At 48.7% G+C, this 144179-nt stretch overlaps 3 protein-coding genes across 7 annotated transcripts; 2 read left to right on the forward strand and 1 right to left on the reverse strand.

Moving 5' to 3' along the window:
• Positions 1-485: 485 nt before the first annotated feature.
• Positions 486-8565, forward strand: LOC103644768 (tetratricopeptide repeat protein SKI3). 4 transcript variants are annotated; one of them, XM_020546426.2, is made up of 22 exons: positions 486-610; positions 690-770; positions 871-1104; positions 1207-1329; positions 2113-2196; positions 2314-2364; positions 2458-2550; positions 2716-2856; positions 2942-3022; positions 3122-3369; positions 3469-3640; positions 3712-3833; positions 3931-3988; positions 4100-4165; positions 4407-4625; positions 5362-5413; positions 5559-5932; positions 6029-6123; positions 6222-6461; positions 6539-7185; positions 7743-7946; positions 8058-8565. In XM_020546426.2, the coding sequence occupies exons 1-22, from the start codon at positions 599-601 to the stop codon at positions 8243-8245; spliced, it is 3585 nt and encodes a 1194-aa protein (XP_020402015.1). In that variant the 5' UTR covers positions 486-598; the 3' UTR covers positions 8246-8565. The 4 variants fall into 4 exon arrangements, with proteins under 4 accessions (XP_020402015.1, XP_035819937.1, XP_035819939.1 ...); XM_035964044.1 differs by having other exon boundaries at positions 518-610; positions 2108-2196; XM_035964046.1 differs by lacking the exon at positions 486-610 and having other exon boundaries at positions 693-770; positions 2445-2550; positions 3937-3988; positions 8058-8563.
• Positions 8566-50513: 41948 nt separating this feature from the next.
• On the reverse strand, positions 50514-118643 carry LOC103637623 (probable methyltransferase PMT15). Of its 2 annotated transcripts, XM_008659924.4 has the most exons (5): positions 118341-118643; positions 118140-118235; positions 117998-118075; positions 117765-117899; positions 50514-50829 (listed from the first exon to the last, which is right to left on the reverse strand). In XM_008659924.4, exons 3-5 carry the CDS (start codon positions 118063-118065, stop codon positions 50736-50738), a joined length of 297 nt encoding a protein of 98 aa, XP_008658146.1. In that variant the 5' UTR covers positions 118066-118075; positions 118140-118235; positions 118341-118643; the 3' UTR covers positions 50514-50735. The 2 variants fall into 2 exon arrangements, with proteins under 2 accessions (XP_008658146.1, XP_008658147.1); XM_008659925.4 differs by lacking the exon at positions 118140-118235 and having other exon boundaries at positions 118341-118642.
• Positions 118644-119088: 445 nt separating this feature from the next.
• On the forward strand, positions 119089-120154 carry LOC100274912 (uncharacterized). The gene has a single exon (NM_001374280.1). It carries the CDS (start codon positions 119207-119209, stop codon positions 120038-120040), a length of 834 nt encoding a protein of 277 aa, NP_001361209.1. The 5' UTR covers positions 119089-119206; the 3' UTR covers positions 120041-120154.
• The last annotated feature ends 24025 nt before the right edge of the window (positions 120155-144179 follow it).

The raw sequence follows: 144179 nt of genomic DNA on the forward strand, positions 1-144179 counted from the left end.
GGAACCGCTACGAGGAGTGATGATATATCTGGAGATGTTAGAGTGAGTAAGGATACCTCAAATGATAAGATAATGAGATATAGAGAGAGAAATTTAGGGACTGTTTGATTTAAGGAGTCACTACATTTAAAATAAGATGATACATAATGAGTTAATTTCTCAATTTTAATAAAATGATTATATTTTTTATATTAGTATTAATAACTAACTATAAAGAATGGTGATATATTAACTTATTCTATTCTATAAATCAAAATATCAAATAAAAAAAAATTGAGGAGTGATAAGATAATGGAACTCAAACCAAACACCTATTAGGCACCGCTGCCGGGAGAGGGCAGCGTTCTAGGCAGTCCTAGAGAGATTCTGATATTTGCCATCAGCAAGAAACAGGTTCGTAAAATTGCCATAAGGCCCACATTTCATAGACCCAGCTGGACCCACAATTCATAGACACAGTGGTAATTATAACAACAAAACAATATTGTGAGTGGCAAAAATCCAATTATCTCGCAGTCCTAGGAGTTCGGCCGCTTTCCTCCGCTTTCCGTTTCGCCGCCACCGTCTTCCGCCGCCCTACCTCGCCGTCGCCGACGACATGCCCGAAACCGTACTCCGCTCTATCTCTCTCAGACTCTCCCGCCCCCTCGCATCACTTCTTACTGACCTGGTGTTCTACTCCCTCGCAGGCGGCGGAGGCCAACCTCCGTAGGCAACTGGAGCAAACCCTCGCCGCTGAACCCTCCAGCCCGCTCCACCACTACAACCTTGTAGGTTTCGTTGTCCACTGCATTGAGCCCGTGGTCGCGCCCGCGCTTCTCCGTTGCGCCTAATCACCTGCTGGTTGGTCCTGCCGTCCTGCTCGTGCAGGGCGTCTTCCTATGGGACCGCGCCGAGGCAGAGCAGGAGGGTGATGGGGAAGAGGCGCGGAAGCTCCGCGCGGAAGCGTCGGAGCATTTTCTCGCGGCGGCCAAGCTGAATCCCAACGATGGCGTCCCCTTCCGCTTCCTTGGCCACCACTATGCGCGCGGCGGTGACAATCAACGAGCGGTCAAGTGCTATCACCGTGCCGTGACCCTCAACCCTGACGACTCTGAGGCTGGTGTATGTGTGGGAATATGTATATTCATATGCCCAATGTATTCGTCGGTTTGCTTGTGCTGGATTCTAATGTGTTTTCCCCTTTATTTCTGGGATATGGCGCAGGACACACTCTGTGGCTTGCTAGATGTTGAAGGGAAGGAGAGCTTGGAGCTTGCTGTCTGCAAGGAGGCAGCTGGCAAGTCACCGCGTGCGTTCTGGGCTTTTCGGAGACTTGGCTATTTACAGGTAACTTGTATAGCAATTTCTTGAATGGACTATTTGTTGAAGCAAGAATGCCAATAGTATGTGTCATTAACAGAGGTCCTGATTGGATATGTTATGTTAATGAATCTTACGGCTTCATTTTGTATCGGGTCAGAATCCACAGGTCCAAACCTGTCCGAGCCTAAACCCAATGCTATTGGTTAAGGGAAACATTGGTTTGCAGCAATTAGCTAGATTTAACATGGTTATGCAGAATGATGAAAATACTTTAAATTTAACCTAATCTAACCCCTTCAATATTTAATTTTTTATAGCAATCTCATCCATTTGTCATCGATGTTTCTTGTACTTTATACAGAGGCAGTGTTCACTTCCATTAATTTTGGCATTGATGTCATGACCCCACAAAACATTTATGTTAAGTTGTTAATGTTAGTGACTTTTAATGATTCAATTCTGTGGCTATCCTTTTAAATTAGCTGACAGATGAAATTAGAATGTGCAGGATAACATGACTCAGTTGGTCATTCACTATTAGTATAGCATTATTAAGTTAAATTCTGGATTGTACTGGTCTTGGAAATATTTGAGAGCTTTATGCGTGGTTCTAGCCTGAGCAACATCTCTTATGATAACTTCTACTTGAGAAGTTGATCGCTTATTTTCTTTAAAAATTGGTAAGGGTTTTCTGTTGGAAGGAGATACTGCTGCTAATATTTTAGGTGTGCAATTTTCTTTTGTTTGTGATAAGGCATTACAAAATTTGTATATAATGTGTATTGACATGAGTTGGTGAAAGGTTAGGTTCATCAGAGGAAATGGTCAGAGGGTATACAAAGCCTTCAGCATGGAATACGAGGTTACCCAACATGTGCAGATTTATGGGAGGTGGGTGCTCCCCCCCCTCCAGTTTGCTCTTGCCAAGGTTTCTTAGTGTAACTTATATGTGATGTGTCTTCAAGTTATCAATTATTGAATTTAGACATTCCATATTTATGGCTACAGGCACTTGGTCTGGCATACCACCGTTTGGGCATGTTCACCGCAGCAGTAAAGGTTTGCTGTTTTCAGTTGTGAGCATCCTTAATAACTGTTGCAGTGCGCTGTATTGAGCCTTCTCAATGTGCTTAATTCAGTTTTTGCCGGCAGTCATATGGACGAGCTATTGAACTTGATAGTTCCAGGGTCTTTGCATTGATAGAAAGTGGAAACATCCAGTTAATGCTTGGTTACTATAGAAAGGTAGGAAGTTTTCTGCTTGCTTCTTTAACTATCTATCGTTCTGCTGGTATACATGATTTAATCAGTCAATGCTAATCTAACGGTGAATCCATTCAAAAATCTATGTAGCACTGATCTCTTTCATTGTTAAAACTATTTAATTTCTCTCGAAATACACAACGCCAGGGAGTGGAGCAGTTTCGTTCTGCTTTGGAAATGGCTCCATGTAATCATTCAGCATACTTTGGCCTTGCTTCTGCATTGCTTGCATGGGCAAGGAATTGTGTAACTACTGGGGCCTTTGGTTGGGCTGCTAGCCTGTTGAAGGTACTTTGATCTGATAGTAGCTTTTTAAATATCATTGAATAAACCATAGCTGTATAGCTTTACCATATAGTTTGTTTTCTCATAGGAAGCTTCAGAAGCTTCCAGAATTTGTACTTCTTTGACTGGAAACCTTTCATGCGTCTGGAAATTGCATGGAGATGTTCAGGTATTTGATATTTCATCATTTAAGTCTCCTTGTCATCTACTTATAAGTGAAGAGTTGCAATATTATATTCTACTATATACCTTGCCTGTTTGGTGTCAGCTCACACTTGCGAGATGCTTTCCATGGGTGGATGGGAAAATCAAAAGGGTCATGGATGCACAGATGTTCAAAAATTCTGTTCAAGAGTGGAGAAATACATGTTTGTTAGCAGCAAATGGTGCAAAACTCTCATATCAACGTGCTTTGCATCTTACTCCCTGGGAAGCTAATGTTCACAATGATATGGCTATTTGTCTTGATCTAATTTGTTCTATGGATGATAAAAACAGATTCAACCCCAATGTTTGGTAGGTTTTTTTTGTTGCGTAGTCTAATACCATATCGCTTTTCAGATGGTGTTTTATGAGTTGTCTAATAGTATTATATTTTTCCTTTTTGTGCAACAGGGAGCTGCCAGAGAAAATGTCACTGGGTGCCTTGATGTTAGAACCAGTTAATAAGGATTTTTGGGTTACTCTGGGTTCAATGTCAAGTTATCTGGCTTTGAAGCAGCATTCTTTTATTAGGGCACTTCATCTCGATATGTCATTTTCTGAAGCTTGGGCATGCCTTGGAAAGGTACTGCTGTTAAAGCAACAGCTGATTTATATCTGCTACTAGTTGGTGGTATCTAATAGTTTGCCCTTCAGATTTACAGGCAGTCTGGTGATAAGCAATTGGCAAAACAAGCATTTGATCGAGCTCGAAGCATTGATCCATCGTTGGCCTTGCCATGGGCTGGAATGTCGGCGGAAAATTATCATCAATCTGGGTACCCCTCACCCCTCGATTCATGGAAAAGTTTTCTATGCTGTGCTCTGAAAAATTAGTTACTCAAGCTGTTTTTTCTATTTCGTGTGATTTTAAAGGAGCAGTCCTGTAAATGAATCTTTTGAAAGCTGCTTGAGGGCTGTGCAGATCCTACCTGTAAGTGCATTTTTTTAATATCAATAATCTATTCGCTTGTTAGTATAACAATTTTCTGTTTTTTCTTCTCCGAGCTAGCCCTGACTTCATTCTGTTATGTTATTGCATTAGCTGCCAGAGTTCCAGATTGGTCTTGGAACAATTGCAGCCCGTTCTAGTAATCTTCTGTCACCTCAGGTATATTTCCAGTTTTGTATTCGTGGTTGAGACTTTTAGGTGGCAATGGTGTATCCAACTCTATGGCAATTTTTTTAGTTGACCTTCATTCTTATATTCTACATTATGTAACCGATTGACACTAAGAGATACATGATGATTCGCTAAATCATAAAGATATTTATATTGCATAATCTACTACCTAAAACCTCAGTGCCTGTGCTTAACAAATCATTTTCTTATACTTGGTTCCATTATGTAGGTATTGATGGCTGTAAGACAGGCTGTTCAACGAGCACCTCATTATCCAGAGTCTCACAATTTAAATGGCTTGATTTCTGAAGTGCGATTAGATTTCCGGTCTGCAATCACATTTTACTTGCAAGCGAGATTTGCTTTAGGCATGATGTACAATTCCATGTCAGATAATAGACAAGCCTTTGCTGATGTTTCAGTGAATCTTGCCCGTGCACTATGCAAGGTAAGATTGTTAACGGCTATTTTACATCTGCTTTGATGAAGTTAAACATATTAAGCAGGTAAAATCATGGTGTTTTGGATGATACATCTGAGATTCTAATCATCATAGTCGTTAAGGCGTCGCATAGGCGGTAAGGCGAGCTGGGATCGTAAGGCGTCCTCCTCGCCTTAGTCTAGAGCTTAAGGCGGGTGCTACGCGGCACCACGGCAAAGGGTGGCGCAGCGGGCAGCGGAGAGAGGCACGTCGGCTGCTGCAGAGGGCGACACGATGACGGGCGGAGGGCTGCGCGACGTCGGCTGCTGGTAGAGAGACAGGGAGAAGCGGGGAGAGGGAGGGAGGCGCTGGTGCTGGGAGAGAGAGCGCTAGGAGAGGGGAGGGAGGCCGGAGGTGGCTGGTGCTGGAGAGAGAGGGAGCTGTGTGGCTGGGAGAAGAGAAGGGGGAGCTGTGCGGCTGGGAGAAGAGAATAAGAGGGGGGTGAATAAGTGGGCTTACCCTAATTTTAATGGGCCAGGTGGACTAATTTGGGCTGGCTGAGTTACCCTTTTTCTTTTCTTTATCCTTTTTCTCTTCTTTATTAATAGTTTTGCCCTAAACAATTTCTTAAATATCAATACTTTTCTATTTTTAAATATATTTAAGGCGTCGCCTCGCCTTACGCTTTACTGCTTAAAAGGTAAAAAGGGGGTCAGTCGCCTTACCGCCTTAACAACTATGCTAATCATTGAACTAATTGCAGGCTGGTCTTGCAAGTGATGCAGCGCGGGAGTGTGAAGAGCTGAGATGTCAAGGTATATTGTTTTTATTTCACTTGAGCAATGGAAGAGTTCTGTTCCCTAATTTGGCAGATAGTATTGACAGCAGACCCTTTCAAAATATTTTCCACATGCATATATAACATATAAACTAACAAGTAATTCATCCTAATTTTGTTAGGACTGTTGAGCGTTGATGGATTGCAGATATATGCTCTGGCATTGTGGAAAATTGGACAAAGCAAGGAAGCTCTTTCTGTATCTGGAAGCTTGGCTGAAAATTTAAGCGGTATAAAGGTGGAGAGTGCCACTGCAGCTTGGGGATTCATATGCACCTTGACGTATGGAATTTCTGGGAAGGACTCTGCAGCTGCCATGATTCAGAAGCTTCCTGATCAACTCAATTACAACTCACAGTTGAAATTCATTATCTCTGCATTGGATGCTTTGCATCCAACCAAACGTCTCCAGCTGCCTCAGTTGAATATGCCTCCTAAGCGTACAGCTTATGAAGTGATGAGTGAAGTACACTCGAATATTGCTCTTGGGAAGGCTGTAAGCATTTTAAAATACTGTTCTATATTTCTATGGAAAACTAGTTTATTTTGAATACATGCTTGATGTACTAATATATATAAAAAATCCTTTTAGATTGGTGTGGGATTTGACAAGCCTCTGAGGGTTGATGGTAGTTTGTCTTACCTGAAAAAAGTACTGCACATGTATCCTGACTGCAGTTTAGTGAGGTGATTTTCTTGCTGGGAATGGTCATATCAGGTGTTCAAAAGGTTACTAAACTTGAGGCTCGAGTCAAAATGTTGCTCACCATTTTCTCATGATGCAGAAACCAACTTGGATCCCTGCTGCTGTGGAGTGGAGATTGGATGGCTTCTCACAAAGCAATAAGGGTTACCTCTCTGTCACATGGGCACACATCCAGTATGGGCCTAAGATCACCACATCACATTCAAGCCTGTGCAATGGTTTCTTGCTATGCTACCTGCTGCACGTACACAAAGTTCTCTTTTGCAACATGTGAACACCAGTACCTAAGTGGACCTGATGCAATACACCACCTGCAAAGGTACATCTTCTACTTGTTGCATTGACAATGTATGCCTTTGGTAGGAGAGCTATTCATGCTATTTTTTTGCCTTCAAGGTGGGTTCATTGTGAACCATGGAACCAAGATGCACGCTACCTGCTTGTACTTGCCATTTTCCAAAAAGCACATGAAGAGAAGTACCCCAAACATACCTGTGTTATTCTGAAGAAGCTCATTATGCAAGTGTTGTCCAATATTAGCAATCCACATGAGAAAGAAGCTATGCAGTATCAGGTGTTCCTGCTACTTCTTCTGTCATCAGAGGTCTGTTTGCAATCTTTAGACTATGAAAACTGCATCACCGAAGCTAAAGAAGCTCTAAAACTCACCCCGTCAAGCCGTGTGGATACTTTTTTTGCAAATTTGCAACTGTGTCGGGCCTATGTGGTGCATGGGGATCTTTTGAACTCCAGGAATGAGTACATGAAATGCTTGAGAAACCATACAAATACTGAGATTGGCTGGGTAATGCTGAAGCAACTTGAATCTGCATGTTCTTTGGAGGGCTTTTCTGACGAAATAGATATAAAACTGCATGAATGTGTTAAAAGGAATGGCAGCGACTCATCAAAATGGACATCCCTTTTCAATCTGGCGTGTGCTCAGTGCTTTCTGTGGGGTGGAAACTTTGAAAGCGCTGAAAAAGCTCTTGCTCAGGCATGTAGTCAAGTAGATCCGGATAGCTGCATCTTGTTCCTTAATGGTTAGCTGCTTTCTTCTCACAAAGCTCATATTAGTTGTCAAGGGTTCTCTAACTCCTTTGCTGTTTATGGTATGAAGCAAAACCGTGAACTTGGTTGTTCTCTTCCCTCCATTAGAATCCTGGAATAAACTTGGTTGCTATTGGATCAACAAACTTTCTGCCAGTCTTATTAGATTTTGATATACATTCCTTGTACTGGTTTTTGAATGCTACTAACTATTCGCTATGCTAATAGTAAATTAAGGAAAGCATGTGCTTAGATGTTACTTTGTTGATAATTTATTTTGTGGAATTAAATTGATCCAATCTTTATCGATGCTGTGTGAAGAACTCTGCTTCTAAATTCTAGACCTGTGTTTATCTGCATGGTCTGGGACACAGAGTATAGTATATAATAAGCCTTACCAATTACTACCTCCGTTCTCGAATATTTGTCGCTGGTCAGTTCATTTTTAACCAAAACGCGACAAATAAAAAAGAACGGAGCGATTATTAATTATGAGATATTCGTGTTTTATGTAATGTTGATTTTGTGCTAAATGAAACATCACTGATAGGTGCAACCTGTATGGAAATCGCTCGGAGGTTTGTAGCTCCTCAATTTATATCCCGTGCAGCTTCCAGCCTCAGAAAGGCCCAGCAGAAATCACATGCTTCACTACCTCTCGTGTCCCTGCTACTGGCCCAAGCCGAGGGTAGCCTTGGCTCCAAAACCAAGTGGGAAAGAAACCTTCGCCTGGAATGGTTCTCATGGCCCCCAGGTACGAACTGAACCAGCCTTCGAATGAAAGCTATTCAAGCTATTCGGTTTTCAGTCAGCTGTTTGGCTGCAGTCTCAATGTTTTTTTTCTATTTCCCGTTTCGTTGTGTAGAGCTGAGGCCTGCGGAGGTGTACTTCCAAATGCATCTGCTGTCGAGGCAGTCGTCTGCAGCTGTTTCTCAGCAGAACCAGCTGGTGGAGACGATCCAGAGCCCCGAGTTATGGTTGCTTCGGGCGATTCACCTGAACCCGTCCTGCCCCAGGTACTGGAAGGCTCTGCTGCAGCAAATATATGTGTAGCCTTTTGTCTCACATGTATCGTCCATGCGCATTCTAGCGGGTGACACGTCCGTCGGACGGTGATATATTAGTTGAGATCGCTGGGGATAAGTTGGTGGCTCGCATGTCGTAGTGCTTTGTGCTTTGCGTTGGGATAGTTTGCACCTGCAATGTTTTCTGTCCTTTCCAAAAGGATACTACTGGATCTTGGAGGATTATTGTTTGTCTTTTGTTAATTATTGTAACTTAAGTTTGCAGGAACCAACAGACCTCATCTCTTGGAGTGTATCTAACAATTGTAGCTGTTGCTAGCAATAGTTAAGTGCATCGAGTAGGAAACAGAACACCTCGCGAAGGAGAATGACGTCATGATATCTAGAGTATTTTGATAAATTGTTTAGTAAGGACAACCTTTGGGTTGGACGAGTCTTGATGACAATAATAAGTGTTTTATTTGTAGGATCTAACAATGTAAGGTTAGATAGGGCTATTGAAAATGATGAAATGAGGTAAGGTGATGAGCCCTGAGGGTATCTAAATTAATGCATAAAGATTTCTTAGGTAGATAAGTATAGTATGACTAACTAAATTGTTTAACCATATATTTTGATGGGACAAGGTGCCTGATGAGTAATGAAGTATATATAAAAACAAATGAGATATTCAAAGTTATGTTAGAAACCACGTCGGAGAGACAACCTTTAGTAGGTTGCCGGTGAGCTCCTACCTCCCTGGTTAGTCTCACACACATAGGCAGGTTGTCGGTGAGCTCCTACCTCTTAGGTTAGTCTCACACACACAGGCTCTGTGGAAACTCAGAGGCAAAACACACGTGGTTTTGGTGGCGCCTTATCGACTGCTTTTTCTTAGCTTCTAAGGCCATATATTTATAGATCATTACATGGAAACAAACTAACCATTACAAGGAAATAAATCAGACTGCTATCAGCCTTGATTTTGCCGACCAGACCTACCCATATAGGACTGGACTACTACCATATTAGCTATTTCCTAAAACAGAATAAGTAATATGGCACCAATCAAGGATTACTTTCCTATCAATCTCCTCCTAAGCCTTGTGGTGTAATCTGTCTACATCCACCAGTCTGACCTTAGAGCACAACTCTTGAAACTTGGTCTTCCCAAGCGGCTTCGTCAGGATGTCCCCTAGTTGTCTTCGCTTCTGATGAAGTCCACCTTGATCTGCCCATTATCAACACATTCCCGGACAAAATGACACTTTACTTCTATATGCTTGCTCTGACCATGTAGCACTGGGTTCTTGATGAGAGCAATGGCTGATTTGTTGTCCACCTTGAGCATTGGAGCTTTCCTTGATATTCCTTGTACTTTTGCCAGTACCCTTGCTAGCCATAATGCCTAACAAGCTGCATTGGCAGCAACTATGTATTCTACTTCACAGGTTGACTGAGCCACCACCTTTTACTTCATCGAAGTCCAAGTAACTGGACTATTGTTCAGGAAGAAGATTACTCCAATCGTGCACTTCCTGCCATCAATATCCCTAGCATAATCACTATCACCGTACCCAATCAGCCCAACCTCCTTTCTTCTCTTTCTGCCAAACCACAGACCCCAATTCTTGGTCCCCTTCACGTACCTCAGGATGTGCTTTACACCCATCATGTGATCTTTGTGTGGTTCTTCTAGAAACCGCCTGACATAACCCACAACAAAAGCAAGGCCAAGTCAAGTTTGACCAAGTACCTCAAACTTCCTACTATGCTTGGGTATATAGTGGCATCCACCAGAGGTTCAGTACTTAGTTTGCTCAGCTTCAATCGTGTCTCCATGGGAGTCTGACATGGGCTGCATTCTTTCATACCATTCCTCTCTAGAATTTGTGCTGCATAGGCTCCTTGGCTGAGAGATATTCCCTCCTTGTTCTGCCTTACTTCAATGCCCAGATAATACTTCAGTAATCCTAGGTCTGTCATCTTGAAAACAACTGCCATCTGTTTCTTGAATAGCTTGATGTCATCACAATTGGTTCTAGTGATTATCAAATCATCCACATACACTCGAACCACCAACTATGATTTGATGTTTCTCCTGAGATAAATAGCAGGTTCTGAACTGCTCTTTTTGAAGCCAAGAGACTTCATTGTCCTGTCCAACTTTTCATTCTAGGCTCGAGGTGCTTGGTGTAGCCCATATAGTGCCCTCCTCAGTTTGAGCACCTTGTGCTCTTTGCTAGTGACCACAAAGCCTGCTGGCTACTGCACATATACTTCTTCACCCAATTCACCATTTAAGAATGCTGATTTCACGCCCATATGATGCATTCCCAACCCTCATGTGCTGCAAGTGTAATAAGCAACCTCACTGAATCAAGCCTGACTACTGGAGCAAATACATCATCATAGTCAATACCATGCTGTTGTGCATATCCCTTTACTACCAGTTGTGCCTTGTGTTTGGATATTGCACCTTGCTCATCCCTTTTCACCTTATATACCCGTTTGAGACCGATTACTTTGCGCCCTAGAGGAAGATCTGCAAGTGTCAAGGTCTGGTTATCTTCAATTGATTTCATCTCCTCCATCATTACTTTCCTCCAGCTCGGACTCCTTTCTGCTTCACCAAAGGAGACTGGTTCATCAGCACTTACTGCATGTAACTCCTCATCTAGCAACCTCCTTGTTGCATAACCAGGTAGAGTTGTGGATTCAAGTAGTCCATCTATCTTGCAGAACCTGAGTGGATCATCTTCTGCTCGATAGGCATCTAGATATTCATCAATATTTCCCTCCGGTGGTGAAGCAAATTCCACTCCCTGCATCTCATTCTCCTCTTCCAATACATGCACTGCATCACATGAGGGGTCAGAGGGGACAGACCCCCAGCAAATTGCTCATCTTTAGATTCCCCAGAGTCTTGCTCGTCTCCAGATTCCTCAGATGCTTCTTCCTCAGGATGTGTTTGCTTCCTGATGGCATATTCCATTATAAACACATCCTGGTCTTCATTGGCTGAGTTGGTGTCCCATGGGTTTCCTAGTCCCACTGGGCCTGCTCATCGAAGATGATGTCCCTTGAAACATGGACGCGCTCGGTGATGGGGTCGTAGGCGTGGTACACCTTCATGCCTTCTTCATAGCCGATGAAGATCATCTTCCTTCCTCGATCCTCCAGCTTCTTCAAATGAGGTACAGTGTTGCGGATGTAGACGATGCAACCGAACGTCTTGAGGTGGTGCACTGCCGGCTTCTTGCCGTGCCACGCCTCAAATGGAGTCATCCCATATACACTCTTGGTTGGGCACCTGTTCAAAACATACACAACTGTTTTTACCGCCTCTCCCCAAAACCAGCCAGGGAGTTTCTTTGCCTTGAGCATACTCATTGTTGTTGCTATAATAGTCCCATTTCAGCGCTCCACTACGCCATTCTGTTGAGGACTGTACGGCGCAGTGTGTTGTCGGTGAACCCCACCAGCCGCACAATACTCCACGAACTCACCCGAGGTGAACTCTCCTCCTCGATCAGTTTGGAGTGTCTTCAACTTGAGTCCAGACTCTCCTTCAGCTTGCATCTGAATTATTTTCACAGCATCAACACCTTGGTCCTTCGACGAGATGGCAGCCATCCACATGTATCTGCTCAGATCATCCACCAACAAGAAGAAGTATTTGTTACCTCTTGGTGTCATTGGTGTAATAGGACCACACAGATCACCACGCACCAATTCCAAGCGCTGCTTCTCCCGTTATCCCGCCTGCATCGGGAAGGAGGTGTGCTTTTGCTTGCCTGCCTGACAGGCCTCGTGAAAGGGAAATAGGGTTAACTATTTTCTACAATTAATTTTGGTGTTTGATGACCAACACAAACATGTGGACTAACTAGTTTGTCTAGATATTATCTATTACAGGTGCATAAGGTTCAACACAAACTAATAAAGAAATCTGGTTAGGGATACAATCAAAGATGGAGCAAAGAACTTAAGTGTGCTGAAAAATGGCGCACTGGACTGTCCGGTGCACCAGGGCCGTACAACTCCAAACCAGCCACTCTCGAGAATTTTAGGATGCGCTCCACTATAATTCATCGGACTATCCGGTGAACCAGCCGAGCAACGCTCCCTACGCACCAACGGTCGACTGACAGGATGAACAGTGCGCTATAGTACCACGGCAGAAGTTAGAGCGCAGAAGTCAGAGAGCACCAGACTGTCCGATGTGGCACCGGACTGTCCGGTGCAGCAAGACGACAAAGGCTCTAACGATCGACCAGCTCCGAACCCTAACGGTTGCGCTGACATGGCGCGCACCGGACAGTGCACATTGGCTGTCCGGTGGCGCACCGGACTGTCCGGTGCGCCCATCACCAGCAGAATTTAGCCAACGACTAGAAGTGGTTGGGAGGCTATAAATACCCCCAACCACCTCATTCATATAAATCCAAGCATTTCTGAGTTCTCATTCATTGCAAGATCAAAACTCAACACTCTAAGACACAATCAAAGCAATCAATCCACTCAAAGCCCCAAAATCAACTCTAGTGCATTAGAGCTTGTGAGAGGATCATTTGTATTCTTTTGTTGCTTGGCTTGGCCTTTTTCTTTTCCTTGCTATTTCTCAAGTGACTTGTAATCAAAGCATGAGACACCTAAGCGTGTGGTGGTCCTTGCAGGGTCTAAGTGACCTAAGAGATTAAGGAAAATGCTCACTCGGTCTAAGTGACCGTTTGAGAGAGGGAAAGGGTTGAAATAGACTCAGTCTTTGTGACCTCCTCAACGGGGACTAGGTTCTTTGGAATCGAACCTCGGTAAAACAAATCATCGTGTTCACTCACCTTGATTCTTGGTTGATTTGTTTTCCCCTCTCTAACATTTCCTTGCTAGTGTGAATTTGAGTTGGCTCCCATACGTCATTCGCAATCCTTGAGCAACTCCTAGCAAGAGAGATATTCTTTTGGACTTGAATTTAATTCTAACTCTAACCCTAACCTTAGTGTGTGTTTAAGTTTATAAATTTCAGGTTTCGCCTATTCACCCCCCTCTAGGTGACTTTTAATTGGTATCAGAGCCAGTGCTTCATTAAGAGTCTAACCAACTCGAAGTGATGTCTGGAGATCACGCCAAGAGAGAGATCATGACCGGCGAAAAGGCCGCAAGCTCTGGGAGGACTCTCTTAAGGGAGTCTGGCAACAAACACAAGGAGGAATCCTCTTCCTCCATCAAGTCGCATCGGAGAGGTGACAAGAAGAAGATGAAGAAGGTGGTCTACTATGAGACTGACTCTTCGTCACCCTCCACATCAAGCTCCGAATCATCCACTACTTCTAAGCGCCATGAACGAAATAAGTATAGTAAGATGACCCTATGCTATCCCCGTATTTCAAAGCGCGCTCCATTGCTTTCCATACCCCTAGGAAAACCACCATATTTTGATGGTGAAGATTATTGTATGTGGAGTGATAAAATGAGGCACCATCTAACCTCACTCCATGAAAGCATTTGAGATATAGTTGAGTTTGGAGCCCAGGTACCACAGGTGGGGGACAAGGACTACGACTCGGACGAGGCCACCCAAATACGACACTTTAACTCCCAAGCAACTTCTATACTCCTCGCCTCGTTATGTCGAGAGGAGTATAATAAGGTGCATGGATTAAATAATGCCAAAGAAATTTGGGACGTCCTCAAAACCACGCACGAAGGGGACGAGGTGACCAAGATCGCCAAGCGCGAGACGATCGAGGGAGAACTCGGTCGATTCGTCCTCAACAAAGGGAAAGAGCCGCAAGCCATGTACAACCGGCTCAAGACCATGGTGAACCAAGTGCGCAACCTCGAGAGCACCAAATGGGATGACCATGAAATGGTCAAGGTTATTCTAAGATCCCTTGTTTTTCGTAATCCTACTCAAGTACAATTAATACGTGGGGATCCTAGATACAAACTAATGTCTCCCGAGAAAGTTATTGGCAAGTTTGTGAGCTTTGAACTTATGATCAAAGACTCCAAACACATTGTCAACTTGGAGCAAGGCACCACCTTTACACCCGAGGTGTAACCCATCGCATTCAAAGCGACGGAAGAAAAGAATGAGGAGTCTACATTAAGTAGGCTTCCAATCGACGCCTCCAAGCTCGACAACGAGGAAATGACGCTCATTATCAAGAGCTTTCGCCAAATCCTCAAGCAAAGGAGGGGGAAAGACTACAAGCCCCGCTCCAAAAGGGTGTGTTATCGATGTGGTATGTTTGGCCACTTTATTGCTAAATGCCCAATTTCTAGTGAAAGTGACAGGGACAAAGACAAGAAGGGGAAGAAGAAAGAGAAGAAGAGATACTACAAGAAGAAGGGCGGTGATGCGCACATATGCCGGGAATGGGACTCCGACGAGAGCTCCACCGACTCCTCCGACGAGGACGCCGTCAACATCGCCGTCAACAAGGGCCTCCTCTTCCCCAACGTCGGCCACAAATGTCTTATGGCAAAGGATGGCAAGAAGAAGAAGGTACATTCTAGAATTACCCCCAAATATACTACACCTAGTGATGAGGGTAGTTCTAGCGATATGAAGATGATTTACTTTCTCTCTTTGCCAACCTTAGCATGGAACGAAAGAAAAAATTAAATGAATTAATTGAAACCATTAACGAGAAGGATGATCTCTTGGAATGCCAAGAGGACTTGCTCGTTAAAGAAAATAAGAAATTTGTTAAATTAAAGAATGCTTATGATTTAGAAGTAGAAAAGAATGAAAATCTATCTAAGGAGCTAAGCATGTGTAATGATTCAATTTCTTGTCTTAGAACTGAGAATAATAATTTAGTTTCTAAGATTGAAAAATTGAATATTTGCAATGATTCTATTTCCTGTCTTAGAAATGAAAATGCCATGTTAAATGCTAAGATAGAAGAATTGAATGCTTGCAAACCCTCTACATCTACTGCTGAACATGTTGCTATTTGTACTAGATGTAGAGATGTTAATGTTGAAGCTAATGATGATCACATTGCTATGATTAAACAACAAAATGATCACATAGCTAAATTAACTGCTAAAATTACTGAGTATGAGTTAGAAAATGAAAATTTTAAATTTGCTAGAAGCATGCTCTATAATAGGAGACGTTCTGTCATTAAGGATGACATTGGTTTCCAACAGGGGAGCAATGTCAAGCTTAATGCCCCTAAGAAACTGTCTAATTTTGTTAAGGGCAAAGCTCCCATGGTTCAGGATAGTGAGGGTAACATTCTATATCCTGCAAACTATCCTGAGCACAAGATTAGGAAGACTCATGCTAGGAAACCTCATTTTGTTTCTCATCATGCTTTCATGTATAAAAATGAGGCTTCTAGCTCTAGGCATACCACTCATATTAAAATACCTAAAAAGAAAATTCCTATTGCATCAAATGAGCATAATATTTCATTTAAGACTTTTGATGCTTCCTATGTTTTAACTACAATTCAGGCAAAGTAGTTGCCAAATATGTTAGGGGTAAACACAAGAGTCCCAAGACTTGTGTTTGGGTACCCAAGGTGCTTGTTTCTAATGTGAAAGGACCCAAGACCGTTTGGGTACCTAAGAACAAGGCCTAAATTGTTTTGTAGGTTTATGCATCCGGTGGTTCTAGTTGGATAATCGATAGCGGGTGCACAAACCACATGACAGGAGAGAAAAGGATGTTCTCCTCATACGAGAAAAATAAAGATCCCCAACGAGCTATTACATTCGGGGATGGAAATCAAGGTTTGGTAAAAGGTTTGGATAAAATAGCTATATCTCATGACCATTCTATTTCCAATGTTTTTCTTCTATATTCTTTAGATTACAATTTGCTTTCTGTTTCTCAATTATGCAAAATGGGCTACAACTGTCTATTTACTGATATAGGTGTTACTGTCTTTAGAAGAAGTGATGATTCAATAGCATTTAAGGGAGTGCTAGATGGTCAGCTATACTTAGTTGATTTTAATGATAACAAAGCTGAACTAGACACTTGCTTAATTGCTAAGACTAACATGGATTGGCTTTGGCATCGCCGACTTGCCCACGTTGGGATGAAGAATCTCCACAAACTTCTAAAAGGAGAGCATATTTTAGGACTAACAAATGTTCATTTTGAGAAAGACATGATTTGTAGCACATGTCAAGTAGGAAAGCAAGTTGGAGTCCATCATCCACATAAGAACATAATGATGACTGACTGGCCGCTCGAGCTACTCCACATGGATCTATTTGGCCCGATTGCTTACATAAGCATCGGCGGGAGTAAGTACTGTCTAGTTATTGTGGATGATTATTCTCGTTTCACTTGGGTATTCTTTTTGCAGGAAAAATCTCAAACCCAAGAGACCCTAAAGAGATTCTTAAGACGAGCTCAAAATGAGTTCAGATTAAGGAACAAAAAGATAAGAAGCGATAATGGGACATAGTTCAAGAACTCTCAAATTGAAGGATTTCTTGAGGAGGAGGGCATCAAGCATGAGTTGTCTTCTCCCTACACACCTCAACAAAATGGTGTAGTGGAGAGGAAAAATAGAACTCTACTGGACATGGCAAGAACCATGCTTGATGAGTACAAGACACCGGAACGGTTTTGGGCTAAGGCGATTAACATCGTCTGCTACTCCATCAACCGGTTATATCTTCATCGAATCCTCAAGAAAACATCGTATGAACTCCTCACTGGTAAAAAGTCCAATGTTTCATATTTTAGAGTCTTTGGGAGCAAATGCTTTATTCTTATTAAGAGAGGTATAAGTTCTAAATTTGCTCCTAAGGTTGTAGAAGGCTTTTTATTAGGTTATGACTCAAACACAAGGGCATATAGAGTCTTTAACAAATCCACTGGATTAGTTGAAGTTTCTTGTGACATTGTGTTTGATGAGACTAATGGCTCCCAAGTGGAGCAAGTTGATCTTGATGATTTAGATGATGAAGAGGCTCCATGCTTCACACTAAGGAACATGTTCATTGGAGATGTGTGTCCTAAGGAATTCGAAGAGCCTCCACAAGCACAAGAACAACCATCATCTTCCATGCAAGCATCTCCACCAACTCTTGACGAGGATCAGGCTCAAGATGATGAATATGAAGATCAAGAGCATGAGTCACCTCAAGATGAGGACATGGATCAAGGGGGAGATGAAAATGATCATGACAAGGAAGATGACCAAGAAATAAGGGATTAAATACCGCCACACCCAAGAGTCCACCAAGCAATTCAAAGAGATCACCCCGTCAACTCCATCCTTGGTGACATTCATAAGGGGGTACCTACCAGATCTCGAGTTGCACATTTCTATGAGCATTACTCTTTTGTGTCCTCTATTGAGCCATACAGGGTGGAGGATGCACTAAGATATCCGGATTGGGTGGTGGCTATGCAAGAGGAGCTCAACAACTTCACAAGGAATGAGGTATGACATTTAGTTCCATGTCCTAATCAAAATGTTGTAGGTACCAAATGGGTATTCCGCAACAAGCAAGATGAGCATGGTGTGGTGACAAGAAAAAAAGTCCAACTTATGGCCAAAGGTTATTCACAAGTTGAAGGTTTGGATTTCGATGAAACTTATGCACCCGTAGCTAGGCTTGAGTAAATTCGTATATTACTTGCCTATGCTACTTACCATGGCTTTAAGCTTTATCAAATGGACGTGAAAAGTGCCTTCCTCAATGGACCTATCAAGGAAGAGGTCTATGTTGAGCAACCTCCCGGCTTTGAAGATAGTGAGTATTCTAACCATGTCTATAAACTCTCAAAGGCACTTTATGGGCTCAAACAAGCCCCAAGAGCATGGTATGAATGCCTGCGAGATTTCCTTATCACTAATGGCTTCAAAGTCAAAAAAGCCGATCCTAGTCTCTTTACTAAAACTGTCGCAAAAGACTTGTTTATATGCCAAATTTATGTTAATGATATTATATTTGGGTCTACTAACAAATCAACTTGTGAAGAGTTTAGTAGGATCATGATACAGAAATTCGAGATGTCAATGATGGGGGAGTTGAAGTATTTTCTTGTATTTCAAATCAAGCAACTCCAAGATGGCACATTCATCAGCCAAACCAAGTACATTCAAGATATACTTAAGAAGTTTGGAATGAAGAATGGCAAACCCATCAAGACACCCATGGGAACCAATGGGCATCTTGACCTCGACACTGGAGGTAAATCCGTAGATCAAAAGATATACCGGTCGATGATAAGTTCTTTACTCCTCTTATATGCATCTCGATCGGATATTATGCTTTCTGTATGCATGTGTGCAAGATTTTAGGCAAATCCTAAGGAAGTTCACCTTAGGTCCGTGAAAAGAATCATGAGATATTTAGTTTACACTCCTAAGTTTGGGCTTTGGTACCCCAAGAGATTGACCTTTTATCTAATTGAGTATTCCGATACCGATTATGCCGGATGTAAGATAGATAGAAAGAGCACATCAGAGACTTGTCAGTTTCTAGGAAGATCCCTGGTGTCATGGGCGTCAAAGAAACAAAACTCCGTAGCTCTTTCCACCGCCGAAGCCGAGTACATTGCCGCAGGCCATTGTTGTGCGCAATTACTTTGGATGAGGCAAACCCTTAGGGACTATGGCTACAAGTGGAGCAAAGTCCCTTTGCTATGTGATAATGAGAGTGCAATCCGCATGGCGGACAATCCCGTTGAACACAGCCGCACTAAGCACATGGACATCTGGTATCACTTTCTAAGAGATCATCAACAAAAGGGGATATCGAAATTGCCTATATTAACACCCACAACCAATTAGCCGATATCTTTACCAAGCATTAGATGAGAAAACCTTTAGCAAACTTAGGAATGAGCTAAATATACTTGATTCTCGGAATTTTGATTGAAACATTGCACACATAGCTCATTTACATACCTTTGATCATATCTCTTTCATTTGGTGCAAATGCATATTTCTTATTTTTCTTGTGCCAACGATAAGACTAATGTGCTTTCAAGTGTATTCCTATACTTAGTCATAGATCGAAAGAGAAATGGAGTTTTCGGCAAAGACAACATTTTCACTCAACTATAACGGTATCATTTACCCTTTGCCGGTAGTCCACAAACTCTCAATGGTATAACCCTTCACTCGTATTCATTTTACCATTAGTGAGAAAGTATTAGGCCCCATAAGGGGAGAGAATACTAAAGGGCTCTCAAGTTCTCCGTTTTTGGCGCTTAATGCCAAAGGGGGATAAAATATTAAGCCCAAAGCAAAAAGACCGCACCACCATTCAAAATTTCAAAAATAAGTATTTCAAATGGTATTTGATCAAAATGAATTTTCAATTGGTATGTGAAGAAAATTTCTCAATTAGTATCTTCAAAACTTCACATTAAGTTTGAAAGAATTTCAATTAGTAAGTATCTAACTTTCAACTCATATGTAAGAGAAAATTTCCAAATGGTATCTATTTCAAAACCCTCCTGAAAGTTAAGGGGAGAATTTCATTCAGGGGGAGCTTTTATGTAGTCAAAGGAAAAGCATTTGAAACAGGGGGAGAAATTTCAAATCCGAAAAATGCTTCTTGCAATCATATTCCTATACCTTTGACTATCTGCAAAAGTTTTTGAATATATTTCCAAAAGATTTGCAAAAACAAAATCAGTGGTGCAAATGTGGTCCAAAATATCAAATAAAAGAAAGCCAAACCATTCACTCTTATTCATGTGTTTAAAATCTTTCATTGGTTTAATTCTAAGTAACCTATGCACAATCTTCTCAATTGCAAACTAGTTACATTTCTGCACTTCATATTTGCTTTGGTTTGTGTTGGCATCAATCACCAAAAAGGGAGAGATTGAAAGGGAAATAGGGTTAACCATTTCCTACAATTAATTTTGGTGTTTGATGACCAACGCAAACACGTGGACTAAGTAGTTTGTCTAGATATTATCTATTACATGTGTATAAGGTTAAACACAAACCAATAAAGAAATCTGGTTAGGGATACAATCAAAGATGGAGCAAAGAACTTAACTGTGCTGAAAAATGGCGCACCGGACTGTCCGGTGTGCCACCGGACAGTGTCTGGTGCACCAGGGCCGTACAACTCCAAACCAGCCACTCTCAGGAATTTCAGGGCGCGCTCCACTATAATTCACCGGACTGTCCGGTGTGCCACCGGACTGTCCGGTGCGCCAGCCGAGCAATGTGTCACACCCGTTTCCCAAGGGCAGAGCCAGGTGCATAGCATATGTGTGCCAGGATCTATTTCCACACATATGTTGACGTCACAAGTGTAATATATCAAAAGAACAATGCATAAAAGCGTAAATAAGATTATATTAACATATTACACTTCGAACAGACATAATGTCTTAACCTTTATTCATCAAAGTACAACGAAACATGGACATCCATCCACAGGAAGATGACCGGGGGTATCACTAGACTAGCATCCATGGAGTTCAGCATCATATCTTCATCTACAAACTTCTGATCAAAATTAAGCAAGGGTGATCTCACTTATGGTCAGGGCTCAGCAAGTGGGGGAAAAACTAATGCAAGGTAACAAGGTGGGGCTAAGGTTGAGCAGTAAGCATTTTAGTTGGTCAACATTTTATTAACACATGTCTTACTAATAAGTGTGAATCCCAAGTATTCCCATTAAACAAAGGTATAAGAGTATATCAAAAACACTTAAGTGAAACCACTTAAGCAAACCATTGGTAGATCATCAGATCTCGATTTATTTTCATCTTTAAGTTCAATTATCATGTGAGGAGTCCAGGCTGCTCATAACCGTGAGCACGGCTGATATATCAGTTTTACACTCTGCAGAGGTGGTGCATCTTTACCCATGTGTCGGGGACCATAATTAGGGGTACCCTCAAGACCCCTAAATCTCAGCTGGTAACCCCCATCAGCACAAAGCTGCAAAGGCCTGATGGGTGCGATTAAGTCAAGGATCGATCCATTCAAGGGACACGATCGTGCCTCACCCGAGCCTAGCCTCGGGCAAGGGAAGCCGACCCCGGAGAACCTACGTCTCGCTCGAGGACCCCCCTCCAGCAACGGACACACTATCGGCTCGCCCGAGGCCGAGTCTTCACCGAGAAGCAACCTTGGCCACATCGCCATGCCGACCGACCAAATCGCAGGGGCATTTAATGCAAAGGTGGCCTGACACCTTTATCCTGACGCACGCCCTCCAGTCGACAGAGCCGAAGTGACCGCAGTCACTTCGCCGCTCTACTGACCGGTCTGACAAGAGGACAGCGCCGCCTGCGCCGCTCCGACTGCTGAGCCACCCGACAGAGTGAAGCTGACAGCAGCCAAGGCTGGCCTCGGGCATCATAGGAAACTCCGCCTCGCCCGACCCAAGGGCTCGGACTCGGGCTCAGCCCTGGAAGACGATGAACTCCGCTCCGCCCGACCCAGGGCTCGGACTCGGGCTTAGCCCCGGAAGACGGCGAACTCCGCTCCGCCCGACCCAGGGCTCGGACTTGGGCTCAGCCCCGGAAGACGGCGAACTCCGCTCCGCCCGACCCAGGGCTCGGACTCGGGCTCAGCCTCGGAAGACGGCGAACTCCGCTCCGCCCGACCCAGGGCTCGGACTTGGGCTCAGCCCCGGAAGACGGCGAACTCCGCTCCGCCCGACCTAGGGCTCGGACTCGGGCTCAGCCCCGGAAGACGGCGAACTCCACCTCGCCCGACCCCAGGGCTCGGACATGGGCTCAGCCCCGGAAGACGGCGAACTCCGCCTCGCCCGACCCCAGGGCTCGGACATGGGCTCAGCCCCAGAAGACGACGAACTCCGCTTCGCCCGACCCCAGGGCTCGGACTCAGCCCTAGCCTCAGCCGACGGTCTCCGCCTCGCCTGACCTAGGGGCTCGGACTCGACCACGGCCACGGAAGACAGACTCGACCTCGACCTCGGAGGAGCCTCCACATCGCCCAACCTAGGGCACGGACCGACCACGTCGACAGGAGGCGCCATCATTACCCTACCCCGAGCTGACTCAGGCTACGGGGAGCAAGACCGGCATCCCATCTGGCTCGCTCCGCCAGATAGGCAATGATGGCGCCCCACACGCTCTGTGACGACGGCGGCTCTCGGCCCCCTTACGGAAGCAAGAGGACGTCAGCAAGGACTCGACAGCCCCGACAGCTGTCCTTCCACCAGGCTCCAGCGCTCCTCCGACGGCCACGACACCACATGAACCGGGTGCCAAGACCTCTCCGGCTGCCACGATGGCATGTACTTAGGGCGCTAGCTCCCCTTCGCTAGACACGTAGCACTCCGCTACACCCCCATTGTACACCTGGATCCTCTCCTTACGCCTATAAAAGGGAGGACCAGGGCCCTCTTACAGAGGGTTGGCCCGCGCGGAGAAGGATGGGACGGCGCTCGCGCAAGGCCGCTCGCTCCCACTCCCGCGTGGACGCTTGTATCCCCCTACTGCAAGCGCACCCGACTCAGGCGCGGGGCTAACACGAAGGCCGCAGGATCCACTCTCTCACGCCTGCCTCTCTCCGGCTGCTTCCTTTCCCCCCTTCGCGTTCCGCCTTGCGTCGACCCATCTGGGCTGGGGCACGCGGCGACAATTCACTCGTCAGTCCAGGGACCCCCTGGGTTTCGAAACACCGACAGTTGGCGCGCCAGGTAGGGGCCTGCTGCGTGTTGACGAACAGCTTCCCGTCAAGCCCCAGATGGGCAGTCTCCAGCAACCTTTCCGGCCCGGGACGGTGCTCCGTTTCGGGAATCTTGAGTTCATGTCCCTCGACGGCAGCTACGACATGATACTCCTTCCCCCACCGTGCGACAGCGGCAATGGCGGTCGACAACCCGCTCGCCGGCGGGGAAATCGACGACGCCTTCCCCACGTGGTGGAAGGACGACATTCGGGCTTGTCCCGTCCCCTCCCCCACCGACGGAGGAGGAGGCGGGGCAACTAAGGCCAAGCGGGAAGCGGCACCTCGTTGGCTGTCGAGCGAGTCGACGGCGCCGGCGCCCCAACGGAGGGCGCGTCGGGCATCGATCTCGCGTCTGAGACGAAGACGAGTGCCGCCTCCCCGCAACACGCCAATCTCAAGCAAACGCACGACGCCAGCACGCTCGCGAAGGGCTTGCTAGGCGTCACCCTCGTACCTGAGACAACGGTGCAGTCAGTCCCAGACGCGACCTCGTCACCGACCGACGACCGAAAGGTACCGACCGATTCCCATCTCATGTCTTTCGGATTCGGCCTCGACCCACCAAGCGAATCTGCTTCGGTGAGCACTCTCTTAGAGGCGAGTCAAAACCCTCTGGGGTATCGTGTGCGGTCACCCTGGGACCGACTGACGGCCGACTCGACCTACGAGCCCTCGGGGTTCGAGGGGAAGATGGCGAGCCCGACCTCTGTTGGGATTTCTCCGGACTTGGTAACCCCAGTGCCGTGCGGGACTTCATGACCGCATGTGACTACTGCCTTTCCGACTGTTCCGACGGCAGCCGCGGCCTCGACAATGAGGACCGCGACCCAAGTCATGAATGTTTCCACGTCGATCTAGGGGGTCCCGGCGAAGGCAACCATCTTGGTATGCCGGAAAACGGTGATCCCCTAGGCCCGTGCCTCGCGTTGACATCCTTCGGGAGCTAGCTGTGGTCCCCGTCCCGGCGGGGGGTCCTGACCCACAGCTCGAGCAAATCCGCGAGAGGCAGGCCAGGATCGACGAGGGAGCAGGAATGCTTGTGCCGATCCGCCGGGACATCGGGCAGGAATGGGCGGTCCAACCCCCGGCCGGAGAAGCGCGTCATCCCCCCAGGACATCCAGCACCGCATCGCCGACGACGTCAGGGTGAGGCCGCCGCCGGATTCCAGAGGAGTCGGCCAGAACCTGGCTGCAGCGGCAATACTCCTCCGCGCGATGCCGAAGCCATCAACCACCGAGGGGCGGCGTATCCAGGGAGAGCTCAAGAATCTCCTGGAGGACGCCGCGGTCCGACGGGCCGAAAGCTCTGCCTCCCGAAGGCAGGGGTTCCCCTCAGAACATCGCGCTGCGACTTCCCGATTTATGCGGGAAGCCTCGGTCCACTCCGGGTGCACGCGCAACACAGCGCCTGCGGCCCTGGGTCGCCTCGGCAACGAGCGCCATCATCACAGCCGTCGGGCCCACCTCGACGACAGGGCACGCCGAGGCTACCACCCCAGGCGTGGGGGACGCTACGACAGCGGGGAGGATCGGAGTCCTTCGCCCGAACCACCCGGTCCGCAGGTTTTCAGCCGCGCCATACGACGGGCACCGTTCCCGACCCGGTTCCAAACCCCGACTACTATCACAAAGTATTCGGGGGAGACGAGACCGGAACTGTGGCTCGCGGACTATCGGCTGGCCTGCCAACTGGGTGGAACGGACGATGACAACCTCATCATCCGCAACCTCCCCCTGTTCCTCTCGACACCGCTCGAGCCTGGCTGGAGCACCTGCCCCCGGGGCAGATCTCCAACTGGGACGACCTGGTCCAAGCCTTCGCCGGCAATTTCCAGGGCACGTACGTGCGCCCTGGAAACTCCTGGGATCTCCGAAGCTGCCGCCAGCAGCTGGGAGAGTCTCTCCGGGACTACATCCGGCGATTCTCGAAGCAGCGCACAGAGCTGCCCAACGTCACTGATTCAGATGTCATCGGCGTGTTCCTCGCCGGCACCACCTGCCGCGACCTGGTGAGCAAGCTGGGTCGCAAGACCCCCACCAGGGCGAGCGAGCTGATGGACATCGCCACCAAGTTCGCCTCTGGCCAGGAGGCGGTTGAGGCCATTTTCCGGAAGGACAAGCAGCCCCAGGGCCGCCCACCGGAAGATGTTCCCGAGGCGTCAAATCAGCGCGGCGCCAAGAAGAAGGGCAAGAAGAAGTCGCGAGCGAAACACGACGCCGCCGACGCGGGACCTTGTCGCCGCCGCCGAGCACAAGAACCCTCGGAAACCTCCCGGAGGTGCCAACCTCTTCGACAAGATGCTCAAGGAGCCGTGCCCCTATCATCAGGGGCCCGTCAAGCACACCCTTGAGGAGTGTGCCATGCTTCGACGACACTTCCACAAGGCTGGGCCACCCACGGAGGGTGGCAAGGCCCTCGACGACGCAAAGCAGGAAGATCACAAGACAGGAGGGCTCCCCGAGGTCCGCGACTGCTTCATGATCTACGGCGGGCAAGTGGCGAACGCCTCGGCTCGGCACCGCAAGCAAGAGCGTCGGGAGGTCTGCTCGGTAAAGGTGGCGGCACCAGTCTACCTAGACTGGTCCGACGAGCCCATCACCTTCGACCGGGCCGACCATCCAGACTACGTGCCGAGCCCGAGGAGATACCCACTCGTTGTCGACCCCATCATCGGCAACGTCAGGCTCACCAAGGTCCTCATGGATGGAGGCAGCAGCCTCAACATCATCTACGCCGAGACCCTCGGGCTCCTGCGGATCGATCTGTCCTCGGTCCGGACGGGCGCTGCGCCTTTCCACGGGATCGTCCCCGGGAAGCGCGTTCAACCCCTCGGACAACTCGACCTACCCGTCTGCTTCGGGACGCCCTCCAACTTTCGAAAGGAGACCCTCACGTTCGAAGCGGTCGGGTTCCGAGGAACCTACCACGCAGTGCTGGGGAGGCCATGCTACGCCAAGTTCATGGCCGTCCCCAACTACACCTACCTCAAGCTCAAGATGCCGGGCCCCAACAGGGTCATCACCGTCGGGCCCACGTACCGACACGCATACGAATGCGATGTGGAGTGCGTGGAGTACGCCGAGGCCCTCACCGAATCCGAGGCCCTCATCGCTGACCTGGAGAGCCTCTCTAGGGAGGCGCCCGACGTGAAGCGCCACGCCGGCAACTTCGAACCAGCGGAGACGGTCAAGTCCATCCCTCTCGACCCCTGCAACGACGCCTCCAAGCAGATCAGGATCGGTTCCGAGCTCGACCCCAAATAGGAAGCAGTGCTCGTCGACTTTCTCCACGCAAACGCCGACGTTTTCGCGTGGAGTCCCTCGGACATGCCCGGCATACCGAGGGAAAGTCGCCGAGCACTCTCTGGATATCCGAGCTGGGGCCCGACCCGTGAAGCAACCTCTGCGCCGATTCGACGAAGAAAAGTGCAGAGCCATAGGCGAGGAGATCCACAAGCTACTGGCGGCAGGGTTCATCAAAGAGGTATTCCATCCCGAATGGCTTGCCAACCCTGTGCTTGTGAGAAAGAAAGGGGGGAAATGGCGGATGTGTGTAGACTACACTGGTCTAAACAAAGCATGTCCAAAGGTTCCCTACCCTCTGCCTCGCATCGATCAGATCGTGGATTCCACTGCTGGGTGTGAAACCCTGTCTTTCCTCGATGCCTACTCAGGGTATCACCAGATCAGTATGAAGGAGTCCGACCAGCTCGCGACTTCATTCATCACGCCTTTCGGCATGTACTGTTATGTTACAATGCTGTTTGGTTTGAGGAATGCGGGGGCAACGTACCAGCGATGCATGAACCATGTGTTTGGCGAACACATCGGCCGAACGGTCGAGGCCTACGTCGATGACATCGTAGTCAAGACGAGGAAGGCCTCCGACCTCCTTTCCGGCCTTGAAGCGACATTCCGATGTCTCAAGGCGAAAGGCGTGAAGCTTAATCCCGAAAAGTGTGTCTTCGGGGTCCCCCGAGGCATGCTCTTGGGGTTCATCGTCTCCGAGCGGGGCATCGAAGCCAACCCGGAGAAGATTGCAGCCATCACCAGCATGGGGCCAATCAAGGGCTTGAAAGGCGTACAGAGGGTCATGGGATGTCTCGCGGCTCTGAGCCGCTTCATCTCCCGCCTCGGCGAAAGAGGTCTGCCTCTGTACCGCCTCTTAAGGAAAGCTGAGTGCTTCGCTTGGACTCCCGAGACCGAGGAAGCCCTCGAGAACCTGAAGGCGCTCCTCACGAACGCGCCCATCTTGGTGCCCCCCGCTGCCGGAGAAGCCCTCTTGATCTACGTCACCGCAACCACCCAGGTGGTTAGCGCCGCGATCGTGGTTGAGAGACGAGAAGAAGGGCATGCATTGCCCGTCCAGAGGCCAGTCTACTTCATCAGTGAGGTACTGTCCGAGACCAAGATCCGCTACCCGCAAATCCAGAAGCTACTGTATGCGGTGATCCTGACACGGCGGAAGTTGCGACACTACTTCGAGTCTCATCTGGTGACTGTGGTGTCATCCTTCCCCCTGGGAGAGATCATCCAGTCCCGAGAGGCCTCGGGTAGAATTGCGAAGTGGGCGGTGGAGATCATGGGCGAGACAATCTCGTTCGCCCCTCGGAAGGCCATCAAGTCCCAGGTCTTGGCGGACTTCGTGGCTGAATGGGCCGACACCCAGCTCCCGACGGCTCCGATCCAACCGGAGCTCTGGACCATGTTTTTCGATGGGTCGCTGATGAAGACGGGGCCGGCGCAGGCCTCCTCTTCGTCTCGCCCCTCGGGAAGCACCTACGCTACGTGCTACGCCTCCACTTCCCGACGTCCAACAACGTGGCTGAGTATGAGGCTCTGGTAAACGGGTTGCGAATCGCCATCGAGCTAGGGGTCCGACGCCTCGACGCTCGGGGTGACTCGCAGCTCGTCATCGACCAAGTCATGAAGAACTCCCACTGCCGCGACCCAAAGATGGAAGCCTACTGCGATGAGGTTCGGCGCCTGGAAGACAAGTTCTACGGGCTCAAGCTCAACCACATCGCCCGACGCTACAACAAGACTGCGGACGAGCTAGCTAAAATAGCCTCGGGACGAACAACAGTTCCCATGGACGTATTCTCCCGAGACCTGCATCAACCCTCCGTCAAGACCGAGGACACGCTCGAGCCCGAGGCACCTTCGGCTCCACCCGAGGCACCTTCGGCTGAGTCCGAGGTATCCTCGGCTCAGTCCAAGGTACCCTTGGCCCAGTCCAAGGTACCCTCGGCTCGGTCTGAGGTACCCTCGGCCCAGTCCGAGGTACCCTCGGCACGGTCCGAGGTACCCTCGGCTCAGCCCGAGGTACCCTCGGCCCCCGAGGGTGAGGCACTGCGCGTCGAGGGGGAACCGAGCGAGGTCACGCCTAATCAAAGCTGGCAGACTCCGTACCTGCAATATCTCCACCAAGGGGAGCTGCCCCTCGACCAAGCCGAAGCTCGGCGGTTGGCGCGGCGCGCCAAGTCTTTCGTCTTGCTGGGAGATGGGAAGGAGCTCTACCACCGCAGCCCCTCAGGCATCCTCCAGCGATGCATTTCCATCGCCGAAGGCCAGCAGCTCTTGCAAGGGATACACTCGGGGGCTTGCGGCCATCACGCAGCACCTCGAACCCTCGTTGGAAACGCCTTCTGACAAGGATTCTACTGGTCGACGGCGGTGGCCGACGCTACTAGAATTGTCCGCACCTGCGAAGGGCGTCAGTTCTACGCGAGGCAGACCCACCTGCCCGCTCAGGCTCTACAGACCATACCCATCACCTGGCCGTTTGCTGTGTGGGGTCTGGACCTCGTTGGCCCCTTGCAGAAGGCACCCGGGGGCTACACGCACCTGTTGGTCGCCATCGACAAATTCTCCAAGTGGATCGGGGTCCGGCCCCTAAACAACATTAGGTCCGAACAGGCGGTGGCGTTCTTCACCAACATCATCCATCGCTTTGGGGTCCCGAACTCCATCATCACCGACAACGGTACCCAGTTCACCGGCAGAAAGTTCCTGGACTTCTGCGAGGATCATCACATCCGAGTGGACTGGGCTGCCGTGGCTCACCCCATGACGAATGGGCAAGTGGAGCGAGCTAACGGTATGATCCTGCAAGGACTCAAGCCTCGGATCTACAACGACCTCAACAAGTTCGGCAAGCGGTGGATGAAGGAACTCCCCTCGGTGGTCTGGAGTCTGAGGACAACGCCGAGCCGAGCCACGGGCTTCACGCCGTTCTTTCTAGTCTATGGGGCCGAGGCCATCTTGCCCACAGACTTGGAATACGGTTCCCCGAGGGCGAGGGCCTACACCGACCAAAGCAACCGAGCCAACCGAGAAGACTCACTAGACCAGCTGGAGGAGGCTCGGGACATGGCCTTACTACACTCGGCGCGGTACCAGCAGTCCCTGCGACGCTACCACGCCCGAGGGGTTCAGTCCCGAGACCTCCAGGTGGGCGACCTGGTGCTTCGGCTGCGACAAGACACCCGAGGGCGGCACAAACTCACGCCTCCCTGGGAAGGGCCGTTCGTCATTGCCAAGGTTCTGAAGCCCAGAACATACAAGCTGGCCAACAGTCAAGGCGAGGTCTGCGGCAACACTTGGAACATCCAACAGCTACGTCGCTTCTACCCTTAAGATGCTTTCAAGTTGCTCGTATACCTCGTTCACACACCAAGTCTGGTCATCAAGGAAGGGTCAGCCTTGCCTCGGCAAAGCCCGACCCTCCCTCGGGGGCTAGAAGGGGGCAACCCCCTCTGCGTCAAAATTTTCCTCGAAAAAAGAAAAAAAATCTTTTCTGCCAGAATGCCTTTCGTGCTCTTCGACTACTTCAAAAGTGGATCCTGAAAACGACGGAGTACACGTAAGCAGCCAAGGCTAACCGAGCCAAGGGACTCCTACGCCTCCGGGATACGGATACCTCACTCATCACCTTCTGTGATAAGTAACTCGCGTTCGGATAAGTGACTCCGCGGACCGAACAAGTCTTCATGCTCGAGAGCTCCTCTGCCGAAATGATTTTTCGGGCCTTCTCGACTGCGTCGGTAACAGAACCCTATGGACGAGTAAGAGCGCGCGTAAGCGGCAAGGCCGACCGAGCCGAGGGATTCCTACGCCTCCGGGATACGGATACCTCACTCATCGCCTTCCGTGAAAAGCAACTCTCGCCCGCACAAACAATTCTGTTACCGACAAATGAGTCCGGATACTCGAAACAAGAGGAAAAGAAACGCAGCTTTACAACACGACGACGGTGTGTTTAGGCCTCGGCGGCCGCAGAAAACATATACACACTACAAGACAACCTGATATTGCAGGCTCGGACGTCGACAGCCGAAGGGGGCAGCAGCACCCTCGGCATCAACTACACCTTCGGCAGGGTCTGACCTAGCCTCGGACGGCAACGCGGTCGGAGGGTCCCCACTCTGAAGGACGACATCAGCACCACACCCGGGCCATCGCTGCCAGAGTCTTCTTCGAAAATCCGGCCCAAGCAGGCGGCTCGGCCGGCCACCCCGAGGCCTCGGCCAGCTGACCCCCAAAGACATCAGCTCGGCTTGTGGCCTCGGCAGCTCAACTCCGGCGTCGGCTCCGCCAGTGGACGACCCGGCCAGGCTCTGGCCAACTACACCTCCTTTTCGAAACCAACTCTGCCTCCGTCTGTGCTGACACCGCTACCTCCGGCTTCGGCTCATCGAAGGGCGGCCGAGGGGTTCCTTTAACTAAGCAAGAGGGGCCTCGGACAGCAAGGCCGACCGAGCCGAGGGACTCCTAATCCTCTGGGATACGGATACCTCACTCGTCACCTTTGCACGAGGCAACTCACGCTCGGTGAAGCGGTTCAGATAATCGACAAGGCGAGCCTTAGTGCCCGAAATGAAGAAAAAACATGGCTCCGTGCCGAAAATACGTACACGTTCAGGCCTCGACAGCCGCATTGAACAAGACACCGGCATTCAAGGTGCTATTACAAACGGAACTCCGGTTCCGACCCCACAGCAGCAGCCACGATCCCAGTACGGGCGCGGCCACCGGAAGGCTTTCGTTCGCGTCCCTACTCAAGGGACGTGAAACAGACATCAAAGCCAAAGAGCCGGGGGCCGGCCCATGGGCGGCGCCGACGGCCTCAATGAGGGGGGAGCTTTTTCCGGCTGCCACCACATCAGCACGGACGGTGACGTCCACCTCTCCACCAACAAGGCGCGCCGGCAGGTCCCCACTCTCGTCCTCGCCGCGAAAGCCAGGAGGAGGACGGAATGTTGCATCCTAGCTGGACAGCAACAGTTCGCCTTCCCCGGCATGGCTGGAGGACGCCTCCTCCGCAAGGCTGGAGGATGGTTTCCACCACCAGAAGCTGGAAGAGGAGGTGACCAGCCGGCCCGTGCAGGAGGTAGAGCTCCGGCTTAGCCTGGCCTCCACCCCAGCGAGGATGACGAACATCCTTGAAGCTGAGGGCGGGACCAAGATCGCAGCCCGGCTCGCTTCTCCCCGCCATCAAGCTGGTGGCCACCGTCTTGGGTGACCACCGGCGAGGGGATGCAGCCGGGCTGCATGATGAAAATCCTTGAAGCCGAACGATGGCTGAAAGGTACCAACTTCCACGAAGTTGCGTTCCTCCGACGACAAGACGGAAGGATTCCGGGCGTCCCCCGCCCGGGGGCTCGGAAGGTGGGAAGACACGATGCATGAGGGGAGCGCGAAGACATGGTTGCCTTTCAAGGGGGTCACCCTCCTTTTAAAGGCGACTCTCCCCACTTGCGCCCTCAGCCGTTGCGGGTTGAGTCTTCTCCAACACGCTCCAAGATTCTCCCCCCACGGCGTGGGGGCTGGGTCCCACACGTCATGCAAGCCGGTCCAGGGGAGAAGAAGCCAAACCGCCACGCGTGCGTGGTGCATGCAACCACCCGGCGGTTACAAGCACTCCTCCACTTTCGCCCAGACCAGCGGGTGAAAGGGCGGACGGCCATGCAGGCGGCATGCAACCGTGCCAAGTGGGCACGCCCCCTCGACTCCAATGCGCCCAGCATGGAGGTCCAGGCCCACGCGTCATGCAACCGGCACGCCGGTTGCTACGTGTGAGCAACTGCACTGCCACTCACGCCACTACCGCGCCTCCTCGACTGCAGAGTCAATACCGCGACTCGAGGCAACCCTGCAGTGCCAGCCAAGCGCGACGGTCAAATGCGGTCAAAATTGGGCCGGCAGTAATGGCGGTGATAGGCGGGCAGAAGCAGCGGTCACGTCGTCAGCCAATCTCACGTCCCATCTAGGGGCAGCGGGGGAGCACTCTCTCACGGCGTGAAGACGGAGCGCCCGTGATCCGTTCCTCGAACGGCTCGCGCACGCGCAACGGCCGCCCCGCGAACCGCTCGCCCCGTCGCATTAACTCCATGGCGGGACAGGCGGCGTCTCTGGCAGGGGAAGCAAGCGACGCTTCGCCTTCGCCATAATGACCGCGTCAAAAAAGGTACGCCGCGTCATTCGATTTCGTGTCCTTTTCCTCTTCCTCTTTCTCTCTCTTACGACAGGGACTGGGAAAGGGGGATACCCCGAAAGGGACCCTTCTTCGTGAAGGAAACAGGCTCCGAGCCTCCCTACTGATCAGAGGTTCGAAGGTTGGCCCCTCGGAGGGGTTCAACAGCCGCCTCAGAGCACGTGGGCTCCACACCCACTACTGGTCAGAGGTTCGAAGGCCGGCCCCTCGGAAGGGTTCAACGGCTGCCTCAGGCCACTCGGGCTCCGCGCCCACTACTGATCAGGGGTTCGTAGGCTGGCCCTCGAAGGGTTCACAATCGCCTCAGACATGTACTGATCAGGGGTTCATAGCTTTCTTAATAAAGTATAGGACATGTACTTTCTAATAAAAATAAAATATAATTGTTGTTCATTGTCTTTTACATAAAAGTTCATTAAAGCATATATCATAACTTTCCATAAATAGGTGTTTAATAATAATGATCTTTTCACATAAAACCTATTTAGACTTATATCTTAATTTGTCATAAGTGAAGGTTTAACAATGAATTGTAATACGTTCCATAATGCTTCTAAGATTAATAACGTGTTTCGTAGCCCATTAACCTTAGATATAACTTATATGTGTTCTAAAAAGTTAAAAAGGTTTAATATTGTTATAACATGTTTTATCGTTTTATAAACCCTTAATTGAGACATATCACATATGATGTTTTATAAAAGATTAATTTGATGAACCTAATATTTGTATATTTTAATTAAGATATTTTTAAGCTCATGTCTTGTTTTATAAAGTATAGATCACACATTTTTGAAAAGAATACCTTCTTATTATAACCATTACGTGCGACATTCTTGAAAAGCGAATGCTCTTTTCGTTAGATTTTCTTTTAGCTTTACGCATGGTGAATGTGGTATGTTATTGAGTGGTGTTTGTTCTTCTTGTTTGTTTGTGTGATATTCAATGATTGATCTAATAGTTGAGAATCAAGTGCTATTCCGTGGAAGAACCTCAAGTTTTCAATAAGCAAGGCAAGTGGACTTCTCCCTCTGCATACTCTGTTTGATCCCAAACAATGCATTTAACAAAGTTTATTCTTTTGGATATATATGCATAATTTGACGGGTTACCTATTTAGATAACCTTTCCAACCTTATTCCTTGATCAAACCTGGGAATTATACTTTACCTTCGTAGCTATGCTATTGCTACAACTTAACTTTATGCAGTCACTCCTATATGATACTAATGTTCCAAATGGTAAGTTTACATTATTGTTGTTAACCCGATGGTTAAACAAGATTATTGCATATTAATTGGAACATGGAGTGACCACCCGGGAAAACAGTGCTACCATGAGAACTATCATGGCTCTGGTCTTGGCTAAATAACTAGGGAAGTCTTATGTTGGGTGTTGGTCGTGGTCGACCGGAACGGGGGCATCTGACAAGCGCTTATAGTACCGGCTCAGGCAGATTGGATACGGGCATAGTTCCCAAAGCTTTACCCTGTGGTCCGGACTATAAGTTGGTTACGGTAGGTGTGCCTTATGCAGTTTGACCATTTCCAGCATTTGTGTAATGAGGACTCTAGGGAGAAGCCTCGTAGTGAGACCCTGGCCATTCACCTCGGAAGTGAATGCGGGTCTAGCTAACCCGGGCTAGAAGGGAATCGCGACTCATGGGTAAAGATGCGCCACCTCTGCAGAGTGTAAAACTGATATATCAGTCGTGCTCACGGTTATGAGCAGCCTGGACTCCTCACATGATAATTGAACTTGAAGATGGAAATAAATCGAGATCTGATGATCTGCCAATGGTTTGCTTAAGTGGTTTCACTTAAGTGTTTTTGATATACTCTTATACCTTTGTTTAATGGGAATACTTGGGACTCACACTTATTAGTAAGACATGTGTTGTTAATAAAATGTTGACCAACTAAAATGCTTACTGCTCAACCTTAGCCCCACCTTGTTACCTTGCATTAGTTTTTCCCCCACTTGATGAGCCCCGACCATAAGTGAGCTCACCCTTGCTTAATTTTGATCAGAAGTTTGCAGATGAAGATATGATGCTGAACTCCATGGATGCTAGTCTAGTGATACCCCCGGTCATCTTGTGGATGGATGTCCATGTTTCGCTGTACTTTGATGAATAAAGGTTAAGACATTATGTCTGTTCGAAGTGTAATATGTTAATATAATCTTATTTACGCTTTTATGCATTGTTCTTTTGATATATTACACTTGTGACGTCAACATATGTGTGGAAATAGATCCTAACACACATATGCTATGCACCCGGCTCTGCCCTTGGGAAACAGGTGTGGCAGAAGTGGTATCAAAGCAATGTGACCATAAGTCGCTAGATTAGTTAGAAATGGAAAGCCCAGTCAGTCGTTCAAAACTTGACTTAATTGTCTCCATAAAAACTTACTTTATATCAAAACTCGTCTCTTTTATCTTCAACCCTTCTTGTCTGATTCTTCGTCTATCAGAAAGTTCTAATGAGAAGCATTACAAGATGATCAAGTTAGGATTGTGGAACTTGAAGTGAAGTCTACCGGAAGAAACCCTTTCGAAGCTATCGACGATGCCCTATTCTCTGTCTTATCCCCACTCCGCAAGAAGTTTTGTTATGGATCCCCTGGATCTATTATTTGTCTTCTTGGCTAAGGTGATAGGATTGTTCTTTAGTATTAAGATTTTCGACTAGATCGGTAATGGCAATATTATATTATATTATAAGTGGTTTTCTAATCCCTAATATTGCTATATAACCCTTGACTTCTTATACTTTTGTTGTCTTGCCATTGTATTGCCACCCTTGTGCAATATCTACCTTGATATATTAAACTTTTGCCTCTCTACTTTTCTCCTCGATAATGCTTTCTCCCTATTGAATTCTTATACTTTTGCTTTCATGCCATTGTATTGCCACCCTTGCGCAATACCTACCTTGATGTATGAAACCTTTGGCTCTCTACTCCTTGATAATGCTTTCTCCCTAACTCACTTCATATCCTTGGTTGTATCATTTATCCTCACTTTAATAGTTCATGGTTATCTTATCTCACTCTTGGCCACCAACAAATATGTCTTGTCTAACTCCTTGATAATTCTTACCCAACTCCTTGACTATATAATATCTTTCTTATTCCAAATCTTGTCTCACCTTTTGTTTTGGTTGAATGAGTAGAACTGGATTATGTTGTGCTGGTATGCTTGAGTTCATTGTCCTTTGTGTTCATGTTTGATTTGTTTCTTTGAAATGATTGTTGGTGTATTGTGTGATTTTTGTCCACAATGGCATCAGTTAGCTAGGTAAAACCTTAGATAGATGGGTTTTCTCTGCTCTCTACAATCTGTCTTTGCTCAACCCTTTCGTCCCTTCCTTCCTTGCCATACCCATACAGATGTCAGACCTTGGAATGTCAACGACAAGTGATGTCACTAAATGCAAAGAATGCGGTGTGTTGGCAAATCAAAACAATACTATGAATAAAATAGCTGATGAACAGAAATTCAAGACCCAAAAGGATGCACAACCAAACCAATAGACAAGTAACCCTGGAACATGTTGTTGTTGCGAGTATTATGGAATTCCTTGTCGCCAGATCAGTACAAACGAAAGTGAAACTACAAAACAGAAGAACCGGATTTTGTTTTCTGGTATAAAAAGACAATGGTCTCACCAAGAACAACTAATAGCAGATGCACTGTCAGACGATGAATTGTCAGGTATTCCAAAAAGGAAACATCACAAGGATGCCTGGCCCCAAGAAGAAACACAGGAGTGTTACATTGATGGATGGACTATTACCTGCACACAATTTCAGCCTCGTCGTCGCATCAGGTCCAAGAAACGAAAAGGGAAACATGGAAAAAGTCAAGAAATAACTTCAAGAAAAGCTTGCTATTAATGTGGACGTGAAGGTCATTACTTCCGTAACTGTCCTGAGAAGAGTTCACTACAAATCACCACCAAGATGAAGTTATCTCAGTCTTCAGACATGGAATATGAACAAAAATGCACGGAAACTTCTACCAACACAGTAAAGACAACTCCACCATGTAACTTATCAAGTCGTGCTTGCTTTGGCTGTGGTGATACCGGCCATCTTGTTAATGGTTGTCCTAAGAAGGATGTGGAGATCAATAAGGTCCAAAAGAAAAGACCACACCCTCAAACCCATGCATCAACAAAGAATAAACAACAGAAAGAGTCCATGGGAAGGATAAGTTATGCAGTGACATGAATCATTCCTTATGAAAGTGCAGTAATTTTTGGAACACTAGTCATTCACACAACCATCGCCACAGTGTTGTATGATCCTCGTACAACACATTCTTTTATTAGTGCCCAGTTTGCAACAAAGTATGATATCTTTAAGTGTCCCTTAAGATCAAGAAAGACCATCAGTACACCCGGGAAAACAGTGCTACCATGAGAACTATCATGGCTCTGGTCTTGGCTAAATAACTAGGGAAGTCTTATGTTGGGTGTTGGTCGTGGTCAACCGAAACGGGGGCATCTGGCAAGCACTTATAGTACCGGCTCAGGCAGATTGGATACGGGCATAGTTCCCAAAGCTTTACCCTGTGGTCCGGACTATAAGTTGATTACGGTAGGTGTGCCTTATGCAGTTTGACCATTTCCAACATTTGCGTAATGAGGACTCTAGGGAGAAGCCTCGTAGTGAGACCCTGGCCATTCACCTCGGAAGTGAATATGGGTCTAGCTAACCCGGGCAAAAAGGGAATCATGACTCATGGGTAAAGATGCGCCACCTCTGCAGAGTGTAAAACTGATATATCAGCCGTGCTCACGGTTATGAGCAGCCTGGACTCCTCACATGATAATTGAACTTGAAGATGGAAATAAATCGAGATCCGATGATCTGCCAATGGTTTGCTTAAGTGGTTTCACTTAAGTGTTTTTGATATACTCTTATACCTTTGTTTAATGGGAATACTTGGGATTCACACTTATTAGTAAGACAGGCGTTGTTAATAAAATGTTGACCAACTAAAATGCTTACTGCTCAACCTTAGCCTCACCTTGTTATACCTGCATTAGTTTTCCCCCACTTGCTGAGCCCCGACCATAAGTGAGCTCACCCTTGCTTAATTTTGATCAGAAGTTGCAGATGAAGATATGATGCTGAACTCCATGGATGCTAGTCTAGTGATACCCCCGGTCATCTTCCTGTGGATGGATGTCCTTGTTTTGCTGTACTTTGATGAATAAAGGTTAAGACATTATGTCTGTTCGAAGTGTAATATGTTAATATAATCGTTATTTACGCTTTTATGCATTGTCCTTTTGATATATTACACTTGTGATGTCAACATATGTGTGGAAATAGATCCTGGCACACATATGCGATGCACCCGGCTCTGCCCTTAGAAACGGGTGTGACACAATGGCACCCTGCGCACCAACAGTCGACTGATAGGATGAACAGTGTGCTACAGTACCACGATAGAAGTCAGAGCGTAGAAGTCAGAGAGCACCGGACTGTCCGATGTGGCACCGGACTGTCCGGTGCAGCAAGACGACAAAGGCTCCAACTGTCGACAAGCTCCGAACCCTAACGATTGCACTGACGTGGCGCGCACCGGACAGTGCACAGTGGATGTCCGGTGGCGCACCGGACTATCCGGTGAGCCCATCGCCAACAGAATTCAGCCAACGACTATAAGTGGTTGGGAGGCTATAAATACCCCAACCACCTCATTCATATAAATCCAAGCATTTCTGAGTTCTCATTCATTGCAAGAGCAAAACTCAACACTCCAAGACACAATCAAAGCAATCAATCCACTCAAAGCCCCAAAATCTACTCTAGTGCATTAGAGCTTGTGAGAGGATCATTTGTGTTCTTTTGTTGCTCTTGTTGCTTGGCTTGGCCTTTTTCTTTTCCCTTCTATTTCTCAAGTGATTGTAATCGAAGCAAGAGACACCTAAGCGTATGGTGGTCCTTGCGGGGTCTAAGTGACCCGAGAGATTAAGGAAAAGGCTCACTCGGTCTAAGTGACCGTTTGAGAGAGGGAAAGGGTTGAAATAGACCCGGTCTTTGTGACCTCCTCAACAGGGACTAGGTTCTTTGGAACCGAACCTTGGTAAAACAAATCATCATGTTCACTCACCTTGATTATTGGTTGATTTGTTTTCCCCTCTCTAACATTTCCTTGCTAGTGTGAATTTGAGTTGGCTCCCGTACGTCGTCAGCAATCCTTGAGCAACTCCTAGCAAGAGAGATATTCTTTTGGACTTGAATTTAATTCTAACGCTAACCCCTGACCTTAGTGTGTGTTTAAGTTTATAAATTTCAGGTTTCGCCTATTCACTCCCTCTAGGCGCCTTTCACCTTGCACACTCTTTCAACCTATCCGAGCTTGGGCAAGCCTCGGACCAATTCTTCCTTCTCCAGTTTTCGCAGTGCAGCCATATTGGCATGGCCGAACCTCTCATGCCACCTCCAGGCTACTTCATCTTCAGGCCCACGCACTGCTAGGCACATAGGTCGTTGTATCTTCAAATGGAGTAGATACAACCTGTTTTCAGCCCGCACTATTCTTGCCAGCAATATTCCATCAGGTTCTCGAATATGCATCACCCAATCATCAACATGGATCTTGTACTTCGCTTCATCAAGTTGTCCAATACTAATGATGTTTGTTGTCAGTCGGAGAATGAAATAAGCCCCAACAAATGACTGGGTCTTGGCATTCTTGCACATGAACTTGATGGTTCCTCGTCCCTCAATCTAAGCCACCGAATTGTCTCCAAACCGGATAGTGCCCAACACTTCTGTGTCCAGATCGGTGAATACAACCCTGGATCCAGACATATGGTTTGTGGCTCCAATGTCCAGGATCCAGGTTCCCTCCTATAGTTTCTCCTCTTCTTCACGCTACAGAAACACCTTCTCCTCCCTGATCTCTAGATGAGAACCAGACATCTTGCAACATGATTGAAGTTCTGAGGTGGATTTTACCGGGAACGTTCTTGCGATAAGAAGTGTACCCTCCTCTTCTTCTTGGACAGCATGTGCTTGCTCCTTCTTGTGCTTTGATGGACACTCGCGCGTCTAGTGTCCCATCTTGCCACACCTTCTGAACTCATCACCAGTGGCCTTTCCAGACGGTGGCCCACTTGGTGAGCGCCATCCTTGGCCACGACCGTGACCACGACCACGACCACGATACCTTCCACCATGGTGCCCTACTCCTCCACTGAAACTGCTGCTAGGGTGGTGCTTGACTTCCTTCTTGCGTCGGGCATTCCACTCTTCTTTCGTGAGGTAGAGTCGACCACTTTGTTGTAGTGATCCTAGGGCCTCCTCAAAGGCGTCCTCCGCTGCCCTCAATCTCCCCACCATGTCAGAGACAGAGAGGGTTGACAGGTCGAGGAGAGTGGTGATGGAGAGGACGATTTGCTTGAACCACGACGGAACACTGCGAGTAATCTTCTCCATGATCTTCTCCTCTTCAACGCCAGCTCCAAGGGTGGAGAGTTTCGCTGCCATGTCATTTAGGCGCAACACGAAATCTTTGTCGGACTCCCCATCGTTGAACGTCGCAGAAAGGGAAATGAGCCCTTGGGCCATTTCTATAAGATTTTGGTGATTAAGTGCTAAACACAAATGCGTTGAGTAATATGTGTGCCAAAGACTCAAGAAGTGCAAATCAAGATTAAAGGTATGTTTCTAGACTTAGTACATTGTTTTGAAGACTAATGTATTGGGTGTAAGTGTTAGAAACAGGAGAAATCGCGTTGGAGTTAAGTTGGCTATGTTCAGCCAAGGGCTGCTCGGTCTGGGTGCACCGGACTGTCCGGTGTGCCAGGACCAGTCCAAGTGAACAGCCTGCTCTCGGGTCTCGACGGCGGCGTATGGCTATAAATCACCGGACTGTCCGGTGGTGCACCGGACTGTCCGGTGAGTCATTTCCGGCGAAGTCGCCGCTCTCGGGAAGAAGTCAACAAGCGTACGACTAAAATTCACCGGACTGTCCGGTGAGGCACCGGACTGTCCGGTGAGCCAACGGTCGGGCGCGCCAACGGTCGGCCGCGCAATCCGCGCGTGACGCGTGGCCGAGCCAACGGTCATATGGGGGCACTGGACTGTCCGGTGTGCACCGGACGGTGTCCAGTGCGCCAACGGCTCCAAATCTTCAATGGTCAACTGCGCCAAATTAGGAAAGCAATCTGCACCGGACAGTGAACAGGGTATGTCCGGTGGTGCACCGGACTGTCCGGTGCGCCACCCGACAGAAGGCAAGATTTGCCTTCCTGGATTACTTCCAATGGCTCCTAGCTGCCTTGGGGCTATAAAAGGGACCCCTAGGCGCATGGAGGAGTACACCAAGCACTCTTTGATCAACTCTAAGCACCAAGACTCCATTTCCACGCTTTTGATTCTTTGTGATAGCAACTAGAGCTCCATTTGAGTAAAGAACTCTTCGAGTTGTGTTGCGAGCTCAAGTTGTGACTTGTGAGCGTGTTTGTGCTCTGATTTCGTGTCTTGTGTGTGTTGCTCATCCCATCCTTACTTCCGTGCTTATTCGTGATCATCAAATTGTAAGGGCGAGAGGCTCCAAATTGTGGAGATTCCTCGCAAACGGGATATAGTGAAAGGAAGAGAAACACCGTGGTATTCAAGTGGGTCTTTGGACCGCTTGAAAGGGGTTGAGTGCAACCCTCGTCCGTTGGGACGCCACAACGTGGAGTAGACAAGTGTTGGACTTGGCCGAACCACGGGATAAACCACTGTGCCTCTCTGTGTTGATTTCTTTGTTGTTATCGTGTTTAGCAAGAACTCCTCTCTAGCCACTTGGCTTTATTGCTCTAACACTTAATCAAGTTTATGGCTTTAAGTTTTAAGTTTTTACAGGATCACCTATTCACCGCCCTCTAGGTGCTCTCAATTGGTATCAGAGTCGTCCTCTTCACGCAAGGGACTAATCACCCGAAGAGATGGATCCTAAGGGAAAGGGATTGGTGATTAACGATAAGGAGAAGGAGTCCACCTTCAACGAGCCAAGAGACGATAAGCCCACCGACTCTGGCTCGAGTAACAAAAAGAAAGACGGGAAGAAGAAGAGGCGCATCAAGAAAATAGTCTACTACGACAGCGATGAGTCTTCTTCTTCCCAAAAGGACGACGACGACTACGAGAAAAAGAAAATGGTCAACTCAAACTTTTCTTTTGATTACTCTCGTATTCTGCATAATTCAAATGCACATTTGCTTTCCATTCCTCTTGGTAAACCTCCACACTTTGATGGAGAGGACTACGGATTTTGGAGTCACAAAATGTGTAGTCACTTGTTCTCTCTTCATCCAAGTATATGGGAGATAGTAGAGAATGGAATGCATTTTGATAGTTCGGATAATCCCATGTTTATAAATGAACAAATTCACAAAAATGCACAAGCTACCACTGTTCTTTTAGCATCCTTGTGCAGGGAAGAGTACCATAAGGTGAGCGGCTTGGATAACGCCAAGCAGATTTGGGACACCCTCAAGATCTCGCATGAGGGGAATGATGTCACCATGCTCACCAAGATGGAGTTGGTGGAGGGCGAACTGGGAAGGTTCGCAATGATCAGGGGGGAGGAGCCAACCCAAACATACAACAGGCTCAAGACCCTGGTCAACAAAATAAGGAGCTATGGAAGCACAAGATGGACGGACCACGACGTCGTCCGCCTAATGCTAAGGTCCTTCACTGTCCTTGATCCTCATCTTGTTAACTCTATTCGTGAAAATCCTAGGTATACCAAGATGACGCCCGAAGAAATACTTGGGAAATTTGTGAGCGGGCGAATGATGATCAAGGAGGCGAGATATGTTGATGAGGCGCTAAATGGCCCAATCCATGAGCCTCAAACCGTTGCTCTCAAAGCAACAAGTAGCAGGGAGGCGCTACCTAGCAAGGTGGCACAAGTTGAGGCGGCCGGGCTTAACGAGGAAGAAATGGCCCTCATCATTAAGCGCTTTAAGACGGCGCTTAAAGGAAGAAAGGAGCACCCAAACAAGAGCAATACGAAGGGGAAGCGCTCCTGCTTCAAGTGTGGTAAGTATGGTCATTTTATAGCTAATTGTCCCGACAACACTAATGACCAGGAACAAGAGAAAGGTGGGAAGAAGGAAAAGGAGAAGGCATACAAGAAGGCTAAGGGCGAGGCACACCTTGGCAAAGAGTGGGACTCGGATTGTTCTTCGTCCGACTCCGACGACGAGGGGCTCGCCGCCACCGCCTTCAACAAATCGTCGCTCTTCCCCAACGAGCGCCACACTTGCCTAATGGCAAAGGAAAAGAAGGTAATCACTAGAGAAACTCCTAAGTACTCTACTTCTAGTGATGAGGACTCTTGTGATGATGATGAAATTGATTACACTAGCTTGTTCAAAGGATTAGATAGAGCTAAGATAGAAAAGATTAATGAGCTGATTGATGCATTGAATGAAAAAGATAGACTGCTAGAGAGGCAAGAGGACATCTTGTATGAGGAACATGATAAATTTGTTAATGTTCAAGTCTCTTGCCTTAGAGATTAAAAGAAATGAATTACTATCTTCTGAGTTGTCTATTTGCAATGAATCTATTTCTAGCTTGAAGATTTTAAATGATGATTTAAATGCTAAGCTAGAAGTTGCAAATAAATCTAGTTCTTGTATTGAGCATGTAGTAATTTGCAATAGGTGTAAGGATTTTAATGTTGATGCTTGCAATGACCATTTAATTTCCATTTCTAAATTAAATGATGAAGTAGCTAGTCTTAATGCCCAACTTAAGACTAGCAAAAATGATTTTGATAAACTAAAATTTGCAAGGGATGCCTACATTAGTGGTAGACCCCCTCTACTAAGGATGGGCTTGGCTTTCGAAGGGAAGCTAAGAACTTAACAAGTCATAAGGCTCCCATCTCCGCCAAGGAGAAAGGGAAGGCCCCTATGGCTAATAGTGTTAATAAAAATCATGCTTTCTTGTATCATGATAGGAAATATTCTAGAAATGTTCATTATAATAGGAGTTATAATGCTTTTGACTCTCATGCCATGATTGCTTCAAGTTCAAACTTTAATGATAGATCTAGGAGGAATTTTGTGTCTCATGCTCCTAGGAAAGTGTTTAATGGATCTACCACTGTATTTCATGCTTGCAATGCTAAATTTATTCTTTCATGTAAAAATAAAAAGGTGATCGCTAAAAAGGTGGGAGCCAAATGCAAGGGAGACAAGACTTGCATTTGGGTCCCTAAGGCTATTGTAACTAACCTTGTAGGACCCAACAAGAGTTGGGTACCTAAAACCCAAGCCTAATTTGTCTTGCAGGTTTATGCATCCGGGGGCTCAAGCTGGATTATCGACAGCGGATGCACAAACCACATGACGGGGGAGAAGAAGATGTTCACCTCCTACGTCAAGAACAAAGATTCCCAAGACTCAATCATATTCGGTGACGGGAATCAAGGCAAGGTTAAAGGACTAGGAAAAATAGCTATTTCTTCCGAGCATTCCATTTCTATTGTGTTTTTAGTAGAATCGCTCGAATATAACTTGTTGTCTGTTAGTTAATTATGTAATATGGGTTACAACTGCTTATTTACAAACGTAGATGTGTCTGTCTTTAGAAGGAGTGATGGTTTATTAGCTTTTAAGGGTGTACTAGACGACAAACTATATTTAGTTGATTTTTCGAAGGAGGAGGCCGATCTAGATGCATGCTTAATCGCTAAGACTAGCATGGGCTGGCTGTGGCATCGCCGTCTAGCACATGTGGGGATGAAGAACCTTCACAAGCTTCTAAAGGGAGAACATGTGATAGGTCTAACAAATGTAACTTTCGAAAAAGATAGACTTTGTGCAGCTTGTCAAGCAGGTAAACAAGTGGGAAGTGCTCATCACAACAAGAACGTGATGACTACATCAAGACCTCTGGAGCTATTGCATATGGACCTCTTCGGACCCGTCGTCTACCTCAGCATCGTGGGAAGTAAGTATGGTCTTGTTATTGTTGATCATTTTCCCACTTCACTTGGGTATTCTTTTTGCAGGATAAATCAGAAACCCAAGGGACCCTCAAGCGCTTTCTAAGGCGAGCTCAAAATGAGTTTGTGCTCAAGGTGAAAAAGATTAGAAGCGACAATGGGTCCGAATTCAAGAACCTGCAAGTGAAGGAGTTTCTTGAGGAGGAAGGAATCAAGCACGAGTTCTCCGCTCCCTACACACCACAGCAAAATGGTGTGGTAGAGAGGAAGAACAGGACACTTATAGACATGGTGAGGACGATGCTTGGAGAATTCAAGACGCCCGAGCGGTTTTGGTCGGAAGCTGTGAACACGGCTTGCCACGCCATAAACCGGGTCTACCTTCATCGCCTCCTCAAGAAGACGTCATACGAGCTACTAACCGATAACAAACCCAACGTTTCGTACTTTCGAGTTTTTGGGAGTAAATGCTACATTCTGGTGAAGAAAGGTAGAAATTCAAAATTTGCTCCCAAAGCTGTAGAAGGGTTTTTATTAGGTTATGACTCAAATACAAAGGCGTATAGAGTCTTCAACAAATCATCGGGTTTGGTTGAAGTCTCTAGCGACGTTGTATTTGATGAGACTAATGGCTCTCCAAGAGAGCGAGTTGATCTTGATGATGTAGATGAGGATGATGTTCCAACGGACGCAATTCGTACTATGGCAATTGGAGACGTGCGACCACAGGAACACAAGGAGCAAGATCAACCTTCTTCCTCAACGACGGTGCACCCCCAACTCAAGATGACGAACAGGTCCCTCAAGAAGAGGCGTGTGATCAAGGGGGAGCACAATATGTCCATGTTGAAGAGGAAGAAGCACCACAGGCCCCTCCAACTCAAGTTCGAGCGATGATTCAAAGGAATCATCCCATCGACCAGATATTGGGTGACATTAGCAAGGGAGTAACCACTCGCTCTAGATTAGCTAATTTTTGTGAGCATTACTCTTTTGTCTCTTCTATTGAGCCTTTCAGGGTAGAAGAGGCCTTGCTAGATCCGGACTTGGTGTTGGCCATGCAGGAAGAGCTCAACAACTTCAAGCGAAATGAAGTTTGGACACTGGTGCCACGTCCCAAGCAAAACATTGTGGGAACCAAGTGGGTGTTCAGCAACAAACAGGATGAGCACAGGGTGGTGACAAGGAACAAGGCTCGACTTGTGGCAAAAGGTTATGCCCAAGTCGCAGGTTTGGACTTTGAGGATACTTTTGCTCCTGTGGCAAGGCTAGAGTCGATTCGTATTTTGTTAGCCTATGCCACTCACCATTCTTTCAGGTTGTTCCAAATGGACGTGAAGAGCGCTTTCCTCAACGGGCCAATCAAGGAGGAGGTGTACGTGGAGCAACCCCCTGGCTTTGAGGATGAACGGTACCCCGACCACGTGTGTAAGCTCTCTAAGGCGCTCTATGGACTTAAGCAAGCCCCAAGAGCATGGTATGAATGCCTTAGAGACTTTTTAATTGCTAATGCTTTCAAGGTTGGGAAAGTCGATCCAACTCTTTTCACTAAGACTTGTGACAGTGATCTATTTGTGTGCCAAATTTATGTCGATGACATAATATTTGGTTCTACTAACCAAAAGTATTGTGAAGAGTTTAGCAGGGTGATGACTCAAAAATTCGAGATGTCGATGATGGGCGAGTTGAACTACTTCCTTGGGTTCCAAGTGAAGCAACTCAAGGACGACACCTTCATCTCTCAAACGAAGTACACACAAGATTTGCTCAAGCGGTTTGGGATGAAGGACGCTAAGCCCGCAAAGACTCCAATGGGAACCGACGGGCATGTCGACCTCAACAAAGGAGGTAAGTCCGTTGATCAAAAGGCATACCGGTCTATGATAGAGTCTTTACTTTATTTGTGTGCTAGTAGACCGGATATTATGCTTAGCGTATGCATGTGTGCTAGATTTCAATCCGACCCAAGGGAGTGTCACCTTGTGGCCGTTAAGCGAATTCTTAGATATTTAGTTGCTACGCCTTGCTTTGGGATCTGGTATCCAAAGGGGTCTACCTTTGACTTAATTGGATATTCAGACTCCGATTATGCTGGATGTAAGGTCGATAGGAAGAGTACATCAGGGACGTGCCAATTCCTAGGAAGGTCCCTGGTGTCGTGGAGTTCTAAGAAACAAACTTCCGTTGCCCTATCCACCGCTGAGGCCGAGTACGTTGCCGCAGGACAGTGTTGTGCGCAACTACTTTGGATGAGGCAAACCCTCCGGGACTTTGGCTACAATCTGAGCAAAGTCCCACTCCTATGTGACAATGAGAGTGCTATCCGCATGGCGGACAATCCTGTTGAACACAGCCACACAAAGCACATAGACATCCGGCATCACTTTTTGAGAGACCACCAGCAAAAGGGAGATATCGAAGTGTTTTATGTTAGCACCGAGAACCTGCTAGCCGATATCTTTACCAAGCCTTTAGATGAGAAGACCTTTTGCAGGCTGCATAGTGAGCTAAATGTCTTAGATTCGCGTAACTTGGATTGATATAGAGCATACATGTGTTATATGCCTTTGATCATGTTCCTTTATGCATTTTATTGCTCATTTATGGTGCTCAAGTTGTGCAAGGGATCCCCCGGACCTCACAAGTCCATGTGTGAATGATGCACATATTTAGGGGGAGAAATGCTACAACTTGACCCTTTGAGACTAACCGTGTGCTTGAGTTTTCTTAATTTAGTCTCAAAGGAGGATTGAAAGGGAAAAGGTGAACTTGGACCATGCAAGACTTCCACTGCACTCCGATGAGAGAGTAACTTACTCCAAGTTCATCTCCATGCTCTTATTGCCTTCTTACTCTTAATTAAAGATTTTGGTGAGGCAATGGGGTTCTAGGGCTAAAAATGATCCCGTTTTGGTGCTTGATGCCAAAGGGGGAGAAATTAAGGCAAAAGCAAGAAATGGATCAGCTACCACTTGAGAATTTTGAAAATAGTAGAGTAGAGCTTTTGTTTTGTCAAAATACTCTTACTGTCTCTTATTGTCAAAAATTTGTGTCTTGTGGGGAGAATGTTTGATTATGAGAAAAAGGGGGAGTTTTTGAATCTTTGATCAATTTCTCTTGGAATACCTCTCTCTATGCCTCAACAAGTGATTTTGACTTAGAGATAGGAAATTGAGTTTAATTTGCAAAAACAAACCAAGTGGTGGCAAAGAATGATCCATATATGCCAAATTTGAGTCAAAAAACATTTTTGTTCTCATTTGCATTGATGTTGCACTTCTTTTAGTTGCCTTTTGTTGCGTTGGCATTAATCACCAAAAAGGGGGAGATTGAAAGGAAAATGAGCCCTTGGGTCATTTCTATAAGATTTTGGTGATTAAGTGCTAAACACAAATGCGTTGTGTAATATGTGTGCCAAAGACTCAAGAAGTGCAAATCAAGATTAAAGGTATGTTTCTAGACTTAGTACATTGTTTTGAAGACTAATGTATTGGATCTAAGTGTTAGAAACAGGAGAAATCGCGTTGGAGTTAAGTTGGCTATGTTCAGCCAAAGGGCTGCTCGGTCTGGGTACACCGGACTGTTCGGTGGTGCACCGGACAGTGTCCGGTGTGCCAGGACCAGTCCAAGTGAACAGCCTGCTCTCGGGTCTCGACGGCGGTGTACGACTATAAATCACCGGACTGTCCGGTGGTGCACCGGACTGTCCGGTGAGTCATCTCCGGCGAAGTCGCCGCTCTCGGGAAGAAGTCAACAAGCGTACGGCTAAAATTCACCGGACTGTTCGGTGAGGCACCGGACTGTCCGGTGAGCCAACGGTCGGGCGCGCCAACGGTCGGCCGTGCAATCCGCGCGTGACGCGTGGCCGAGCCAACGATCATATGGGGGCACCGGACTATCCGGTACGCCAACGGCTCCAAATCTTCAACGGTCGGCTGTGCCAAATTAGGAAAGCAATCTGCACCGGACAGTGAACAGGGTATGTCCGGTGGTGCACCGGACTGTCCGGTGCGCCACCCGACAGAAGGCAAGATTTGCCTTCCTGGATTGCTTCCAACGGCACCTAGCTGCCTTAGGGCTATAAAAGGGACCCCTAGGCGCATGGAGGAGTACACCAAGCACTCTTTGATCAACTCTAAGCACCAAGACTCCATTTCTGCGCTTTTGATTCTTTGTGATAGCAACTAGAGCTCCATTTGAGTAGAGAACTCTTCGAGTTGTGTTGCGAGCTCAGTTGTGACTTGTGAGCGTGTTTGTGCTCTGATTTCGTGTCTTGTGTGTGTTGCTCATCCCATCCTTACTTTCGTGCTTATTCGTGATCATCAAATTGTAATGGCGAGAGGCTCCAAGTTGTGGAGATTCCTCGCAAACGGGATATAGTGAAAGGAAGAGAAACACCGTGGTATTCAAGTGGGTCTTTGGACCGCTTGAAAGGGGTTGAGTGCAACCCTCGTCCGTTGGGACGCCACAACATGGAGTAGGCAAGTGTTGGACTTGGCCGAACCACGGGATAACCCATTGTGCCTCTCTGTGTTGATTTCTTTGTGGTTATCGTGTTTAGCAAGAACTCCTCTCTAGCCACTTGGCTTTATTGCTCTAACACTTAATCAAGTTTGTGGCTTTAAGTTTTAAGTTTTTACAGGATCACCTATTCACCCCCCTCTAGGTGCTCTCAGTCGCAAAGTCAAACTTCCTCCGAAGCAGCACGACAACCGTCTGCTTCATGCGATTGTCGTCGACCCATAGGTCTGCAATGGTCTTCCACGCCTCCTTTGCTGTAAGCTTATCAGCTGTCAAAGACACCATCTTTGGTGGCACCGCGTGCAGAGAGCGTCGAGTGCCATAATTTCTTCATGAATGTCTGCTCCTCCGTGCTCGATGACATCCCACAACATCCTCACTCTCGGCTTCACCTTCATTAGGAGCGCCCAGTCCGAGTAATTGGTCTTAGCGAGTGTGGGATATCCACTCCCTGCACTCACCTCACAGATTACTCGCTAGACCGCTGCTCCGTCTTTTGAGGTGTCGTCGCTGGACTTCTTGAATGTTGCACTGCTGTCAACAGTCTTTCCTGACGACATCTTGGCACCCCTTGGCTCTGATACCAGTTGTTAGAAACCACGCCGGAGAGACAACCTTCAGTAGGTTGCCGGCGAGCTCCTACCTCCCAGGTTAGTCTCTCACACACATGCTCTCTAGAAACTCAGAGGCAGAACATAAGTGGTTTTGGTGGCGCCCTATTAACTGCCTTTTCTTAGCCTAAAAGGCCATATGTTTATAGACCATTACATGGAAATAAACTAACCATTACAAGGAAATAAACCAGACTGCTATCAGCCCTGATTCTATCGACAAGACATGTCCATATAGGACGGGACTACTACCATATTAGCTATTTCTAAAACAGAATAAGTAAACTGGCACCAATCAAGGATTAATTTCCTATCAAGTTATACTTATTACTAAACAATTAAATTGATGAGCCATACTATAAAGTTATAGGGGACAGTTATTGAGCATCGTTTGAGAGGAATAACAAAGATCTTTATAAACTAGTCTAGTTTTATATTAAAAGAGTAACCATGAAAGTCATTTTCTTAATAAGCGATAGAGCATTATATAAAGAAGGATCTATACATGGTTTTCATTGGCTTGTAGGAGTCTTATGACAAAATATCATGTCGACTTTAGATAAACATAAAGTTCTAACAAAATATGCTAGACTATCAAGGAATATTATAATGTGCTTTGGATAAATATAAAGTTTTGTATTTATTAAGGATATGCACAGTAATATTGTGACTTTTGAATAGAAACATAAATAACTTTCAGATTCGAATAGGACTACACAAAACTCGAATTTTGACTCGTAACTTCTGATAGATTTTAATTTTAATCTATCCTAACTTATTGCTGTTGTGAAACATAAAAACACTTGTCTAGAAATAAGAATCTAGGTCCAACCACAGCAAAAACACGCCTGGAACACGTAGGATGTGTTTGGTTGCCTGGCCCAGTCTGAGCCTGGCTCAGTGAGAGGACCAGGCTCAAGAGAGCCCGTATGTACAGAGCCAACAAACAATATTTGGTTGCCTGGTCAAAATAAACCAGGCCTATATTATACATTGTTTGGTTCTCATTTTTTTAGCTTGGCCAAATTAGGTTGCCGCTAGTTTTCATGAGTAAAATGAAGCTGCCGCCAAATTTCAAAACTTTAAGCGCTATTAAACAAATTACAACACATTTGAACTAAAAATATGATTTTGACCCATAAAATGAACTAATTGCAATCATCTAAATATGATTTGCAATAATCTGAATTAAACAACATGGAGAGACCAGAGACTTGTTTACATGGCCTAGTGTCCTATCAAATGTGTCTGTACATTACCAATTCATTCCTGGCCCCATTCAGCCGTCTCGACTGTTGGACCCTTTCTCTCCATAATTTGGGACCAGAAGCAGTGTTCTTTCATATCATTAATAGATCTGGAACAACACAGGATAATAAGATTTTAAAAAAAGGAAATTACACAAAACAAAATTGTAATGCTAGAATGAATCCAGTTGTGGTTGTGCTTATCCGGGGTCGGGGTGACTTGCAACAATGACTTCTATTTACCATTTGGACACAATTCGGAATTGAAGAAAACTTTGCAGGGGCCAAGGGTCTTACTATCTACCCTTCCTTCCCCCCACATATTAAATTTCCTATCCGAGCAAGTACTGTCCAGAAAGAACAGCCAGCAGAAACCGTCAAGAGATCACTAGCTCAAGGAGCTAGAAACGGCGGTACAAATCTATCGGGGACCATAATTAGGGGTACCCCCAAGACTCCTAATCTCAGCTGGTAACCCCCATCAGCACAAAGCTGCAAAGGCCTGATGGGCGCGATTAAGGTCAAGGCTCAGTCCACTCAAGGGACACGATCTCGCCTCGCCCGAGCCCAACCTCGGGCAAAGGCAGCCGACCCCAGAGGATTCACGTCTCGCCCGAGGGCCCCCTCAAGCAACAGACACACCTTCGGCTTGCCCGAGGCCCAGTTTTCGCAGAGAAGCAACCTTGGCCAGATCGCCACGCCAACCGACCGTATCGCAGGAGCATTTAATGCAAGGATCGCCTGACATCTTATCCTGACGCGCGCTCTAGTCGACAAGGCCGAAGTGACCGCAGTCACTTCGCCGCTCCGCCGACCGACCTAACAGGAATACAACGCCGCCTGCCCTACTCCGACTGCCGTGCCACTCGCCAGAGTGAGGTCGACAGCGGCTAAGTCCAGCCTCGGGTGACATAGGAAGCTCTGCCTCGCCCGACCCCAGGGCTCGACCCCCGTCTCGGCCTCGGAAGATGGACTCCGCCTCGCCCGACCCTAGCGCTCGGACTCGACCTCGGCTCCAGAAGACGACGAACTCCGCCTCGCCCGACCCTAGGGCTCGGACTCGACCTCAGCTCCGGAAGACGACGAACTCTGCCTCGCCCAACCCCAGGGCTCGGACTCGGCCTCGGCTCCGGAAGACGACGAACTCCGCCTCGCCCGACCCCAGGGCTCGGACTCGACCTCAGCTCCGAAAGACGACGAACTCCGCCTCGCCCGACCCCAGGGCTCGGACTCGGCCTCGGCTCCGGAAGACGACGAACTCCGCCTCGCCCGACCCTAGGGCTCGGACTCGGCCTCAGCTCCGGAAGACGACGAACTCCGCCTCGCCCGACCCCAGGGCTCGGACTCAGCGACCTCGGAGGAATCGCCACCTCGCCCAAACTCGGGTTCGGACCAGCCACGTCGCCAGGGGGGCCATCATTACCCTACCCCTAGCTAGCTCAGGCTACGGGGAACAAGACCGGCATCCCATCTGGCTCGCCCCAGTAAACAAGTAATGATGACACCCCGCACGCTCCATGACGGCGGCAGCTCCCAGCCCCTTATGTCAGCAAGGAGACGTCAGCAAGGACCCGACAGCTGTACTTCCGCAGGGCTCCAGCGCTCCTCTGACGACCACGACATCACATGAACAGGGTGCCAAAACCTCTCCGACTGCCACGACGTCATGTACTTAGGGCTCTAGCTCCTCTCTGCTAGACACGTTAGCACATTGCTACACCCCCCATCATACACCTGGGCCCTCTCCTTACGTCTATAAAAGGAAGGTCCAGGGCTCTCGTACGAAGAGGCTGGCCGCGCGGGAGGACGGGCCAACGCGTAAGGCTCTCTCTCTCTCTCTCTCCCGCGCGAACGCTAGTAACCCCCTACTGCAAGCGCACCCAGCCGCCCTGGGCGCAGGACAACACGAAGGCCGCGGTTTCCCCTCGCTGTTCTCCCCCCTTTGTGTCCCGTCTCACGCCGACCCATCTGGGCTGGGACACACAACGACAATTTACTCGTCGGTCCAGGGACCCCCCGGGGTCGAAACGCCGACAGTTGGCGCGCCAGGTAGGGGCCTGCTACGTGTTGACGAACAGCTTCCCGTCAAGCTCCAGATGGGTAGTCCCCAGCAACCTTTCCAACACGGGACGACGCTCAGTTTTGGGAGTCTCGAGTTCATGTCTCTCGACGGCATCTACGACATGGTACTCCTTCTTTCGCCGCGCGACAACGACAATGGCGGCCGTCAGCCCGCCCGTCGGCGGCGGAATCGACGACGTCTTCCCCACGAGGTGGAAGAGCAACATTCAGTTCTGTCCCGTTGCCTCCCCCGCCGACGGAGGAGGCGGGGCAGGCATGGCCAAGCAGGGGGCGACACCTCGTCGGCGGTCGAGCGAGTCGACGGCGCCGGCGCCCCAGCGGGGGACACGCCGGGCGTTGACCTCGCGTCGGAGACGAAGACGAGCGTCGTTTCCCCACAACACGCCAACATCGAGCTGACGGATGATGCCAGCACGCTCGCGAAGGGCTTGCTGGGCGTCGCCCTCGTACCTGAGACAACGGTGCAGTCTGCCCCTGATGCGACTTCGTCACCACCCGTCGATCAAGAGGTACCGTCCGTTTCCCATCCCATGCCTTTCAGATTCAGCTTCGATCCACCAAGCAACCCCGCTTCGGTGGAGGCTTTCGCAAAGGCATGTCCAAACCCTCCGAGGCACCATGTGCGGTCACCCTGGGACAGACTGACGGCCGTGTCGACCTACGGGCCCTCAGGTTCCAAGGAAGATGACGAGCCAGACTCTGGTTGGGATTTCTCTGGGCTTGGTAACCCCGGTACCATGCGGGACTTCATGACCGCATGTGACTACTGCCTCTCCGATTGTTCCGATGGTAGCCACAGCCTCGGCGACGAGGACTGTGGCCCAAGTCGCGAATGTTTCCACGTCGATCTAGGGGGTCTCGGTGAAGGCAACCATCTTGGTATGCCGGAGAACGGCGATCCCCCTAGGCCTGCGCCTCGCGTTGACATCCTTCGGGAGCTAGCTGTGGTCCCAGTCCCTGCGGGGGGTCTGGACGCATAGCTCGAGCAAATCCGCGAGATGCAGGCCAGGCTCGACGAGGAGGCAGGAACACTTACGTAGCCTCGGCTGAACCTCAGACAGGAGTGGGCAGGCCGAGCTCCGGCCGGAGAAGCGCGTCATCTGGCCCAGGACGTCCAGCACCGCATCACCGACGATACCAGGCCAAGGCTGCCCCCGATTTCCAGTGGGGTCGGCCAGAACCTGGCTGCAGCTGCGATACTACTTCGAGCGATGCCGGAACCCTCCACCACCGAGGGGCGGCGTATCCAGGGAGAGCTCAGGAACCTCCTAGAAGATGCCGCGGTCCGACGGGTCGAAAGCTCTACCTCCCAAAGGCAGGGGTATCCCCCGGAGCATCGCGCCGCGACTTCCGGATTCGTGCGAGCAGCCTCGGTCCACACCGGGCGCACGCGCAACACGGTGCCTGCGACCCCGGGTCGCCTCGGCAACAAGCACCACCACCGCAACCGTCGAGCCCACCTCGACGAAAGGGTGCGCCGAGGCTACCACCCCAGGCGTGGGGGACGCTACGATAGCGGGGAGGATCGGAGCGCCTCGCCCGAACCACCCAGTCCGCAGGCTTTCAGCCGGGCCATACGACGGGCGCCGTTCCCGACCCGGTTCCGAACCCCGACTACCAACACAAAGTACTCGAGGGAGACGAGGCCGGAACTGTGGCTCGCGGACTACCGACTGGCCTACAGCTGGGTGGAACGGACAATGACAACCTCATCATCCGCAACCTCCCCCCGTTCCTCTTCGACACCGCTCGAGCCTGGCTGGAGCATCTGCCTCTAGGGCAGATCTCCAACTGGGACGACCTGGTCCAAGCCTTAGCCGGTAACTTCCAGGGCACGTACGTGCGCCCTAGGAACTCCTGGGATCTCCGAAGCTGCCGCCAGCAGCCGAGAGAGTCTCTCCGGGACTACATCCGGCGATTCTCGAAGCAGCGCACCGAGCTGCCCAACGTCACCGACTCGGACGTCATCGGCGCGTTCCTCGCCGGCACCACCTGCCGCGACCTGGTGAGCAAGCTGGGTCGCAAGACCCCCACCAGGGCGAGCGAGCTGATGGACATCGCCACCAAGTTCGCCTCTGGCCAGGAGGCGGTTGAGGCCATCTTCCGGAAGGACAAGCAGCCCCAGGGCTGCCAGCCGGAAGACGTCCCCAAACCGTCCGCTCGGCGCGACACCAAGAAGAAGAACAAGAAGAAGTCGCAAGCGAAACGCGACGCCACCGACGCAGACCTTGTCGCCGCCGCTGAGTACAAGAACCCTCGAAAACCTCCTGGAGGTGCCAATCTCTTTGATAAGATGCTCAAGGAGCCGTGCCCCTATCATCAGGGGCCCGTCAAGCACACCATTGAGGAGTGCGTCATGCTTCGGCGCCACTTTGACAAGGCCGAGCCACCGACGGAAGGTGGCAGGGCCCACAACAATGACAAGAAGGAGGACCACAAGGCAGAGGAGTTTCCCGAGGTCCACGACTGCTTCATGATCTACGGTGGGCAAGTGGTGAACGCCTCGGCTCGGCACCACAAGCAAGAGCGTCGGGAGGTCTGCTCGGTAAAGGTGGCGGCGCCAGTCTACCTAGACTGGTCCGACAAGCCCATCACCTTCGACCAGGGCAACCACCCCGACCGCGTGCCGAGCCCGGGGAAATATTTGCTCGTTGTCGACCCCGTCATCGGCAACGTCAGGCTCACCAAGGTCCTCATGGACGGAGGCAGCAGCCTCAACATCATCTACGCCGAGACCCTCGGGCTCCTGCAGATCGATCTATCCTCGATCCGGGCAGGCGCAGCGCCTTTTCACGGGATCATCCCCAGGAAACGCGTCCAACCCCTCGGACAACTCGATCTGCCCGTCTGCTTCGGGACTCCCTCCAACTTTCGAAGGGAAACCCTCATGTTCGAGGTGGTCGGGTTCCGAGGAACCTACCACGCAGTGCTGGGGAGACCATGTTACGCCAAGTTCATGGCCATCCCCAACTACACCTACCTCAAGCTCAAAATGTCGGGCCCCAACGGGGTCATCACCGTCGGCCCCACGTACCGACACGCGTACGAATGCGACATGGAGTGCGTGGAGTACGCCGAGGCCCTCGTCGAATCCGAGGCCCTCATCGCCGACATGGAAAGCCTCCCCAAGGAGGTTCCAGATGCGAAGCGCCACACCGGCAACTTCGAACCAGCAGAGGCGGTTAAATCCGTCCCTATCGACCCCAGCAACGACACCTCCAAGCAGACCCGGATTGGCTCCGAGCTCGACCCCAAATAAGAAGCAGTGCTCGTCGACTTTCTCCGCCCAAACGTCGAGGTTTTTGCGTGGAGTCCCTCGGACATGCCTGGCATACCGAGGGAAGTCGCCGAGCACTCACTGGATATCCGAGCAAGAGCCCGACCCGTGAAGCAGCCTCTGCGCCGATTCGATGAAGAAAAGCGCAGAGCCATAGGCGAGGAGATCCACAAGCTGATGGCCGCTGGGTTCATCAAAGAGGTATTCCATCCCGAATGGCTTGCCAACCCTATGCTTGTGAGAAAGAAAGGAGGGAAATGGCGGATGTGTGTAGACTACACTGGTCTAAACAAAGCATGTCTGAAGGTTCCCTACCCTCTGCCTTGTATCGATCAAATCGTGGATTCCACTACTGGGTGCGAAACCCTGTCTTTCCTCGATGCCTACTCAGGGTATCACCAAATCAGGATGAAAGAGTCCGACCAGCTCGCGACTTCTTTCATCACGCCCTTTGGCATGTACTGCTACGTTACTATGCCATTTGGTTTGAGGAATGCGGGTGCGACGTACAAAAGGTGCATGAACCACATGTTCGGGGAGCACATTGGTCGAACGGTCGAGGCTTACGTTGATGACATCGTAGTCAAGACGAGGAGAGCCTCCGACCTCCTCTCCGACCTTGAAACGACATTCCGGTGTCTCAAGGAGAAAGGCGTAAAACTCAATCCCGAGAAGTGCGTCTTCGGAGTCCCCCGAGGCATGCTCTTGGGGTTCATCGTCTCCGAGCGGGGCATCGAGGCCAACCCAGAGAAAATCGTGACCATCACCAACATGGGGCCCATCAAAGACTTGAAAGGCGTACAGAGGGTCATGGGATGCCTTGCGGCTCTGAGCCGCTTCATCTCGCGCCTCGGCGAAAGAGGCCTACCTCTGTACTGCCTCTTAAGAAAGATCGAGTGCTTCACTTGGACCCCTGAGGCCGAGGAAGCCCTCGGGAACCTGAAGGCGCTCCTTACAAACGCACCCGTCCTAGTGCCCCCCGCTGTCGGAGAAGCCCTCTTGATCTACGTCGCCGCAACCACTCAGGTGGTCAGCGCCGCGACCGTGGTCGAAAGGCGAGAAGAAGGGCATGCATTGCCCGTCCAGAGGCCGGTCTACTTCATCAGTGAGGTACTGTCCGAGACCAAGATCCGCTACCCACAAATTCAGAAGCTGCTATACGCGGTGATTCTGACGCGGTGAAAGTTGCGACACTACTTCGAGTCTCATCCAGTAACTGTGGTGTCATCCTTCCCCCTCGGGGAGATCATCCAGTGCCGAGAGGCCTCGGGTAGGATTGCAAAGTGGGTGGTGGAAATCATGGGCGAGACAATCTCGTTCGCCCCTCGGAAGGCCATCAAGTCCCAAGTCTTGGCAGACTTTGTGGCTGAATGGGTCGACACCCAGCTTCCGACAGCTCCGATCCAACCGGAACTCTGGACCATGTTTTTCGATGGGTCGCTGATAAAAACAGGGGCAGGCGCGGGCCTGCTCTTCATCTCGCCCCTCGGGAAGCACTTCCGCTACGTGCTACGCCTCCATTTCCTGGCGTCCAACAACGTGGCTGAGTACGAGGCTCTGGTCAACGGGTTGCGCATCGCCATCGATCTAGGGTTCCGATGCCTCGACGCTCACAGTGACTCGCAGCTTGTCATCGACCAAGTCATGAAGAACTCCCACTGTCGCGACCCGAAGATGGAAGCCTACTGCGACGAGGTTCGGCGCCTGGAAGACAAGTTCTACGGGCTAGAGGTCAACCACGTCGCCCGACGATACAACGAGACTACGGACGAGCTGGCGAAGATAGCTTTGGGGCGGACAACGGTTCCCCCGGACGTCTTCTCCCGAGACCTACATCAGCCCTCAGTCAAGACCAACGACACGCCCGAGCCCGAGAAGATCTCGGCCCTGCCCGAGGTGCCCTCGGCTCAGCCCGAGGCGCCCTCGGCTCAGCCCGAGACACCCTTGGCCCCCGAGGGTGAGGCACTGCGTGTCGAGGGAGAGTGGAATGAGGTCCCGCCTGATCGAGACTGGCAGGCCCCGTACCTGCAATATCTCCACCGAGGAGAGCTGCCCCTCGACCGAGCCGAAGCTCGGCGACTGGCGCGGCGCGCCAAGTCATTCGTCTTGCTGGGTGACGGGAAGGAGCTCTACCACTGCAGCCCCTCTGGCATCCTCCAGCGATGCATATCCATCGCCGAAGGCCAGGAGCTCTTACAAGAAATACACTCGGGGGCTTGCGGTCATCACGCAGCGCCCTGAGCCCTTGTTGGAAACGCTTTCCGACAAGGTTTCTACTGGCCGACCGCGGTGGCCGACGCCACTAGAATTGTCCGCACCTGCCAAGGGTGTCAGTTCTACGCAAGGCAGATGCACCTACCCGCTCAGGCTCTGCAAACAATACCCATCACCTGGCCGTTTGCTGTGTGGGGTCTGGACCTCGTCGGTCCCTTGCAGAAGGAACCCGGGGGCTACACGCACCTGCTGGTCGCCATCAAAAAATTCTCCAAGTGGATCGAGGTCCGACCCCTAAACAGCATCAGGTCCGAACAGGCGGTGGCGTTCTTCACCAAAATCATCCATCGCTTTGGGGTCCCGAACTCCATCATCACCAACAATGGCACCCAGTTCACCGGCAGAAAGTTCCTGGACTTCTACGAGGATCACCACATCCGGGTGGACTGGGCCGCCGTGGCTCACCCCATGACGAATGGGCAGGTAGAGCGTGCCAACGGCATGATTCTGCAAGGACTCAAGCCGAGGATCTACAACGACCTCCACAAGTTTGGCAGGCGATGGATGAAGGAACTCCCCTGGTGGTCTGGAGCCTAAGGACGACGCCAAGTCGAGCCACGGGTTTCACGCCGTTCTTTCTAGTCTACGGGGCCGAGGCCATCTTGCCCACAGACTTAGAATACGGTTCCCCAAGGACGAGGGCCTACGATGATCAACGCAACCAGACCAACCAAGAAGACTCACTGGACCAGCTGGAAGAGGCTTGGGACGTGGCCTTACTACACTCGGCGCGGTATTAGTAGTCCCTGCGACGCTACCATGCCCGAGGGGTTCGGTCCCGAGACCTCCAGGTGGGCGACTTGGTGCTTCGACTACGACAAGATGCCCGAGGGCGGCACAAGCTCACGCCTCCCTGAGAAGGGCCATTCATCATCGCCAAGGTTTTGAAGCCCGAGATATACAAGTTGGCCAACAGTCAAGGCGAGGTCTACAGCAACGCTTGGAACATCCGACAGCTACGTCGCTTCTACCCTTAAGATGTTTTCAAGCCGTTCATATACCTCATTTACATATGAAGTCTAACCATCAAGGAAGGGCCGGCCTTGCCTCGGAAAAGCCCGTCCCTCCCTCGGGGGCTAGAAGGGGCGAACCCCCTCTGCGTCAAAATTTTCCTCGAAAAAAAGTCTTTCGGCATGAACATTTTTTGTGTTTTTCGACTACTTCGATGGTGGGATCCTGAAAACGACGGAGTACACGTAAGCAGGCAAGGCTGACCGAGCCGAGGGACTCCTACACCTCCAGGATACGGATACCTCACTCATCACCTTCTGCGATAAGTAACTCGCGCTTGGAATAATGGTTCCGCTGACCGAACAAGTCCTAACGCTCGAAGACTCTTCTACCGAAACAGTTTTTCGTGCCATCTCGACCATGTCGACAAAAGAATCCTACGGACGAGTAAGAGTACACGTAAGCGGCAAGACCGACCGAGCCGAGGGACTCCTACGCCTCTGGGATACGGATACCTCACACGTCACCTTCCGTGAGAAGTAACTCTCGCTCGGATGAACGATTCTGCCACCGACAAGCAAGTCTCGATACTCGAAACAAGGGGAAAAGAAACACAGCTTTACAACACGACGACAGTATGTTTGGGCCTCGACGGCCGCAAAAAACATATGCATACTACAGGCGAACCGATCCTGCAGGCTCAGACGTCGATGGAGGGGGAGCAGCAGCACCCTCGGCGTCAACTCCACCATCGGCGAAGTCCGACCGAGCCTCGGACGGCAACACGGTCGGAGGATCTCCACTCCGAAGGACGACGTCAGCACCACGCCCGGGCCATCGCCGCTAGGGTCTCCTCTGGGAACCCGGTCCGAGCAGACGGCTCGGCCGGCCGCCCCGAAGCCTCAGCCAGCCGTCCCCCGAGGACACCAGCCTGGCTCGTGGGCTCGGCAACTCGACTCCGGCGTTGGTCCTGGCCAAGCCCCGGCCGACGAAGCTCCCTTTTTCGAGCCAACTCTGCCTCTGTCTGCGATGGCACCGCTGCCTCCGGCTCCGGCTCATCGAAGAGCGGCCGAGGGTTTCTTTAACTAAGCAATAGAAGCCTCGGGCGCAAGGCCGACCGAGCCGAGGGATTCCTACGCCTCCGGGATACGGATACCTCACTCGTCACCTTCCGCATAGAGCAACTCACATTTGGTTAAGCGGTTCGGCTAGCCGACGGGCGAGTCCCAGTACTCGAAAATGAGGGAAAAAACATGGTATTACACCCAAAAATACCTACATGTTCAGGCCTCGACAGCCACAATGAACAAACACTGGCACTCAAGGTGCCATTACAAACGGAACTCCGGTTCCACCCCCGCATGTACGAACAACGCCCCACGTTGGAGGGCCTGCGGGGCGACAAAACCCCTGGTGGCTTGCCGATGCCCGCTCCGGCAGCAGCGACAACGACCCCCGCTCCGAAGTGGCCAAACAGCAGCAGCGATGACCTCAGGGCGGACGCTGCTGCGACGAGCTCCTCGCCCACGTCCCCACTCAAGGGGCGAGGACAAGCTATCAAAGCCAAAGAGCCGGAGGCCCAGAGCGCGGATGGTGGCGGCGATCTCGTCGGCAACGAGGACATCTTCAGCCGCCACCACCTCAACGTCGACGATGGCAGCCATCTGCCCACCTGCGGATCCCCACTCGGATCCTCCCAGACAGATGAAGCACCAACCTCCGTGCAAGAGGCGTTGTACCGGAGCAAAGGCAGGACCGCCCAAGAACACGAACGCCGCCCTAGCAGCGCGCGACGTCTTGGGCGACCCTCCGGTGCGCGCGGCGCGGCGACCGCTCGTACGGCGGGAGGGGGCACCGGGAGCCGAGCCAGAGTCAGCTGAGCCAGCGAGCCCAACGCGCTGAAGCTGACGACGCTCGTGGCCAGCCCCGCGTTGTCGGAGTCCGCCCCTTCCGCTAGGCCAGTGAGCACCCTCTCCCCCGAATGCTGAAGGAGAGGATGACCCACGAACCCGTGCGAGAGGTAGAGCTCCGGCTCCGCCCGCCCTCCGCCCCAGCAAGGATGATGAACATCCTTGAAGCTGAGGGAGGGGCAGAGGCTGCAGCTCGGCTCGCTTCTCCCCACCATCGAACTAGTGGTCACCGTCTTGGGTGACCACCGGCAAGGGGATGCAGCCGGGCTGCCTGATGAAAATCCTTGAAGCAGAGCGATGGCTGAAAGGTACCAACTTCCGCAAAGTTGCGTTCCTCCAACAACAGCAAGACGAAAGCGACGCAAGCGCTCCCCATCCGGGGGCTCAGAAGGTGGAAGGACACGACGCATGAGGAAAGTGCGAAGACATGGTTGCCATCCAAGGGGGTCACCCTCCTTTTAAAGGCGACTCTCCCCACTTGCGTCCTCAGCCGTCGCGGACTGAGTCTTCTCCAACACGCTCCAAGGTCCTCCCCCTACGACACGGGGGATGGGTCCCACGCGTCATGCAAGCTGCCCCAGGACAGAAGGAGCCAAACCGCCGCGCGCGGAGCGCACAACAGCCCAGCGGTTACAAGCATTTCTCCACTATCGCCCGGACCAGCGGGTGAAAGGGCGGACCGCCATGCAGGCGGCATGCAACCACACCAAGGGGGCACACCCTTTCAACTTCGACGCGTCCAGCTTGGAGGCCCAGGCCCACATGTCATGTAACCGGCGCACCGATTACTACGTGCAAGAAACTGCACCACCACTCGCGCTAGTACCGCGCCTTCTCGACTGCGGAACCGGTGCCGCGACTCGAGGCAACCCCGCACACGACCCAACAGTGCCAACCGAGCACATCGGTCACGGGTCAATCAGCCGCAGGAGAAGGCGCGACGGTCGATACGGCCAGAAATGGGCCGGCAGTAATGGCGGCAGCAGGCGGGCAGAAGCAGCGGTCAAGTCGTCTGCAGGCTCATGTCCCCTCCTGGGACAGCGAGAGAGCCCCCTCCCATGGCGTGAAGATGATGCGCCCGTGTTCTGTTCCTCGAACGGCTCCCGCACGCACAATGGCTATCCCGCCAACCACTCGTCCTGTCGCATTAACTCTGCGACAGGGCAGGCGGCACCTTTGGCAGGCAAAGCGGGCGACACTTCACCTCTGCCATAATGGCCGCGTCAAAAAAGGTGTGCCACGTCGTTCAATTTCGTATCTGTCGGGGACCATAATTAGGGGTACCCTCAAGACTCCTAAATCTCAGCTAGTAACCCCCATCAGCACAAAGCTGCAAAGGCCTGATGGGTGCGATTAAGCCAAGGATCGGTCCATTCGAGGGACGCGATCATGCCTCGCCCGAGCCCAGCCTCGGGCAAGGGCAGCCGACCCCGGAGGATCTACGTCTCGCCCGAGGACCCCCTCCAGCGACGGACACACCTTCGGCTCGCCCGAGGCCCAGTCTTCACCAAGAAGCAACCTTGGACAAATCGCCACGCCAACCGACCAAATCGCAGGGGCATTTAATGCAAAGGTGGCCTGACACCTTTATCCTGACGCACGCCCTACAGTCGACAGAGCCGAAGTGACCGCAGTCACTTCGCCGCTCCACTGACCGGTCTGACAAGAGGATAGCGCCACCTGCGCCGCTCCGACTGCGGAGCCACTCGGCAGAGTGAGGCTGACAGCAGCCAAGACTGGCCTCAGGCGTCATAGGAAACTCCGCTTCGCCCGACCCCAGGGCTCGGATTCGGGCTCAGCCCCGGAAGACGACGAACTCCGCTTCGCCCGACCCCAGGGCTCGGACTCGGGCTCAGCCCCGGAAGACGACGAACTCCGCTTCGCTCGACCCCAGGGCTTAGACTCGGGCTCAGCCCCGGAAGACGACGAACTCCGCTTCGCCCGACCCCAGGGCTCGGACTCGGGCTCAGCCCCGGAAGACGACGAACTCCGCTTCGCCCGACCCCAGGGCTCGGACTCGGGCTCAGCCTCGGAAGACGACGAACTCCGCTCCGCCCGACCCCAGGGCTCAGACTCGGGCTCGGCCCCGGAAGACGACGAACTCCGCTTCGCCCGACCCCAGGGCTCGGACTCGGGCTCAGCCCCGGAAGACGACGAACTCCGCTCCGCCCGACCCCAGGGCTCGGACTCGGGCTCGGCCCCGAAAGACGACGAACTCCGCTTCGCCCGACCCCAGGGCTCGGACTCGGGCTCAGCACCGGAAGACGACGAACTCTGTTTCGCCCGACCCCATGGCTCGGACTCGGGCTCAGCCCCGAAGGACGACGAAGTCCGCTTCGCCCGACCCCAGGGCTCGGACTCCGCCCTGGCCTCAGCCGACGGTCTCCGCCTTGTCTGACCCGGGGGCTCGGACTCGACCTCGACCTTGGAAGACAGACTCGACCTCGACCTCGGAGGAGCCTCCACCTCGCCCAACCTAGGGCACGGACCGACCACATCAACAGGAGGCGCCATCATTACCCTACCCCGAGCTGACTCAAGCTACGGGGAACAAGACCGGCGTCCCATCTGGCTCGCTCCACTATACGAGTAATGATGGCGCCCCGCACGCTCCAAGACGACGGCGGCTCTCAGCCCCCTTACGAAAGCAAGAGGACGTCAGCAAGGACTCGACAGCCCCGATAGCTGTCCTTCCGCCAGACTCCAGCACTCCTCCGACGGCCACGACACCACACGAACTGGGTGCCAAAACCTCTCCGGCTGCCACGATGGCATGTACTTAGAGCGCTAGCTCTCCTCCGCTAGACACGTTGGCACACTGCTACACCCCCATTGTACACCTGGATCCTCTCCTTACGCCTATAAAAGGGAGGTCCAGGGCCCTCTTACAGAGGGTTGGCCGCGCGGGGAAGGACGGGACGGCGCTCGCGCAAAGCCGCTCGCTCCCTCCCGCGTGGACGCTTGTAACCCCCTACTGCAAGCGCACCCGACCTGGGCGCGAGGCTAACACGAAGGCCGCGGGTTCCACCTCCCACGCCTGTCTCCCTCCGGCTGCTTCTCCCCCCTTCGCGTTCTGCCTCGCGCCGACCCATCTGGGCTGGGGCACGCGGCAACAATTCACTCGTCGGTCTAGGGACCCCCGGGTTTCGAAACGCCGACAGTTGGCGCGCCAGGTAGGGGCCTGCTGCGTGTTGACGAACAGCTTCCCGTCAAGCTCCAGATGGGCAGTCTCCAGCAACCTCTCCGGCCCGGGACGGTGCTCCGTTTCGGGAGTCTTGAGTTCATGTCCCTCGACGGCAGCTACGACATGATACTCCTTCCCCCACCGCGCGACAGCGACAATGGCGGTCGACAACCCGCCCGCCGGCGGGGAAATCGACGATGCCTTCCCCACGTGGTGGAAGGATGACATTCGGGCTTATCTCGTCCCCTCCCCTACCGATGGAGGAGGAGGCGGGGCAACCAAGGCCAAGCAGGAGGCGACACCTCGTTGGATGTCGAGCGAGTCGACGGCGCCGGCGCCCCGATGGAGAGCGCGTCGGGCATCGGCCTCACGTCTGAGACGAAGACGAGCGCCGTCTCCCCGCAACACACCAACCTCAAGCAAATGGGCGACGCCAGCACGCTCGCGAAGGACTTGCTAGGCGTCACCCTCGTACCTAAGACGACGGTGCAGTCAGTCCCTGACGTGACTTCGTCACCGCCCGTTGACCAAAAGGTACCGATCGATTCCCATCTCGTGCCTTTTGGATTTGGCCTCGACCCGCCAAGCAACTCCGCTTCGGTGGACATTCTCATAGAGGCGAGTCCAAACCCTCTGGGGTATCGTGTGCGGTCATGTAATACCCAATATGTAAGTGATATTATAAAAGGAGAGAGAAAAAAATTATATATATATATTTTTTTTCTTTCCTTTGTCTATATGTGTATTGCATCTATTTACCATAACATGTGAACACTATATTAAAAAAAACAAACAACAAATAATAAGAGATAAGCTACTAAATTGTGCATCATGCTGGACTTTATTTTGTGTGCATTTTGTGGCAATACAAAAAAAAATAAAATAAAGAGAAATATATTAATACCTAAATGGGAATTTAGGATTTAAAGGGAATCCTAGAAAGGTGGAGAAAAGAAAAAGATAAAGGATATGAATAAATAAAATAATATATGTAAATAAATATATCCAAGATTAGTACCTATAATTTCACAAATATAAATTGTAATGATGGGCCACAAAAGTTTGAATTAAATTTGAACTCCATTTGAATTTGAATCAAGAAAGGAAATTAGAAATGATAAAAGAAAAGAAAATGGGGAATATGAACCTATGCTCTGGGCCCTATTTCCCTGCCTGGCCCAAGATTGATTTCACCCTGGCCCAAAAGGGAGGCGCGCCAGCCCGACCCTCCTCTGCTCGTGCGTGGCCACCTCGCTTGCCTCACTGGCAGGTGGGCCTATCGAGCCAGCCACCCAGCAGTGAACTCTTCCGCGCCTGTCTCACTGTTTCCGTGGGCCCCGTTGTTCGCACGCGCTCAGCCCACTTCGCCACTTCCGCGTGGGACCCATGATGTCAGCGCTATATTCTCCACCGCCACGACGCAAACGTGACCGAGTCCGTCGCCGGGGAAATAGGAGTGAGCTGTTGCATCCGCGCGCTAACCCCGCACCCCATATCTCCACCTCGCCTGGTGCTTCAAATGCGGACCCAACCCCTCCTCGTGCTCCTCCTTTTGCCGCAACCCAACCCCTCGCCAGTCGCCACCAGAGAAGGCAGTACCAGTCGCGCCGTCGCCGCTATTGGTCTCAACCATGGGTGACTCTGTAACCCTGGAGAGTGATCGAGGTGGGTCGTGGAGTCTTCGCCGTTCGTGCGAGATGCATCGTCGTGTGGAAGCAGTACTGGGTGATCGGCGATTGCCCGCCGTCGTAGGGCGCCTGCGCGAAGCCACAATTTGCAGTGGAGGTGCTATTGGTGCGGTCGAATCGCGGTAAGGACCCCCCTGCCAATTCCTGTTATATGCCCCACGCGTAGCTATTAGATTACGCTCGGGATCGCGCGTTGGGACGACGGTGGAGATGGCTCACCGAAGACGGCCGCTGCTCGCCGTAGATGGATGGTTACATTGCGCGATTCCTGGTAATTGCTAGGTTAGTGAGTTCGGGTGGACTTGGGCATCGTTTCGGATTCGCGGGGGGGCCGGGATTGTTGCTTGGGCACCGGATCGATGTGCGCCGGCGGGTTCTTCGCCATGGACACGGCGGCGCGGCCGTGCTCAAGGTTGGGCCTGGGCGGCGCGACATCCGTCCGTCGATCTAGTAATGGGTGGCCATGATTAGATCCTGGCAAAACCTTTGGGGCGCTAGATCTAGACCGCTGGATGTGAATCAAAGGAACAGGATTAGATCAGACATGTGTTAAATCGTGGGCGTCCGATCATGATTGGACGATCGGAGAGAACGGGGGGATAGTGATGTGCGCAAATTTAATCTGTGCCGACCATTCCGGATCGGGCGGCCCGGAATAAATGATACCCTTTCGCTGTGACTACTTTGCAAAACAGACCCCCTAGTATATGGAAATCAACCCGCCGTCCGTATGGGGGGGGGTTGCCTGAGTCACGGGAAATCTTGCGCGCTAGCCCCTGTACTTAACTGAAATTGAGGCAAGGTCCAGAACCTTATAAAACCAGAGAAAATGATTTATAAATAGATTTTTAATAGGAAAATAATTGCTAGAACTTCAATAATTCATAGAAAATGCATATGAACTCCAAATTACTCCATTCCAGTTCCTGAAATTTTGTAATTTTATTATCTATCACCTAGAGCCTCTGTTATGTCATGAAAACAGTAAGAAAATTAATCCCTCACTTAATCTATTTTAAACACATAAAACCTTTGAAAATCTATAACTTAAAATCTATAACTCCAAAAATTATGATTTCTGTTCCTAGGATTTTAGTTTAATATGTAGATTATTACTGTGTATTTTGTTTATATGTTTGGTGTAATGTTAATTTCTCTATATACACTGTGTGTTGGGACCATGCTTCGTCGCCAAAGGTCATGCAGGAAGAAGCAGCTTCGGCTGAAGCTGTTTGTACGAGATACCGAAGGATGCAGTTCATGAAGCTTCGGAAATGCAAACCGACTTAAAGATAGAATGACTCTTTAGCCCATAAAAGTTCGAGTCATTGTTGTAAACTTTTATGAGGGGTATGATTGTAATTCTTCACAGGCTGGGTCCTGTGTCTATAAATAGTGAACAGTATTCCTTTACTGTTCACGATTTTCCCGGTATTTGCTATCGCATCACTCGAGAATCAATCTTTGTCAAGGCAGAGGTATAATTGTATTCAACACTTATATATAATGAATGGATAAAATAGGGTTTATTTATGATTCATTTACCTTTGATGTTCTATATTTTATGTCATCTGTTAGAATTCAATTACGAAGATATGACCTTCGTAATTATATTGTTATCAACCTTCGTCCAAAGCCCATTATCCTCAAGGGAATAATTTTTCATTGGACAAAGAACATTAACATTTAACATTTTATGTTGCCTTGTTCTTAATTCATAGCATTTGAGAACAAGTTCCCAACATTGGCGCCCACCTCCGGTGAACTCACTTCCACTTTTTTGAGCTGATGGCTTCGTTCAACGATCGAGCTGGAACTGCTTCGGCTCCGAAGCTGGTGCTCCCGATAACAGGTGGTTCGTGCTCAGAACCAGCCAACAAAAAGCAAAAGAAAGAGGCGCAGAGAAGGGTACAACATGTTGGAGTGCAGGGACCCTTCATCAAGTCAAGGTGGTCCCACATTCCAATCACCTTCTCCCAGGAGGACCTTCAACTCAAGGATTTTCCTCATAACGATGCTATGGTTATTTCTTGCGTTATCAAAGGGTTTCTGGTCCACAATGTCTTGGTTGATACAGGCAGTGCAGATGACATCATATTTGCTAAGGCCTTCAAGCAAATGCAAGAGCCAGAAGATAAGATTCATGATGCTACACACCCTCTCTGTGGCTTCGGAGGAAGACAGATTGTAGCACTGGGCAGGATCACCATGCCAGTGACCTTCGGATTCATTAACAACACCAGAACTGAGTGAGTTGTGTTTAACATTGTTGACATGGAATACCCTTACAATGCAATTATTGGTCGTGGCACCCTCAATGCTTTCGAAGCAATTCTTCATCCTGCTTACCTTTGCATGAAGATACCTTCGGATCAAGGACCCATTGCTATTCATGGGAGTCAGGAAGCTGCCAGAAGGGCTGAGGGAAGCTGGACTGACTCAAAAGCAATCCATAACATAGATGGAGCTGAAGCTTGTGAATAGTACAAATTCAGAAGGGAGAAAGCAGCTTCAGCAGATCAGCCGAAGCCCATGCTCTTATGTGAGGACATAGCAGAGCAGAGGGTGCTGTTGGGCTCTCAATTATCCGAAGAACAGGAGAAAACCTTGATAAGGTTTTTGTTCAACAACAAAGATGTTTTTTGCATGGTCAGCCAATGATCTTTGCGGAGTTAACAGGGATGTTATTGAACACTCGCTCAATGTTGACCCATCCTTCAGACCCAGAAAGCAGAGGCTTCGGAAAATGTCTGATGACAAGGCCGAAGGTGCTCGTAATGAAGTCAAAAGACTCCTCAGTGCAGGAGTTATCAGAGAAGTAAAGTACCCAGAATGGCTAGCTAACACTGTTATGGTAAAAAAGGCCAATGGCAAATGGCGAATGTGTATCGATTTTACAGATCTCAACAAGGCCTATCCGAAGGACGAATTCCCTTTGCCAAGGATAGACTCCCTAGTTGATGCAGCAGCTTCGTCAGAGCTTATGAGTCTTCTCGATTGTTATTCAGGTTATCATCAAATTTGGATGAAGAAGGAGGATGAGCCAAAGACCAGTTTCATAACCCCAAGTGGAACATATTGTTACCTTCGGATGCCTGAGGGGCTCAAGAACGCTGGAGGAAGTTTCAGCAGAATGACTGCGAAGGTTCTCCAGTATCAGATAGGCAGAAATGTGCTAACTTATGTTGACGACATCATTGTAAAAAGCACGAAATAGGAAAATCATATTGCTGATTTGCAGGAGACCTTCGCTAGTTTTAGACAAGCTGGCCTAAAGTTGAATCCTGAAAAATGTGTCTTCGGAGTTAAGAAGGGGAAATTTCTTGGATGCTTGGTTTCAACAAAGGGAATTGAAGCTAATCCAAGTAAAATTGAAGCTATACTTCGAATGGAGCCACCAACTACAAAAAAGGGGGCCCAAAGATTGACAGGGAGGCTGGCATCTCTTAATAGATTTATATCCAGATCAGCAGAAAGAAATTTACCATTCTTCGAAGTGCTGAAATCAGTCGAAGTCTTTCAATGGGGACCAAACCAACAAAAGGCCTTCGAGGAACTGAAGCAATATTTGATAGATTTAACAACATTAACTCCACCAACGCCAGGGGCTCCTTTGTTATTATATGTGGCAGCTTCGCACTCAGCGGTAAGTGCAGCACTTGTTCAGGAGAAGCTAGATGGCCAAGTCAAGAAGCAGGTCCCAGTGTATTTTGTATCTGAAGTTCTTAGTATATCAAAGAAAAACTATACAGAATTGGAGAAGGTATTATATGCTGTTTTGGTGGCATCCAGGAAGCTTCGGCATTACTTTCAAGCATACAATATTGTTGTTCCTTCTTCGCAGCCGTTGAAGGATATTATGAGAAATAGAGAAGCTACTGGGCGGATCGGAAAATGGGCTGCAGAGCTCAATGAATTTTGCATTGATTATGTGCATAGATCTTCGATCCAGTCTCAAGCGTTGGCAGATTTCATCGCCGATTGGACGCCAGGGGCTCAGGATGAAGGAACAAATAAAGATGACGAAGTATGGACAGTGTTTTGCGATGGGTCTTGGGGAACCTTCGGAGCAGGAGCAGCAGCTGTGTTGGTCTCACCATCCAAAGTTAAAACTTGTTATGCGGCAAGACTTGATTTTAGTTGTACAAACAATATTACTGAGTACGAGGCCCTGCTTTTGGGTCTTCGGAAGTTAAAAGCAATGGGAATCAGAAGGGCCATTCTTAAAACTGATTCCCAGGTTGTTTTGGGTCATATCGACAAGAGTTGCAAGGCTAAAGATCCGAAGCTTGAAAAATATCTAGACACGGTCCGAAAAGTCGAAGCTTCCTTCGAAGGATTTTCTGTCAAAAATATCCCTCGAGGACAAAATGAGCATACTGATTTGCTAGCTAAATCAGCAGCACAGGGGCTGCCTTTACCTTCGGATATGTTCTTCGAAACAATAAAAGCACCTTCAGTGGAACTCCTTGAAAGAGCAGTCCTCAGTATATCTCCTGTTTATAGCGAAGACTGGAGAACTGAGATCATCTCTTACCTTCAGGGTAAATTCCTTTCAGATGATGAAACTTATAACAGGAGGATAGAGGCAAGAGCTCGTCCATATGTCATGATAGAAGGGGAGTTGTACAAGCATGGAGTTTGTGCTCCACTACTCAAGTGTTTATCTAGAACCGAAGGCATAGAATTGATGAAAGAAATACATGCAGGCCTGTGTGGATCCCACATTGGATCTAGGCCACTACTTGGTAAAGTTTTCCGTCAAGGGTTTTATTGGCCGAAGGCAGCTTCGGATGCAGCAGAATTAGTTCAAAAGTGCGAAGGTTGTCAGAAATGTGCACGAGATCAAAAACAACCTTCGTCCTTAACCCAGCTCATACAACCCATCTGGCCATTGCAAAGGTGGGGCCTTGACTTGTTAGGTCCGTTACCACCGGCCCAAGGGAACTTAAGATATGTTGTAGTGGCTGTGGAATATTTTTCTAAATGGATTGAGGCAAAGCCTTTAGCCACAATAACTTCGGCCACTATTCAAAAGTTTTTCTGGCAGAATATTGTTTGTCGTTTCGGGGTACCAAAGGCCATCACTGTAGATAATGGAACACAGTTCGACTCCGAAGCTTTCAGAGATTTCTGTGATCAATTTGGTACGAAGATCCATTTTGCATCAGTCAGGCATCCGGAGTCAAACGGACTCGTTGAAAGAGCCAATGGCATTATAATGACAGGAATAATGAAGTTAATCTTCAATCAACCCAGGGGAAAGTGGCCAGATCAATTAATCAAAGTGGTATGGAGCCACAACACAACAATATCAAGGTCAACAGGCTTTACTCCATTCAAACTATTGTTTGGTGACGAAGCAATAACTCCGGAGGAAGCCAAAACTGGATCAATAAGAGTAGTAGCTTCGACAGAATCAGATTCTGAAGCTGTTCATTCTGTGGAAAAAGATGCTATAGAAGGGATCAGGCTTCAAGCTGTGGAGAACATCAATAAGTATCAAGCCGAAACAATCAAATGGCGTGATAGAAAGGTTCGGCTAAAGAATATTGAGCCAGGACATTTGGTGCTTCGGAGAGTGGCTAACTCAGATACAGTGGGCAAGTTGCAGTTGAAATGGGAGGGACCTTTTTTGGTAGCATCTTCGTCAAGACCCGGTTCATACAGATTGAAGGATATGGACGGCAACGACATTCCTAGATCTTGGAATGCGGATGAGCTTCGGCGATATTATGTGTAACTTGATGTAATTTTTTATATTTTTTCTTTCATGGCACCCTTTTCCTTTCTGAAGGGGGAGAAAGGTTTTTAATGGGGCCATCATATGTAATTTCCTTTTTTAGTTCTATAAGAGTGAAATCCCCCAAGGATGTAAATGTAAAAGCTGAGAACGCATCATCGAGTGCCGAAAAGTAAAAGGCGAAGAAGCTCCAAAGTCGTTCCTAAGGGAATGCAGAGCTTACAGCGAAAAGTCAACGCTGATTCCGCCGAAAGTAAAAGGCGAAGAAGCTCCAAAGTCGTTCCTAAGGGAATGCATAGCTTACAGCGAAAAGTCAACGCTGATTCCGCCGAAAGTAAAAGGCGAAGAAGCTCCAAAGTCGTTCCTAAGGGAATGCAGAGCTTACAGCGAAAACTCAGTGCTGATATGTGATTATTTCTAAGGAAATAACGGCTGTGATTATGGCTTCGGATATGTGTTTGGACATTCATTTGCACATCACATTACATCATAGCATTTGCATTCATAAACATTCATCCAGGCATATGTAGGATAACCATCATCATAGCATAAGTGGTTGCTTCGGCAAAAAGGAAAAACTGTCTTTTGTACTTCTTCGTGTACGAAAAGAAGAGCTTCGGAAGAAAGGGAAATGTTGTTTTTTATGCTTCGCTGTGTACGAAAAGAAGGAAAGGTGTTTTTTTCGCTTTCGGCTCAAAAAGATAATTTCGTCCACACCGAAGCACCTCTCATACATTAATGGAAGGGTAAGAGCATATTACAAGGTATAAACAGAATTCATTAAAGACAAGTTTAGTCACATTTACAAAGGTTATCTCAAAAGTTTCTTGAGTCTGTCTACAGTCTACTCCTATTTAATCTTCAAGGGACCTCGGCTTCGGCGTCATTCTCCTTAATCATCGGCTTCGGCTTCGTCATCCTACATGAATTAAGTTATTGTAAGTCAAAATCGAGCTTGAAGGAAGAGGTAAGCACAAGGTATGATTTCTTACTGGTTCAAGATGACTCCGAGCTTCGTCTCCAGCCTTTTCTCGCCCGCCTTTTGTCCATATCATCTTTACGAATCTATTAGAAATGCTTCGGGCGAGATCAGGAATGTCATCTAGAATTGATGGTGATAAAGTGAAATTGGGCCTATTGACAATTTTTCCATGATCGCAGCCAACTTTTAGGAAAGCCGCAGCAGTGCCCCGAGAAGCTACCCAGGCGCAGAAGTCACCGTGCCCGGCTATAACTTCGTCAAGCTCATCAATTTCACCCTCAATATGTTCGAAAGTCTTTGGTAAATCTTCAGCTGACGGGGTGAATTTCTCACTGCTAGCTCCAACTGAGTGGAAGATTTTTCTCAGTCATTGAATACATTTGTTGCTAAATTCCAAACATTTGTCTTGAAGGCCCGCCAATAGTTTTTTCAAATCTGAATTTTGTTGAACTTCGGCTTCAAGTTTTGCATTTAGTTCTTGTTTTTCTTGTTCAAACTGTTCAGATTGGCAGAGAAGCTTCGTGTTCAGTTCTGTTATTTTAGCTTCGGCTTCCGCCAATAAGCCTTCAGTTGCTTGAAGCTCGAAGTTCTTCTTTTCAATAGTAGCTGATTGCTCTTTTATTTTGCCTTCTAAATTTTCAATTATAACCTCGTGTTTCTTGTCTTCCAGATCTTGCTGCATTTTTAAAGCTTTGCTCAACAACATACTCTGCACGAAAACAACCTTCGTTAAGACATATCTTCATTATTAAAAACAATAAAAGTCAAGGGAAAAGTAGTCCAGCTTGAAATTGGAATAAAATAAACTACCAACGATATGTTGTCATCGGTAGCGGCTAATGTCCGTTTCTAGCTTCGGAAAACCGACACTCTTTGACAGAGTATCGATAACCTTAGCTCCAGTTTGATCCCGGATACAGTCTAATTTTTCATCATCAATACCTCCGAAGAGGAGTGCTCCTGGTTTATATCCGCAAGATTTGGCATACTCTTTAAGCTCTTCTATTTCGCTTTTTGACAATTTTTCTCCAACTAAATTTTGAAACATGAAGGCCTCGTCCTCTGAAGCTTCGTCAGCAATTTCCTTTTCTTTCCCCGACACTGCAGCCATGGTCTCTTCGGCGGCAGTAGTAGCTTCTTCTGTGGCCATGTCTAGCAGCATTTTGTCGATGTGTTCGATTGTGCTTTCCAAGTTCAAATCTTCAATCGAGGTAGCTTCGGCAGCCGCGACCTCCGAAGGTGTGATTTCAACATTTGTTATTCCCTCAGCCGCTGGTATCTTCTGAGCTGAAGCTCTCGGTGGTGTCTTGTCAATGACCTCTGTCACAGCGATGATTCTTTGTCTCTTTGCTTTAGTCGTTTGCTTCGTTTTTTCGGGCTCCTTTTTCTTCTGAAAAAACTTTGTCAGTTCAGGCCTCAATGGACTTAGCTTCGCAGGCAGGGATTCAGTCATTACCTTCAAAATTTCCTCCACGTCAGTGGCAGAGTGTGATGCGGGAGTTTCTTCTTCGTCGGATACTTTTTGCTTCGGAGAAGACATTTTCCTCTTCTTCGGAATTTTCTTCTCTTTTGATGAGTCTTTCTCATCTTCATTTAAGGCTTCGGTTATCTTCTTCCTTTTCCGGCCTCCGATACCTTTATTCAGATTTTCGTAGTCAGGGTATTCAAAACCCACGGCGTCCAGCACTCGATTTAGTCTTCGCTTCGGACGGGTACCGAAGGCCGCAGTCATCAACTGATCTTCTTTTTTGGAGTAATTGCCGAGTATTTCATTGCACATTATTTCAATTGTATCCAACCACTCTTGACAAGGTGTTTTAAAGTACTTCTTAAACTTGTAATAGTAAGGTAACCGCACAAGTTCCCCTTCTTTCTTCTCCCCTTCTAGCTTCGGCATTTCCCATTCTTTTAAACTAGGAAAAACCCTAAAAGCCAAAAACTCCTGAACCAGGTCTCTTGTACTGATATGCTCTGCAATAATTCTGAATTCATCCAACGCTTGTTGGGTTGGACCTTCTGGTGTCATGTTGCAGCGAGGTCGGGTTTCTCCGAAGATTAGTTCAAGCGGACTTTGCACAAGCTTCTCCTTGTCATCATCAACCTTGACATAGAACAACTCTGACTTCCAGCCTGCTGCCCATTTGCTTCGGTAGCTGATTACAGGAAACTTTGTGGTTTTCCGATAAGCAAAATTATAGCAACCAAAGTTATCATGTAATCCATCTTTTCTAGCCTTCGTTTGATAGTGCAGCTCGTGAACTCGACAAAAACTGTCCGCAAACGGCTCCACCGCCTGGCTTCGGAGGGCCCAGATATAAACACTAAGCCTAACGATAGCGTTAGGAGTCAACTGATGAAAGTAGATACCAAACCTCTTCAATACCTCTGCAATAATCCCATGCAGGGGGAATCTTAATCCAGCCTTTAGAAAGCTCTTGAAAATGACTATTTCATCCTTCTCCGGCTTTGGGGTAGTTTCTTTCCCTCCGAAGCGAAGTAGCTTCTTCTGACTTTCATTGAAATAACCCGATTTCACCATCTTGGACAGATCAGCCTTCGAAACAGTCGACTTTCCGAAGTCCAAGTGGCTGGGCTTACTTGGCAGGGCAATACGGTAGTCATCTTCGGAATCAGTTTCCTCAATGTTTTCTTCTTCCGCTTCGGCAGTCGCATGTTCTGCCTCAGCAGTGGGGATTTCCTCCGGGGTTACCAGTCCGGATCGTTGCATCGCTTCGGAGATGGGAACAGTCTCCGATCCTTCAGCTTCACCTCCCTCACGTTCAACCCTAGCAGTAGAACGCACTCTGGCCATTTAACTCTAAATTTTTGGGAACTAAATGCTTTTTCTTCCGAAGCTTTTACTTCTGACGAAGCAGGCTTCAATCTGGAGCTTCGTTTGGTCCTGAGAGTCAAGCTTCGGCTATGGTTAAAAATTTTGGCAGCAAAACAGTGCAAATAGCAATGAATGCTGTGGTAACTTCACACCTACCCGTCTATTTATATAGTAATGCAGGCAAGAAGGCGAGTCGCCAGGATTTTTACACCAGGCGAACAGCTGGTATCCACTGAACACTGGGCCACAGAACCCGAGAAGGTGAATCGCCAGTACACGTGTAACTGCTGCATGGCGGGGCCACCTTACGCTCGGATTATTTAAATCGTTTCTCAGCAACAAGCTCAGGGAAGGTGTTTTTTGGACCTTCGGCTTCCCGAAGCCTGAGATACTTTTTTCACGGATCAAGCTCGTTACGAAAAACGATCTAGCACCGCGAAGGGGCTACTGTTGGGACCATGCTTCGTCGCCGAAGGTCATGCAGGAAGAAGCAGCTTCGGCTGAAGCTGTTTGTACGAGATACCGAAGGATGCAGTTCATGAAGCTTCGGAAATGCAAACCGACTTAAAGATAGAATGACTCTTTAGCCCATAAAAGTTCGAGTCATTGTTGTAAACTTTTATGAGGGGTATGATTGTAATTCTTCACAGGCTGGGTCCTGTGTCTATAAATAGTGAACAGTATTCCTTTACTGTTCACGATTTTCCCGGTATTTGCTATCGCATCACTCGAGAATCAATCTTTGTCAAGGCAGAGGTATAATTGTATTCAACACTTATATATAATGAATGGATAAAATAGGGTTTATTTATGATTCATTTACCTTTGATGTTCTATATTTTATGTCATCTGTTAGAATTCAATTACGAAGATATGACCTTCGTAATTATATTGTTATCAACCTTCGTCCAAAGCCCATTATCCTCAAGGGAATAATGTTTCATTGGACGAAGAACATTAACATTTAACATTTTATGTTGCCTTGTTCTTAATTCATAGCATTTGAGAACAAGTTCCCAACACTGTGCTTGTTTGTATTGTGGCGAGTAGAAGAGCCCGTGAACGAGGATCCTGCTGAGCAGCAGGTTAAAGTAGCTGAGCAAGAGCTCATTGAAGGCAAGTTGTGCCCTTGACCACTTTTTACCCAATAATGTTCTTTAATATCACTTATCCATGCATAGGTTAATTTTGATGGGACCCAATAGGTCACCCTAGATTGTTTATCTCATTACCTTGTTTACCCCTGAATCACTTGGGTAGTTTGCTATTGCTTTACATGGTTTTGGGATAATCATTTATTACCTCTATGTTCCAATTCTTTTTGTTATTCTATTTATGTTCATGTTGAGATCATTAATGTTAATTGGAACATAGAGCTTAACTTGAGTAACACGTGCCACCACCAGGGTTTAATGGGACGCCCTTGGCTGATTAATTAGGAAAGCTAGTGGAAGACTACCTTACCCGAAAGGGGCAAGGGCAGTAGGGGAGTGGTCAGTGTAGGGAGGTCCTTGCTTGATTTTGCTGCGATGGCGGTCAGGCAAGAACCCTGCATTGGAACTTCCTATAAACTGTAGCGGGTTTTCGGAAGCTAGTGGAACTTTGTAAAGGCCTCGTAGTGTTGCCCTGCCGCGCTTCCTAGGTAGAGGTGTATGGGATTCGCGACCCCTTGGCAGATGGGTAACATGACTTGTGGGTAAAGGGTACAACCTCTGCAGAGTGTAAAACTGGTATACTAGCCGAGCTCGCGGTCATGAGCAGCTCAGGACTCTCTGATGTTTAAATTATGGAACTTAAATTCAATTTGGTCATTTGCATTGCATGGGATTATTATTAATTTTGTTCTATTACTTTTATTATGGTTTGGTATTTACTTACACTTAGTAACTGCTAATAAAATTTTGACCAACTACTTAAAAGCAATGCTCAACTTTAACCCCTATCATTGATTAGCCTTACACATAACATGAACTCCCACCTTTGTGAGTTTATGTCCATTGGTTCCCCACAACTTGTTGAGCTATGATCATGTGTGAGCTCACCCTTGCTGTCTCACACCCCCCCACAGGAGAAGAGCAGGTGGTTCAGGAGGAGCCACAAGGCGAGGAGTATTATCTGATCTAGGTGGCGTTTCTCAGTTAACATTGGCGCCGACGATCCTTAGTTCATTTTACATTTATTCTTTTACTTTGTAATAAGTCTTCCGCTATGTAATAAATACTCTGATGTTATTGTGACATTTATCTCTATACACTCTGTTATTATATATGTTGTCTTCTTGGCGCATGTATGAGATGCACCCGGCTTTGTTCCTTAAAACCGGGTGTTACAGAAGTGGTATCAGAGGAAATGTTGACTGTAGGACGAAACCTAGATAGAAATGGACAAACCCTTACCTACTTACCTTACTCTGATTCATTCTATACTCACCTTGTCTTGATCCTGTCTCACCTTTTGCTATTCTACTCTGATCATTCTTACCTTTTCTACTCTAAGACAAGATGGATTTCACACCTTGGAATCCTACATATATGAACTTCTTAAGAGATAGGAGACCTAAGACAAAAAAATTAAAACTATTTTCTCTATTAAAAAAAAGTTGGTTGATTGTTCTGATGATAAATGCTTGATTTGCTTCTTTGATTGATTGAAACATTATAGTTGGGCATCTTAGCATGTACCACTATAAGGTAATGTATTAGCTTTAGTGGGTGACACACTAATCTACTTAGCTAATAAATCCCCCGCAGTAACATTTCTCGTAATTACTCGCCTTGTCTACAATCCTTCCTTTCTTACCCTATGTTTCTAACCCACATGAGCTACCCCTATAGTGTTAGAAGAGAGCACTATAGACGTGGTTCTTGGTATGTCATGGTTAAGAAAGGCATAGGCAGTATATACACCGTGCTAAGGGAACCGTAGAACTCACCCGTTCCAAAGAAGAAAGATTTCAAGTTGAAGTTGCAGTAACTACCACCATCAGACTAGTGGTATTCTTAGTAGATGGGAAGTTTGTTGGTGTCAACATCCGTGTGGTTAGAGATTTTCTGGATGTCTTTCCAGAGGAGTTACCAGGGATGCCACCTGCTAGAGAAGTTGAGTTTGTTATTGATCTCTTACCTGGAACCGCCCCTATTTCTAAACGGCCATATAGGATGTCCGTAGAGGAGTTGAAGGAACTTAAGAAGCAGTTAACTGAGTTACAAGAGGCTGGGTACATTTGTCCGAGTTCCTCACCTTGGGGAGCACCGGTTCTGTTTGTACAGAAGAAGGATGGATCACAAAGAATGTGTGTGGATTATAGATCTCTTAATGATGTTACTGTAAAGAACAAGTATCCGTTACCCCGTATTGAGGATTTGTTTGATCAAATGAGAGGAGCAAGAGTATTTTCGAAGATTGATCTCCGATCGGGATACCATCAGATGAGGATTAGACCATCGAATATTCCCAAGACGGCTTTCTCGACTCGATATGGATTATATGAGTTTACTGTTATGTCGTTTGGATTAACCAATGCACCAGCTTATTTTATGAACTTAATGAACAAGGTGTTTATGGAGTACTTGGATAGATTCGTCGTGGTGTTCATCGACGATATTCTTATCTATTCTAAGAGTGATAGTGATCATGAGGAACATCTGAGATTGGTGCTACAGAAGCTACGAGATAACCAGCTATATGCCAAATTTAGCAAGTGCGAGTTTTGGATTGGCGAGGTGCCATTTCTTGGTCATATTATTTCTAATGGAGGAATTTCAGTGGATCCTGCTAAGGTTAAGGAGACAATGGAGTGGAGAGTACCCACTACAGTTACTGAGATTCGGAGTTTCTTGGGACTTGCTGGATATTATCGGAGATTTATTGAAGGATTTTCTAAGATTGCTAAGCCTATGACTTCACTTTTGGAGAAAGGAAGAGAATTTAAGTGGGACGAGAAGTGCCAAGACAGCTTTGATCAATTGAAGAAAAGACTTATGTCGCCACCAGTATTGGTTATGCCGGACTTACAGAAAGGATTTGATATCTATTGTGATGCATGTGGCCAAGGCTTAGGATGCGTGCTCATGCAAGAAGGACATGTGATTGCCTATGCTTCTCGTCAGTTACGGAGACATGAATTGAACTACCCCACTCATGACTTGGAATTGGCAACCGTTGTGCATGCGCTTAAGATTTGGAGACATTACATTATGGGAACCAAGTGTCAAGTATATACGGATCATAAGAGTCTGAAGTATATATTCACTCAGAAGGATCTCAACCTTAGGCAACACCGTTGGTTGGAGCTTATTAAGGATTATGATTTGGAGATTCACTATCACCCGGGCAAGGCAAATTTGGTTGCAGATGCCTTGAGTCGCAAGGAGCATGTTCATTCAGCTATGGTTGCCCAGCTACCCGATGAGATTGTTGAGGATTTCAGGAGACTTAACCTGGGGATAGTTGCTCATACTGAAGGAGTTACTATTGATGTGGAACCTACCTTGGAGCAAGAAATCCGCAAAGGTCAAATGGGTGATGCTAAAATAAAAGAGATCAAGGATCTGATTACTGAAGGTCGAGTTCCGGAATTTACGGAAGATAAGCAAGGCACTGTATGGTTCAAGGACAGAATGTGTGTTCCTGATATTGAAAGCCTTCGAGAGACTATATTGAAAGAGGCCCACGACTCGGATTATTCTATTCATCCTGGTAGTACCAAGATGTATCAGGATTTGAAATGGAAGTATTGGTGGTATGGATTGAAAAGAGATGTAGCTGCACATGTGGCTATGTGCGATGTATGTCAAAGAGTTAAGGCTGAACACCAGAGGCCAGCTGGACTATTGCATCCACTGAAGATACCCGAGTGGAAGTGGGAAGAGATTGGAATGGATTTCATTACTGGATTGCCTCGCACCCAGAAAGGATATGATGCTATATGGGTGATCGTGGATAGATTGACTAAAGTGGCCCACTTCATTCCTGTCAAGACTACTTATAAAGGTTCTCAGCTAGCAGAGTTATATATGGCTCGGATTGTGTGTTTACATGGAGTACCAAAGAAGATCGTGTCTGATCGAGGTTCACAGTTTACCTCAAGATTTTGGAGAAGCTTTCATGAGAATATGAGTACGAAGTTGAATCTCAGTATAGCTTATCACCCTCAGACTGATGGACAGACTGAAAGGACTAATCAAGTATTGGAAGATATGTTGAGAGCTTGTGCACTTCAGCATGGGGGAAGTTGGGATAAAAGTCTACCATATGCTGAGTTCTCATATAACAATAGTTATCAGGCCAGTCTGAAGATGTCACCTTTTGAAGCTTTATATGGGAGAAAGTGCAGGACTCCTCTATATTGGGATCAGACTGGAGAGAGACAGTTCTTTGGGCCTGAACTGATTCAAGAAGCAGAAGAACAAGTCCGTATAATTCGAGAGAATTTGAGGGTAGCTCAAACCAGGCAAAAGAGCTATGCTGATAATAGAAGGAGGCCACTGGAATTTGAAGAAGGAGATTATGTGTACCTCAAGGTGTCACCACTTCGTTGAATGAGGAGATTCAAAGTTAAGGGCAAATTGTCCCCTCGCTTTATTGGGCCACTCAGAGTTTTTAAGCAAGTTGGAGAGATGGCCTATCAACTAGAGCTACCAGATAATCTATGTGATGTGCATTATGTATTCCATGTGTCTCAACTTAAGAAATGTCTACGTATCTTTGAGTAACAGCTACCAATGGAAGAGCTCAGTGTTCAGAGTGATTTGACTTACACAGAGTATCTGGTCTAGATTCTTGATACATTGACTCGAGTTACAAGAAATAGGGTTATAAAGATGTGCAAAGTACAATGGAGCCATCATGGAGAAGACGAAGCTACATGGGGAAAAAAAAGAAGAGCTTTGCATAGATTTCCCCATCTTTTCTCTAGTCCTTCTTAAATCTCGAGGACGAGATTCTTTTTAAGGAGGGTAGGATTTGTAATACCCAATTTGTAAGTGATATTATAAAAGGAGAGAGAAAAAAATTATATATATTTTTTTTTCTTTCCTTTGTCTATATGTGTATTGCATCTATTTACCATAACATGTGAACACTATATTAAAAAAAAACAAACAACAAATAATAAGAGATAAGCCACTAAATTGTGCATCATGCTGGACTTTATTTTGTGTGCATTTTGTGGCAATACAAAAAAAAATAAAATAAAGAGAAATATATTAATACCTAAATGGGAATTTAGGATTTAAAGGGAATCCTAGAAAGGTGGAGAAAAGAAAAAGATAAAGGATATGAATAAATAAAATAATATATGTAAATAAATATATCCAAGATTAGTACCTATAATTTCACAAATATAAATTGTAATGATGGGCCACAAAAGTTTGAATTAAATTTGAATTCCATTTGAATTTGAATCAAGAAAGGAAATTAGAAATGATAAAAGAAAAGAAAATGGGGAATATGAACCTATGCTCTGGGCCCTATTTCCCTGCCTGGCCCAAGATTGATTTCACCCTGGCCCAAAAGGGAGGCGCGCCAGCCCGACCCTCCTCTGCTCGTGCGTGGCCACCTCGCTTGCCTCACTGGCAGGTGGGCCTATCGAGCCAGCCACCCAGCAGTGAACTCTTCCGCGCCTGTCTCACTGTTTCCGTGGGTCCCGTTGTTCGCACGCGCTCAGCCCAGTTCGCCACTTCCGCGTGGGACCCATGATGTCAGCGCTATCTTCTCCACCGTCGCGACGCAAACGTGACCGAGTCCATTGCCGGGGAAATAGGAGTGAGCTGTTGCATCTGCGCGCTAACCCCGCACCCCATATCTCCACCTCGCCTGGTGCTTCAAATGCGGACCCAACCCCTCCTCGTGCTCCTCCTTTTGCCGCAAACCCAACCCCTCGCCAGTCGCCACCAGAGAAGGCAGTACCAGTCGCGCCGTCGCCGCTATTGGTCTCAACCATGGGTGACTCTGCAACCCTGGAGAGTGATCGAGGTGGGTCGTGGAGTCTTCGCCGTTCGTGCGAGACGCATCGTCGTGTGGAAGCAGTACTGGGTGATCGGCGATTGCCCGCCGTCGTAGGGCGCCTGCGCGAAGCCGCAATTCGCAGTGGAGGCACTGTTGGTGCGGTCGAATAGCGGTAAGGACCCCCCTGCCAATTCCTGTTATATGCCCCACGCGTAGCTATTAGATTACGCTCGGGATCGCGCGTTGGGACGACGGTGGCGATGGCTCACCAAAGACGGCCGCTGCTCGCCGTAGATGGATGGTTACATTGCGCGATTCCTGGTAATTGCTAGGTTAGTGAGTTCGGGTGGACTTGGGCATCGTTTCGGATTCGCGGGGGGGGGGGGGGCCGGGATTGTTGCTTGGGCACCGGATCGATGTGCGCCGGCGGGTTCTTCGCCATGGACACGGCGGCGCGGCCGTGCTCAAGGTTGGGCCTGGATTAGATCAGACATGTGTTAAATCGTGGGCGTCCGATCATGATTGGACGATCGGAGAGAACAAGGGGATAGTGATGTGCGCAAATTTAATCTGTGCAGACCATTCCGGATCGGGTGGCCCGGAATAAATGATACCCTTTCGCTGTGACTACTTTGCAAAACAGACCCCTAGTATATGGAAATCAACCCGCCGTCCGTATGGGGGGGTTGCCTGAGTCACGGGAAATCTTGCGCGCTAGCCCCTGTACTTAACTGAAATTGAGGCCCAGTCCAGAACCTTATAAAACCAGAGAAAATGATTTATAAATAGATTTTAATAGGAAAATAATTGCTAGAACTTCAATAATTCATAGAAAATGCATATGAACTCCAAATTACTCCATTCCAGTTCCTGAAATTTTGTAATTTTATTATCATCACCTAGAGCCTCTGTTATGTCATGAAAACAGTAAGAAAATTAATCCCTCACTTAATCTATTTTAAACACATAAAACCTTTGAAAATCCATAACTTAAAATCTATAACTCCACAAATTATGATTTCTGTTCTTAGGATTTTAGTTTAATATGTAGATTATTACTGTGTATTTTGTTTATATGTTTGGTGTAATGTTAATTTCTCTATATACACTGTGCTTGTTTGTATTATGGCGAGTAGAAGAGCCCGTGACCGAGGATCCTGGTGAGCAGCAGGTTGAAGTAGATGAGCAGGAGCTCATTGAAGGCAAGTTGTGCCCTTGACCACTTTTTACCCAATAATGTTCTTTAATATCACTTATCCATGCATAGGTTAATTTTGATGGGACCCAATAGGTCACCCTAGATTGTTTATCTCATTACCTTGTTTACCCCTGAATCACATGGGTAGTTTGCTATTGCTTTACATGGTTTTGGGATAATCATTTATTACCTCTATGTTCCAATTCTTTTTGTTATTCTATTTATGTTCATGTTGAGATCATTAATGTTAATTGGAACATAGAGCTTAACTTGAGTAACACGTGCCACCACAAGGGTTTAATGGGACGCCCTTGGCTGATTAATTAGGAAAGCTAGTGGAAGACTACCTTACCCAAAAGGGGAAAGGGCAGTAGGGGAGTGGTCAGTGTAGGGAGGTCCTTGCTTGATTTTGCTGCGATGGCGGTCAGGCAAGAACCCTGCATTGGAACTTCCTATAAACTGTAGCGGGTTTTCGGAAGCTAGTGGAACTTTGTAAAGGCCTCGTAGTGTTGCCCTGTCGCGCTTCCTAGGTAGAGGTGTATGGGATTCGCGACCCCTTGGCAGATGGGTAACATGACTTGTGGGTAAAGGGTACAACCTCTGCAGAGTGTAAAACTGGTATACTAGCCGAGCTCGCGGTCATGAGCAGCTCAGGACTCTCTGATGTTTAAATTATGGAACTTAAATTCAATTTGGTCATTTGCATTGCATGGGATTATTATTAATTTTGTTCTATTACTTTTATTATGGTTTGGTATTTACTTACACTTAGTAACTGCTAATAAAATTTTGACCAACTACTTAAAAGCAATGCTCAGCTTTAACCCCTATCATTGATTAGCCTTACACATAACATGAACTCCCACCTTTGTGAGTTTATGTCCACTGGTTCCCCACAACTTGTTGAGCTATGATCATGTGTGAGCTCACCCTTGCTATCTCACACCCCCCCACAGGAGAAGAGCAGGTGGTTCAGGAGGAGCCACAAGGCGAGGAGTATGATCTGATCTAGGTGGCGTTTCTCAGTTGACATTGGCGCCGACGATCCTTAGTTCGTTTTACATTTATTCTTTTACTTTGTAATAAGTCTTCCGCTATGTAATAAATACTCTGATGTTATTGTGACATTTATCTCTATACACTCTGTTATTATATATGTTGTCTTCTTGGCGCATGTATGAGATGCACCCGGCTTTGTTCCTTAAAACCGGGTGTTACAGGTCACCCTGGGACCGGCTGACGGCCGTCTCGACCTACGGGCCCTCGGGGTCCGAGGAAGATGGCGAGCCCGACTTCTGTTGGGATTTCTCCGGACTTGGTAACCCCAACGCCATGCGGGACTTCTTGACCGCATGCGACTACTGCCTTTCCGACTGTTCCGACAGTAGCCGCAGCCTCGACGACGAGGACTGCGGCCCAAGTCGCGAATGTTTCCACGTCGATCTAGGGGGTCCCGGTGAAGGCAACCATCTTGGTATACCGGAGAACGGTGATCCCCCTAGGCCCGTGCCTCGCGTTGACATCCTTCGGGAGCTAGCTGTGGTCCCCGTCCCGGCGGGGGGTCATGACCCACAGCTCGAGCAAATCCGCGAGATGCAGGCTAGGCTCGACGAGGGAGCAGGAACGCTTGAGCCGATCCGCCGGAACATCAGGCAGGAATGGGCAAGCCAACCTCCGGCCGGAGAAGCGCGTCATCTCCCCCAGGGCATCCAGCACCGCATCACCGACGACGTCAGGGTAAGACCGCCACCGGTTTCCAGTGGAGTCGGCCAGAACCTGACTGCAGCGGCAATGCTTCTCCGCGCGATGCTGGAACCATCAACCACCGAGGGGCGGCGAATCCAGGGAGAGCTCAAGAATCTCCTGGAGGACGCCACGGTCCGACGGGCCGAAAGCTCCGCCTCCCGAAGGCAGGGGTACCCCTCAGAACATTGCGCCGCGACTTCCCGATTCATGCGGGAAGCCTCGGTCCACACCGGGCGCACGCGCAACACAGCGCCTGCGGCCCCGGGTCGCCTCGGCAACGAGCACCATAACTGCAGCCGTCGGGCCCACCTCGACGAGAGGGTGCGCCGAGGCTACCACCCCAGGCGTGGGGGACGCTACGACAGCGGGGAGGATCAGAGTCCTTCGCCCGAACCACCCGGTCCGCAGGCTTTCAGCCGCGCCATACGACGGGCGCCGTTCCCGACTACTATCACAAAGTACTCGGGGGAGACGAGACCGGAACTGTGGCTCGCGGACTATCGGCTGGCCTGCCAACTAGGTGGAACGGACGATGATAATCTCATCATCCGCAACCTCCCCCTGTTCCTCTCCGACACAGCTCGAGCCTGGCTAGAGCACCTGCCTCCGGGGCAGATCTCCAACTGGGATGACCTGGTCCAAGCCTTCGCCGGCAATTTCCAAGGCATGTACGTGCGCCCTGGAAACTCCTGGGATCTCCGAAGCTGCCGCCAGCAGCCGGGAGAGTCTCTCCGGGACTACATCCGGCGATTCTCGAAGCAGCGCACCGAGCTGCCCAACGTCACCGATTCAGATGTCATCGGCGCGTTCCTCGCCGGCACCACCTGCCGCGACATGGTGAGCAAGCTGGGTCGCAAGACCCCCACCAGGGCGAGTGAGCTGATGGACATCGCCACCAAGTTCGCCTCTGGCCAGGAGGCGGTTGAGGCCATCTTCCGGAAGGACAAGCAGCCCTAGGGCCGCCCACCAAAAGATGTCCCCGAGGCGTCAACTCAGCGCGGCACCAAGAAGAAAGGCAAGAAGAAGTCGCAAACGAAACGTGACGCCGCCGACGCGGACCTTGTCGCCGTCGCCGAGTACAAGAACCCTCGAAAACCTCCCGGAGGTGCCAACCTCTTCGACAAGATGCTCAAGGAGCCGTGCCCCTATCATCAGGGGCCCGTCAAGCACACCCTTGAGGAGTGTGCCATGCTTCGACGCCACTTTCACAAGGCCGGGCCACCCACGGAGGGTGGCAAGGCTCTCGACGATGCTAAGAAGGAAGATCACAAGGCAGGAGAGTTCCCCGAGGTCCGCGACTGCTTCATGATCTACGGTGGGCAAGTGGCAAACGCCTCGGCTCGGCATCGCAAGCAAGAGCGTCGGGAGGTCTACTCGGTAAAGGTGGCGGCGCCAGTCTACCTAGACTGGTCCGACAAGCCCATCACCTTCGACCAGGTCGACCATCCCGACCATGTGCCGAGCCCGGGGAAATACCCGCTCGTTGTCGACCCCATCATCGGCAACGTCAGGCTCACCAAGGTCCTCATGGACGGAGGCAGCAGCCTCAACATCATCTACGCCGAGACCCTCGGGCTCCTGCGGATCGATCTATCCTCGGTCCGGACGGGCGCTGCGCCTTTCCCCGGGATCATTCCCGGGAAGCGCGTCCAACCCCTCGGACAACTCGATCTACCCGTCAGCTTTGGGACGCCCTCCAACTTCCGAAGGGAGACCCTCACGTTCGAAGTGGTCGGGTTTCGAGGAACCTACCACGCGGTGTTGGGGAGGCCATGCTACGCCAAGTTCATGGCCATCCCCAACTACACCTACCTCAAGCTCAAGATGCCGGGCCCCAACGGGGTCATCACCGTCGGGCCCACGTACCGACACGCGTACGAATGCGACGTGGAGTGCGTGGAGTACGCCGAGGCCCTCGCCGAGTCCGAGGCTCATCGCCGACCTGGAGAACCTCTCTAGGGAGGCGCCAGACGTGAAGCGCCACGCCGGCAACTTCGAGCCGGCGAAGACGGTTAAGTCCGTCCCTTTCGACCCCTGCAACGACGCCTCCAAGCAGATCCGGATCGGCTCCAAGCTCGACCCCAAATAGGAAGCAGTGCTCGTCGACTTTCTCCGCGCAAACGCCGACGTTTTCGCGTGGAGTCCCTCGGACATGCCCGGCATACCGAGGGAAGTCGCCGAGCACTTGCTAGATATCCGAGCTGGAGTCCGACCCGTGAAGCAGCCTCTGCGCCGATTCGACGAAGAAAAGCGCAGAGCCATAGGCGAGGAGATCCACAAGCTAATGGCGGTAGGGTTCATCAAAGAGGTATTCCATCCCGAATGGCTTGCCAACCCTGTGCTTGTGAGAAAGAAAGGGGGGAAATGGCGGATGTGTGTAGACTACACTGGTCTAAACAAAGCATGTCCGAAAGTTCCCTACCCTCTGCCTCGCATCGATCAAATCGTGGATTCCACTGTTGGGTGCAAAACCCTATCTTTCCTCGATGCCTACTCTAGGTATCACCAGATTAGGATGAAAGAGTCCGACCAGCTCGCGACTTCTTTCATCACACCCTTCGGCATGTACTGCTATGTTACCATGCCGTTTGGTTTGAGGAATGCGGGTGCGACGTACCAACGGTGCATGAACCATGTGTTTGGCGAACACATCGGCCAAACGGTCGAGGCCTACGTCGATGACATCGTAGTCAAGACGAGGAAAACCTCCGACCTCCTTTCCGACCTTGAAGTGACATTCCGATGTCTCAAGGCGAAAGGCATGAAGCTCAATCCCGAAAAGTGTGTCTTCGGGGTCCCCCGAGGCATGCTCTTGGGGTTCATCGTCTCCGAGCGGGGCATCGAGGCTAACCCGGAGAAGATCGCGGCCATCACCAGCATGGGGCCCGTCAAGGACTTGAAAGGCGTACAGAGGGTCATGGGATGCCTCGCGGCTCTGAGCCGTTTCATCTCGCGCCTCAGCGAAAGAGGTCTGCCTCTGTACCGCCTCTTAAGGAAGGCCGAGTGCTTCGCTTGGACCCCGGAGGCCGAGGAAGCCCTCGGGAACCTGAAGGCGCTCCTCACGAACGCGCCCATCTTGGTGCCCCCCGCTGCCGGAGAAGACCTCTTGATCTACGTCGCCGCGACCACTCAGGTGGTTAGCACCGCGATTGTGGTTGAGAGATGAGAAGAGGGGCATGCATTGCCCGTCTAGAGGCCAGTCTACTTCATCAGTGAGGTACTGTCGGAGACCAAAATCCGCTACCCACAAATTCAGAAGCTGCTGTACGCGGTGATCCTAACGCGGCGGAAGTTGCAACACTACTTCGAGTCTCATCCGGTAACTGTGGTGTCATCCTTCCCCCTGGGGGAGATCATCCAGTCCCGAGAGGCCTCGGGTAGAGTTGCAAAGTGGGCGGTAGAGATCATGGGCGAGACGATCTCATTCGCCCCTCGGAAAGCCATCAAGTCCTAGGTCTTGGCGGACTTCGTGGCCGAATGGGTCGACACCCAGCTCCCAACAGCTTTGATCCAACCGAAGCTCTGGACCATGTTTTTCGACGGGTCACTGATGAAGACGGGGGCAGGCGTGGGCCTGCTCTTCATCTCGCCCCTCGGGAAGCACCTACGCTACGTGCTACGCCTCCACTTCCCGGCGTCCAACAACGTGGCTGAGTACGAGGCTCTGGTCAACGGGTTGTGAATCACCATCGAGCTAGGGGTCAGACGCCTCGACGCTCGCGGTGACTCGCAACTCGTCATCGACCAAGTCATGAAGAACTCCCACTGTCGTGACCCGAAGATGGAAGCCTACTGCGATGAGGTTCGGTGCCTGGAAGACAAGTTCTACGGACTCGAGCTCAACCACATCGCCCGACGCTACAACGAGACTGCGGACGAGCTGGCTAAAATAGCCTCGGGGCGAACAACGGTTCCCATTCTCCCGAGACCTACATCAACCCTCCGTCAAGACCGACGACATGCTCGAGCCCGAGAAGGCCTCGGCCCAGCCCGAGGCACCCTAGGCACAGTCCGAGGTACCCTCGGCTCGGCCCGAGGCACCCTCGGCTCAACCCGAGGTACCCTCGGCCCCCGAGGGTGAGGCACTGCGCATCGAGGAGGAGCGGAGCGAGGTCACGCCTAATCGAAACTGGCAGACCCCGTACCTGCAATATCTCCACCGAGGAGAGCTACCCCCCGACCGAGCCGAAGCTCGGCGGTTGGCGCGGCGCGCCAAGTCGTTCGTCTTGCTGGGAGATGGGAATGAGCTCTACCACCGCAGACCCTCGGGCATCCTCCAGCGATGCATTTCCATCGCCGAAGGCCAGGAGCTCTTACAAGAGATACACTCGGGGGCTTGCGGCCATCACGCAGCACCTCGAACCCTTGTTGGAAATGCCTTCCGACAAGGTTTCTACTGGCCGACGGCGATGGCCGACGCTACTAGAATTGTCCGCACCTGCGAAGGGTGTCAGTTCTACGCGAGGCAGACCCACCTGCCCGCCCAGGCTCTGCAGACCATACCCATCACCTGGCCATTTGTTGTGTGGGGTCTGGACCTTGTCGGTCCCTTGCAGAAGGCACCCAGGGGCTACACGCACCTGTTGGTCGCCATCGACAAATTCTCCAAGTGGATCGAGGTCCGACCCCTAAACAGCATCAGGTCCGAACAGGCGGTGGCCTTCTTCACCAATATCATCCATCGCTTTGGGGTCCCAAACTCCATCATCACCGACAACGGCACCCAGTTCACCGGCAGAAAGTTCCTGGACTTCTACGAGGATCACCACATCCGGGTGGACTGGGCCGCCGTGGCTCACCCCATGACAAATGGGCAAGTAGAGCGGGCTAACGGCATGATCCTGCAAGGGCTCAAGCCGCGGATCTACAATGACCTCAACAAGTTCGGCAAGCGATGGATGAAGGAGCTCCCCTCGGTGGTCTGGAGTCTGAGGACAACGCCGAGCCGAGCCACGGGCTTCACACTGTTCTTTCTAGTCTATGGGGCCGAGGCCATCTTGCCCACAGACTTAGAATACGGTTCCCCGAGGACGAGGGCCTACGCCGACCAAAGCAATCGAGTCAATCGAGAAGACTCACTGGACCAGCTGGAAGAGGCTCGGGACATGGCCTTACTACACTCGGCGCGGTACCAGCAGTCCCTGCGACGCTACCACGCCCGAGGGGTTTGGTCCCGAGACCTCCAGGTGGGCGACCTGGTGCTTCGGCTGCGACAAGACGCCCGAGGGCGGCACAAACTCACGCCTCCCTGGGAAGGGTCGTTCGTCGTCGCCAAGGTTCTGAAGCCCGGAACATACAAGCTGGCCAACAGTCAAGGTGAGGTCTACAGCAACGCTTGGAACATCCAACATCTATGTCGCTTCTACCCTTAAGATGCTTTCAAGTTGTTCGTATACCTTGTTCCCACACAAAGTTTGGTCGTCAAGGAAGGGTCAGCCTTGCCTCGGCAAAGCTCGACCCTCCCTTGGGGGCTAGAAGGGGGGAACCCCCTCTACGTCGAATTTTTCCTCGAAAAAAGAAAGAAAAAAATCTTTTCTGCCAGAATGCCTTTCGTGCTTTTCGATTACTTTGAAAGTGGATCCTGAAAACGACGGAGTACACGTAAGCAGCCAAGGCTGACCGAGCCGAGGGACTCCTACGCCTCCGGGATACGGATACCTCACTCATCACCTTCTGCGATAAGTAACTCACGCTCGGATAGGTGACTCCACGGACCGAACAAGTCTTCACGCTCGAAAGCTCCTCTGCCGAAATGATTTTTCGGGCCTTCTCGACTGCGACGGTGACAAAACCCTATGGGCGAGTAAGAGTACACGTAAGCGGCAAGGCCGACCGAGCTGAGGGATTCCTACGCCTCCGGGATACGGATACCTCACTCATCACCTTCCATGAAAAGTAACTCTCGCTCGGACAAACAATTTTGTTACCGGCAAGCAAGTCCAGATACTCAAAACAAGAGGAAAAGGGGACGCAGCTTTACAACACGACGACAGTGTGTTTGGGCCTCGGCGACCGCAGAAAACATACACACGCTACAAGACAACCCGATCCTACAGGCTCGGGCGTCGACAGCTGAAGGGGGGCAGCAGCACCCTTGGCGTCAACTACACCTTCGGCGAGGTTCGACCTAGCCTCGGACGGCGACGCGGTTGGAGGATCTCCACTCTGAAGGGCGACGTCAGCACCACACCCGGGCCATCGCCACCAGGGTCTTCTCCAGGAATCCGGCTCGAGCAGACGGCTCGGCCGGCCACCCCGAGGCCTCGGTCAGCTGTCCCCCGAAGACATCAGCCCGGCTTGTGGCCTCGGCAGCTCAACTCCGGCGTCGGTCCCGCTAGTGGACGATCCGGCCAGGCTCTGGCCGACCAAGTCTTCTTTTCGAGCCAACTCTGCCTCTGTCCGTGCTGACACGGCTACCTCCGGCTTCGGCTCATCGAAGAGCGGCCGAGGGGTTCCTTTAACTAAGCAAGAGAAGCCTCGGACAGCAAGGCCGACCGAGCCGAGGGACTCCTACGCCTCCGGGATCCCGATACCTCACTCGTCACCTTTGCACGAGGCGACTCACGCTCGGTGAGGCGGTTCAGATAGTCGAAAGGCGAGTCTTAGTGCTCGAAATGAAGAAAAAACACGGCTCCGTGCCGAAAGCACATACACGTTCAGGCCCCGACAGCCGCAATGAACAAGACACCGGCACTCAAAGTGCCATTACAAATGGAACTCCGGTTCCACCTCCGCAGGTACGAACAACCCCACACGATAGGGGGGCCTACGGAGCGACAGAAGACCGACGAACGGCTCGCCGTCGCCCGCTCCAGCAGCGGCGACGACGACGACTTCTGCTCCGGGGGGCCGAACAGCAGCAGCGATGACCTCAGGGCGGATGCTGCTGCCATGAGGCCCTCGCCCATGCCCTCACTCGAGAGGCAAGGATGGGCAGAAGGCCGTAGAGCTGGAGGTTAGTCCATGGGCGGCACCGGCTAGCTCGTCGGCGGAGAAACCTCTTTCGACTGTCGTGGCAGAAGGCGGCGCCGGGAGCGGCTCCGAAGCCACTCGGCTCAGAGAGTCGGGCACGCGGCAGCTGCCAACGCCCCGAACGGCGAACGCCCTTCCCCCCGATCACTGAGGGAAGGAGCGGGCCGCCGCCCGCGCAGGGACCGACCCCAACTCGGCACACTCCCCTCCCCAGCACTGATGATAAACATCCTTGAAGCTGAGGGAGGGGCAGAGGCCGCAGCCTGGTTCACTTCTCCCTGCCATCAAGCTGGAGGTCACCATCTTGGGTGACCACCGGTGAGGGGATGCGGCCGGGTGAAAGGGAATTAGGCTTACACCTAGTCCCTAATTAATTTTGGTGGTTGAATTGTCCAACACAAATAATTGGACTAACTAGTTTGCCCAAGTGCATAGATTATACAGGTGTAAAAGGTTCACACTCAGCCAATAAAAAGACCAAGTTTTGGATTCAACAAAGGAGCAAAGGGGCAACCGAAGGCAACCCTGGTCTGGCGCACCGGACTGTCCGGTGTGCCACCGGACATGTCCGGTGCACCAGGGGGACTCAGACTCAAACTCGCCACCTTCGGGAATTCCCAGAGGCGACTCGGCTATAATTCACCGGACTGTCCGGTGTACACCGGACAGTGTCCAGTGCGCCAAGGGAGGTCGGCCTCAGGAACTCGCCAGCTTCGGGAAAAGCCAACGGCTCGTCCACTAAAATTCACCGGACTGTCCGGTGTGCACCGGACTGTCCGGTGCGACTAAGGTGCAACGGCTACCTCCGCGCCAACGGCTCTCTGCCGCGCATTTAATGCGCGCTCTGCGCGCGCAGATGGCAGGCGTGCCCATACTGGCACACCGGACAAGGAACAGTAGGTGTCCGGTGTGCACCGGACACCCAGGCGGGCCCACATGTCAGAAGCTCCAACGGTCAGAATCCAACGGCAGTGATGACGTGGCAGGGGGCACCGGACTGTCCGGTGTGCACCGGACTGTCCGGTGCGCCATCGAACAGACAGCCCAGCCAACGGTCAAGTTTGGTGGTTGGGGCTATAAATACCCCAACCACCCCACCATTCATTGCATCCAAGTTTTCCACTTCCCAACTACTACAAGAGCTCTAGCATTCAATTCTAGACACACCAAAGAGATCAAATCCTCTCCAAATTCCACACGACACAATAGTGACTAGAGAGAGCGATTTGCTTGTGTTCTTTTGAGCTCTTGCGCTTGGATTGCTTTCTTCTTTCTTGATCTTTTCTTTGCAATCAAACTCACTTGTAATTGAGGCAAGAGACACCAATCTTGTGGTGGTCCTTGTGGGAACTTTGTGTTCCAAGTGATTGAGAAGAGAAAGCTCACTCGGTCCGAGGGATCGTTTGAGAGAGGGAAGGGTTGAAAGAGACTCGGCCTTTGTGGCCTCCTCAACGGGGAGTAGGTTTGCAAGAACCGAACCTCGGTAAAACAAATCTTCGTGTCTCACTTGCTTATTCGCTTGGGATTTGTTTTGCGCCCTCTCTCGCGGACTCGTTTCTTTATTACTAACGCTAACCCGGCTTGTAGTTGTGTTTATATTTGTAAATTTCAGTTTCGCCCTATTCACCCCCCCTCTAGGCGACTATCAATTGGTATCGGAGCCCGGTGCTTCATTAGAGCCTAACCGCTCGAAGTGATGTCGGGAGATCACGCCAAGAAGGAGATGGAGACCGGCGAAAAGCCCACTACAAGCCACGAGAGCACTTCATCGGAAGAGTCCCGCACCAAGAGGAGGGAGAAGAAGAAGAGCTCCTCCAACAAAGGGAAGGAGAAGAAATCTTCTTCTCACCACAAAGAGAAGAAGGAAAAATCTTCTTCCCACAAACCGCATCGGAGTGGGGACAAGCAAAAGAGGATGAGGAAGGTGGTCTACTACGAGACCGACACTTCATCAACATCAACCTCCGGCTCCGATGCGCCCTCCGTAACTTCTAAACGCCAAGAGCGTAAGAAGTTTAGTAGGATCCCCCTACACTATTCTCGCATTTCTAAACATACACCTCTACTTTCCGTCCCATTAGGCAAACCACCAACTTTTGATGGTGAAGATTATGCTAGGTGGAGTGATTTAATGCGATTTCATCTAACCTCACTCCACAAAAGTATATGGGATGTTGTTGAGTTTGGTGCACAGGTACCATCCATAGGGGATAAGGATTATGATGAGGATGAGGTGGCCCAAATCGAGCACTTCAACTCTCAAGCAACGACGATACTCCTCGCCTCTCTAAGTAGAGAGGAGTATAACAAAGTGCAAGGGTTGAAGAGCGCCAAGGAGGTTTGGGATGTGCTCAAAACCGCGCACGAGGGAGATGAGCTCACCAAGATCACCAAGCGGGAAACGATCGAGGGGGAGCTCGGTCGGTTCCGGCTTCGCAAAGGGGAGGAGCCACAACACATGTACAACCGGCTCAAGACCTTGGTGAACCAAGTGCGCAACCTCGGGAGCATAAAGTGGGATGACCATGAAGTGGTTAAGGTTATTCTAAGATCTCTTATTTTCCTTAACCCTACTCAAGTTCAATTAATTCGTGGTAATCCTAGATATACTAAAATGACCCCCGAGGAAGTAATCGGGCATTTTGTAAGTTTTGAGTGCATGATCGAAGGCTCGAGGAAGATCAACGAGCTTGATGATCCATCTACATCCGAGGCTCAACCCGTCGCATTCAAGGCAACGGAAGAAAAGAAGGAGGAGTCTACCCCAAGTCGACAACCAATAGACGCCTCCAAGCTTGACAATGAGGAAATGGCGCTCGTCATCAAGAGCTTCCGCCAAATCCTCAAGCAAAGGAGAGGGAAAGACTACAAGTCCCGCTCCAAGAAAGTTTGCTACAAGTGTGGTAAGCCCGGTCACTTTATTGCAAAATGTCCATTATCAAGTGACAGTGACAGGGATAACGACAAGAAGGGCAAGAGGAGAGAAAAGAAGAGGTACTACAAAAAGAAGGGCGGCGATGCCCATGTTTGTCGGGAATGGGATTCCGACGAAAGCTCAAGCGACTCCTCCGACGACGAGGACGCCGCGAACATCGCCGTCACCAAGGGACTCCTCTTCCCCAACGTCGGCCACAAGTGCCTCATGGCAAAGGACGGCAAAAAGAAGGTAAAATCAAGATCCTCCACTAAATATGAAACCTCTAGTGATGATAATGCTAGTGATGAGGAAGATAATTTGCGTACTCTCTTTGCCAATCTTAACATGGAACAAAAAGAAAAATTAAATGAATTAATTAGTGCTATTCATGAAAAGGATGACCTTTTGGATTCCCAAGAGGATTGTCTAATTAAAGAAAACAAGAAACATGTTAAGGTTAAAAATGCTTATGCTCTAGAAATTGAGAAATGTGAAAAACTATCTAGTGAGCTAAGCACTTGCCGTGAGATGATTGACAACCTTAGACATGAAAATGCTAGCTTAAATGCTAAGGTTGTTTCACATGTTTGTAATGTTTCAATTCCCAATCCTAGAGATAATAATGATGATTTGCTTGCTAGGATTGAAGAATTAAACATTTCTCTTGCTAGCCTTAGATTAGAGAATGAAAATTTGATTGCTAAGGCTAAAGATTTTGATGTTTGCAAAATTACAATTGCCGATCTTAGAGATAAAAATGATATTCTTCATGCTAAGATTGTTGAACTTAATTCTTGCAAACCCTCTACATCTATTATTGAGCATGTATCTATTTGTACTAGATGTAGAGATGTTGATATTAATGCTATTCATGATCATATGGCTTTAATTAAACAACAAAATGATCATATAGCAAAACTAGATGCTAAAATTGCCGAGCACAACTTGGAAAATGAAAAATTTAAATTTGCTCGTAGCATGCTTTATAATGGGAGACGCCCGGGCATTAAGGATGGCATTGGCTTCCAAAGGGGAGACAATGTCAAAATTAGTGCCCCTCCTAAGAGATTGTCCAACTTTGTTAAGGGCAAGGCTCCCATGCCTCAGGATAACGAGGGTTACATTTTATACCCTGCCGGTTATCCCGAGAGCAAAATTAGGAGAATTCATTCTAGGAAGTCTCACTCTGGCCCTAATCATGCTTTCATGTATAAGGGTGAGACATCTAGCTCTAGGCAACCAACCCATGCTAAATTGCCTAGAAAGAAAACTCCTAGTGCATCAAATGATCATAACATTTCATTTAAAACTTTTGATGCATCTTATGTGTTGACTAACAAATCCGGCAAAGTAGTTGCCAAATATGTTGGGGGCAAGCACAAGGGCTCCAAGACTTGTGTTTGGGTACCCAAAGTTCTTGTGTCTAATGCCAAAGGACCCAAAACCATTTGGGTACCTAAAGTCAAGAACTAAAATTGTGTTGTAGGTTTATGCATCCGGGGGCTCAAGTTGGATACTCGACAGCGGGTGCACAAATCACATAACTGGGGAGAAAAAGATGTTCTCCTCATATGAGAAAAACCAAGATCCCCAAAGAGCGATCACATTCGGGGATGGAAATCAAGGTTTGGTCAAAGGTTTGGGTAAAATTGCTATATCTCCTGATCATTCCATTTCCAATGTTTTTCTTGTTGATTCTTTAGATTACAACTTGCTTTCTGTATCTCAATTATGTCAAATGGGCTACAACTGTCTATTCACTGATATAGGTGTCACTGTCTTTAGAAGAAGTGATGATTCAATAGCATTTAAGGGAGTATTAGAGGGTCAGCTATACTTGGTAGATTTTGATAGAGCTGAACTCGACACTTGCTTAATTGCTAAGACTAACATGGGTTGGTGAGAGCACCTAGAGGGGGGGGTGAATAGGTGATCCTGTAAAACTTAAACTTATAGCCACAAAAACTTGTTAAGTGTTAGCACAGTTCTTGCCAAGTGGCTAGAGAGGAGTCAAAACACAATAACCACAAGAAAGCAATCACAGAGATGACACGATGGTTATCCCGTGGTTCGGCCAAGTACAAAACTTGCCTACTCCACGTTGTGGCGTCCCAACGGACGAGAGTTGCACTCAACTCCTCTCAAGTGATCCAATGATCAACTTGAATACCACGGTGTTCTTCTTTTCTTTGCTCTTTTCCCGTTTGCGAGGAATCTCCACAACTTGGAGTCTCTCGCCCTTACAATAGAGTTTCACAAAGAAGTACGGAGTAAGGGAGGGAAGCAACACACACAAATCCACAGCAAAATGCGCACACACACGGCCAAGAATCGAGCTCAAAAGACTATCTCAAAGTTCTCACTAGAACGGAGCTCGAATCACTTAGAATGACAAACAAATGCGCAAAGACTGAGTGTGGATGATCAAGATTGCTCTAAGGTTGCTTGTTGTTCTCCTCCATGCGCCTAGGGGTCCCTTTTATAGCCCCAAGGCAGCTAGGAGCCGTTAAGAACAAATCTGGCAGGCCATCCTTGCCTTCTGTCGTCGGGCGCACCGGACAGTCCGGTGCACACCGGACACTGTCCGGTGCCCGATTTCTTTCCTTAACAGGCGCAGCCGACCGTTGCCAACCGTTGCAGATCTGGCGCACCGGACAGTCCGGTGCACACCGGACAGTCCGGTGTACCTTTCTGACCGTTGGCTCGGCCACGTGTCGCGCGCCGATCGCGCGGCCGACCGTTGGCTCACCGGACAGTCCGGTGCACACCGGACAGTCCGGTGAATTTTAGCCGAAGTCGCCGGAGAAAAACCCGAGAGCGGCTGGTTTGCTCCACGCTGGTCTGGCGCACCGGACACTGTCCGGTGCACACCGGACAGTCCGGTGCCCCAGCCCGAAACAGCCTTTGGCTGCACACAGCCACTCTCCACTTCTTTTCTTTTCTTCTTCTTTCTATTTCTTACACTTAGATAAATATATTAGTACACAAAACCAATATACTAAGACTTAGAAACATACCTTTGTTGAAGATTTGCACTTTGTTCATCCATGAGCATTGATTCACATTTAAGCACTTGTGTTTGCACTCAATCACCAAAATACTTAGAAATGGCCCAAAGGCACATTTCCCTTTCAATCTCCCCCTTTTTGGTGATTTATGCCAACACAACATAAAGCAACTAGAACAAGTGCAAAATCACTTCAAATAAAAACTCAAATTGGTTTTGATTCAATTTTGGCATATATGGATCATCCTTTGCCACCACTTGGTTTGTTTTTGCAAATCAAACTCAAATCTCTATTTCTATGTCAACCACACATGTTGAGGCATAAAGAGAGTCATTCCAAAAGAGATTGATCAAAGATTTCAAAAACTCTCCCTATTTCCCATAATCAACACTTCTCCCCACAAGAAACCACTTTTGACAAGAGAGACAATAAGAGACAATAAAAGAGTTTAACAAAACAAAAACTCTATTCTACTATTTTCAAAATCTCTCAAGTGGTAGCTGATCCATCTATTGCTTTGGCCTTTATTTTCTCCCCCTTTGGCATCAAGCACCAAAACGGGATCAATCTTGGCCCTTTAACCCCATTGCCTCACCAAAATCTTCAATTAAGAGTACAAAGGCAATAAGATCATAGAGATGAACTTGGAATAAGTTACCCTCTCATCGGAGTGCAGTGGAAGTCTTGCATGGACCAAGTTCACCTTTCCCCTTTCAATTCACCTTCGAGACTAAATCAAGCAAACTCAAGCAAATGGTTAGTCTCAAAGGGTCAAGTTGTAACACATCTCCCCCTAAACATGTGCATCACTTTGCAACGGACTTGTGAGGTCCAGGGAGTGTTTGTACAACTTGAGCACCACAATAAGCAACAAAATGCAGAATGAACATGATCAAAGGCATAAACATATGTATGCTACAATTCAATCCAAGTTCCGCGAATCTAAGACATTGAGCTCACTACGCAACCTGCAAAAGGTCTTCTCATCTAGAGGCTTAGTGAAGATATCGGCTAGCTGGTTCTCGGTGCTAACATGAAACACTTCGATATCTCCCTTTTGCTGGTGGTCTCTCAAAAAGTGATGCCGGATGTCTATGTGCTTTGTGCGGCTGTGCTCAACAGGATTTTCCGCCATGCGGATAGCACTCTCATTATCACATAGGAGTGGGACTTTGCTCAGATTGTAGCCAAAGTCCCGGAGGGTTTGCCTCATCCAAAGTAGTTGCGCGCAACACTGTCCTGCGGCAACATACTCGGCCTCAGCGGTGGATAGGGCAACGGAAGTTTGTTTCTTAGAGTTCCATGACACCAGGGACCTTCCTAAGAATTGGCACGTCCCCGATGTGCTCTTCCTATCGACCTTACATCCAGCATAGTCGGAATCTGAGTATCCAACTAAGTCAAAGGTAGACCCCTTTGGATACCAGAGCCCGAAGCAAGGCGTAGCAACCAAATATCTAAGAATTCGCTTCACCGCCACTAAGTGACACTCCTTAGGATCGGATTGAAATCTAGCACACATGCATACGCTAAGCATAATGTCCGGTCTACTAGCACATAAATAAAGCAAAGAACCTATCATTGACCGGTATGCTTTTTGATCAACGGACTTACCTCCTTTGTTGAGGTCGGTGTGTCCGTCGGTTCCCATCGGCGTCTTTGCGGGCTTGGCGTCCTTCATCCCAAACCGCTTTAGTAGATCTTGCGTGTACTTCGTTTGGGAGATGAAGGTGCCGTCCTTGAGTTGCTTCACTTGGAACCCAAGGAAGTAGTTCAACTCGCCCATCATCGACATCTCGAATTTCTGCGTCATCACCCTGCTAAACTCTTCACAAGACTTTTGGTTAGTTGAACCAAATATTATGTCGTCGACATAAATTTGGCACACAAACAAATCACCATCACATGTCTTTGTAAAAAGAGTTGGATCGGCTTTCCCAACCTTGAAAGCATTAACAATTAAGAAATCTCTAAGACATTCATACCATGCTCTTGGGGCTTGCTTAAGTCCATAGAGCGCCTTAGAGAGCTTACACACATGGTCGGGGTACCGATCATCCTCGAAGCCAGGGGGTTGCTCCACGTACACCTCCTCCTTGATTGGCCCGTTGAGGAAAGCGCTCTTCACATCCATTTGGTACAACCTGAAAGAATGGTGAGCGGCATATGCTAGCAAGATTCGAATTGACTCTAGCCTAGCCACAGGAGCAAAAGTCTCCTCGAAATCCAAACCTGCGACTTGGGCATAACCTTTTGCCACAAGTCGAGCCTTGTTTCTCGTCACCACCCCGTGCTCGTCCTGTTTGTTGCAGAACACCCACTTGGTTCCCACAACATTTTGCTTCGGACGAGGCACTAGTGTCCAAACTTCATTCCTTTTGAAGTTGTTGAGCTCCTCCTGCATGGCCAACACCCAGTCCGGATCTAGCAAGGCCTCCTCTACCCTGAAAGGCTCAGTAGAAGAGACGAAGGAGTAATGCTCACAAAAATTAACTAATCGAGATCGAGTAGTTACTCCCTTGCTAATGTCACCCAGAATTTGGTCGACGGGATGATCCCTTTGAATCATCGCTCGAACTTGGGTTGGAGGTGCCGGTTGCGCTTCTTCCTCCATCACATGATCATCTTGTGCTCCCCCTTGATCACACGCCTCCACTTGAGGTACCTGTTCGTCATCTTGGGTTGGGGGATGCACCATGGTTGAGGAAGAAGGCTGATCTTGCTCCAAGTGTTCCTGTGGTCGCACATCACCAATCGCCATGGTGCGCATAGCGGCCGTTGGAACATCTTCTTCATCTACATCATCAAGATCAACAACTTGCTCTCTTGGAGAGCCATTAGTCTCATCAAATACAACGTCGCTAGAGACTTCAACCAAACCCGATGATTTGTTGAAGACTCTATACGCCTTTGTATTTGAGTCATAACCTAACAAAAACCCTTCTACAGCTTTGGGAGCAAATTTAGAATTTCTACCCTTCTTCACTAGAATGTAGCACTTGCTCCCAAATACACGAAAGTAGGATACATTGGGTTTGTTACCGGTTAGTAGCTCATACGACGTCTTCTTGAGGAGGCGATGAAGGTAGACCCTATTGATGGCGTGGCAAGCCGTGTTTACGGCTTCCGTCCAAAAGTATTCGGGGGTCTTGAACTCTCCTAGCATCGTCCTCGCCATGTCGATGAGCGTCCTGTTCTTCCTCTCTACCACACCATTTTGCTGTGGTGTGTAGGGAGCGGAGAACTCGTGCTTGATCCCTTCCTCTTCAAGGAACTCCTCCACTTGAAGGTTCTTGAACTCGGACCCGTTGTCGCTCCTTATCTTCTTCACCTTGAGCTCAAACTCATTTTGAGCTCTCCTGAGGAAGCGCTTGAGGGTCCCTTGGGTTTCAGACTTATCCTGCAAAAAGAACACCCAAGTGAAGCGGGAAAAGTCATCAACAATAACTAGACCATACTTACTCCCTCCTATGCTCAGATAGGCGACGGGTCCGAAGAGATCCATATGCAGCAACTCCAGGGGTCTTGAAGTGGTCATCACATTCTTGGTGTGATGAGAGCCTCCCACCTGTTTCCCTGCTTGACAAGCTGCACAAGGTCTATCTTTTTCGAATTGAACATTAGTTAGACCTATCACGTGTTCTCCCTTTAGAAGCTTGTGAAGGTTCTTCATCCCCACATGTGCTAAGCGGCGATGCCACAGCCAGCCCATGCTAGTCTTAGCTATTAAGCATGCATCTAGACCGACCTCTTCTTTTGCAAAATCAACTAAATAAAGTTTGCCGTCTAATACACCCTTAAAAGCTAGTGAACCATCACTTCTTCTAAAGACAGACACATCTACATTTGTAAATAGACAGTTATACCCCATGTTGCATAATTGACTAACAGATAGCAAATTATAACCAAGAGACTCTACTAAAAACACATTAGAGATAGAGTGCTCATTAGAAATTGCAATTTTACCTAACCCTTTTACCTTGCCTTGATTCCCATCACCGAATATGATTGAATCTTGGGAATCCTTATTCTTGACGTAGGAGGTGAACATCTTCTTCTCCCCCGTCATATGGTTTGTGCATCCGCTGTCGATAATCCAGCTTGAACCCCCGGATGCATAAACCTGCAAGGCAAATTTAGGCTTGGGTCTTAGGTACCCAACTCATGTTGGGTCCTACAAGGTTAGTGCAAATATCCTTAGGGACCCAAATGCAAGTTTTGTCTCCCTTGCATTTTGCCCCTAACTTCCTAGCAACAATTTTCTTATCCTTTCTACAAATAGCAAAGGAAGCATTTAAAGCACAGTAAATTGTAGAAGGTTCATTCACTACTTTCCTAGGAGCATTATGAACAACATTTCTCCTAGGCATTTGATGAACAACATTTCTTCTAAGCACATTTCTACCAGGCATAACATGAGAACTAGAAGCAGTCATAGCATAAGAGTCATAAGCATGTGAACCAAAAACATCATGACCTCTAAAAGCATTTCTAGAATATCTCCTATCATGATATAAAAAGGCATGGTTCCTTTTAGCACTAGTAGCCATAGGAGCCTTCCCTTTCTCCTTAGTGGGAATGGGAGCCTTATGGCTTGTTAAGTTCTTGACTTCCCTCTTGAAGCCAAGTCCATCCTTAATTGAGGGGTGTCTACCAACCGTGTAGGCATCCCTAGCAAATTTTAGTTTATCAAAATTACTTTTGCTAGTCTTAAGTTGATCATTAAGACTAACTAATTCATCATTGAGCTTGGAAATTGAAATTAGGTGTTCGCTGCAAGCATTAATATCAATATCCTTACACCTAGTGCACATTTCAACATATTCAACACAAGAGTTGGATTTATTTGCTTCTACTAGTTTAGCATTTAAATCATTGTTTATGCTCTTTAAGTTAGAAATAGAATCATGGCATGTTGACACTTTACAAGCAAGCATTTCATTTCTCTTAATTTCTAATGCAAGGGATTTTTGAGCCTCTACAAACTTATCATGTTCTTCATATAATAAATCCTCTTGCTTTTCTAAAAGTATATTCTTTTCATTCAAGGCATCAATTAATTCATTAATTTTGTCTATCTTAGATCTATCTAAGCCCTTGAACAAACATGAATAATCTACTTCATCCTCATCACTAGATTCGTCCTCACTTGAAGAAGCATAGGTAGTGTTGCGAGTACATACCTTCTTCTCCCTTGCCATAAGGCATGTGTGACGCTCGTTGGGGAAGAGGGTTGATTTGTTGAAGGCGGTGGCGGCGAGTCCTTCATTGTCGGAGTCGGAAGAGGAGCAATCCGAGTCCCACTCCTTGCCTAGATGCGCCTCGCCCTTTGCCTTCTTGTAGTGCTTCTTCTTTTCCCTCTTGTTTCCTTTTTCCTGGTCACTATCATTATCGGGGCAGTTAGCGATAAAATGACCAATCTTACCGCACTTGAAGCATGAACGCTTCCCCTTCGTCTTGGTCTTGCTTGGCTGCCCTTTGTGACCTTTTAGCACTGTCTTGAAGCGCTTAATGATGAGGGCCATCTCCTCATTATTTAGCCCGGCCGCCTCAACTTGCGCCACCTTGCTTGGTAGCGCTTCTTTGCTCCTTGTTGCCTTGAGAGCAATGGGTTGAGGCTCATGGATGGGACCGTTCAACGCGTCGTCCACGTATCTTGCCTCTTTGATCATCATTCGCCCGCTTACGAACTTCCCAAGAATTTCTTCGGGCGACATTTTGGTGTACCTGGGATTCTCACGAATATTATTCACCAAATGAGGATCAAGAACGGTAAAGGACCTTAGCATTAGGCGGACAACGTCGTGGTCCGTCCATCGCGTGCTTCCGTAGCTCCTTATTTTGTTGATAAGGGTCTTGAGCCGGTTGTATGTTTGAGTTGGCTCCTCGCCCCTTATCATCGCGAACCGTCCAAGCTCGCCCTCCACCAACTCCATTTTGGTGAGCAAGGTAGCGTCATTTCCCTCATGAGAGATCTTGAGGGTATCCCAGATTTGCTTGGCGTTATCCAAGCCACTCACCTTGTTATATTCATCCCTGCACAATGAAGCTAGAAGAACAGTAGTAGCTTGTGCATTCTTATGGATTTGCTCATTAATGAATATAGGACTATCCGAACTATTAAAGTGCATTCCACTATCTACAATCTCCCATATGCTAGGATGGAGAGAGAATAGGTGACTACGCATTTTGTGGCTCCAAAATCCGTAGTCCTCCCCATCAAAGTGTGGGGGCTTGCCGAGTGGAATGGAAAGCAAATGTGAATTTGAACTTTGCGGAATACGAGAGTAGTCAAAAGAAAAGTTAGAATTGACCGGTTTCCTTTGCTCGTAGTCGTTGTGGTCGTTGTCCTTTTGGGAAGATGTAGACTCATCACTGTCGTCGTAGTAGACGATCTCCTTGATGCGCCTCGTCTTCTTCTTCTTCCCTTCCTTTCGTCTATGACCCGAGCCGGAGTCGGTAGGCTTGTCATCTTGGGCTCATTGACGAAGGACTCCTTCTCCTTATCGTTGATCACGATTCCCTTCCCCTTAGGATCCATCTCTTCGGGCGGTTAGTCCCTTTCTCGAAGAGAACGGCTCCGATACCAATTGAGAGCACCTAGAGGGGGGGGTGAATAGGTGATCCTGTAAAACTTAAACTTATAGCCACAAAAACTTGTTAAGTGTTAGCACAGTTCTTGCCAAGTGGCTAGAGAGGAGTCAAAACACAATAACCACAAGAAAGCAATCACAGAGATGACACGGTGGTTATCCTGTGGTTCGGCCAAGTACAAAACTTGCCTACTCCACGTTGTGGCGTCCCAACGGACGAGAGTTGCACTCAACTCCTCTCAAGTGATCCAATGATCAACTTGAATACCACGGTGTTCTTCTTTTCTTTGCTCTTTTCCCGTTTGCGAGGAATCTCCACAACTTGGAGTCTCTCGCCCTTACAATAGAGTTTCACAAAGAAGTACGGAGTAAGGGAGGGAAGCAACACACACAAATCCACAGCAAAATGCGCACACACACGGCCAAGAATCGAGCTCAAAAGACTATCTCAAAGTTCTCACTAGAACGGAGCTCGAATCACTTAGAATGACAAACAAATGCGCAAAGACTGAGTGTGGATGATCAAGATTGCTCTAAGGTTGCTTGTTGTTCTCCTCCATGCGCCTAGGGGTCCCTTTTATAGCCCCAAGGCAGCTAGGAGCCGTTAAGAACAAATCTGGCAGGCCATCCTTGCCTTCTGTCGTCGGGCGCACCGGACAGTCCGGTGCACACCGGACACTGTCCGGTGCCCGATTTCTTTCCTTAACAGGCGCAGCCGACCGTTGCCAACCGTTGCAGATCTGGCGCACCGGACAGTCCGGTGCACACCGGACAGTCCGGTGTACCTTTCTGACCGTTGGCTCGGCCACGTGTCGCGCGCCGATCGCGCGGCCGACCGTTGGCCCGGCCGACCGTTGGCTCACCGGACAGTCCGGTGCACACCGGACAGTCCGGTGAATTTTAGCCGAAGTCGCCGGAGAAAAACCCGAGAGCGGCTGGTTTGCTCCACGCTGGTCTGGCGCACCGGACACTGTCCGGTGCACACCGGACAGTCCGGTGCCCCAGCCCGAAACAGCCTTTGGCTGCACACAGCCACTCTCCACTTCTTTTCTTTTCTTCTTCTTTCTGTTTCTTACACTTAGATAAATATATTAGTACACAAAACCAATATACTAAGACTTAGAAACATACCTTTGTTGAAGATTTGCACTTTGTTCATCCATGAGCATTGATTCACATTTAAGCACTTGTGTTTGCACTCAATCACCAAAATACTTAGAAATGGCCCAAAGGCACATTTCCCTTTCAGTTGGCTCTGGCACCGCCGACTAGCCCATGTTGGGATGAAGAATCTTCACAAGCTTCTAAAGGGAGAACACATTTTAGGATTAACAAATGTTCATTTTGAGAAAGACAGGATTTGTAGCGCATGCCAAGCAGGGAAGCAAGTTGGCACCCAACATCCACACAAGAACATCATGACGACCGACAGGCCACTTGAGCTACTCCACATGGATCTATTCGGCCCGATTGCTTACATAAGCATCGGCGGGAGTAAGTACTGTCTAGTTATTGTGGATGATTATTCTCGCTTCACTTGGGTATTCTTTTTACAGGAAAAATCTCAAACCCAAGAGACCTTAAAGGGATTCTTGAGACGGGCTCAAAATGAGTTCAGCTTAAGGATCAAGAAAATAAGAAGCGACAACGGGACGGAGTTCAAGAACTCTCAAATTGAAGGCTTTCTTGAGGAGGAGGGCATCAAGCATGAGTTCTCTTCTCCCTACACCCCTCAACAAAATGGTGTAGTGGAGAGGAAGAATCGAACTCTATTGGACATGGCAAGGACCATGCTTGATGAGTACAAGACTTCGGATCGGTTTTGGGCGGAGGCAGTCAACACCGCTTGCTACGCCATCAACCGGTTATATCTTCACCGAATCCTCAAGAAGACATCATATGAACTCCTAACCGGTAAAAAGCCCAACATTTCATACTTTAGAGTTTTTGGTAGCAAATGTTTTATTCTTGTTAAAAGAGGTAGAAAATCTAAATTTGCTCCTAAAACTGTAGAAGGCTTTTTACTTGGTTATGACTCAAACACAAGGGCATATAGGGTCTTTAACAAGTCCACTGGACTAGTTGAAGTCTCATGTGACGTTGTGTTTGATGAAACTAATGGCTCTCAAGTAGAGCAAGTTGATCTTGATGAGATAGGTGAAGAACAGGCTCCATGCACAGTGCTAAGGAACATGTCCATTGGGGATGTGTGTCCTAAGGAATCCGAAGAGCCTCCACATGCACAAGATCAACCGTCCTCCTCCATGCAAGCATCTCCACCAACTCAAAATGAGGATGAGGCTCAAGTTGATGAAGAACAAATCAAGAAGATGAGCCACCTCAAGATAATGGCAATGATCAAGGGGGAGATACAAATGATCAAGAAAAGGAGGATGAGGAAGAACCAAGGCCGCCACACCCAAGAGTCCACCAAGCAATCCAACGAGATCACCCCGTCGACACCATCCTCGGCGACATTCATAAGGGGGTAACTACTAGATCTCGGGTTGCTCATTTTTGTGAACATTACTCTTTTGTTTCCTCTATTGAGCCACACAGGGTAGAGGAAGCTCTCCAAGATTCGGATTGGGTGGTGGCAATGCAAGAGGAGCTCAACAACTTCACTAGAAATGAGGTATGGCATTTGGTTTCACGTCCTAATCAAAATGTTGTAGGAACCAAATGGGTTTTCCGCAACAAGCAAGATGAGCATGGTGTGGTGACAAGGAACAAAGCTCGACTTGTGGCCAAGGGATACTCCCAAGTCGAAGGTTTGGATTTCGGTGAAACCTATGCACCCGTAGCTAGGCTTGAGTCAATTCGCATATTATTAGCCTATGCTACTTACCATGGCTTTAAGCTTTATCAAATGGACGTGAAAAGTGCCTTCCTCAATGGACCAATCAAGGAAGAGGTCTATGTTGAGCAACCTCCCGGCTTTGAAGACAGTGAGTATCCTAACCATGTCTATAAGCTCTCTAAGGCGCTTTATGGGCTCAAGCAAGCCCCAAGAGCATGGTATGAATGCCTTAGAGATTTCCTTATTGCTAATGGCTTCAAAGTCGGTAAAGCCGATCCTACACTCTTTACTAAAACTCTTAAAAATGACTTGTTTGTATGCCAAATTTATGTTGATGATATTATATTTGGGTCTACTAACGAGTCTACATGTGAAGAGTTTAGTAGGATCATGACACAGAAGTTCGAGATGTCTATGATGGGGGAGTTGAAGTATTTTCTAGGATTCCAAGTGAAGCAACTCCAAGAAGGCACCTTCATCAGCCAAACAAAGTACACTCAAGACATTCTAACCAAGTTTGGGATGAAGGATGCCAAACCCATCAAGACACCCATGGGAACAAATGGGCATCTCGACCTCGACATGGGAGGTAAGTCCGTGGATCAAAAGGTATACCGGTCGATGATAGGTTCTTTACTCTACTTATGTGCATCTCGACCGGATATTATGCTTTCCGTATGCATGTGTGCAAGATTCCAAGCCGACCCTAAGGAAGCTCACCTTACGGCCGTGAAACGAATCTTGAGATATTTGGCTTATACTCCTAAGTTTGGGCTTTGGTATCCCAGGGGATCCACATTTGATTTGATTGGATATTCGGATGCTGATTGGGCGGGGTGTAAAATCAATAGGAAGAGCACATCGGGGACTTGCCAGTTCTTGGGAAGATCCTTGGTGTCTTGGGCTTCAAAGAAGCAAAATTCGGTTGCTCTTTCCACCGCCGAAGCCGAGTACATTGCCGCAGGTCATTGTTGCGCGCAATTACTTTGGATGAGGCAAACCCTGCGGGACTACGGTTACAAATTAACCAAAGTCCCTTTGCTATGTGACAATGAGAGTGCAATCAAAATGGCTGACAATCCCGTCGAGCATAGCCGCACTAAACACATAGCCATTCGGTATCATTTTCTTAGGGATCACCAACAAAAGGGAGATATCGAGATTTCTTACATTAACACTAAAGATCAATTAGCCGATATCTTTACCAAGCCTCTTGATGAACAATCTTTTAACAAACTTAGGCATGAGCTCAATATTCTTGATTCGCGCAATTTCTTTTGTTAGATTGCACACACAGCTCATTTATATATCTTTGATCATATCCCCTTCCTATGCTATGACTAATGTGTTTTCAAGTCTATTTCAAACCAAGTCATAGGTATATTGAAAGAGAATTGGAGTCTTCGACGAAGACAAAAAGGCTTCCACTCCGTAACTCAACCTTCGCCGTCGCTACATACCACTCTCCATCCTTGGGGGAGAAAGCAAAAGGACTTCGTCTTTGGTATAATCCTAACTCATTTGTTTATGACCAAAGGGGAAGAAACTACTTCGAGGGCTCTCTTGATTCCGTTTTTGGCGATTCATGCAAAAAAGGGGGAGAAAGGAGCCCCAAAGCAAAAGGACCGCACCACCACCAATTTCAAAAACTTAGTGTTGAATATTTATCAATTGATTTTCCTATTGTGTTCAAAAAGGGGAGAAAGTAGTATTTCAAAATGATATATCAAAACCCTCTTGAACACTAAGAGGAGGATCTCCTTTAGGGGGAGTTTTGTTTAGTCAAAGGAAAAGCATTTGAAACAGGGGGAGAAAATTTCAAAAATTTGAAAATGCTTTGCAAAATCCTATTCATTTACCTTTGACCATTTGCAAAAGAACTTTGAAAAGGATTTACAAAAGAGTTTGCAAAAACAAAACATGTGGTGCAAGCGTGGTCCAAAATGTTATAAATAAGAAAGAAACAATCCATGCATATCTTGTAAGTATTAATATTGGCTCAATTCCAAGCAACCTTTATACTTACATTATGCAAACTAGTTCAATTATGCACTTCTATATTTGCTTTGGTTTGTGTTGGCATCAATCACCAAAAAGGGGGAGATTGAAAGGGAATTAGTCTTACACCTAGTCCCTAATTAATTTTGGTGGTTGAATTGTCCAACACAAATAATTGGACTAACTAGTTTGCCCAAGTGCATAGATTATACAGGTGTAAAAGGTTCACACTCAGCCAATAAAAAGACCAAGTTTTGGATTCAACAAAGGAGCAAAGGGGCAACCGAAGGCAACCCTGGTCTGGCGCACCGGACTGTCCGGTGTGCCACCGGACATGTCCGGTGCACCAGGGGGACTCAGACTCAAACTCGCCACCTTCGGGAATTCCCAGAGGCGACTCGGCTATAATTCACCGGACTGTCCGGTGTACACCGGACAGTGTCCGGTGCGCCAAGGGAGGTCGGCCTCAGGAACTCGCCAGCTTCGGGAAAAGCAACGGCTCGTCCACTAAAATTCACCGGACTGTCCGGTGTGCACCGGACTGTCCGGTGCGACTAAGGTGCAACGGCTACCTCCGCGCCAACGGCTCTCTGCCGCCCATACTGGCACACCGGACAAGGAACAGTAGGTGTCCGGTGTGCACCGGACACCCAGGCGGGCCCACATGTCAGAAGCTCCAACGGTCAGAATCCAACGGCAGTGATGACGTGGCAGGGGGCACCGGACTGTCCGGTGTGCACCGGACTGTCCGGTGCGCCACCGAACAGACAGCCCAGCCAACGGTCAAGTTTGGTGGTTGGGGCTATAAATACCCCAACCACCCCACCATTCATTGCATCCAAGTTTTCCACTTCCCAACTACTACAAGAGCTCTAGCATTCAATTCTAGACACACCAAAGAGATCAAATCCTCTCCAAATTCCACACGACACAATAGTGACTAGAGAGAGCGATTTGCTTGTGTTCTTTTGAGCTCTTGCGCTTGGATTGCTTTCTTCTTTCTTGATCTTTTCTTTGCAATCAAACTCACTTGTAATTGAGGCAAGAGACACCAATCTTGTGGTGGTCCTTGTGGGAACTTTGTGTTCCAAGTGATTGAGAAGAGAAAGCTCACTCGGTCCGAGGGATCGTTTGAGAGAGGGAAGGGTTGAAAGAGACCCGGCCTTTGTGGCCTCCTCAACGGGGAGTAGGTTTGCAAGAACCGAACCTCGGTAAAACAAATCTCCGTGTCTCACTTGCTTATTCGCTTGGGATTTGTTTTGCGCCCTCTCTCGCGGACTCGTTTCTTTATTACTAACGCTAACCCGGCTTGTAGTTGTGTTTATATTTGTAAATTTCAGTTTCGCCCTATTCACCCCCCCCCCCCTCTAGGCGACTATCACCGGGCTGCCTGATGAAAATCCTTGAAGCCGAACGATGGCTGAAAGGTACCAACTTCCACGAAGTTGCGTTCCTCCAACGGCAAGGCGGAAGGATTGCGGGCGTCCCCCATCCGGGGGCTCGGAAGGTGGAAAGACATGGTGCATAAGGGAGCGCGAAGACATGGCCGCCTTTCAAGGAGGTCACCCTCCTTTTAAAGGCGACTCTCCCTACTCGTGTCCCCAGCCGTCGCGGGCTGAGTCTTCTCCAACACGCTCCAAGGTCCTCCCCCTATGACACGGGAGCTGGGCCCCACGCGTCATGCAAGCTGGTCCAGGGCAGAAGGAGCCAAACCGCCACGCGCAGGGCATGCAACTACCCAGCGGTTACAAGCATTCCTCCACTTTCGCCCAGACCAGCGGGTGAAAGGGTGGATAGCCACGCAATCGGCATGCAACCGCGCCAAGTGGGCGTGCCCCTTCGACTCCAACGCGCCCAGCATGGAGGCCCAGGCCCACACGTCATGCAACTGGCTCGCCGGTTGCTACGTGCGAGCAACTGCACCGCCCCTCGCGCCACTACCGCGCCTCCTCGACTGCGGAACCAGTACCGCGACTCGAGGCAACCCTGCGTATGACCCAGCAGTGCCAGCCAGGCGCGACGGTCAATACGGCCAAAGATGGGCCGGCAGTAATGGCGGTGGCAGGCGGGCAGGAGCAGCGGTCACGTCGTCAGCCAAGCTTACGTCCCATCCAGGGGCAGCGAGAGAACCCTCTCTCACGGCGTGAAGACAGCGCGCCCGTGTTCTGTTCCTCGAACGGCTCGCACACGCGCAACGACCGCCTCGCGAACCACTCGCCCCGTCGCATTAACTCCGCGGTGGGACAGGCGGCGCCTCAGGCAGGAGAAGCAAGCGACGCTTCGCCTTCGCCATAATGATCGCGTCAAAAAGGTACGCCACGTCATTCGATTTCGTATCCTTTTCCTTTTCCTCTTTCTCTCTCTTACAACAGGGACCGGGAAAGGGGGATACCCCGAAAAGGATCCTTCTTCGTGAAGGAAACAGGCCCCGAGCCTCCCTACTGATCAGAGGTTCAAAGGCTAGCCCCTCGGAGGGGTTCAATGGCCGCCTCAGAGCACTTGGGTTCTGCGCCCACTACTGGTTAGAGGTTCGATGGTCGGCCCCTCGAAAGGGTTCAACGGCCGCCTCATGCCACTCGGGCTCCGCGCCCACTACTGATAAGGGGTTCGTAGGCTGGCCCTCGAAGGGTTCACAGTCGCCTCAGACACAGAGCGAGGGATGACCCTGGGTATGTTCGATACATAACCAAGGCTCGGGCTATGCTCCCGAGGTACCCTAGGACATTTCCGAGACTAGCGGGAACGATCTTGTAACGGAATCCCATCAGAGGGAGGCATCGAGCCCTCGGACCCCGTCAAAAGGGGACCGGGTCCGGCAGATCACCCGCAGGTACTTTTGGAGCGCGCCTCCGGGCCTCTAGCCGACCCCTAACAAATGGGGCACGGGCGTCCACTCGGATTACCCGCCAGCAGCTCACCGGAGACACCATGTTCGGCGCCCTCCGATGGCAACATGGCGCTTCCCCCCCCCCCCCCTCCTTGCGGAAAGGCGACGCAGGGGCGTATGTAAAAAAAGTCGAGTCTGTCCTTGACCGTCCTCTCGCCCTGTGCAGAGGCTCGGGGGCTGCTCTCGCAAACCCGGCTCCGGCCAAACCGTTGACAGCGTCAACATACCAGCCCGAGAACTTGGGACCCGACCGTGCACCCGGGCTACGGCCAGCTCGCATGAGGGAACAACCAGACCAGCCGAAGTGTTGCGAAACGCACTAAGACCTCGAAGGAGTCAAACTACTCCTCCGAGGCCTCGGGGGCTACACCCGGCGGGTGCGCTCGCGCGCACCCACTGGAACAAAATGCAACCAAAAAAGGCTGGTCCCCTTGCAAAAAAGTGCGGCAAAAGCCTCCAAGCGAGTATTAACACTCCCTTCGAGGCTCGGGGGCTACTGTCGGGGACCATAATTAGGGGTACCCTCAAGACTCCTAAATCTCAGTTGGTAACCCCCATCAGCACAAAGCTGCAAAGGCCTGATGGGTGCGATTAAGCCAAGGATCGGTCCATTCGAGGGACGCGATCACGCCTCGCCCGAGCCCAGCCTCGAGCAAGGGCAGCCGACCCCGGAGGATCTACGTCTCACCCGAGGACCCTCTCCAGCAACGGACACACCTTCGGCTCGCCCGAGGCCCAGTCTTCACCAAGAAGCAACCTTGGCCAAATCGCCACGCCAACCGACCAAATCGCAGGGGCATTTAATGCAAAGGTGGCCTGACACCTTTATCCTGACGCACGCCCTCCAGTCGGCAGAGCCGAAGTGACCGCAGTCACTTCGCCGCTCCACTGACCAGTCTGACAAGAGGACAGCGTCGCCTGCGCCGCTCCGACTGCTGAGCCACTCGGCAGAGTGAGGTTGACAGCAGCCAAGACTGGCCTCAGGCGTCATAGGAAACTCCGCTTCGCCCGACCCCAGGGCTCGGACTTGGGCTCAGCCCCGGAAGACGACGAACTCCGCTTCGCCCGACCCTAGGGCTCGGACTCGGGCTCAGCCCCAGAAGACGACGAACTCCGCTTCGCCCGACCCCAGGGCTCGGACTCGGGCTCAGCCCCGGAAGATGACGAACTCCGCTTCGCCCGACCCCAAGGCTCGGACTCGGGCTCAGCCCCGGAAGACGACGAACTCCGCTCCGCCCGACCCCAGGGCTCGGACTCGGGCTCGGCCCTGGAAGACGACGAACTCCGCTTCGCCTGACCCCAGGGCTCGGACTCGGGCTCAGCCTCGGAAGACGATGAACTCCGCTCCGCCCGACCCCAGGGCTCGGACTCGGGCTCGGCCCCGGAAGACGACGAACTCCGCTTCGCCCGACCCCAGGGCTCAGACTCGGGCTCAACACCGGAAGACGACGAACTCCGCTTCGCCCGACCCCATGGCTCGGACTCGGGCTCAGCCCCGAAGGACGACGAACTCCGCTTCGCCCGACCCTAGGGCTCGGACTCCGCCCTGGCCTCAGCCGACGGTCTCCGCCTTGTCCGACCCGGGGGCTCGGACTTGACCTCGACCTTGGAAGACAGACTCGACCTCGACCTCGGAGGAGCCTCCACCTCGCCCAACCTAGGGCACGGACCGACCACGTCAACAGGAGGCGCCATCATTACCCTACCCCGAGCTGACTCAGGCTACGGGGAACAAGACTGGCGTCCAATCTGGCTCGCTCCACTATACGAGTAATGATGGCGCCCCGCACGCTCCATGACGACGGCGGCTCTCAGCCCCCTTACGGAAGCAAGAGGACGTCAGCAAGGACTTGACAGCCCCGACAGCTGTCCTTCCGCCAGACTCCAGCACTCCTCCGACGGCCACGACACCACACGAACTGGGTGCCAAAACCTCTCCGGCTGCCACGATGGCATGTACTTAAAGCGCTAGCTCTCCTCCGCTAGACACGTTGGCACACTGCTACACCCCCATTGTACACCTGGATCCTCTCCTTACGCCTATAAAAGGGAGGTCTAGGGCCCTCTTACAGAGGGTTGGCCGCGCGGGGAAGGACGGGACGGTGCTCGCGCAAGGCCGCTCGCTCCCTCCCGCGTGGACGCTTGTAACCCCCTACTGCAAGCGCACCCAACCTGGGCGCGGGGCTAACACGAAGGCCGCGGGTTCCACCTCCCACGCCTATCTCCCTCCGGCTGCTTCTCCCCCCTTCGCGTTCCGCCTCACGCCGACCCATCTGGGCTGGGGCACGCGGCAACAATTCACTCGTCGGTCCAGGGACCCCCCGGGTTTCAAAACACCGATAGTATCCTTTTCCTCTTCCCCTTTCTCTCTCTTGCTACAGGGACCGGGAAAGGGGATACTCCGAAAGGGATCCTTCTCCACGAAGGAAACGGGCCTCGAGCCCCCCTACTGATTAGAGGTTCGAAGGCTGGCCCCTCGGAAGGGTTCGACAGCCGCCTCAGAGCACTCGGGCTCTGCGCCCATTACTGGTCAGAGGTTCGAAGGCTGGCCCCTCAGAAGGGTTCAACGGCCGCCTCAGGCCACTCGGGCTCCGCGCCCACTACTGATCAGGGGTTTGTAGGCTGGCCCCCGAAGGGTTCGACAGCCGCCTCAGAGCACGCAAAGCGAGGGATGACCCTGGGTACGTTCGATACATAACCAAGGCTCGAGCTATGCTTTTGAGGTACCCTAGGACATTTCCGAGACCAGTGGGAGCGATTTTCGTAACGGAATCCCACCAGAGGGAGGCATCGAGCCCTCGGACCCCATCAAAAGGGGACCGGGTCCAGTGAATCACCCGCAGGTACTTTTGGAGCGCGTCTCCGGGCCACTAGCCGACCCCTAACGAATGGGGCACGGGCGTCCACTCGGATTACCCGCTAGCAACTCACTGGAGACACCATGTTCGGCGCCCTCCGAGGGCAGCATGGCGCTTTCCCCCCCTCCTCCTTGCGGAAAGGCAACGCAGGGGCGTATGAAAAAAGCCGAATCTGTCCTTGACCGTCCTCTCGCTCTGTGTGAAGGCTCAAGGGCTACTCTCGTGAACCCGGCTCTGGCCAAACCGTTGACAGCGTCAACATACCAGCCCGAGAACTTGGGACTCGACTATGCACCCGGGCTACGGCCAGTTCGCATGAGGGAACGACCAAACCGGCCGAGCCATCACGAAAGGCACTAAGACCTCGAAGGAGTCAAAACACTCCTCCGAGGCCTCGGGGGCTACACCCGGCAGGTGCGCTCGCGCGCACCCATCGGAATAAAATGCAACCGAGAAAGGCCGGTCCCCTTGCAAAAAAGTGCGACAAAAGCCTCCAAGCGAGTGCCAACACTCCCTTCGAGGCTCAGGGGCTACTGTCGGGGACCATAATCAGGGGTACCCCCAAGACTCCTAATCTCAGCTGGTAACCCCCATCAGCACAAAGCTGCAAAGGCCTGATGGGCGCGATTAAGGTCAAGGCTCAATCCACTCAAGGGACACGATCTCGCCTCGCCCGAGCCCAGCCTCGGGCAAAGGCAGCCGACCCCGGAGGATTCACGTCTCGCCCGAGGGCCCCCTCAAGGAATGGACACACCTTCGGCTCGCCCGAGGCCCAGTCTTCGCAGAGAAGCAACCTTGGCCAGATCGCCACGCCAACCGACCGTATCACAGGAGCATTTAATGCAAGGATCGCCTGACATCTTATCCTGACGCGTGCTCCAGTCGACAAGGCCGAAGTGACCGCAGTCACTTCGCCGCTCCGCTGACCGACCTAACAGGAATACAGCGCCGCCTGCCCTGCTCCGACTGCCGTGCCACTCGCCAGAGTGAGGTCGACAGCGGCTAAGTCCAGCCTCGGGCGACATAGGAAGCTCCGCCTCGCCCGACCCCAGGGCTCGGCCCCCGTCTCGGCCTCGGAAGATGGACTCCGCCTCACCCGACCCCAGGGCTCGGACTTGACCTCGGCTCCGGAAGACGACGAACTCTGCCTCGCCCGACCCCAGGGCTCGGACTCGACCTCGGCTCCGGAAGACGACGAACTCCGCCTCGCCCGACCCTAGGGCTCGGACTCGACCTCGGCTCCGGAAGACGACGAACTTCGCCTTGCCCGACCCCAGGGCTCGGACTCGACCTCAGCTCCGGAAGATGACGAACTCCGCCTCGCCTGACCCCAGGGCTTGGACTCGGCCTCGGCTCCAGAAGACGACGAACTCCGCCTCGCCCGACCCAGGGCTCGAACTCGGCCTCAGCTCCGGAAGACGACGAACTCCACCTCGCCCGACCCCAGGGCTCGGACTCAGCGACCTCGGAGGAGTCGCCACCTCGCCCAAACTCGGGTTTGGACCAGCCACGTCGCCAGGGGGGCCATCATTACCCTACCCCTAGCTAGCTCAGGCTATGAGGAACAAGACCGGCGTCCCATCTGGCTCACCCCAGTAAACAAGTAATGATGACACCTCGCACGCTCCATGACGGCGGCAGCTCCCAGTCCCTTATGTTAGCAAGGAGACGTCAGCAAGGACCCGACAGCCCTGACAGTTGTACTTCCGCAGGGCTCCAGCGCTCCTCCGACGACCACGACATCACATGAACAGGGTGCCAAAACCTCTCCGACTGCCACGACGGCATGTACTTAGGGCTCTAGCTCCTCTATGCTAGACACGTTAGCACATTGCTACACCCCCATCGTACACCTGGGCCCTCTCCTTACGTCTATAAAAGGAAGGTCCAGGGCTCTCGTACGAAGAGGCTGGCCGCGCGGGAGGACGGGCCGACGCGTAAGGCTCTCTCTCTCTCTCTCCCGCGCGAACGCTTGTAACCCCCTACTGCAAGCGCACCCAGCCGCCCTGGGCGCAGGACAACACGAAGGCCGCGGTTTCCCCTCGCTGTTCTCCCCCCTTTGTGTCCCGTCTCGCGCCGACCCATCTGGGCTGTGACACGCAGTGACAATTTACTCGTCGGTTCAGGGACCCCCCGGGGTCGAAACGCCGACAAAATCCAAACATGAAAAATGCTTATCAACATTGAGAATTTTACTTGACAGTCCTTCTACTGATCCCGTTCGCCAGGCTCTTGACCTTCACCAGCAAGTCCACGTCTTCCCTGATGATCACCGTGCCCCTGGGCCTCAGGATCCTGTCCATCTCCAGAAGGATGCGGTCCATCTCGCACCTTTGCAAAAGCAAAGCAGAACCGCATACCAAAATGCATTAGTCCCTGCGTCTTCCTGCCTGATGCAGGTCCGTTCGTCAACTAATGATTTTTGTTACCTGTTCTTGTATAGGGTGAACATCGAGTCCGCATGGATGAGATCGTAGGTCCTCGGGTAGGTAGACATGCCCTCGCACCTGCAGTGAATGCAGTAGTGAGATCACGAAACCTTAACCGACGAGCGCGGTGGTGGACGTGGACCTCGAGCTAGGCGACGAGCGACGTGCACTCCCTCCACGGATCCAGCCCTACAAAGAGATCCAACCCTCCATGGATCCAGCTTTTGTGGATCCAGCCCTGCATGGATCCGCCGGCATGGCGTCGTTCGCCCTTCACCGACGACCCGGTAGTGAACCACAGGGAGAGGGAGAGGGAGAAGGAGAGGAAGAGGGTAGTCCTCACCGGTGATGAGCGTGGCGGCGGAGGAAGATGGAGCGGACACAACACGGTGCGGGATCACCAGGAGGAGAGGAACACCAGGAGGAGCGGACACAGCGCGGTGCGGCGAGGACTGGCTCCGGGATCACCAGGAGGAGCGGACACACAGCTTTTGCTCCGAGAGGCGAGAGCCGCGGCGGAGGCTGCGACTAGTGAGAAGAACCCTAGCACTTTTACTAGGCAAGCACGGCCAGGCTCACCCGTGAAGGAAAAAACGTGTGTTTCAAATGGGCCTGGCCACAGAATGAGATATGGCTCGCCTCAGCCAGGCTCCCAAGTTGAACGAGGATACCAAACATGCGAACCTTGTTTCAAATGGTCCTGGTCGTGCGTTGGGCCAGACAACCAAACATATCCGTAGCCTTCGTTTTATTTGCGACGGCGTGGAGGTATGCAATGCTGCTCATACCAACTCTCAACATGTGTACGTGTACCATTCTTTTTGTTTTATACTATAATAACCATATGTATCCTAGTTTCAAGGACGTGCCCACGTCACGCCGTTTGCAGCTTGCCTCTCGCTGCTGCGGTGTCGACTTGTCGAGTTTTTTTTTCTCTCGAGGCGGGTAAAATAATCCAACACACAAATCCCTCCCAGCCCACGCGGCACGCCGCCGCTTGCCTGGCCACCGCGGCGTGCCACACGTCCTCCCGCGCCAGCGCCAGCCTCCTCCGTCTAAACCTCACCGGCTCACCGCTCTCTAGAACCCGAACGCCTCCTTCGTTCAGCAATCAGCAGTTGGCCAGTTACCGACCGCTTCCAGCATCCAGCCAAGCCCGCGAGCCGCACGCCGCTCCTGCTCCCGCTCCCGCTCCGAGCGCCTCAGGCCATGTCAGGCGGCGTCGGCCCGACGGCGGGGGGCGGCATCACGCTGCCATCCATGGGCGCGCCCCCGCCGCCGCTGCACCCGACGCCCACGTCGCCGACGACGCGCCCGCACCACCACTACTACCTCTTCTCCATCAAGCAGCTCAACACGCTGGGCGCGGCGGCCGTGCTTGCCTTCTCCACCACGGTCCCGCTCTCGGAGATCGCCTTCGCGGTGCTCCTCCCCCCCTACCTCCTCGTCCTCGCCTGGCTCGCCTTCCCGCAGCGCCCGGGGAAGCCCAACCCGGCCGCGCCCGTCTTCCCGGGCGTCGGCGGGCGGCTCCGCCTCGCCTTGCACACCGCGGTGGGGTTCGTCGTCGGCGCCGCGCTCCCGGCGCTCTACATCCTCGACGGCCTCCGGGCCGGGGACACGGCCGGCGTCGCCGCCGCGGCCCCGCACGCGTTCCTCCTCTCCGCGCAGGTGTTCACCGAGGGCATCGCGGCGGCGTGGCCCGGCACCTTCTCGCTCCCCGTCAGGGCCGCCGTGCCCGTGATGTACAGCGCGCGCAGGATGTTCGCGGCGTCCGAGTGGCTGCGCCAGGAGCTGCAGGAGCGGGACGACCTCGGGCGCGGCCCGCCCGTGCCGCCGCGGCGGGTGGTGGCCGGCAGGGCGCTCGCGGCAGCCAACCTCGCCTTCTGGGGGCTCAACCTCTTCGCCTTCCTGCTGCCCTTCTACCTGCCCAGGGCACTCAGGAGATACTATCTCGGCAACGACCATGAGGATGACGGCGGCGCACGCGCGCACTCGAAGCAGCAGCAGCAGCAGCAACAGGGTGAAGCGAAGAAGGATTCGTAGATCAGGGTAAAATAGACGTGGAACAAGCTGTACTACTGCCTCTGTGCCTGCATTATGTATGCCAGTAGCTTATCTTGTTTGATGCATACAAAACTTTCCATGTTATTACCAGCAGAGAAACGCTTACAAACTGCTAATATCTTCTAGTACTACCAACAATTTTATTCAATGAATCTATCTATAAACAATTTTATTCAATGAAACTATCTATAAAAAAATTTGTTAAGGAAGCGGTTAAATTACTAGAGGTGTCTGATTGGTGGTTGAGGTCCTCTGTTGTGAGTTTGTGACTTGTGAGTATGACGACGAGGTGTCCGGTTCCTATCCATACAGGTAGCGTAGCTTATCGTTCAGCTACTTATTTTATATTTTAGTAGAAGAAAGGGAAAAACGATTTTGGCGATTTTCGGACTAATTTAATCTAGAAAAATATCGACAATATATTGATGGTATGATCTCAGTGCAACGAGCATGAACACAATATTGATCATCATAATTTTAATGACAGAAAATAAAGGGTATAAGCATATGCAACGACACCGGAGCCAATACTAATTACATAGCTTTTGTCGACGTAGTCATAAAGCTCGATGCTGATGTTGTACAGGTTATTCTACATTTAATGGTGTGGCATGTTAGCATTTTAGATGGCATGACATATTATTTAAGAGGAATGGGGTTCATAGGATAAAATTAGTTTTATAGGGATAAAACTATGTCAACCCGTTTGGTCTTGAAAACTATGTGAAACCTCTATTGAGAGTGATTTGTTTCATCTTGATATTTTTTACTAATCTCTATTGGTCATTTAGTTGCATCATTTAATTAGTATGTTAATCTATGTAATAGTGAAATGAAATTTTGCCTCATTGTTTTATTTTTAGTTCAATGACACTCTTGATGATGTGACATTGTTAGAAAGAGTGCTATGAAATCTCTATTGTGAATAGCCTAAGGTTGTAGTAGTGATACCACCACAAAATAGTAGTAGAAGAATCACCACAAAATCTCTACTACTATATAAGTATGTAGTGTAGACGTCCACAACCAGTGGTGCACGGTTCTGCCACCATCCTCCCCACCGCCGCCGCTCGACCGCGGTTTCCTCGCATCCCGCCCGCCCGCGGCGCTCCTTTCCATCCTCGAATCAAGCAGTCACGGTCCTCAAATCAAGCAGTCGCGGCTTCCTTCTGCGGCGCTCCTTTCCATCCTAGACCGCGGTTTCCTCGCCACTACGCTCCGTCTCTCTCCCCCTTTCCGGATCACTACCCCCGTCCTCTATCTTGCTTCCTTTTCTCCCAAGATCCCATCCCCAATGTCTCTCGCTCAGCCGCGGTGGATCCCTTCCCCCAAAGCCTTCTATTCCCCGGATCCATGATAGCGCTGAGGGACAACATGAGCTCGATGTGGGAGGAAGTTGGGGACGCCAACGACATCTTCGCCCCCCCCTACGGCGACGACGCCATAGCCGACGATGATGAGGTCGCCCAGTCGCTTCTCGCCGCAGTCCTCCTTGCCGTTGCTCCGCCTCAACCTTCGTGGCAACCGGTTGTCGGGCCCCACCGTGCCTCCTCCCTTTTCTGACGAGGCCGAGCAAGGCAGGGCCGCCCAGATCGAGACGCCGTCGAGGCCGAGCAGAGCTCTGCACCTCCACCTAGGCCACCCGCCTGCCAGAGTGGAGGACGAGCTCCTCCCGTGCCTTCGCCAGCTATGTGCTCCGAACTTTCGCGGCATGTGTTGGGCTTCACGGCATGCGGCGGCGCATCCACCAGCGACCCGAGTTGGCCTTCCAGGAGCTCCGGACCAGCGAGCCCGTGCGGGCCGAGCTCGACGCGATAGGCATCCCGTACAGGTGGCTCGTTGCTCGGATCGGCGTTGTGGCCACCATCGCTGGCGCCGCGGCCAGGCCCATCGTCGCGCTCCAGGCCGACATGGACGTACTTCCTGTATAGGTATGTGCCCGTCTATTTTTGTCATGACGTCTTACACACAGAATGTTCGATGAGGCGAATCATGGGCAGTAGTTCGCATAATTTTTCCTCTCTCGAAGTTTAGCCATTTCCCAGACCACTCACCATCGACTGACTTTGAAGTTGACGAGTTGGAGGCAACAGTTCCTTGCTTCTTCAACTAAGATTCTTCCTTCTGGAAGATGATACTGGTGGTGCTTGATTACGTGCAAGTCGTGGACATGAAGGTTTTGATTACTATTCCAACTGCAATTATGCAAGTTATGTTAGCCTTGTCCTAATTTAGACTACTCTACGTTGACCAAGTTTATTAAAAAATGCAGAATCGACAACATTAAACCATTAGATACACCATGGAATGATAGTGTATTTATTTGATATTTTAGATGCTAACGTATTTTTGTATAAACTTGTCAAAGCTAGAGAAATATGACTGGACAAAGCTAAAATGACTCTAGACCCACCGTTGTGTAGACCACTGTAAATAATTGGCCGAATAACCTGAAGAAATACTAATACCTGCAGTTGTGGATTATGCTTTGTAAATGGAACCTATAAGAGATTGGATCTGCTTCCCAGTAGATCTGGTGAGAGGCACAGACAATAATTTTACAGTATGTTGGTGACGAGCCATTATTAAATGAAACAGAAACAGACATGGAAAAACAGGTTTTTCCGACCGAGGTTCATGTAAAATACCTCAAATCGGTTTGTCCACGCTACAGATCACTTTCACCGATAGCTACTTTGTCAAGAGTGTATTTTGATTCTTTCTTCAAATTCTGAATAGATATTTTGTACTCCATCATACTTTGCTCAGCATCATCAAGTAAATCCTGGCAAGAGTTTGGTACAAAGTTAGATGCATCCGTACATGATCATGCAGTTATGGTCTCATTGGACTAACAGAAGTTCCATTTATATCATGCAAATCATTCTAATGAACCTTACATGAGTGAAAAAAGTCTCAACATGAATATAACCACATTTAGACCCTGTTTGGTTCCTTTAGTCACTAGACTAAACTTTAGTTTAGTCGCTAAATTATCCCGTTTGGCATGTCATGATGGCCTCAAATCATGAGGTAAATTACTTCTCTACTATTTGAGTTAACTGATGCTATCTATTTATTTGTTTATAACCGAACAGGTTGTTATCTATGGATCTCTCTACCCCATACTTCCACGGACACCGGCTGCTACAACTGATGCCAAGTACTACTGCATATATGCTGCTTGAGCTAGATGCTGCTGCTTCACACCTGCTTCTGCTAGCTGGTACCAAACACTGCATATATGCTGCTTCATGCCTGCAGAACTGATGGTGAATTTTATGTGTCTGAACTGAATTGTATGAACTCAGGTGATGCTTTTGTGTGAATGGAATAAGTGTGCGAAACTGAGAAGAACAGATTGTGTGCATAATCGTTTGGGCTAACCGTGTGACAGTTTGTCTGCATAATACTTGTCCGAAAAACTGATTCGACTGACTAACAATTCGAAAGATTGTCTGCATAACAGTTGTCTGACACACTGAGAAACTGAAAAGCATCACCTGAGTTCATTGGTTCCTTGGTTCAAGGTTTGTTGTATTGGAGCATACATTTACATAAAATTAGAATGGCAATTCCATACACAACTCACGAGCTACTTGTAGCAATTGTTCAGTTATTAATTATATTAATATTATCCGATCATATTTCAGAGCGTTAGTTCTGCAGGCGAGGTGCTTGAGACAAGGAAAAGTAGGAAGTCAAAATCATGATGAATGTTGTCATCTTGAAACATCCCTAAGTTAAAAACATTGTGAGGGGTTAGCCTTTTTGCCTTTTTATCAATTTTTAATTGTTTCTTATTGAGACTTGTTTGGTATAACAACAACCTGGTGATGTCTTGATGAATCGAAAATTAGTTGTGCGGAGCCTGCTTGGGTAGGGTGAACAAAGTGGCTTTGTTTATGGCCCTTTCCACCCTGCTGTTGCAAGGAAACATGAACTTGATGGATGTGTTCTGATTAGTTTAATCCCATAAGCTAAACTGTGTTATCTTTGATGTTTCAGTATGAGAATGTGGCCAAGGCACTTAGCAAGCATGACCCACCGATTGTTCTCGCTAAGGTTGATGCTAACGAGGAGAAGAACATGCCACTTGCTACCAAGTACGAGGTCCAAGGGTTCCCAACCATCAAGATCTTCAGGGACCAGGGGAAGAACATTCAGGAATATAAGGGCCCTAGGGAGGCTGATGGCATTGTGGATTACTTGAAGAAGCAGGTTGGTCCCATAAGCTGCCTTTCTGTTTTTTTCCAGCTCCAATAAAATCTTCAGCATTTCTTTCATAGCCTTTGATAACCGAATTTACAAACACATTTTTGTTGTTGTATATTTATGTTAAGTCACCACTCACCACTTCCTCTAAGGATAAATAAATTCTTGTAAGATTATTGTGTCCACATTTACTGTGATCTTTTTTGGACCCTGAAGCACGATCTACGTGCAGTTTCTTGAATCCTAGAATAACAAACTGCATTATACTTGAACAAATGCAATTATAAGTGAGAATTATGATGCATTGCTCCAGCAGATGAACAGGAGGATGGTTGGCTATGCTTCTATGAGATTCTTGCTAATCATTTCGTTAGAGTGCCTGAAAGTGGCAGGCGTATACTTGAGTTGATAGTGCAACTCTGGAGCAAGTCCTTCGCGGCCAACATATTTGCACTTCTTTTTCACAAATGTGTATGCTGTGTTAGTAAGTTAACAAATGGTCTGAGGATGTATTAAATATAGGCCATGTACATTATCAAGATATCATGGTTTCTGTTTTAAGTTCACATCTTTTAAAAGTATTCATTTAAGTTATCAAAAAAGAAATCATGCAGTTTAGGTTGACATGTAATATAAATCATTGGTAAAAAAAGTTAATCTCAGGATGCAGTATAATTTAGTTTGATTTTCGATTGATTATTACTTCACAAGACATGATTTTCTCAATTATAGATACATTCATATTTAAACTTAGTTTACTGATTACATTTTTGTTATGCAGTTGTTTGAAGCCCCTCTTGACGAAAAAGAAATATCGCTACGATATAGCTCAGCTCTTGTTCAAGGTGCTACAATTGTATTTTGGTATGGTTGCAAATATAAAAAAACCATCATTATTTATTGTTAATTATTTTGAAACCTCAACTGTTTTCTACTAATAGTTGAGAACAGATCGTGGTTCTGCTTCTTTCTTTTTTTCACTTTGAAACTGCCACTGTCTAAATAATTGACACTAACTATTTAGATGGGTATCCTAACATCCGAATTTTGCTACTGTATTCAGGTCCAGATTAGTTACTGAAGTTACCTTTTCAAAAGAGCAGGTGAACTATTATTATGCAATTTTGCTGGGAGAAACTCTTGATGGAAGGTGGTCGATGATCCCGTGATCTGCTGCGAAGCCGCCATCAACGCCCTCCTCCCCCTCCGCTCAGCTCCTCCTCGCTCTTTCTTCGTCGCCGTGATCCGCTGCCGCCATCAACACCCTCGTATTTGGAATATAGACGGAGAGGCTGCTATGGTAAACAAGACACATATGGTGCCACCTAAATAAAATTTTCATTTCTGGTTATATCTGTACCTGACATATGTCAAGAGATTAGCGTTGGGTTGAAGTCATGCGATGTTTAAGTCTCCGAGAAGGCAAGGAGGCGAGAAGTCATTGCCAGCATTGCACAGATCTCAAAAGTGAGAGGTAGTTGTTGCCAGAAGATGGGAAATAGATGTATTTTTCATGAAAAAGGGTATGGATAATTTTTGTATATGATGATTACGTAGATTGGCCCGTAATTTATATTGTGTGGTTTCTGGTGCACCTAGGTTGGCATATGAACAGTTTGTGTTTTGTGATATATTTCACCAAAAGGAATCAGGATGGAGAGACTGCTCATTTTGTGGCAAGGTGAGGTGGCGACCCAAGCCTGCAAATTCTGCGATGAGATCCTCTGCAGTTGAGTGTAGTCTGAGTCCGCGGTGACTTTGTCACTCATGCGGTCGACTGCAGAGGAATCGATTCTGCAAATTCTTGTGATGCCACAGTATTCTTATGAAACTCTACTGTTTCAGCGCCTCCATTGTGGATGTGTTGCTTCAAAGAACTCCTATGATCTACTTGACAGTGGAGGAATTCAATGTGTCACTTGTATGAAAAATTCAGCAGCTCAGTCTGTAAGTCCCTTTTTTGTCACATTATTCACCTTTACTTTTCAAATATTCTGATTATATATTTTTTACAGGCTTCTGGCCAAGTGGTTCCAAAGCTTTTTCCATGTCCAAACAATCTGCTATTTTTTGGTAAAAGCGATGAGTTATTGTCAAGTAGAAAATTTGAACAACCACCCTCTCCTATGTTGGATTCCAGAAATGATGACATTGCTATTGTAAATAAGAGTAATCACCTATTCATGGTAATCAGCATAGAGGCTGGACAGAGCAGTAACATCTTGAGACAAAAAGAGATAGAGAATGGTCGCAAATAGATCATAAATAGATTATGAAATGGATCATAAATAGATTATGAAATTGTTCAATCTCAATTTATTTTGTTCTTTTATTTAGTATCCTTTCCTTTTTTGGGCAATGTCTTGTTTGATAAGAATCACTTGATTGTAGTATGGATGGGCCTATATTTATTTAGTAGAAAAATATGATCGTAGATCAAAAACTGCTGGGTGCCTGGGTTACATAGAAGTTGGACTTCTCAGCTTTTTCCAGTTTATTTTATTTTTTTATTTAGTAGCATTTCGTTAATTCCAGTTCTGTTCGTTACAATGATTCCTGTTGGTGGAAGGGTGTTTTTCACAAATATGAAGATAGCCTTCTCAGCACTGAGCTTGATTCTCTTCCTAACAACACACACGAATTGTCCAACTGTAAGATCTGCAGGGACGAGGTACCTGCAAAGTGATGGCCATCAGAAAATCAGAACAGCTTATGGCTGCAACTCGCGTTTGATGTGTGCAATAATGCTTTAATGCAGTAGCATTTCTTTTCGTACAGAACGGTAACATGTCTCCTTCAGTCCTATATGAAACTAAAATCACCTTTTGTAATTGTAGACCATGAAACATGGAAACCATAATAGATATTAAACTCAGCATGGAACGATGGAAATTGATGCATCTTTGATAGATGAATGCAGCAGGGTTCAATGCTATGCATTATGTTCATTTTCCTGGGTTAGTGGGCTTTGACAAGAATTCTATGTGTACTTTTCATTAGTTGTTTCCTTATTATCCTGTTTAAATATTTATTGTTTATGTGTCCTGGCCTCCAATTTTGATAATTACTACTAACATACTCTAACACCCTACTGTAACCAGTGGCAGAGCTCTCGCCTCTTGGCAAGGTGGGGCCATTACCATACCTTGAGTTTCTTCCGTACCTATTGTAATTGACTGTCTACGCCATACCTCAATTCCCACCTGTCCTCTGCTACTGCCTGAAATATCCTTTTTTAGGGTTAATTTGGGAACCCCCATTTTTCGAAGGGATTTTCATTTTTCCAAGGGAAAATGAACTAATTTCCCTTGGGAAAATCCGAAAATGTGGTTCCCAAACTAGCCCTTAGGGTCTGTTTTGAAAACGGGATTTGAAATTGAACTAATTCCTATGAAATTTCTATGAAAATCGCCACCAACCTATCATTCTTACCTTCTTCTGTCATGTCTCTAATCTGCATGTAGCGTTCTGTAAGAAGCATCTAAATATTTTGGCCTTGTTTATGTACCTTATGTTCTCAGCAAGCAATGTGTAAACGATGAACGAGGTCATTTCACTGATGTATTTTTGGACATCACTGTCCAAATGATGTTTATTGGCTGATCATCTTTTTTACTTGTGTAGGTGCTCATAAAAGAACACATGTGATGCCTAGAAGGAACCCTCCTCTACCTCCAAGAGAGCAATCTAATAGTTTTTTACCGCATGCAAGCTCAAAGGCAGGAGATGCACCTTTAGGTGCATTTTGGGCGACACAGCATGCACAAGGTGCTCAAGCTGTAGTTAATAGGAACCCTTTGTTTGATGGGGAGTCAATTAAGGCATCACTGTCATCAAAGCAGAACCAAAGCTGGGTGGACACCAGCATCAGTATTCCTGGCAACAGGCATGATCATTCTGGTCAGATGTCACTGACAAGTAAAGCACAAAATAACTCTTTGTCCAATAATGTTTTCAGAGGTCTCTCTGACACTTAGATACAAAATTCTGGGAAAAGTAGAGCACAACAACCTCAACCCGAGCCAAAATGTGAGAAAGACCCATTTAACAGCTTTGTTGCAGATTTTGACACTCACAACTCAACATTGTCGTTGGTAAGGCATCCGAACTTGAACTTGAAGTGTCCAATTTGAAGGAGCAGTTGAAGAAAACCACATTAGAAAAGGCTGAGATGACAGGCCCTACTGATATAGAAAATCATATTAGACATGATTGTATTATTCTAACAGTATACGTTCATTTAGTTGAGTCTGCATGTCAACAGGTATGCTTCCTTTTTAAAGTCACATGTCAAAATAGTGCATTTTTGTTTGGTTATTAATGGTCTTTTCTACAGCTTTCTAAGAATATGAGCCTGAAGCTGGATAAGCTTTTGAGTAGCTCCACTAACAACTTTTGGGCATCTAGTTTGGTATTTGTGATGGTTCCGCGCCACTTAGCGTTTATGATCAATGGTGAGCCAATCTCAGGCACTTTGCTGCTCTTATACAGTGATGTTGTCGTGCAAGCTTTATTTTGGATACTTTATGTAGGAAATTTGTTAACTATCAAGCTTTGTTGATCATGTTACTACATGTCAAATTATGTTGGACAGGCCCCTAGCACCCTGTTCTCATCATTACTGCAAGATTTTTTCTGTCAGACCTGTTGCTGTACCTTATTCAGCAACAATAAATTTTAGAGTAGAAGGTTTTAACCTACTCAGTACTTCCTCAAGGTACTTCATCATCTTGAATTCTGATTAACTTATTCGTGAAGTATATACATGTAAACCTTGATATTCCCTTCGGCTTATCCATTTACATGTAAATACCATCTTCTCATGTTTGCAGGGTAATTTGTTCATTTGAAGGGCGTTGTATATTACAGGAAGACATGGATTCTGTAGCAGAGAATGCTGAGTATAAGGATAGGGACATCAAATCCCTTAGTTTGTGTTGTTATGTTCCTGGTCCAAGAGGTAGAGGATTTGTAGATGTACAAATATTTATACTTATAGAGCTTCTGTTTGATTGCAGGACGAGATGGAGGAGGTGGACGAGCATGAAGGGCAACATGGCATCATTAGTAGGAAGCATCTTAAAGAGATGTCTATTATGCTACACGTTAAAGAAGCTGAATCTCCTATTATGCTATCTGTTAAATTTAAAGAGGTATATCTCATCGTTGTTACATTACTTATTGTTGATATTTAGAATCTAAAGAAAAAGGAGAATTGCAGGTTATGGAGGCTGAGCTAAACAAAAGAGAATGGGTATGCTTCCTTATCATTGCAGAGCTCTGTATCTACATAGATTGATGGAGTACACAAATTAAGCTTGTATTGATAGAATGATAGTTTTATGAATTGGCATTTGGATCAGGGTGTTTTGCATGCAAAAGATGTCCAAGGGACGAGGAGCGAGCCATGGTCGCCGCCAGGCATGAGGAGCAAGCCATCCTTGTTGAGTGCAAGGCAGGGTCTCCACCTCCATGTGGGAAACGGAAGGACCGCCAGGCATGTGGGAAACTAAAGGAGAACTGTTTTTGTTGACACATGTGTGTGAATTGGAAAACACATGTCTTGTCTTGTGCTTCCCTGCATCGAGAACAATGTAATAGATTACTATATCTTTTCTATAATACAATGTAATATATGATCTTACTATAGCACTCGATCCAGCTAAACATTCGTTCTCGTGAGTACACTTTCAACTGTAAACTTTCCCCTCCTGTGATGTAATCCTTTCACAGGCTCCGTCTATTGGGCTCCCACACGCACCTTCTTGACCGCGCACCATCGTCGCCAAGGCCGCCACCCTCGTGACCGCACGTCGCCACTCCACCATCGTCCCCTAGACCTTGCTCCCTCTGCGAGACTACCATGCCCTTCTCCTTGAGTGCCTCAGACAAGCGGCCTCATGTCGCGGCGCCGATGCGCTCGACCGCGACCCGAATTTCACTTCAACATCATCTCAGACGGGTCGTGGACGTCGTCATTCATCTTAACAGTATAACACACATTTATACATATGTTATCTATACTACTATATGTTTCCGTTGCAACGCACGGACACTCACCTAGTATTAGTAGAAGAACAAACGAGCAGTCGCATGGAATACATTTAACATATTTGTTGTGGCTTTAATTTAACTACGGTTAAGACTTCTACAATATTTTATCTGTATAAATTGCAGCTACCACTACAGTGCCGTCGAACAACCTATATATCTAATTGTCGATCTTGGCTCGAGCAAATGAACTCACAATCGGTATCGGTGTCGGAGGCCTGCTTGGCCTGCTCTCTCTGTTCTTATGCGTGCAGGAATCATAATCGACATTTTTTCTAGTGCACCACCACATGAGTCTACTATAGAATCTCTCAGCATGGCAATAAATGCACCCTTGAACATAATATCAACATCCTCCTAGAACACATGCTCCTTTTTGTAGTGTGTGGTCTAGATGATCTAGGTTTGGCAAAAAAAAAAAAAACAGTGTATGACTGTAAACCATTATATACATCTTTGACGCCACCTTTTATAGCGTGTGTCCTCCAAATCATTTTGTTTAAACATACTCACAAAGCCATCAGCCAAAAAAGTCCTTTCACATTTTTGGATTGTTAAAAGTTAGACTTTTCTAGTTGTACTTTAATCCAGAAAAATATTATATATATTGTTGACAATACAAAGTATGATATGCGAACTTAGTATGTTTACTATATTCGAATGTTATAGAGAAAAACATAATTGAGAACCATTAAACATAATGATCATACTTAGGAATAGACAATCATACTTAGGAATAGACACACGGCTGGTCGAATCGTTCCGGTCGATATAGTGCAGAAATGTAGCAATGACAGTTAGGAGATTAAGCGGTCGTATCGCGGACACTCTAAAAAAGCGTGATTTCTCATCCCTCACCCAAGGAGGTGAACGCTTGGACGATAGTCATTTGAAGGCATTCTTTTGCTAGGTATGTGCACACAGAGCCGTGACAATGGAGATGATGATATGTAGCTAGCAACAAAACATAGAGTGAGAACAGAGAGTCTCCTTATATAGGCGTACCTGAAGGTAATCTGTAACTTGGTGTTTTGAGCAAAATGGTGTTTGCGCCTTATATAGGCGTAGGAGGACCCAGGTTCACTGAACCTAGACACCCTTTGCCAGCATTGATGGTCACAATCACCGGTTACAGGTAATGACCAATAATTACAGTCATCAATTGACAATTACTCATAATGTAACAGGCACATTAATGATCATCAATAAGCAGCTACTTGACAACGGAGAGGTTAATTTTTTAGTAAACCCTATTTTTTATCTTTACAATTTTAATTACGTAAATCTGAAGTTCATTAGTAATGAAATGGTTTTGATATTGTGCTCTATTAATTTACTTGTAAAATGCAGTGATTGAACATTTTAATTATGCAAATCTGAAGTTCATTAGTATATTTTGTGTGCATTATAATGTATGCTTTATAGACTTAAATGTTAAAACTATAGTTTCATATGCTATTTTTATCTTTACATTTAGATTTGTATACTAAATTATTATGGATTATAGTAAATTATTTCTAAAAATTTTCTTATGGGATACCTCATGAAAAAATCCTAGCCACGCCACTGATAGCAAATATGGGTCAACATGAGTAAGATGTGGCGATTTGACTCAAAGGTGTGAAGCCATCAGTTGCTAGCCCCAATATGAATATTTCTCGCATCCTTAGCAAACTCTAGAGCTCTAGAGTAAACTTGTCTAGAGCCTTCCATGTGTCTCCATCTAAAGGGTGCACTGTCATTTCTTTGTTCTCTCACTCACATTCTTTGTGCCACCATATGTGCATGGTCATTCTTTTAGAAAGAAATAGTCATTTCAGTCGAGGTGCAATAGTCATGTAACTAAGTTGCTTACGAAAAACTTGTGAGAAAAATGGTGTTTGCGCCTTATATAGGCGTAGGAGGACCCAGGTTCACTTAACCTAGGCACCCTTTACCAGCGTTGATGGTCACAATCACCAATTATAGGTAACGACCAATAATTATGGTCATCAATCGACAATTACTCATAACGTAACAGACATGTTAATGGTCATCAATAAGCTGCTACTTGACCCGATTGTACTAACAAAAAAATGATCACAATGTGTAAGAAAAATGGACCCCGGGCCATTTGGCTAAATGAGTTTTGGTGTTTGATGATTAACACAACCCGTGAACTAATGTGTTTGCTAGTGTTTGTGTTTGTAGTTCACAGGATGCTAAAGTAACTTGGACCAAGACATTGAGGAAAGCAACACCTCAAAAGAAGACATTATGAAGATCAAGTGAAGTCCAAGAGAAGAAAGAAGTGTTGCCTGCGGACTGTCTGTGTGAGGAGCACCGGACTGTCTAGTGTACCAGGAATAGTAGCCCTAACGGCTAGTTCCAGGCGGCACTGTGGAGAGAAGACCACCGAACTGTCCGGTGTGGCACACCGGAGTGTCCGGTGTATAAAGCCTGCGTGCCAACGGTCACCTACCGTGACAGAGCAATGGCTAGGCGCACCGGATAGTGAACAGTACACTGTCTGGTGGTGCACCGGACTGTTCGGTGTGCCACAGAGAGCACAATTTTTCTCCAACACTAGTTTTGTGTTGGGGGCTATAAATACACCCCCAATCGGCCATTTCAAGGTGTGGGAGCCCAAGCAACATACCAAGGCATATAGTGCACATTTCTAAGAGCTCAAACACCCAAGTGCTTAATAGAATCACTCGGTGATTAGCGTAGGTGCTTTGCGAAGTGCTTAGGTTAGTTAGTCCGCTTTAGCGCTTGCTCTAGGTGAACCCTAGTTAGTTGAGTGAGTTTTATAAAACCACACAACCCCTCGGCTCTTGCGCGAGCCGTTGTAATTGTACCGAGTGGGGCAAGAGTCTTGCGAGACCGTGACAACCGCGTTTGTGTCACGACCGCCACCGTGTACCGGAGGGAACGAGGCCCGCGGCGTTTCGGCCGGAAGCTCGATAGTGGAGACGACGGGGAGCGTCCGAGAGGAGCCGGAAGCGAAGCACCACTTGCGCGTGGAGAAGGCCCGCGACTCTCTATGGAGTTACTCGACCGTGGTGCTTGGCTCTCGCGTGGGCTTCCCTTTCCGTAAGGGCACCAACAAGGATTAGTCGGGACCTTGCGTGGTTCTGGATACCTCGATAAAAATACCGGCGTCATCCACGACCACGAGAGTTTGCATCTCTACCTTGCTCTTTAACTTCCGCATTTATATTAAGCATTTAAGTTTCAATCTTGTCTTTATGCTTATATAGTGTAGATTGAAACTTAGCCATTGCGGTAGAGATAGCAACACTTAGACAAAAGCTAGTTTGCACATTCTAGTTTGATTATTTGCATAGGTTTTGCTCTAGGGATTTATTAGTGGCCTAGTTTAGTAAAAGTTTTAGAAGTCCTAATTTACCCCCTCTTAGGTGTCACTCGTTTCCTACATGTGGTATCAAAGCCTGGTTTGGCTCATTTGAAACGCTTTAGCTTCACCGCTAAAAGAGCCGACGCCTTTTAGAGGAAGGGATGGATACCCATAGGCCACCACACTTTGACGGTACTAACTTCCCATATTATATTGCTAGAATGGCTTGTTACCTAGAGGTCGTTGATCTAGCTGTCTGGAGTGTCACTCGTGACGGGATGAAACCACCCAAGAATCCTGAGAAACCCACCACGAGTGTGGAAAAAGAAATTCATTTAAATGCTAGAGCCAAAAATTGCTTGTATGAATCTCTTAGCATGGATATTTTTAATCAAGTTTTTACATTGGAAACGACTAATGAGATTTGGCTAAAATTGCATGAGCTCCATGACAGCACATCCAATGTCCATGAGCAAAAACTTTGCCTAGTGAAAGGGAAATGGACTTAATCATTTCCCATAATCGATTTTAGTGGTTGAAGTCCAACACAAACCATGTGGACTAACTAGTTTGTCTAGATATCATTGATCTCAGGTGCATAAGGTTCAACACAAACCAAGAAAGAAATTCAGTTAGGGACACAATCAAATTTGGAGCAAAAGACTTAGAGTGTGCTGAAACATGGCGCATCGGAAAGTGTCTGGTGCACCAGGCTAGCCAGCAAATGAATAGGCCACTCTCGGGAATTCCTTGGGCGTGCTTCGCTATAATTCACCGGACTGTCTAGTGTGCACCGGACTGTCCGGTGAACCAGCGAAGCAACGGCTCCCTGCACGCCAACTGTCGACTGCTTAGATGGACAGTGCTAAACAGTGCCGCGCAGAAGTCAGAACACAGAAGTCAAAGGTCACCGGACTGTCCGGTGTGGCACCGAACTATCCAGTGCAGCAAAAAGGCAAAGGACTCCAACGGTCAATAGCTCCAAACCCTAACGGACGCGTTGACGTGGTGCACACCAGACAGTGAACAGTGACTATCCGGTGCGCCATCGGACTGTCCGGTGTTCCCATCGTTAGCAAACTTTGCCAATGACTAGGAAGTGGTTGGAGGCTATAAATACAACCAACTACCTCATTCATTGGTATCCAAGTGTTCTGAATTCAACATTCAATACAAGAGCAAAAGACTTCACTCCAAGACACATTCAATAGATCAAAGTCCTCTCCAAGTCCCAAAATCAACTCTACCACTTAGTGACTTGAGAGAGAGAGTTTTTGTGTTCATTTGCGCTCTTGTTGCTTGGATTGCCTTCTTCCTTCCTATTCTAATTCTTAAAGTGCTTTGTAAAGCTAAGCAAGAGACACCTAAGTGTGTGGTGGTCCTTGCGGGGTCTTAGTGACCCGATTGATTAAGGAGAAGGCTCACTCGGTCTAAGTGACCGTTTGAGAGAGGGAAAGGGTTGAAATAGACCCGGCCTTTGTGGCCTCCTCAACGGGGACTAGGTTCTTTGGAACCGAACCTCGGTAAAACAAATCACCATGTCTACTCGCTTTGATTCTCGCTTGATTTGTTTGCCCTATTTCCTCTCTCTAACGTTTCCTTGCTAGTATTGATTTGAGTTTGCTCCCATACGTCATCCGCATCCTTTGAGCAACTCTTAGCAAGAGAAACAATCTTTTGGACTTGAATTTAATTCTAACGCTAACCCTCGGCCTTAGTGTGTGTTTAAGTTTATAAATTTCAGGTTTTGCCTATTCATCCCCCTCTAGGCGACTTTCAATTGGTATCAGAACTAGTGCTTCATTAAGAGTTTAACAAACTCAAAGTGATGTCTGGAGATCACGCCAAGAGGGAGATCGTGATCAGCGACAAGCCTGCGGGCTCGGGAAAGACTCTTTCAAGGGAGTCCGGCAACAAGTACAAGGAGGAATCCTCTTCCTCCATCAAGTCACATAGGAGGGGTGACAAGAAGAAAAAGAAGATGATGAAGGTGGTCTACTATGAGACCGACTCTTCAACACCCTCCACATCCGGCATCGAGTCGTCCACTACTTCTAAGCGCCATGAGCACAAGAAGTATAGTAAGATGCCCCTATGCTATCCTCGTATTTCTAAGCGCGCTCCTCTACTTTCCGTTCCCTTAGGCAAACCGCCATATTTTGATGGTTAAAATTATTGTATGTGGAGTGATAAAATAAGGCATCATTTAACCTCACTCCACGAAAGCATATGGGACATTGTTGAATTTGGAGTGCAGACACCACAGGTGGGGGATGAGGACTACGACTCGGATGAGGCTGCCCAAATTAGGCATTTTAACTCCCAAGTAACTTCTATACTCCTCGTCTCTCTATGTCGAGAGGAGTATAATAAGGTGTAAGGGTTAAAGAATGCCAAAGAAATTTGGGATGTCCTCAAAACGGCGCACGAAGGGGACGAGGTGACCAAGATGTGGCGGAACCGCCCGAATTATTCCAACTTAAGTGACTAAGTCCCGCCTTAGAGGCAACGACAACTTAAATGGAATAAACCATCAGTCCCTTGGATCTAGTTCGATAAAGCCACTAACAGGATTGAGTACCACATACTCACTTGAAGGTGAGACACAGAGAAATACAATAAAGCATAATACCACAATTTAAAAGAGTACTTAATGTTATTACATCATCATCAGAGTTTCAAAAGTAGTAGCCAGTGTTCTCGATGCATAAGAAATTAACTAACGATAAAAGAAAAGGGAGGATGGTGAAGCCTGGCTCATCACTCCTCATGCTCCTCTCCTACTGAGGCAGGGTCCTACTCGGCTGTCCAGCCTGGTGGCAGGGTGGATGGCCAAGTCACTCCAGGAACCATGTCATCCAAGGTACCTGTAAAATTGTGCCACAAGCAGAGCTGAGTATACTAATACTTAGCTAGACTTACCCGGTGTGAGGAGTCTACTCCTCTACCTCTAGATCATGAAGCTGTTTGGCTGAGGGATTTGATTTGCCAAAAGCACTAGCTGAGTCTAAAATCAAGTTTTATCTTTTCAAGTTCTAAAATAATAATTTAGACTAGATGAGTACCTAGCTATTCATGCATGGTATCAAACATTATATCAATCAACATCTTTTGATAGTAACCCCATTCCACTTCTTACTCGATGCAGCAGCATGGATCAAGCAGTCTCATTAGCTGCGAGAAGCAGACGATTCGAATCGGGTTTTTAACCTTGCAAGGTAAACCTAAACACACGACGTGGTGAGGAACTCCGTCCCCACACACATCAACCGTCCCCATCGATTCCCTGTCAACAGAAAGGGGCTCACTGCCTTGGCATAAATGCCCCACTGACCCCGGCTGCCGTCGTGCAGTGACTGCACTTGTACCCACCATATCCGGAATGGGAGACCATGTCTCAGGACGCATGAGGAGAGCAGCCTGCGAGCAGGTTCACTCAGGTACTAGGCTTACTGATTTACCATATTTCTCGGCATGTGTTTAGTACGTTGAAATGCTTGACTCACGGTACAACACATTAATCCTTATTTCAAATTTTCGTCTCGTAGACAACGCATCCCTATGGGTCGTTGTTCACAGACCATCATCATTCCAATAAAAATACAATCAATTCCTGACCTCGCGCGAGTGCTAGAAAAATCACTCGACTTCTACCGAGATCCCTAATTAGCAAAGCAGCTACTCGACCTAGCATACTAGTATCCATATCAAAGGAATCCTAAATTCATGCAGCTAGGGTTTCAGGCAACTCCTACACTTAAATGCACAGTACAAGCCTACAAACATTAAGTGCAGTAAAATAGCATATATAACGGTTATGCATAAAACCGAGGCTTGCCTTCAAAAGCTAGGATGGGGAGATCCTCGGTGACAGGCTCTGGTGCAGGCTCCTAGACTCCCTCCTGAGCAACTCCTTGCTCCAGGATGAGCACGTACTCTCCGTCAGCAAGGTTGCAATCTATCGAGTGCAATGAATAAGATACACGTATGCTATGATATGCAAAATTTAGTAACTATGATGCATGGTGAAGTAATACTAAGGTAGTTGGTAAACTAGGGTTTCTTTGTCGTACGAAGTTCTTAGTGGTTTATATTTAGCAGTTTAGGTTTTTGAGTGGATTAAAATTTTGATCATCCTTTCAAGTTTTTTGTGGGCACTTAGGGAGGTTTTGTTGGAGTGGTGAGCGTAACATTAATTTCCTCTACCAATTTTCTTTTTCATTCTCTACTTATGCTTTTAAGGTGAGTTTGAACTACCATAGTGAACTAAAATTTTCCAAAAATTCTGTAAAAATTTATAGTGGGTAAATATTGGTCACTGTAGTCTATCCTATAAATTTGAGGTTAAAAATAAATAGGATAAACCCTAGACAAAAATAATAAAAGTTAGGGCAGAGGGTCACTTTGTACTACAACTCTTATCTAGGTGGGGGTTCTGTACTAAGGGTTATTTTTGCTGGTATCTAGGTGTGATATCATGCTATGCCAAAAATCATAGAGGGTTACTTAGTGGTTATTTAGTTGTGATTTTCTAAAGTTTAATGCCAAAAAGACACTTATAACTAACTAGCTATTTGAAAAATATCACACAACAGAACTTGTATTTTTCTTGGATTCTTATTAGCATAAGAGTAGTCATTCCTAAGGTTGGGGTTTTTTCTTTTTAGGATTATTTTTCTGTGACTTTTCAAAGTTCTCTCTGTTTTCATTAAATAAATTGTGGTACACTTTCTTTTTACTGGACTAGGATTCAACAAATTTTTCTTATGAACTACATCACCTAGGCAGGTTATAAAAAATATGGTTGCTCTCTGGTTTCCATTTTTAATCCCCCTTTTAATTTTCTTAAGGTTTGGGAAAATACAAGTTTTAGTGGACAAACTTTCCTTAATCTAGTATACTGGGGAGTTTAATATTTTTAAATAGTATAACTACTGGTTAAGTATATCTTAAATTTTTCTCAGCCCTAGTCCAAAAGTCTTTCTATTTTTCCTCTTGTTATTAAGTTTTGGGCAGTTTGCTTATTTAATTCAAAACTCTAGAAGTATTGCAGGAACCATGGTGTTTATTATTTTTGCGTGATAGTTTACACTATGTAAGTCCTAACAAAATTTGTTTGACCAAATTCGGTTGAATATAACTCAAGTTATAAATTTCTTAAGCTCACTACTCATTTGAAAAGAATAAATCTAAAAGTTTAAAGGAAAACGGCTTTGCAACGGGATCCCTGGGCTTTTTCTTAACCGAATCGTTTAATCCGTGCCCCTGGGGAACTATTCATTTGAGTCATTGACTTAACACTTAACCCCCTGGTCTTTTCCTTCTCTAACCCGCACTCCTTCCTCGCCGGAAAAGTAGCCGAGAAGAGAAAAAGCGGTGGCGCGGCTTACCGGCGATGGGAGAGGTCCGGCGAAGGGTCGGGCGAGGTTCGGGGGTCTCTGGCGGTCACGTCGAGGTGCGGATCGCCGGTAGTGGTGACCGGAGGAGGGCTGGCCGCGTGCGCAGGCGGTCGGGCTTGTCGGCGGTGCTGCTCCAGCCTGCTCATGGTGGTAGGGCTTAATTAAAGGGCTCGAGGAGCTTCACGAGAAGTCAATGGTGCCGTGGGTGCAAGGAATTTGAAAATGGCTCACCGTGCAGTTCGGTCCACGCGCGGCGACAGTTAGCTGGAGTCGACAATGGCAATCCGGTGCCTCCGGCGAAGTAGCGCTCGGTTTGAGGGCTCGGGAAGCTCTATGGGGCTCTAGGGAAGCTAGCTGAGGAGCTGGATTGGATGGAGGTGGGCCGGAGTGGCTGGTCCACAGTGGGCGGGCTCGGGCGGCCGATGGCACGCCGTGCATAGAGAGAACTCCAGCGAACTCGTGCTCGGGCGGAGCTGAGGGCGTGCAGGGAAGTATGGTCACGGCCTCGGGCTGCTTTATAGGCATGGGAGTGGGCGAGGGCGCGAGGTCGGGCGTTGCTTGGCGCGGGCGCGCAGGACCGAGCGCTTGGGCATGCTCTGGCGTGCCAGGACAGGTCGAACACGTGGACGTTTGTTTCAGCCCTCGTTCAAACGCCTGCTGGTCGATCAAACGTGCAAATCTTGCCAAAATCCTATGTAAAGTCTCTTCTCTATGCCTAGGGCTATCTGTCTTGTGTGAGTTCCAAGTGAAGATATGGTCGGGTGTGGGAGATATGGTGGCGCCAAGTCAGGTCTGGACTGTTCAGCTCGAGACAAAACCCATGTCAAATGGTTTTGGTTTGAGTTCAAATTTTTCCAGAGTTTTCCTAGGGTATTTTGGCACCCTTTTGTCAATTGGACCATGTTGATTTGGCATTTGCAACTAAGTGAACACATGTGATCTTTAGAAGAGGGCTGAAAATGGACTTAGAGAAAAAGGGATTTTTCTTTTGTGCTTTCCCCTTGAGTCATCATTTTAGGGATTTTGTGGGGTCTTTTTGGGAAAACTTCCTTACTATTTCTTGTACGTATTTAAATATGCTACAACTTTTGTGAATGGGTGAAGTCATGATTTGGTGATTTATATAGTTCTACCACTAATCCTTTCTTGGTGCTCCAATGTCTTAAGGAGGGTAGCCTAGGGTTTGAGCATTTTTCTCAATTGGAGGTGCATGAAAAGGCTAGGATATGCCTTCTAGTATGATCAACACTTGGTTAAGACATGGCTTCTCAATTTTGGTGTCTCTTTCTCAGACTAAAACATATGTGATAATAGGTCACAGGTGTATGTGTTGAGCAAAGGCCTTGAGTAACACCTGGGGTGTTTGTAGGATCTAGGACACCGGCTAGAGGGGGGGTGAATAGACGGTTTTGACTAAAATCAAAAACACTAGGGAAATTTAATCAATATAACAAGAGGAATAAATTCTCTAGTGATAACAAGTAAACAATCTATGAGAATCAACTAAGGTGATTGAATACTTGAAGAACAATATGCAAAACACTAATCACTTGCACGACAATAAGTAATGCAAGAAAGCAAAGACACCGAATTTTATCCTGTGGTATCGGTGATTTGCCGATCGCCCCTAATCCACGTTGAGGTGGACTTCAAGCTCTCACTTGCTCCTCTATCAAGACACGGCTTGATCTTTGAGCCAAGTGGACAAGAAATCACTCAATACCTCGATTCCACTAATGTCACATTTGCCGCTCCGGCGAGGTAGGCGCGAACCCCTCACAATCAACACCGCGGCTTCTCCACAATCTTCTTGGAGAGCTCGACGGAGACAATCACCCGAGCCGTCTAGGAGGCGGCAACCTCCAAGAGCAACAAGCCGAGGACGCTTGCTCGGTGTACCACCTAGTGCCTCAAGAATCACCGAAGGATGCAAATGCACTAGGAACCCTCAATCTCTCACTAGAATGGTATCTCAAGCAAAGAGTGTGAGAGAGTGAGTTAGAGGATCACAAATGAGCTCAATGTGTGCAAGGAATGGCCAAGAGAGGTCTCACACACGAGCTACCCTTCTATTTATAGTCCCCCATCAAATTCCAACCGTTATGAGCAAAAAGCACCTGCTCTGCGCACACGCGGACGGTCCGCGCCCTAGGGCCGGACGGTCCGCCGTACACACAACGGCTATATTCCCCGTTTAAAATCTGTCAGAGTTGTCAGAAAAGTTAGGTCCGGACGGTCCACCCACCATGGCCGGACCGTCCGCGACCTAGCAACTTGAAGCACTAGGACATCTGACCAAGAGTGGTTAGCACAGGCGGACCGTCCGCCTACAAGGCCGGACGGTCCGAGACCTAAAAACAGTATCGTCCGAAGATATCCTCCGGACAGTCTGTAGAACAAAACACAAAAAACACACGGCCCTGCCCAAACCATATTTGGCACCTGCGGACTGTCTGCCATCCAAGCCGGACGGTCCGCACTATAATTCAGGGACTGTCCCGAAAGCATACTTCTCTGATCAGCACTGCGGACTATCTGGCCCCAAGGCTCGGACGGTCCGCAGTGCAAAGGAACAGTAAAAGTCCGAAGTGGGCAGACTTCGGACCCACTGGTGGATCGCGGACGGTCCGCCCTCAACACCCGGACGGTCCGCGCATCCAAGAATTCGAGTTTTTCAAACACGCTTTTGAAAGAAATTTTAACTCATGAAATTCAAAGCGCTGTTAGTCCTCATGCAAATGCAACCACTAGATGCTCTATGAGGCACTAAGCTTTACACAGATCAAAGTCATTGACCCCTCTTAATAGTACGTCTATCTAGCCTACTAATCTGGTCAAGTATCTTCTCTAAACTCCTCAAGTCCGGCAAAAACAAAACCTATGTTATACCTTTGCCTTCACTTGATCCACAACCAATGCTTATGAATCTCCAAGATTTCCTATTCTATATGGTCCAACCTGCATTCTTATTTCTCCAAGAATCGTTAGCCCACAGGCAGTTGTCATTAATTACCAAAACATCACCAAGGGGCCTAGATGATTCACAATCTCCCCCTTTTTGGTAATTGATGACAACACTGCATAATATATTAAAGAGAAGTTTTGTTTTTCAAAATCTCTCTCATACCTTAGGTATAAGAAGGATTTTGGAGATGAGTTTCATAGGACTTATCTTGATTTGAAGTTCTGTCCGAGAGATAGATAAATCTCAATTAAAACTCGGAATGTAAGAAAGACTCCCCCTATGTGTGTGCAGGATTATTTCAAGCTGAAGATATAACACACATAATTGATCGAAGTTTTAATTGAGACCTTCCTACAGTCATGGTTATCGAGGTGTACAAGAGATAATATGTAAAGTAAGCGCAGCAATTAAAATCACTCCTCGATTAACCATACACATAGTAATCCTGAACTAAACATAGTTCAACCCACAGAATATTACACATAATTGTCCACAGACATAAGACATAGAGTTCAAAGTTCAAATAGTAGCCAGTACCAAGTGCATAAGACATAAAATAATGCATGCGACATAAAATGGTAAACATGCACATGCACGGTCTCAATGTCCACATAAGCACAACTCCCCCTGAATAAAATAAGATAACTTCTCATAACTTCTCTCCTCTTTCTTCACTTCTCTCCCCCTTTGGCATCAATTTGCCACAAAAGAGAGGCTTCACTGATCACTTGGTGGCGGATGCATGTTGTAATAGTGAGTGCTGAAGGTATCAAAAAGAGAGGAGAACTGGCCAAAGTCTTGTTGGAGTTGCTGCTGCCTCTGACTGATCTCATGCATGCTGTCATTGGTGAGAGGTTATCAAATTGACTAGACAGAGCTCCCATGTTATCCTGAAAACTTTGCTGCATATTGTTCAGTCAGGACATGATAGGATCAGTGACAGTAGTTTGAATGTGATCGCGAAACTCAGAATACTCAGAGTTGAGCGCATCCCAGTTACTGTCAAACCTTGATTGCATGTCATCCAGGCGGTGATCCATATGTGTCATCATTCCCTCAAAGCGAGTATCAATATGGGTCTGAAGCCCGTGCTGCATATTTTGAAAATATGGGTCAAAGTAGCCTGGACCAGGCTGCCAATACTGCTAAGGCTGAGGAGGAGGTGGAGGAGGAGGCATCTGCTCTACCTCAGCATCAGGAGCTGCGCCTGCATCATAACCAGGGTCTTCCTCATCATTTGGGAAGGGAGTGAGTGGCCTGGTGAGGAACCCTATTTCATTCTTGAAAGGTCTAAATGGTGTATGAACTGTCTCGCAGGACCCCTCAAATCTTGTCTTTGCTTTGATTAGAGCCATAATATAAGGAGCATATGCTAGATTCTGGTTTTTGTCCATTTTCAAATCATTGAGTTGTCTCATCATGAAGAGCACAATATTCATTACCTCACCATTCATGATGTGGTGGATAATGTTCCAAAATTTGTCTCGAATTTTGCTCTTATCCCCACTCTTAGGGAGAATAGTGACTCTGGCAATCTTGTTGATCACAGCAGGATGATGCCTTAGTCCTGCTGTCTCTCCAAACCTCCTAGGTATGCCCAGCCTTGCTGGCTCATAGAATTGCACAAAGTCCTCAAAATTATCTTTAGTGTAGATATCTATCCCAGCTGAAATGATGCCATAATTCAGACTATTTGCAGCAGCAAAATCAGCAAAAGTTGCAGAATATCTCTTGAATCCTGTCATCCAAATGATGGATTCCTCTTCTATATCAATCTCTGCTGTGGCCAGGAATTGCTTGACTGCCATCTCACTGAAGTCAGTTCTCTGCCCCATAAACTGATACAGACCACATGTCTCAAACTTAGGAATCAGACCCGCCATAACTGATTGTCCTAGCATGAAGGACCAATCAATCACATGATGTTTATGGAAGTTGGTATCCATCAATGTGCCCCAAAAAACATCAAATTGGAGCTGAGTGTGGAAGAATTGAACATTGGTGTCAGATGGCAGAGAGTATTGATTCACAGTTCGCCTTGAGCGGTATTCAGCCATAGAAAACCGCCTCTTTGGGAATGTCCAACCTGTGATATCAATTGGGTAGTCAGGATGTATATGAGGAAGGTCTTCTGTGTTCATAGTGAAA

The sequence above is a fragment of the Zea mays genome, chromosome 1 (genome assembly GCF_902167145.1).
Source record: "Zea mays cultivar B73 chromosome 1, Zm-B73-REFERENCE-NAM-5.0, whole genome shotgun sequence".
In the NCBI taxonomy this organism is placed as follows: Eukaryota; Viridiplantae; Streptophyta; class Magnoliopsida; order Poales; family Poaceae; genus Zea; species Zea mays.

Coding starts and splice junctions, on each gene's coding strand:
- LOC103644768 (XM_020546426.2), top strand. Junction 4,166..4,406: donor GTAATCTTCTGTCACCTCAG/GTATATTTCCAG, acceptor TCCATTATGTAG/GTATTGATGGCTGTAAGACA. Junction 6,124..6,221: donor CCTGACTGCAGTTTAGTGAG/GTGATTTTCTTG, acceptor CTCATGATGCAG/AAACCAACTTGGATCCCTGC.
- LOC100274912 (NM_001374280.1), top strand. CDS start 119,207: ATGTCAGGCGGCGTCGGCCCGACGGCGGGGGGCGGCATCACGCTGCCA.
- LOC103637623 (XM_008659924.4), bottom strand. CDS start 118,065: ATGTCTACCTACCCGAGGACCTACGATCTCATCCATGCGGACTCGATG. Junction 117,900..117,997: donor TTCACCCTATACAAGAACAG/GTAACAAAAATC, acceptor GCTTTTGCAAAG/GTGCGAGATGGACCGCATCC. Junction 50,830..117,764: donor ATCAGTAGAAGGACTGTCAA/GTAAAATTCTCA, acceptor GTGTTGTTCCAG/ATCTATTAATGATATGAAAG.